This window comes from Cornus florida, unplaced genomic scaffold, assembly GCF_030987335.1.
Source record: "Cornus florida cultivar Cherokee Brave unplaced genomic scaffold, ASM3098733v1 CherokeeBrave_3.0.0_Hap2_Chr04, whole genome shotgun sequence".
NCBI classification, from domain to species: Eukaryota; Viridiplantae; Streptophyta; class Magnoliopsida; order Cornales; family Cornaceae; genus Cornus; species Cornus florida.
In genome coordinates this window covers 55,953,342-56,088,263 of record NW_026775574.1, presented here as the reverse complement: position 1 = coordinate 56,088,263, position 134,922 = coordinate 55,953,342, and the positions used below count along the sequence as shown (strand labels likewise).

General features: G+C 34.8%; 3 protein-coding genes and 2 pseudogenes across 4 annotated transcripts; 4 read left to right on the top strand and 1 right to left on the bottom strand.

Moving 5' to 3' along the window:
• The first annotated feature begins 32,999 nt into the window (after positions 1 to 32,999).
• LOC132304990 (uncharacterized) lies at positions 33,000 to 34,117 on the top strand. Its single transcript, XM_059802681.1, has 2 exons — positions 33,000 to 33,559; positions 33,685 to 34,117. Exons 1-2 carry the CDS (start codon positions 33,000 to 33,002, stop codon positions 34,115 to 34,117), a joined length of 993 nt encoding a protein of 330 aa, XP_059658664.1.
• Positions 34,118 to 34,171: 54 nt separating this feature from the next.
• On the top strand, positions 34,172 to 35,084 carry LOC132304989 (uncharacterized). The gene is made up of 2 exons (XM_059802680.1): positions 34,172 to 34,814; positions 34,900 to 35,084. Exons 1-2 carry the CDS (start codon positions 34,172 to 34,174, stop codon positions 35,082 to 35,084), a joined length of 828 nt encoding a protein of 275 aa, XP_059658663.1.
• Positions 35,085 to 51,625: 16,541 nt separating this feature from the next.
• On the top strand, positions 51,626 to 52,833 carry LOC132304988 (large ribosomal subunit protein eL42-like; annotated as a pseudogene).
• An 8,185-nt stretch (positions 52,834 to 61,018) lies between these two features.
• LOC132304987 (large ribosomal subunit protein eL42-like) lies at positions 61,019 to 63,834 on the top strand (annotated as a pseudogene).
• Positions 63,835 to 70,409: 6,575 nt separating this feature from the next.
• LOC132303278 (putative disease resistance protein At5g05400) lies at positions 70,410 to 114,569 on the bottom strand. Of its 2 annotated transcripts, none has more exons than XM_059800488.1 (9): positions 114,254 to 114,569; positions 113,952 to 114,154; positions 113,735 to 113,862; positions 83,107 to 85,790; positions 79,953 to 80,651; positions 73,435 to 73,920; positions 71,855 to 72,364; positions 71,622 to 71,723; positions 70,410 to 70,764 (listed from the first exon to the last, which is right to left on the bottom strand). In XM_059800488.1, exons 4-9 carry the CDS (start codon positions 85,771 to 85,773, stop codon positions 70,762 to 70,764), a joined length of 4,467 nt encoding a protein of 1,488 aa, XP_059656471.1. In that variant the 5' UTR covers positions 85,774 to 85,790; positions 113,735 to 113,862; positions 113,952 to 114,154; positions 114,254 to 114,569; the 3' UTR covers positions 70,410 to 70,761. The 2 variants fall into 2 exon arrangements, with proteins under 2 accessions (XP_059656471.1, XP_059656470.1); XM_059800487.1 differs by having other exon boundaries at positions 113,952 to 114,118; positions 114,254 to 114,566.
• Positions 114,570 to 134,922: the final 20,353 nt, after the last annotated feature.

Below are 134,922 nucleotides of genomic sequence, written 5' to 3'. Positions count from 1 at the left end.
GAAATCAAATAGTGGAAGACTTGGACATCACGCTCGGAATTCTACCGAGACCTCAACGGTTATTCCGGGCATTAACCCGTTGGGAAGATCACCCTAGTGCGCATTATCTCAATTGGGGAGAACTCATACCTCCCGCACTAGAGCCAAACTCTAACCATATCACTTGTAACCACAATGTCCAAAGACTCCAAAATAAATAAGTTAACAACTTATATATGTATAAAATAGTACACAAGACTACCTCCATGCACAAGTAGGTTGAAACCACACAATACATGCTCTAAATTCACAACTACTATAGGATGAAAATGTCGAATCTTCAGAGTGCGATTCGTTACGTGTTATAATAACATAATATGTCGAATCTTCAGTGTGTGATTCGTTACACGCTATAACAATATAATCCAATATTGAAAACATAAACTCATAAATCCATTACAAGTCAAAAATCATGCTTTAAACATATTATCAATGTCAACACATGATTAAATCATTAACGCAATAGAAACGAAAATTAATTACATAGCTTAATTAATTTCTCTAAGTTTCAAATCTCAATCAAATGACCCCTAATTAACACATGTTTGACTACATAACATGGTCATTGTATAAATCAATTCAAAAGCTTAATTAGGTCATTTGAATAATAAAATGGAATTTAAGCAAATCATGATAATTAAATCCCTAAATTCTAAAACAACATAAAATGATCCCAAATTAATATATACTAGTATACAAGTCCTAGTCATCTCAAATATCAAGTCAAAACTTAATTAGGCCAATGGAACCTTTAAAATAAATTTTAATTAATTATTTTAATTAAAATTTCTAGATTTTCATACTCATCCAAATATTCTCAAACTAAAGTATGTTAAAGAATATGCCGAGACTTAATTTAAAAGCATGTTACAAATTAATTTCATGCAAGGTACGTCCATGAGAATTAAACTTTCACAAATGATAATTATTAAATAAAAAATGCAATTCTGATTCAAATAATTTCAATTTAATATATGGTAACAAGCATATCAAAATATAATTTATCATCATGCCAAAATTCAATTCTAGGCTATATACATCCTTGTAGATTAAATCTTATACAAAGAAATAAATATTACTAATATTCTAGATTTGATACAAGGCATACATATAAGTTGTATAATCAATGAAAACACTTAATACAACACATACAAAATCCTAAAACATCCCCTACCTCCATTTGAGAAGAAATCTCAAATCCCCACCGAAATGAAATCGCTCCGAATCCGACGAAACTTCTAGGTTTTGTCGGGGACAACACGGTGACCAAGAATCCCAAGGAACCCTATCAAAATCACAACTTGACTTCAAACCCGAATTCAAAAAATGGCCAAAAATGAATTTTAATAAGGGGGAAAGGTAGAGCACGACATGGTGAACATAAAACGCTAAGGCACTACACCTTTTTACCAAAGGGAAGTGGCCAGAAAAAGGAGAGTAGGGCTACAGCCATGGATGGCCGGCCAAGGAGGGAGGAAGAAGAAGAGAAAATCTGATTTTTCTCCTAAGTCACCTTATTTATAGAAAAATCCTAAAAGTGCCTCGAACGGGCCCCACTAGGTCCGAAAAAGTGAAATTTGAGCAAACGCGCTCAAACTGCAAAACTCCTTGAATGAAAAAGATTCAAAATTAGAAAATATGAATAATGGAAGAAACGGCGTCAAAAATCGAATCCCGAGCAGAGAGATATGCCGCGCAAACCGGGGTCAAAAACCCTAAAACTGGAGAAAAACGACCAGAAGGAAATTCTAAGAGTATGCAACTCGACGAAAAGTGAAAATGAATCCTGTACGAGGATCCAGGCTCAAAACAAGACATTTTTCAATAACTTTCATTAATTGCACAATGGTCCCTCCAAAAAGTGAAAACTGCACTAATGGCCAGAATGAAAATATCTTCCAAAAATATTTTCTTAAAAACCCCTGAAATAAAATACCTTCAAAAGATATTTATGAAAAACACCCCAATAAAAGAAAAAGATTCTGAAAAACTATGCATCCATGCTCTATGGACACTAGGAGCAACCAGAGTACTTTACTGCAAAAGTAAAGATACGTATTTCGTGGAAACCACTGAGAATGAAGATATGTGAAGTCAGAAACCAACTCCGAACACAAGAAGTGAGGTTTTGCCAAAAAGTGACGAACGAGGAAAAGACAAAATAGGGAAAAGGACGAAAAGTGAATAGTATCGAAAAATGAAAAATGCGGAAATGACTCGGTCCTTAAAGGAAGTTGTCAATCCTAAGAAAAGAGTCTCAGAAACTATTTCCGAGCACTCGAGATGACACTAAGTGATGAGAAACTGAACTAAAAAAGGAAAAGATCAATGAAAAAAAAATATCCGTGAAAATTAGAGAAAAGGAAAGGAAGGAAAATGACTGGGTCATTAAAACCTACCCTCTTTAAAGGGATTTCATCCCTGAAATCCAGAACAGACAAAAGAACTGAACAAGATCGAAACAAGATCAAACCAAAGGACAACCGATAAGGTACGAAAAGACAACTTGAATGCCTGAAGGTCTTCTGAAGGAATGCGAAAACCAAAGACTGAGTGACACTCCCCAAACAAATCGGCATATCAACTCAAAGTCAATCACCGATAGGATCCCTAAGACAACGACAAGTTGAATCATGACAGATGGCTAAAAATGATATGGCAGTACGAATAATGACCAGATCCCGCCCACACTTACTTGTCAGTAAGGTAGCATAATGGTATAAGGCACCAGTTCATAACATACCATAGAAAAAAAACTTTTCGATACAAATGACATCAATGTCTGAAATGATCATTACCAAAAGCACTACGGAAACCAGGCATCTACGAGAATTGGGGTAGCTAATCCCAAAACTCTAACAACAATGTCACTGGTGCCGTTACGCTTAAGGCCTTAGATCCCTAATGCTGGAGTACTAACGACCCCCACATCTGAAAGCACTACAACAATAATAACACCAGTCCTGAATCCACAGCCTGACAAGTCTGTGCCCTCAAGCCAATGGATCGGACCCACGAAACTGAAAACCTAAGCACAGATCTGTAGTAGACCTACCGTAAGGCTACATACAGAAGACAAAACGCTGGGTCAAAATCCCTATAGTGGACAACTAAAACTTCAAAACATAAGTCTATTACGTAGCTCACTCATGACAATCCTGACAACCAAGGTCACAAAACCCCAACATAAGTGCAGGAAAGATGAAATAGTAAAAACCAAATACTCATATAGTATATGTTCGCAAAATTTAAATGATATAAATCAAACAATATCATGGTACTAAGCACAATACACATAAGGTAAACCAAATAAACCACCTATCACATAGAGGTTAAACAAATAGCAACGCGCCATACACCACTAACAACACAAACATGGTAAGCAAATACTGTTTAAGCAAACGTATCATATACATCCTCATACAACTACCACATAGTCACATATCCTAAACATGTTTCTAAGGCATGCCCAAAAACAATGGGGTTCATAAATATGTAAAAGTGATCATACAAAGAGATTTTCACAAAATAAGAAGAATTGAATGGAATGCCTCTCAAAGGACAACCTCTCAAAAAACGTAACACAAAACCTGGATGAGTCTAATCTCTCACTACGAGGAAATGAATCATTCCCCAAACGACCATTAAGGTCTCCTAAACATAGAGTCAACAAGTCTTTCCCAAGACCAGCTCATACCCCGATGGAATCCTAACACCACACGAAATAAGACAACAACGAAATGGATAACTCCAATGCTAACCGTCACGAGACATCAACAAGAAAACCTCCAATCCAAGATGCCAACGAGTTCGATAGGAACTCTACAGGATTTTACCAAAACCTTAAACGAGGGAGGATAATTAATTACACCAGTGCAATTAATTACACGAAACTGTTTACATCCCAACTGTAGCTCGTAAGAGCTGTCTGAGGCAACACAAGAAGAATACTAGGTGAACACACCCATCCAAATCCCAAAACCATCATCCTAAGAAACAAGACACAAGAACCTCGCCCTGAGGCTCAAAAAGTAACTTCCTAACTCCCAAAGGAAGGACTTGAGTCAGCCCTGACTCATCGTCCCGTGACGCTAGAAACAAAGATCTCAATGACATCAATGATGCGAAGACCACCAGGAAGTCCTAAGAGATGACATCAGTGCCTCTAACACTACCATGACTACATCAGGAAAAGACAAAAGAGAATGAGATGAACGGTGCCTCCGTGGCCCACGTCTCATCTCGCCAGACGGAGACTACAACCCCTATATTCACCTAAGTCTCAACAAGAAAACCCTCCATGAATCAAGATTGTGACGCTATATGCGTGAAAAGGAACGAGATCAATAATAACACAAGTTATTATGATCGAATGCAACTCGTTCAGTGAATGCATCAAATAAGTAGCACATCGATGTATGCAACATACGGTCTTGCTAAAGCAAATAAGCATATACAACATGCTAAACAGATAACGAAAGCTTTTAGGTACTTAAACACATAAGCACGTATCAATCCAAGATGCTTTTAAACACTTAAGCATATAATTGCATAAAACATGTCATCACACCGAGCATGTTATAAAAAAGCACGTAAATATGTTATCAAAAATCATGTGAACATATCCAAGAAAATCAACAAAAGCATGATATGCACCCAAAATCCGTCGTCCAAGGTATTCAAACCTAAGAGCTCTGATACCACTTGTGACGACCTAAGTTTTTTAACCCAGTGCGTCAGTGATGAACTGAAAGTTGATCCGATAATGGATCTGAAATGCGGAAGCAAAAGATAAACTAAAGTATTTAGAGATATAAACCATCTCTAAGACACCAATGTAACCTTCCATGAAGTCACGGAACTCAAAGAAAACGAAAGCGGAAACAAGGGTCAAAACGGGCAAATCCGTGAACCAAGGGGTAATATGGTCAATTCACAATTAAAATGAGGAACTTGACTCTAAACAAGTCAAAATAGGTGAATAAAACCTAATTTAATCATTTCACCACATTCCAAGAGGTTCTAAGAACATTGGATAAGAATCCCACAAAAATGCCCCTTCCTTGTTTAAGCAAAAACTGACACCCTCTCACTAAAACATGAATAACTCTCACTGTGATTTGAATCTGAGAATGGCATTAATACCATTGGAAATCTGACTCAAAATTCATGAATTTAGGCTCAAGAATCACCCCATTTGGGTTAGAAATGAAGAAGTTATGGCCGTTTGAAGTCGAAACAATAGTGCTGAAACTAAACTGAAGAGTTGCGCAAATGAGGGCTATTTCGGTTGACCGAAATAGAGTTTCAGTCGACCGAAACTCATAGAATACTTTCTGAAAATATGGTTTTAAGGCTTGGTTGGTTCGATAGACCAAAATGAGGCATCGGTCGACCGAACTGGAGTTTCGGTTAACCGAAACTCCTTGAAAAGCTGCTAGATGACCTGCTAAGCACATGGTTTGTTGAGACTTCACCCAAGCCTCAAACCCCAACATGAATATGGTCCAAAAACAAGGTTTAAAAGCTATAAAAGCATGCTCACAAGTGTACTTTATAAAAAGAAACATGTTACAATGGCCTATGGCCTCATTATACAACATTTACAAAATTTGACATGCCAAACCTCTAAAGTTGATAAAAATACATCTTCAAAAAGAATGTGGTACCAAATGAATACAAGTACTAAATTTAAACATGCATGGCCCTTGGCTTCTTGTCATACATATCAAATACATTGCAAAGAGCGTACTTATGTACACTTTACATGTTTAGAATCAAATATACACATTTTGACATATAAGGCCATGGGTGGCATTTCAAGCCAACCTTCACAAGAATGGAAACCTTCAAGTCCACAAACTATCAAAGCTTAATGAGAGTCTCAACTTTAATTCCTGTACTTGAAAAATGTCCCCACTATGTGGGTGAGTAACATAAAGCTACTCGTAAGAAATGAGCATGCATCGACCTAGCATTTTACAATTTTATCACCTTAAGGTGAAACATGTTAAAGGGGCTCATCCCACCTAACGTCTATACCAAGATGAGACTCAGGGAGCATCATAAGCTACCCTAGATCATTGCTAGCATAAATCACATCACTCATGCAATTTCAATAACATAAGAACATGTTATACAAGGCATCAAGATATAGATTCTCAAAGTTATGAACTTAAAATCTAAAATGCGAAAACAACCAAAGTGGGCCATGCCACCTAACGTCTATGTTCCAAATGAATCTATAGGATCATTCCTCAGCTACATTTGAACAACAAAACGCGAATCACAAAATCTATGCAATTTAACTAACATAGAAGCATGATATACCAAGCAACAAGATATAGATTCTCAAAGTTATCAACTTGAAATCTAAATGTACGAAATCAACTAAATATAGCAATTTAGTATAATTAGAATATCTAATACCACACATCAAGACATAGATTCTCTAGATTATTAACTAGAAATCTAAAAGTGCAAAATCAAATAGTGGAAGACTTGGACATCACGCTCAAAATTCTGCCGTGACCTCAACGGTTATTCCGGGCATTAACCCGCTAGGAAGACCACCTTAGTGCCCACTATCTCAATTGGGGAGAACTCATACCTCCCGCACTAGAGCCAAACTCTAGCCATATCACTTGGAACCACAATGTCCTAAGATTCCAAAATAAATAGTTTAACAACTTATATATGTATAAAATGGTACACAAGACTACCTCTAGGCACAAGTAGGTTGAAACCACACAATACATGCTCTAAATCCACAATTACTGTAGGATAGCAATGTCGAATCTTCAGAGCGCGATTTGTTACGCGCTATAATAATATCATATGTCGAATCTTCAGTGTGCGATTCGTTACATGCTATAATAATATAATCCAATATTGAAAATATAAACTCATAAATCCATTACAAATCAAAAATCATGCTTTAAACATACTATCAATGTCAACACATGATTAAATCATTAACGCAATAGAAACGAAAATTAATTACATAGCTTAATTAATTTATCTAGATTTCAAATCTCAATCAAATGACCCCTGATTAATACATGTTAGACAATATAGCATGGTCATTGTATAAATCAATTCAAAAGCTTAATTAGGCCATTTGAACAATAAAATGGAATTTAATCAAATCATGATAATCAAATCCCTAAATTCTAAAACAATATAAAATGGTCCCAAATTAATTTATACTAGTATACAAGTCCTAGTCATCTCAAATATCAAGTCAAAACTTAATTAGGCCAATGGAACCTTTAAAATAGATTCTAATTAATCATTTTAATTAAAATCTCTAAATTTTCATACTCATCCAAATGCTCTTAAATTAAAGTATGTTAAAGAACATGCCGAGACTTAATTTAAAAGCATGTTACAAATTAATTTCATGCAAGGTACGTCCATGAGAATTAAACTTTCACAAAAGATAATTATTAAATAAAAAGTGCAATTCTTATTCAAATAATTTTAATTTAATATATGTTAACAAGCATATCAAAACATAATTTATCATCATGCCAAAATTCAATTCTAGGCTATATACATCCTTGTAGATTAAATCTTATACAAAGAAATAAATATTACTAATATTCTAGATTTGATACAAGGCATACATATAAGTTGTATAATCATGGAAAACACTTAATACAACCCATACAAAATCCTATAACATCCCCTACCTCCATTTGAGATGAAATCTCAAATCCCCACCGAAATGAAATCGCTCCGAATCCGACGAAACTTCTAGGTTTTGTCGGGGACAACACGGTGAACAAGAATTCCAAGGAAGCCCCATCAAAATCACAACTTGACTTCAAACCTGAACTCAAGAAATGGCGAAAAACGAATTATAATAAGGGGGAAAGGTAGAGCACGACAAGGTGAACATAAAACGCTAAGGCACTACACTTTTTTACCAAAGGGAAGTGGCCGAAAAAAAAGAGAGAAGGGCTGCAGCCATGGCTGCCATGGATGGCCAGCCAAGGAGGGAGGAAGAAGAAGAGAAAATCTGATTTTTCTCCTAAGTCACCCTATTTATAGAAAAACCCTAAAAGTGCCTGAACGGGCCCCGCCGGGTCCGAAAAAGTGGAATTTGAGCAAACGCGCTCAAACGGCAAAATTTCGTGAACGAAAAAGATTCAAAATGATAAAATATGAATAACAGAAGAAACAATGTCAGAAACTGAGTCCCGAGCAGAGAGATATGCCCCACACAAATTTGGTGCAAACCGGGGTCGAAAACCCTGAAACTGGAGAAAAACGACCAGAAGGAAATTCTAAGAGTATGTGACTCGACGAAAAGTGAAAATGAATCCTGTACGAGAATCTAGGCTCAAAATAAGACATTTTGCAATAACTTACATTAATTGCACAACGGCCCCTTCAAAAAGTGAAAACTGCACTAATGACCCAGAATGAAAAGATCTTCCAAAAATATTTTCTTAAAAACCCTTTAAATAAAATATCTTCAAAAGATATTTATGAAAAACACCCCAAGAAAAGAAAAAGATTTTGAAAAACTATGCATCCATACCTCTATGGACATCAGGAGCAACTATAGTACTTTACTGCAAAAGTAAAGATACGCATTTCGTGGAAACCACTGAGAATGAAGATATGTGAAGTCAGAAACCAACTCCGAACACAAGAAGTGAGGTTTTGCCAAAAAGTAATGAACGGGGAAAATACGAAATAGGGAAAAGGACGAAAAGTGAATAGTGTCGAAAAACGAAAAGTGCAGAAATGACTCGGTCCTTAAAGGAAGTTGTCAATCCTAAGAAAAGAGTCTCAGAAACTATTTTCGAGCACTCGAGATGACACTAAGTGATGAGAAACTGAACTCAAAAAGGAAAAGATCAACGGAAAAAAAATACCCGTGAAAATCAGAGAAAAGGAAAGGAAGGAAAATGGCCGGCCATCAATCCACCAAGTATTTGGTGAAACAATGGCTAAATTAGATTCTGAACACACTAGACAATGGGTGCTACCTTTCTTTGCTAACCAATTTTTGTAACTAAAGCATTCCTTTTTGACATGGCCTCACTTGTGACACCAAAAGTATTGAACTTTCTTTTTCCCTACTTTATGTACCTCACTAGGTCTAACATCATTAACCTTTATACCCCTTTTTCCAGTTTTCTTATAATTTTTCTTGACTATTTTCTGATCCACAATGTGTGCCATATCGGGCTTATTATGTCAGGTCCGCTCTTCCTCTTGTGCACACATACTAATTAATTATGTTAATTTCCACTTATCTTTCTACGCATTAGAAGTAGTTTTAAAAATATCGAATTGCGCAGGAAAAGAAGTCATAATAAAGTGGATTAGAAAAGAGTCACTAACTTCCATATCCAGATTTTTCAATTGACATGCAATATCAGTCATTCTCATGATATGCTTACGCACACCATTAAGACCATTATATTTTGCGGTTACTAATTGGGTCATAAGAGTGCTAGCTAGTGACTTAGTCGAAATAGTGAAACGTTCTTCTAGAGCCTTAAGGTAATCCTTAGCCAATGGTTTATCAGGAATGGCACCTCTAATATATTTATGAATATTATTCTTAATATACATTAGACTAAGTCTATTAGACTAGTGTCTGTAGGCTTAGGTAGTTCATCTGACCTAATAGCTAAGTCTAAATCCCTAAGTCCCAAATTAAAAATTATTTCATCTTTCTAGTCCGAGAAATTAGACCCAGTCAAGGCCTTTACACATGGTAATGAACCAACTCCCATAACATAAAATCAAAATAATTAAGGCTATAATTAAATAGTTTAATTGATGGGAAAATAATCAAACTTTTCAGAATCAATAAGTAATACCTCAAAATAATTGACTCTGAATGGGATCAACATCACATTCAACAATATTTCCTTTGGGCCAATATTGTTAAATGTTAGTCTCCCACTAGTGAAACAATTTTCACCTTTGAGACTAATTAATCATAGATAATACAATATCAAAAACTAAATTCCTTTGGGAATAGTATATTATCTATTATATATTCTACATTAATTATCTCAATCCGTTTAATTGGACAAATCTCAATAATCGACCTTTGGGTTAGATTATTTTTCGTCTCAACTAAACGCAATTTCAATCATTTAACTTTAGCAAAAACATAATTTTACCACTAGTATACTATTGAAATTGTCATGAGTGTGTCACTTTGGTGACTAAACACCCAATCTAATTTCATTAACATTTGTGCTTAGGATTTTCAAAATGATTCAATTTCCCCAAATGAATCTGCCTAACATACAAATATGCATCAATATTAAACATGAGGTAATATGCATAATTATCTTTATTATGCCAATTTCAATACATTTACATAATAATGATACCATTTAGTGTGGCATACATAGGAATTTCCCAGATCAAATATTTCCATATTGAAAGATCTATTTGGTCAGTTCCTTTGGTACATTATTTTTACTATACGGGTCATTATTATACTTGTTTAAATCAATTGTTGAAAACAATATACACCTTCATAGAAAATATGTACGGCCCTTAACAATACTTATCTATATAGAAGATAACCAAGTCATGATGCATGCCATAGTGGTTACTATAAAATAATCGCTTATGGATCTAGTCAGTAAGCAATCAATTCTATGATTGGAAAATCAAAATAGCTAACATCCATGCCAAACGGGGCACCATATTTCACCAAATCCAGATTATAAAAGAAATCGTTATTAGGAAATGTCAAAATAAAATATAATAACCCAAATGGAAAGGATCAAATTCATTAATAATCTTTATGACCTCCATTTCTTTGTTAGTATTTTCCTATATTATACAATATGTAGGTCTTAGCTGTATTTTCCTATATAGTAAATATATATTTTATATACTATATTTAATTATATTTTTAAAAGTGATAGAAACAATATATATATGTACGGCATTATATATAGAATTTCTATCTTGTATATGTATCCCATTTTCAAGTGTGTAATTTGAAAGTAAGTGTGCTAAAATATCACTGCTACTATCATATTTGAAGTTCATTTTTTTTTTTTTTGAACATTTTGTACTGGAACAGGCAATAAATGAATAAATAAAAAATTAACTTCAAATATGATAGTAGCAGTGATATTTTAGTACACTTACTTTCAAATTACACACTTGAAAACGGGATACATATACAAGACATAATTTCTATATATAATGCCGTACATATATATATTGTTTCTATCATTTTTATAGATGCATAGATATATACACACACACAAGAGACAGAGTACTGTATAATTAAATATAGTATATAAAATATATATTTACAGTACTGAAGAAAATAAAATACTTAAATATATTTATACAGAGTCCATGTCTAGCTCTGGTACCACATTTAAGCAAATCAACGGTATTTAAAATACATGGTTCTAATACATAAATATTGTTTAGAAACATACCTGTCATCTTTAGCAGTTTGAATTTGAGATAAAGTGTATGAGAAACACTCTTCAACCCTCTATTTCTTTTCTTATGAAACTGACATGGATACAGACTTTCTTTCACGTATTATATATATATAGAGGGCTGGTACCGTTTCTTAAAAGTTACCAAAAAGAGATATGTTGGTTCCATCAACTAACACACCCCACTGTAAATAAACTGTAGTTGTATGATAACAGTCACATCTCTTAAATATGAATATTATAAAATCATTTAAATAAAAGTTAAGATTAATAATAATAGGATCATTTTTCTTACAGTTCCTTAATTCAGCAAGAGACAATTTGGTGTCCGTATGGGCAAAAAATGTGCATTTGTGGGTGTGGGTGTGAATATATTTCTTGTCAAGGTAAAATAAAAAAATGAAAATAAAAATCAGCAAGGGACAATTTGGTTGACATTATATAGATTGGCTAAAAAATTGAGCGGAGGATTTTTTTTTGTATTAATGTAATATTTATTTTTTGTGTAAAATAGGTACTTAAGACTTCATATAGGTAGTTTTGCCTAAGATAAAATGTTAAAACTATAAACAACCTTTAGTAAATGCCATTAGTTCAATTTAATTGCTAAACATTCAAGATTAAAAGAATCTCTCATGACAAGAGTTATGAATGTTCTTTGTGATCACTAGACTAATATAATTTTTGATATTTGTGACAACTCAATTAATTTTTATAATAAATATCTCAATTCAAATGTCAACAAGCAGAGCTCATGATAATTTTTATTTTTTTATAAAAAAGAAAAAAAAAATAGAATACGAAAAATTATGTAATAAAGTAAAATTATAGTAATATCTCTAATTAGATTAAGCTCTCTTGTGGAAGAGTAAAGTGAAAATCACTGATGCTTTAATTGTAATGAGTTTTCTTGTCTCTCTCTGTCTCTCTCTTTTTCTTTTTCTTCTTCTTTTTTTTTTTTTTTTTTTTTTTTTTTTTTTTTTTTTTTGTGAAAATTAAGAAGTTGCATGACAATTAATAACTTACATTCACTTTTGCTTTCCAACGTGGGACACTTTAGGTGGTGAAATCTGATAGCTTTTGCTTTTTGAATTTTGACCAATTGATTTTATTGAACCCGATGGCAGGTTTTTTTTTTTTTTTTTTTTAACTAAGCGGAGTTGTGTTATAAATGGAAGAATTAGTTACAGGTGCAGAATGGACTAAAGATGAGAACAGAACAATGGACTAAAGATGAGAACAAGATACATGAATAAACTCACTTCCAAAACAAATTGAAGACCCAACCCAACTTTTTAAGATGAAAAAAGTCACAAAACTGCCGCCAACAAACTCCAAAGGATATGTGAACCATGGTACTTCTGTCTGAACCAATGAAACAAGTCACAAAATTGCAAAACACCAACAAACAGAACCATATCCCACCCAAGAACCTCACTAAACCACATCCAAACTGCTTGAGATCGAAAACTGACACGTGACATAAATATGATCTCTGGAGTCAATTTGAACATCTAGATGCAAGATTAATCCTCCTTTTCTACAAATTAACCACTGAAGGTAATCTGTCATGGAACACAAACATAGCATTACTAGACCATCTTGGTCTAGCTTTACCTAACACAAATCATGCCTTTCAACTTCCTCAAAAGATGCCCTGCAACACTGCCATGCCTTTTTAATAAAGAACTTGCCAGTTTTTCAAAGAATTCTGTCATTACAAGGTTGAATGGCATTGAAAAGGAAAGATTCGATAATAATACTACCAAATATTATTAGCTATAAATATAATATTTGAAAGATATTTACTGTAAATATAATATTGGTCAAATGCTGTAAATTAGGAAATTGTTAATTAGGACAGCTAGTTATTGTAATTAGTTTTCTGACTTTGTGCGTGTATTCTCTCCAATAAAGAGAACCCGTGTAAACTTGTGAAGTGTGTGCTAATACAGAGAAAATGTTTATTCCATATTTCTTTTATTTCAAGTTTATATGGTATCGGAGCCACCCTAAGAAATTTTTTTTTTTTCTTTTCTGCACAATTTCTTCGCTAATTAGCCATGTCTGACGTTTCCTCCATGTCAACCTCACCTGTCACAATCGAGCCAACCAATCTTGCAAACCAAGCCCCCAATACCGATTCTCATTCAGTTCAGATCACCAATATTCACCTTAATGGTGATAATTATTTATGGTGGTCCTAATCCGTTTGGATGTACATCAGAGGATGGGGAAAGATCTGGTACCTAACGGGAGACAAGAAGGCACCAGCAACGGAGGACCCAACATACGTGACCTGGGATGCAGAAAATTCAATGGTGATGACTTGGCTTGTGAACTGTAATACCCCGTAATTTTAAAGAATGTATTTAAATTAATTTTGTGTTAGGTTAATTAATTTTATTTATTTGTGCATACTACATTATTATATTAAGTTCATTTAATTGTGCATGTAAATTAATTGTGTATGTTAAAATAAGTAAATTTGTTCATGTAATTATGCATGTATTCTTATTAATAATTTTATTTGTTGGTTATGCTTATATTAATCATTATTAGTTAAGTAAAGTATTATATTTGTGTTATATAGTATTACGATGATATAATGTAGTATTTTGTAATAATAATAATTATATTAGTTTAATAATAATAATAATAATAAATAATAATATAAATAATTAATAATATAAATAATAATAATTATAAAAGTTTTATTAATAATAATATTAGTAATAATAATATTAGTATTAAATCAAGGTAATGATGAAAAATTAAATACTAGGATAGAATTTCATTTACTATGGTAGAATGGTGGATCAAATATCTTGATTAAAGATAGCATTGTCTTAAAGCCATATAGGTAGGAGTATGAGAAATGGGTGAGAAGTTATTATAAATTAGATATTTGTATTATATATATTATATAAGTTTGTATATATATATTAGTAGCCAACTTACTCTAAAGGCAACTTACTTAAGTTAGAAAGCTTAAACATTCTAGTGAGCTATTTTATAAGAGTGAAAGGAAAAGAGAAAGAGAAAGAAGCTTGGACCGGTGTAGGCGATTTTACCCGACTACGCGCAGACCGGCGGATTTATTTTAAATCCAAAAAGGCAAGTTATTATCTACTTTTCCCCTTTGAATTAATAAATTAATTGTTTAGCTTATTTTTATGCATAGAGCCAAGGTTTGGAGGTTAATAAATTATTTATTTTATTTTATTAAATTAATGGAATTTTAATTATATAGGATGGTATATATTTATTTAATGTCCTATGAAATTAATAATGGCTAAAAATAATTAAATAAGACTTTAGGGATTTTTCTAGAATTTTCTAGATTTTTCCGGGCATTTTCTGCAATTTCCGGCGACCTTCCGGCGAGTTTTCCGGTCGCCGGCGATGGGGGAGACGACCGGAGTGATCCGGTGTGATGCGGCGCACCATAGGAGGGTATGCGCGCGCATCTGGACCATTAAATAGCAGCGATTGATCCGGTGCACCGCGGTCCATGTTACCGCGGTACACCCGGATCCGTGAACGTTGGATGGAGGAGATGTAGATGGATTGATCCGGTGTGGCGCGCATGTAGGAAAGCTGATGCAGCCAACCAACCGGAGGACGCCACGTCAGCAGGAAGCCATCAACGCGCGCGTGGGAGTGCGTGCGCGCGCGTGGGACTCTCCAGACGCGCGTGGGAGCGCGTGTGCGCGCGTGGCTGACGCCAGACGCGTGTGGAGGCGCGTGGGAGAGTGGGAAAGCTTGGCGGCGTGTGTGGGGAGCTCTGGGAGGCGCGTGGGGGCGCGTGAAGGGCCTCTGCGGCTGCTGGAAAAGTCCAGAATACCCCTAGGGACTGTTTTGTCATTACCTGGACCTTCACTATACATTTTGGGGCCTCGGGTTGGCATTTTTGGAATTAACGGGACATTATATTATTATTTTATTTCTCGTTAATTATTATAATTGTCCGATTAATATTTCTAAATATTAATTGTATCAGTTAAAGTGCGAATCGCTAGTAAACATATGTAATTGATTTAACGACTATTAATGGTATTATTTTATTAAACTGTAATAACCATTAATGTTAAATTAATTAGTGCTTGGTTTTCTTCATATAAATAACCCATTATATATTATGGAATATTTATACTGTTAATCGTATATAAACCATGATTATTATGCTGTGTGCATTTCAGGGAATAAATGGACTGTTTATTATGTCGCATTTATATTATATGGATGTGTTGCCATATAGAACCATGTGAGCTGACTAATAAGTTTAGACTCATTTATACCTTATGCATTCGTTGCGATAGACAGATGTGTGGCTGTCGGGGTATGTGGTTTAATATTATTGGCATGTGTTGCCTAATTGACATACTCGGTATATTTATTAATAGTATTGGCATGTGTTGCCTAATTGACATACTCGGTATATTTCTTAATATTGTTGGCATGTGTTGCCTAATTTATATGCTCAGTATATTCATCAGTACTTTGCGAGGTGTTATCACTGTGTAGTTCGTTATAGTCTGTGTTGTCAGTACCGTGCACCATGTATAATAGCTGATTTCCCGGGTAGGGAAAGGCGACACTTAACCACCTAGTGTGAGTCTAAGTGATCACCGTCTATTCTGGTTGAGGTCATGTTATACATTGGATAGTTCCCGTAGGATGTATACAGATATAGTACTCATCCGATTCATAATGATTAATTTATTTGATTCTCTGATTTGGGTCATAGTAGAGAGGACTTGCTCGTGGGGTTGACCCACCATTGTTGTTATTTCAGGATACGGTCAGTATCCGTTTCAAGGCTGAGGTTAGCAGTGTGGGACCATCATCCGAACTCATCTACTCTTACGATCCAGTGCAGGGTAGAAGTTTTATGTAATACTTCAGTTTCAGTTTTTAATTACTTTTGACGTTGAACTCTCAGGGTTATATTTAGGGATCCCTGACGTAAGATTTCCAAGTTGTAATGAAGTACTGTATGAAATAAAGGATGGATGGATGTTGTATTATTTAATGTTCCTTTCCTGTCTAAATTCTTTTATTTCCATCATTTTGTATTCCATGCTTGTATATTGCCAATTGTTTTTGATATCCCTTGTTTTTCGTGTATAAGCCTGATCAACTTATGCGTGGAAAATGTGGGGGTGTTACATGAACTCCATGGAAGAGGATATTAGCTCCAACTATAAGTGCTATTCCACGGCCAAGGAGCTCTGGGACAATGTGAATCAGATATACTCTAATTTGGGAAATTAGTCTCAGATCTACGAATTGACTCTAAAACTTGGTGAGATTCGGCAGGGAGAAAACTCTGTCACCAAGTATTTCAATTCATTGATTATGAATTGAAATCCACTGAAGATGCCAATCACTACAAACGGACCGTAAAGGCTCATCGCATTTACAAATTCCTTGCTGGGCTCAACGTGGAATTTGATGAAGTACAGGGACGGATCATTGGCAAGACTCCACTTCCTCCAATTGGTGAGGTGTTTGCTGAGGTTTCTAAGAGAAGAGAGCCGCAGACATGTAATGTTGGGGAAGAAGACTACCAGCAAACCTATTGAGAGTTTTGCCCTTATTGTTGCTGAGACTGCTGCTAATAAGCAGTTAAGTTTTAGCGAAAACCTGAAGAGAAGCCACGGGTTTGGTGCGACTTCTATAACAAACAGTGCCATTCTCGGGAGAACAGATAGAAAATCCACAAAAAACCAGCGCATTGGAAGAGTAGCAGGCCTGGTGACAGAAATAGGCGTGCGGTTCCTACTGCCAATGAAGCTGAGGCAAGTCCCTTAAGCTAGGAGCAGATGGATCACCTTCTGAAGCTACTAAAATTTAATTCCTCATCTGGTATTCTTAGTGTTTCTCTTACACAAACAGGTAGTGCACTTAATGCCCTTTCTTGTTGTTTAAATTGTACTCCATGGATCATCGATTCTAGAGCCTCTGATCGTATGACCAGCCTTTCCAATCTTTTTAACACTTACTCACCATGTTATGGCCTTGAAAAAATTAGAATTGCAGATGGTAGTTTCTCACCTATTGCAGGAGAAGGTTTGATAAAATTATCCGAGAATATAGATCTTAAATCAATTCTCCATGTCCCTAAACTAGCCTGTAACCTTTTGTTTGTGAGTAACTAACCAAAGAATTTAATTGTCGTGTAATTTTCTGTGATTCTTACTGTGTTGTGAATTTTAGGACCAGAGCTCGAGGAAGAAGATTGACCGTGCTAAGATAATAGATGGACTTTGCTACTTTGATGGGGACTTCTCCAGTAATAAAAAGGCTCAAGGCCTTAGTAGTGTTAGTTCTAACTCTGTTTATGAACAAGTAATGTTTTGGCATTTAAGACTAGGACATCTTAACTTTCCATATCTTAAACATTTGTTTCCTACTTTATTTAAAGGTTTGGATTGTTCATCGTTCTATTGTGAAAATTATTGTTTATCCAAGAGTCACACTCCCTGCAACAATTTGAACATCTGGATGCAAGATTAATAAAAAGAAATCTGTCATGGAACGCAAACATAGCATTACTAGACCATCTTGGTCTAGCTTTACCCTAACACAAATCATGCCATTCAACTTCCTCAAAAGATGCCCTGCAACAGTACTACCATGCCTTTTTAATAAAGAACTTGCCAGTTTTTCAAAGAATTCTATCATTACAAGGGTTGAATGGTAATAGTAGCAACAAACACTCTCAATTGGTTGAAGATGTCCTCTTATAACAGCATCCAATTCCATTGGCCATTAGACATGAGAGTGTGGATTGTAGAGTTTTAATATGAAGTGCTACAAAAATTTCTTTTGAATTGATGTGCTAACACTTGTTGGGATCCTTGGGGATGAGGTTATTAATTAAAAAATAAAAACCAAAGGAAAAGAAATTGATCTTAGCATCCTTTATTTATTTATTTTTTAGGTAAACTTAGCATCCTTTATTGTTATGCGCTCAACTACACTTTAATTTTTGAATAGTGATTTATGGATTGAAATAGGCAGTTACCCATGCTAAAAACATAAAAGCAAACAACACAAATCAAGCATCTAAACAAATCTTCACAACGCAAATTACTTAGACAACAAAATTAAAACTCACCAATTCAATACAACCACTAAAAATCCACAATATGTACGTAATTATAATACAATCATAGTATAGCAGATAATATAGTAAACCTAAATAAACAATTATAAATAGTATATAAAACTTAAATGTACAATTATATCATGTATTAAAATCATTTCATGTATTAATCTTAAGATTTGTGTTGTTATTAATTATGCAATTAAAATTATATAAGATAATATTACTTTTAAGTGTAATACTGAATCTCATTTATGTGAGTGGGTTGGTGTTGTCATATAATGGGAACCACCACCATTTACATAATTGAGATTCGTTCTGATTTAGTTCCCAAATCATTATTCTTAACCAAGGGCGGATTTAGAAATTGTTAATGGGGTGGGCTAATATTAGTAATATATTTTTTTTGATGGGTTAATACTAGTAATAATAAAAAAAATTTGGGCTGACTGAAATTTACTATAATAAAAAATTCTTTTTTTTTTTGGGGTGTTGGGGGGGGGGGGGGGGGGAGGGTGCTTGAGTCCAGTGTCCTTAACATTTTAAAGAAAAACACTAATCACGAAGGCTCTTTCATAGTTATTTTATGGCCTCATGCTGAATTCATTAAATGATGACGTGGAATGACTGCACTCTCATAATAGATTGTGAAATATATATTTTGGAGAGAGTATAAAAAAAAATATATATATTGTTAATTGGCTAATTTCGTTGTTAAAACAAGCCTGATCGAGTTGTAAAATATCAGTTCAAAATTTCAGGATGATGATCAGATGCGGATTTAAAGAAATTCAAGTGTTCAAGGTTACTACACTCCGGGATGATGCGAACAATGCTTTAGAAAGGTATATGAGTGAGTGAGAACACTTTAGGGAATTTAGAAGGTTGAAGGAAACATAAATTTCACTTCTGTCCATTAGGAACCAATACGAGAATCCTTGAACTAGTAGCCAAACCATGGTTCATAGTACAATTCCTTATTGCCAAGCTTGAACCGGTACCACAGTTGGGAACCGGTACCAAAAGTGCGTCAAAAAGGATTCTGACCTTCTTGAACCGGTACCACATTTGGGAACTGGTACCAGGAGTCCTGACAGCATCAGAATTTCAATTTCCTTATCCGTTTTGATTCCTTTTTGGACCAAACTTCCTTCTAAGTCCTATGCATGAAATTTTCAATATTTTCAGAGGGAATAGGACATTCTAAACTTGATATAAACCTTGATAGTCATCTAGGTTTATTCACGGCTTTTGCATATAAAATTCATATTCAATTGAGAGCCATCTTTGAGAGATAGTTTTTATTCATTCAGAAAATCAATCTGATTTTTCTTATTTTATTTTTGAGAGCACACACATAAACACAAGAGTGATTTAGGAGTTTTGTTCTCTATCTCATCAGAATTGGAGCATAATTGAAGATTCAGAAATTCTGAAAAGCATAATTCATTCGTTCTTCGTCAAATTCAGATTTAGTAGAAAAGGGGTGAAATGATCACACTTTGAAGGGGTTAAAACATTCGTGGAGTATTTTCTAATCTACCTGCAACTCTTTACAGAGATCGGGAGTAAGCCTGAGGTCGAGAGCTATTGGACGGGAGAGTCGCAAAGCCAGGGATTGTCAGCAATTGGTTTTTGGTTGAATGATAGGTTGTGAGATTGAGTCAAAGTTCGGTATACTTTGCTTCAAACATAGTGGATCATTTATCTCAGGACGGTACAGTCCAATGAGATTTTTCCTGTTACAATTGGCATATTCTACCAATTGGGGTTTCCTCGATAAAATCCTGGTGTCATCTCTCAAACTCTATTTACTTTACTTGCATTTTATTTTTACTTTGTGGTTTGATTTTAGTTTTATTTCGGTAAAATTAAAATAAGTAAAAATTAGATAAAAGAGCAAGTTAAATATATTAACCATCCTTTAGGTTATCTATCCATATTATATTCCACAACCATTCCGATGCACACAAACTCTCAATAAAGGAGGCCTTCTTAAGGTAGCACTTCTTAGACCAGGTAACCCACAATTTATCCTTGGATAGAATAAAGTCCCAGGCCAACAAGCATTTCAATGTTGTATCCATGTTAGAAATTCTCCTAATTCCAAAACCACCTTATGTTTTGGGAGCTGTTATCTTCTTCCAGTTTAAACCATAAAGTTTATAATTGTTTTCATCATGCCCCTATATGAAGTTCCTCTTTCTCTTTTCAAGGGCGTTAACCACCGATGCAAGAAGTGTATAAACTAAAGTCCAGTAGTGGACAAGAGGGATAACCACAGCCCTTATAAGTTCTATCCTACCAGCCATAGAAATATGAAGCCCTTGAAATATTCTATCTAGTTGTAGAAGCTGTAACTTTATCAATCAAGTTCAAACAGTCAGTTCTTTTCAACTTTTTATCTGAGATAGGTAGCCCCAAGTAAGTAAAGGGGAGCTGACCCAACTTGTGATACCCCTCGATTCTAGAGTCACGGGTAATCAAGTTCGAGCACAGATCCGAGGGATACCAAACAATTAAGTATATAAATAAGTATTTGATTACAAAAGAAATAACTAAGAATAAATAAATAGCAGAAAAGAAACTAAATAATAAATCATTAACTTAATAAATAATTAATCCTCCAAAAGAATTATCCAAAACCTTAAATTATCATTACAACTCAGGATTCCATCTAGTGGACCCCTAATGATATTCCAACTGAAACAATTAAAAATAAACATAATTCGAAAGTAAAACATAAAGAGAGTCTTACGTAGAATCGGAAGAATAATGTGGATTGTCTCTGCTCAGCACGAATAACCTCTATGTCTGGACTGGCGAACACCTGAAAAATAATAGTGGGTCAGGCCCACGAATAAGTTCTTTCTACGACAACCCAAACAGAGACCGGAGAAACTATATATCTATAGCTAACTCATGCAATAACTATATAGTCCATACATACGTATACACACTAAAGGAACCTCACTAGACTATAGGGTTGCCTCAACCTGAATAGTAGGTAACATGCAAAAACGCACATATCACACAACCACACTATATCTAGCTACACATCCGTGGCAATATACGCACCATATCCACTGATCATGAGACTCAAGCTCATATTATGGCAAATGTCTATATATATATTCAATCTAAAGTAATCCACTATATATATCATCCAACTTGTTCAGTTGACCTGACACGAATATAAGTAGGACTTAAAATTTTAGTTAATCCATTCCCTTATAAAATAGGTAGGACTTAACTGATAAGTTAATCCATCCCTAGAGTGCTACCATCCCATACTGGTGCACTACATCCACACAATCCAACAGTTGAGGTACCAATTAAAGGAGTACATCAAATAATCCAGAATAAACATAATAATATGATACCATATTATCGCAAAATAGGAATGACTTATAAAATTATTTAAACTTCATATATCACATATCCTACACATATTAAATCTTAAACAGACTGATATTTTATTATACAATCACGTAAGCATTCTCCATATACTATTCATGCTATACATTTAATCTTAATTGTTAGAACAAACTAAAGACTAAATCCATTCATTCCTCAAAGAATTAAATAGCATGCATTGATATATTTAAATTTGTTTAAGATTTATTTAAACTCATTCATAGCCCTTATTTGATGTTTAGGACTCCTCAAATTCAATAAAAAGTAAAACAATGCTGTTTCCGAAACTTCTCTAGGCAAGGCTCGAGTTTTTGTCCTACTTGCTCGAGTATTCTGTTTCAGGCTCGAGCATCTTGCTTCAGGCTCGAGCTTTTCACCAAATTGCTCGAGCTTTTCCTTTTAGGGTCAAGCTTTCCTTTTCAGGCTCGAGCTTTTCACCTAATGGTTTGAGTTTTGCCCCCAAGGCTCGAGCACTGTATCAACAAATCAAGCACTGTTTACGCGATTTAACCCATAATTCTTCTGTGAACCCAAATATTTATTGTTTTGAGGATTCTAAGGCATGTTTCTAGGTTCCATCAATAAACAGATATGAAAATACATCATGCAAAACATGTAACAATTCATAAAATAATCAAATCAAATCTCTGAATTTATTTATTCACACAGTAAGAACAACCATGAAAATATAATTTATACAACCTATGTTCTAAATCAATTAAATTATAAATTCCAATTTTAATGTTTCTTTACATAACCCTAAGATTATACTAGAGATATATATTTCATAGATCAAAGGAGAAGTGTAGAACAAGAACTTGCCTTTAGGGATTTGATAAAAATCCTAACCTCCTTCTTCTTCCTCCTCCTTTTTCTTCTTCTTCTTCTTCCTCCTCTTTCTTCTTCATCCTTCTTTCTCTCTCTCTCTCTCTAAAATATAATACGTGATATATTTTCTAGTCCTCTTTTCAACAGTATAGCTATATATTTATAGGCTGAATACTAACCCTATTCCTTTTTCCTAATCCACATCAAATTAATAAAGAAAATAATAATATAAAAATACTAAAAAAGTAACTAAAAATATATGTTACATATAATCTATGTATATTATTTTTATCTAAATAAAATAAATACATTAGATTATCTCCAAAGGACTTTCCCTATATATATATATATATATATGCATATACACTATCAATGGGTAATTATTCGTACCCATTAAACTCCTTATCCAAGTAATCCATAGAACCCAATTAGTTAGCCCATGACTGCTGTCCATAACCATTTGAATAAAATAAAATAAAATACAATTAAATAAAAGCAAATAAAACAACCATTTAAAACATTTAATTCATAACTATTAATTACAAGAAAACACTTAACATTTAAGTACACAAATACACATAATTCAACTAAACAAGTATTTCAAATAAATACATAATCAATTAATTTATACAATCAATTAAACAAAAAGCCAAGAAATCAAATAAAGAATTAAAAACATAATTAAAACAATTAATAAAATACCGAGACTATCTTTTTAAAATTAGAGATATTACACAACTCGCAACTCAAAATTCTTAGAATTGACGCTTTCCTCTTCACAGACCTGGTTAAGAAGATTTCTGATTTATCTTTACTCACAAAAAGTCCAAAAACTGCTTCAAAGTGATTCATTATCTTTCTGAGAGTGAAAGCAGTTCCCAAATACACCACCACTAAGAGCTTATCAGCAAAAAATTGGTGGGTTAGGGGGATGCTAGCTTTGGCAGCGGCTGTAGACACTACCAATTTCCCTTGCTTTACCTCAGCTTCAAAAATACCTGAAAGGTACTCAGTCACCAGAGTGTATAAGGAAATGGATTAACTATAATGTTAAGTACTACTTATATTTGTGTCAGGTCAACTGAACAAGTTGGATGACACATCGTGGTTTACTTTATATTGGATAGGATGGATGTTATATATGTATAGATATGTACCATGATATGAGTTTGAGTCTCAGGATCATGATTAGGGTACGTATATTGCCTAGGATGGATAACTGGATATAGTAGATATCTGTGTGCCCTAGTGGGTCTAGGTACTCATGCTCACTTTATGTGCGATTTGCATATTGCCTTCTATTCAGGTTAAGGCAGACCTATAGTCCAGTTAGCGTCCTATTGTGTGTATATAGATATATTTATGGACTATGTAGTTATTGAATGGGTTAACTATAAATGTGTAGTTTCTTTGGTCTCTGTTTGGGTTGTCATAGAAAAAACTTGTTCGTGGGCCTGACCCACTATTAATGTTTAGATGTTCGTCAGTTTCTGACATAGAGGTTGTTCATGCTGAGCAGAGACAGTCCACATCATTCTTTCAATTGTACGTAGGATTTTTCTTCATGTTTTAGTTTTGGATTATATTTTATTTCAATTATTTCAGTTGGGATATTATTAAGGGTCCACTAGATGGATTTCCAAGTTATAATGATATCGGAGGTTTTGGATATTATATATTTGGAGGATTATTTATTTATTAATTAAAGAATTTATTATTTAGTTTCTTTACACTTATTTATTTATTCTGTTGTTAATTAAATACTTTAATTGTTTGATATCCCTCGGATTTGTGCTCGAACTTGATCAGCCGTGGCTCTAGAATCGAGGGGTATCTATAACGATCCACTCCACCACATGGTATGATATTATTCGTTTTGGGCCTGAGCTCACACGGTTTTGCTCTTGGGTTTTATCCCAAAAGGCCTCGTACTAATTGGAGTGACACACCTACATATAAGCACTTCACTTTTTCCTTACCTAGGCGATGTGGGATTGTGCACCCACAGCTCGCCAGTGTGGTAGCCTACCAGTGTCTCGCACCCGCTCACAGGGTTATCACAATCCATCCCCCTTATAGGCCCGATGTCCCTATCGGCACACTTTTGGCTGGGTCAGGCTTTGATTCCATTTGTAATGACCCATTCCACCACATGGTATGATATTGTCCGTTTTGGGCCTGAGCCTGCACGGTTTTGCTATTGGGTTTTATCACAAAAGGCCTCATACCAATTGGAGTGACACACCTACATATAAGCACTTCACATTTCCCTTACCCAGGCGATGTGGGATTGTGCACCCGCAACTCGCCAGTGTGTTAGCTTGCCAGTGTCTCGCACCCGCCCACTGGGTCATCACAGTATCACAGTAAAGTTTCAACTTCTACACTTGATACACACACACACACACACACACACACACACACATTCATATACTTGTTTAGAATATAATTTTCTTATATTTTATTTTGGAAAGATGAATACACTGGTTTATAGAGGGTGCCACTATATAAACATATAGATTATTTGTGAGTAGCGTGATGCGGAAACTATTAGTTTATTAAGTTGTGAATTATTACTCTAATAACCTAGAGGGGGTGAATAGGTCAACTTGCCCAATTTTGTGATTGATTAATTTACCCACAATAATGATCAATTAAATATATACAATCACAAAAATATAAATAGTAAAGTAGAGTTTGAGAGATGACACCGGGTTTTTAGCAAAGAAACTCCGATTGGTGGAAATCAATTGAAAAACCTTGAGGACTTTCGCAGCCTTGAGCGAAATGGTCCATTATTGTTGAAGTAAAGTACAATGGGCTATGCCTCAAGCTCACACCCACTTCACTCTACTAAGAACCAATTGTTGAACATCTTCGACTTTGCGACTTCTTCGTCCAAACACTCTTTGACTTTAGGCTTACTCCTTGATCCCTGTAAAAGATTAATGGTAGATCATGAACACTCCGCAAATACTCTGACCCTTTTAAAGTGTGATCAAAACTATAATGTTACCAAAATTTTTCTATTTTCTGGAATTTATTTGATTTTTTTGAATTATTTTAATCCTTGCCTCATTTTGCGTGTCATGTGGGCCCTAGGGTCATTTTGGTCATTTTCTTGAGCTGAGAATTTTAAAAATGTAATTTTTAATTATTTTAAGTCATTTGGAGGTGACGGGACTATTTTTAGAATTTTCGAAAGTAAAGACAATTTTTGGGTTCGGGAACTTCTCATGGCTTTCTCGTTTTAAGTGAGGGGGCATTGTAGTCATTTCACATGCATATACATATAAGTGTATCTTTACATTAGAGGAGATATTTTAGGGACCTTGTTGGTATTGTAATGGATGTTGATAGGCAAAAGAGTAACTAACCAAAAAGTGACAACCACACACATTTTGACAAGTGGCATGCTATTGACCACATGGTCAATTGTTGACCAACCCAATTTTCTTTCCTTCTTCCTTCATTTTCGGCAGAATGCTCCCACTCTCTAACCTTTCACTTTCTCATTTTATATCTATCTATATACACTTAATGTCTTCCACACTTCAAGCTTGATTTTGGAGAGATTAAGGTGAGATTTTCATGAAGCCATAGGTGAAGAAGTGAGGAGCTTGAGGAGAACTTTCATTTGAGACCAATATTGCAAGGGGTTAGGGATTTTGAAAATTTGGAGGCGTTAGGGCTTGTTTGGCTTGGCCTTCTTTTAAGTAGGAGTTTCTAAACCGCAAGTCTTTGGATTTTTTGTGAATTAATCTCTTAATTGTGATTTAACATGCTTATGTTATAATTGCTAAGTATGATCTCTACGTATTATGTAGTGAAATGTGTTGAATGTTATGATTATATATGTGTATTGTTGTGAAGGTTGATGTTCAATGTGTGTTGTACCATAACCTTCTTGAGTAAAATGTTATGTTTATTAAGTGACAATATTTCCTTCTCTTGAAATGTTGAGTTCTTTTCTAAGCTTGTTATGTTATTAAGGTTCAAAAGCATGGAATTTCATGACATCAAATTGTATATATATATTCATACATAGCATGGGGTGAGAAAAGGAAAGAAAGTTGTTTTTGAAAAGAAAGGAAGGTGTTTTGGAAAGGAAGGGAATCTATTTTAGGAAAAGGTTTGGGAATGGGGAGTGACATTTCATCTCTTAGATTTGCATAGAATTACACTCATTGTGTACGAATTGTAGGTAAAGATGTGTGATGGTATATTTATTTTTCCTAAAATGAGTATGATCCTTTTTGTATGTGCCGTTCTTTGTTTGGATTCACGGGATCGTTAAGGAGTGCGTTTTAGGCACTTCGTACTGAGCTTTATGTTCACCCCATTATTCTAATACTTTTCAAGTTCGGGAAAAGAAGTGGCGGACGACAATCCACCGCAATTTTAGAAAAGATTAGAACTCTCATTTTGCTGTCTTTTGTATAGAAATATGAATCATATTCTTTTGTATAGACTAAGTGTAATTTATGTAATGTTGGAAGGGTAGATGTTGTAAAAAAAAAACAATTAAATCCCTTAGGTTGAAAATTTTATAATTTTTTTGTTCTTTTGTAATAGGCTATGAGGAATCATGCATGATCATGTTGTTAACGGACTTAAATAGGCATTTTTTCCCTAAATGAAGGATTTTATAAATATAAACAATATAGTACATGGAGATAGAGTGAAAGCATACCCTCACTGTACAAAAAATTCCCTAACAAGGGAAAAAAGAAGACAATGCTAAGGAAAGTAAAAAATTACAAGATATCTTGAAGGCATAACCCCATGACATCAAGAACCTCCCAAATAATGCACTTAGCAATTTCCATTGCATCTCTACATTTATCATTGTGCATTCTCTCATTTCTTTCTCTCCAAATAAAGTAGAACACAACAGTAAACAAAATTCAAGCTACTTTGTTCCTCTTCCCTTGAAATCTTTGATTAAACACTATCTCCATATCTTAAACTTCATGCATCTTTTGTAAATTCCATCCCATAATCCCAGAAATATTATTCCATATATTCCAAGTAAAATCACAGCTGCAAAACAAATGATCCATAGTTTCCAAACTTCTAAGGCACAGATAACATCTAGAGACAATAGAAACACCTTTCTTATGCAAAAAAGAATGAGTCACAATAGCATCCTGCAAAACCAAAACTGAGTGTGTAGACCACCTCGGCCTCCCCCCACTCCAACATAAATCATACCAACAAACTTCAGGTCTAGAACTTCTATATACCTCCCAAGCTGCTTTAAAACAAAAATTGGACTGCCATGTAAGTTGATCTTCTCCTCCGAAAATCCTTTGATTGTGAAATACTTGTCTCAGTTTTTGTGAGGTGTTACTCAACTGCTCTTCATCCCATTGTCCATCAATAATATAATCACTCAATGTACTCTGTTTATTCCTGCTGAGTTCTTGTGACTTCAATGGGTATTGTAAATCCGTATTTCTATGATTTCTTATGCGTTTGGACATGATTCATTCTATATAAGGTTCATGGTAGCCCTTTTGTTCACTTCACATTCATAGCAGTTCATTTCAATTTTCACAGCTTGTAGGACCATTTCGGTCGACTGAAATTGATTTTTCCTATGGCCTCACCAAAAATTTTGCTCACAACTGGCCGACCGGTTTAGGAGTCATTTCGGTCGACTGAAGCTCCATTTCGGTCGACCGGTTTGCTACTAACTTGTGCATCTTGTTCCCTCTTTTGGTATAAATAATCCTGAGTATTGGGAGGTTGCTTAGAGTCTTCATGGAACATGATTAAGATGTAATAATGATGAGTAACACTAGGCTTGACGGTATTGACTTAGGTAACTTCAGGTTCGGATAAGGACCCGGTTAGCGGTTTACACCTACGGGTCTGGGTAGTTACAAAAACTGTTTTTTCCTTCAAATTCTAAATTATACAAAGCCAAATAAAATCATGATGGTATAATTATAGAACTCTGTATACTTTTATATTTTGGAATTCAATCAATTATCTGAACTTTAGATATAATTTATGTACGTGTATGTATTTTTATGGGAATATATATATATATATATATATATATATATTATTTATTCTTTGAAACTGGAATATGTGAATTATATATATATATATATATATATATATATATATATATATATATATATGACGATTGTATTAGAAGTGCATATATATGTTATGCGGTAGATATTATGTGTATATCTTTTTACTACCAAGGAAATATTCACAGTAAAGCTTTTAAGTGTATGTAGTTAGATATTTGTTTTTAGTCTGGAGTTGTAACGTGGGATTGATGGTCTTTGGCTTTGGATCAATTGAGATAGATAGTTAGGTGTTTGGTATAATTTTGGATTTCCATGGTTGAGTGTTGTATTTTCTCATGATTAAGTATGGGACCAAGGCTAAGGCTAAGGAGTTGTAGTTTGGATGAATTTTAATTCTTAGATCAACGAGATCAGTGTTACTTACTCGAGTGCTTACACGTACTGTAGTAATTAGGCCAAGAATTAATCCTACTTGATTAATCCTTTTAGGTATATTTTTTTTACAATTATATGTTATTATATAGATATCAGAGTTTAGATTTTGTCATGGACTAGTTGTGGACTTAGAGAGTAAAAAAGAAGTTACATATTACCGTACTCTCGTTAATAGGGATGAGTGGTCTTGATTAATACTATTAAATGTTAAAGTCATTTAATAAAGAGTATTTAATGATTGATTAATACATATTACAGTTAGGCATGGTTAGGGACCAGCCTTATCCGAGTGCACTACTTTGTGTTATGGCCATGGGTCTAATGAGCCCTTATTGTGTGGACGTGATCAGGAATCATCTGGGGAGTAGACGTACAATCCAGCCACACGTGTATTTTCGGTAGTCAGGGACTATGTGGTTCACACCACTTATTGGAGAGGAGCCAGGGGCTCATGTGAGATGATGACAATAAAACAGCCAACTAGTTGAGGGGAGCGGGGCTCATGTGAGGTAGGTTAAATTTAGTAAATTAAATATTGAGATGATTAATAGATTTATAGTGTGAATTCGAGATTCTGATTATCTTGTGACACAGTGGTATTGAGATATAATATTTATGAGGAAATAATTATTGGATGGGAATGAAATTATAGTAATATAGTTGTACCAAATGTGATAGTAGTTATAGTGACTATTAGATATTAATATTTATGTACTTCGGCAATATTAGTACCTAGTAGGTGATTTGGTGAACGTGATTAATGTATATTTTATGGGTTGCATTTAAGTATGGGAATACAAGGTATGGGTTAACTTGCTGAACGATGATAGTGTTTAGCAATTTCTTACTGAGCTTGTGAGCTCACCCCTTTATTACTTTCAGGTGCACATGGATTTATCTTGCAAAGGAGGCTCAAAGGGAGATGGAGATTTTTCGGATTTCCACTTATTGATTTTATTATTGTTTCTTAGCAAACACTTTGTAATAAGTTTCACTTAGTTGGTGGAATTTTAATTAGTTGGAGATGTAATAGATTTCCTTTAGATTGATGGCTTTTTAAATAAAATGTTTTCTTATTGATTTAATCATGAATTTTGATGTATGTATGATGTGAGTCACGTACAAGATTTTAATATAAGACAAGGGCTTTTGTGTTAGAATTTTTGGAGCGTGACAATTATTATTATTATTGTTATTATTATTTATAAAAAGTAGTAGTTGAAAAAGAATCCGCGTTTATAGGCATGTCTGGTTCTTGGTAATTTCAGGCCACTATTCCATGTATGTATATGTGCGTGTATAGGTCTTTCATGAAGATTTAAGACGTGTCAAACATTATGCAAGTTACATTAATGATTAAACTGCTAAAAGTGTTTATAATTTTTTTATAACCAGAAAGCTAACTGCTAGGTTTTGAAGGAACTAATTAAGGGTCTTTTTGCATTTACATCTTAAAACCCTAGGCCGGCTGAGTGTCCACAAAGGCCTAATGGCTTGGAACTGCGCCAAGCCCAAACTGGCACATGAATTGGCACCAATTCTTCAAACTTTATAATTGATCAAAAAATTAATGGTCCGTGTGATCTAAAACAAATTAATAATTTAATTTTTTTGATAATTAAAAGCAAGTTAAGTAACTCAATCATGGTACAAGGCACTATTGTCTCCAAGGACATCTCAGTGTTAGTAGAGATTTAGGAAGTAAGTTTTTGAAGTTTGATTTTCAAATTTTAGTAAGTAAGTTCTTGAAATCTGATTTTCGAGATTTAGCTGTAGCATGTGATTGCACTAAGGAGAGGAAGGAGGAAAGCTTACCCCCTCTTGTGTTATCTTGAGCCCATCCCCTTGCTCAGCACTTCAGCAGACGGGAAAGGGTAATAAAAACGTGTTGTTCGAATAGAGTCGCTTTATCCATTTCTTTCTGTTGTCTTGGTGGAACCTACCTGCAAGAAAAAGAATCTATTGAGTACCCAACCACCTGATCAGTCGATCCGGAAATGAACTACATTTTTTTAATTTCTAGTAGTAAGATTGTGGAAGACCAAATCTACTAAATTATATATATATATATTTTTAATCCTCACACTTAATTAAATCGCAGTATAATTTATCCAACTTTCCTCAATATAAATCTATCCGCCCATTAAGAGCTTGCAGTGAAAACCTTGGACAGGGTAAACTCATAAAGTGTTCCAGAAAAACATTTCACAATATCTAGTATTATTTTTTTATTTCTTAAAATTATTTACTGTATTTAAAAAACACTTGGTTATCAAACTGTTGACTTTGCAATACCCATTCCTTACAAAAATATTATTGGTTATCCATGCGACCACAATGTGACTACAACAATTGCTTCTATTAAATGTAATCCTAAATTATTTAATTAATTAACACAGCTATCATTGCTGTAGGTTACTATTACGTAATAGTTGTTTTAATAGTTAGCTTGACACTTGCAAGAATAATGATGATTGATGATACGGACTCTACAATTTAACACGGACTCTAATAGACACAAGAGTCAGGGAGTTGGATAAGCTACAATTAATAAAGTGATATGGATAAAGAGTAATTCTCTAATCCGTATTGAACAAGAAAGGAGAAATTAATTCCCTTGTTGAATATTACAACCTACCCTATAAAAAAGGGTAATCAGCCAATTCAAAAGGTACGCCAAAGATTCCTAACAAAGTCCATTCATTTTTCTGGTCCGGTACTAACTTGACCATCGGAGATTCTTAGGCCGGTACTGCACCAGTGCCTTTCCGATAACTTTTTCTCTTCTCCGCAGGTTACGACGTCGTTCTGGGTCGTGACAGAATCTTACATCATCAGTTGGCGCTGCCTGTGGGAATGCGAATATTAGTTTCTTGAAAAACAATGGTTCAGTTGCAATCCGGAGTTTAACTCGGAGAAGGAAGCCAGCGCCCCTCGCGCCTTAACGGTGGAAGCCATCATCAACAACATGACGGCAGAAGTCGATCACAGCGTGGTGATAGCAGCTACCATCAACAGCGTCAAGGCGCCAATCAATCATAGCATGGTGATAGCAGCCACCATCCCCATCAACAGCGTCAAGGCGCAAATCCATCACAACATGGTGATGACGGTAGTCGTCAACCACATGACGATGAGAGCCAGTCGCGTTACAACGATGGTCATCAATCACATTATGATGACAATCAACCTCATCACAGGAATGACAGACCTCACGCTAGTCAGTCTCGCGCCAGTGAAGATCAGTTCGAGCATGTATCCCGTCAAGGGATTGCCTCCAGGCGTGTTCTAAGCATTGGGAAGATTATCGCGTTGGAACAATAAGTTCAGAACCTTACTCAAGGTATGAATCAATTGGTCCAGCAAAACACGGCAATCATGCAACACTTAGCCATCCCTGCAGTACCCTCTGAAGGTAACGATGACAACGATGGAGTAGACTATAGTTAAGCGGGATGTCGACAGAGAGACCTGCGCACTTCCACGCCTCGTTCCAGAGATATGTCTGATGCTGGAGAACGCACTGAAGCAATTTACGTCGATCAGCAGATGCAGGATCTTAAATTGAAAGTGGAAGGAATGGCCCAAGCCCTAAAATGAAAGGGTTCCGCCACAGTTGATGACCTTATTCAAAAGACGAATTTACCTTTTAATCCTCATATCATGGCTCTCCCATTGCCAACAAAATTCAAGATGCCTCAACTTGATAGTTTTGATGGAACGCGTGACCCCCTCGACCACTTAGAAACTTTCAAGTCCTTCATGAACTTGCAGGCTATTATGGATGAGATCATGTGCAGGGCTTTCCCCACAACACTCAAAGGGTCAGCCTGGGTTTGGTTTAATAAATTGAAGCCAGGATCTATCAACGACTTTGATGAACTCATTAAGCAGTTCATAAGGCATTTTATTACAGGGATGAGACATCGAAATCCAGCTACTTATCTGTTGAATGTTAAGCAAGACAAAGGGGAGTCATTACATGATTATATTGGGCGTTTTAATACGGAGATGTTGCAGGTTGACGATGTGGATGATAAGGTTACCCTTACAGCCTTTATGGGAGGGTTACAATCCTCCAAGTTCTTATTTTCCTTGTCAAAAGACCCACCAAACAGCATGGTAGAGTTATTAATAAAGGCCCAGAAATATATGAATACTGAAGATGCCATGAATTCAAGAAAAGGCAAAAGAGTCCACGATAAGAAAGGAGATAAGAAAAGGTCAGCCGCTAGCTCCAAAGACGAGAGAGACACCAAGTTTAAAAAGCCTACCAATGATAGGCCCCCTAGAGTACCCAGGGGCAAGAAAGCTACACTAACTTCACTCCCTTGAACACCCCGATCAGCCAAATCCTCCTGCAGATCCAAGATGACCACTCCTTAAAATGGCCCCTAAAGTTGAAGTTAGATCCAACGAGAAGATCTAGGGATAAGTATTGCCGGTTCTATAGAGACCATGGGCATAATACCGATGATTGCTTCGACTTGAAGAACAAGATAGAAAGCCTAATTCGACGGGGGCAGTTGCATAGATATGTTACAGAACGTGAAAAAGGTGCAACTCAACCTACCCGTGAGAATAGAAAGAACAACCCTCCTGGCCGCCCGTTGGGAGAAATAAAGGTGATTATGGGAGGATTTGCTTGTGGGGGAGAATTAAGCTTGGCACGAAAAGCCCATATCAGAAGAGTCCGGAGCTCGGCAAGAGTGAATGAAGTTAAAATTCATGAACCCCCGCCGAAGTCTCCTAGAGTGGAGGGCCAGGACATTACCTTTTAAGAAGAAGATGCTAAGGGAATCCAGCAGCCACATGACGATCCTTTGGTAGTGACAATGGTCATGGCCAATTACGCAATCCATCGTGTGCTAATCGACAATGGTAGTTTTGCCGACTTGTTATTTATTGATGCATTTGACAAGATGTGTATTGGCAAGGAAAGGTTAAGGCCAACGAAGTCCCCCCTTGTTGGTTTTTCTGGAGAAAATGTTTTCCCTTTAGGTGTAGTCACACTTTCGTTGACAGCTGGGACTAGTCCGAAACAAATAACCGTGATGGTAGATTTTCTGGTAGTAGACTGTCCATCTACGTATAATATAATCCTAGGGAGAATAACTTTGAATGTAATGAGAGCCGTCACTTCAACATACCACCTATTGATACGGTTTTCTATAAAGCAAGGCATTGGTGAGTTAAGAGGTGACCAAGCCACAGCAAGGGAGTGTCATGCCGCTGCTTTAAGAACAAAAAAGTTGCAGGAAGCATTGGCCATTGAGAAACCAGAAGGGTTAACTGAGAAGGAACTCAATCAAAGGGCGGAACCAGTGGAGGACCTCGTAGAGATCGACTTGGATAAAGAAAAAGCTGGAAGAAAGATGTGTTTGCATAGGCACATGACAACATGCCTAGCATCGACCCCTCCATTGTGCAGCATCGGCTCAATGTGGATCCATCTTTCAAACCGGTCAGACAAAAAAGGCGAGTGTTTGCTCCAGAGAGGAACCTTGCTATATTAGAGGAGGTTGAGATACTCCTGAAGGCTGACTTTATCCGGGAGGTACAGTACCCCCATTGGCTGTCAATGTGGTCCTGGTCGAAAAGGTAAATGGCAAGTGGAGGCTTTGTGTTGATTTTACAGATCTAACTAAGGCTTACCCAAAGGATAGTTTTCCTTTACCAAGGATCGATATGTTGGTTGAAGGAATAGCAGGACATGAGTTACTTAGCTTTATGGATGCTTACTCCTAATACAACTAGATCCTAATATATGTATGCTCCTGATAATGAAAAAACTTCTTTTATTACTGACAGAGGTCTATATTGCTATAAGGTAATGCCATTCGGGTTGAAGAATACGGGTGCCACCTATCAGAGACTAGTCAACACAATGTTCAAGCAACAAATATGGAGAAACATGGAAGTGTATGTGGATGACATATTGGTAAAAAGACTAAAGGCCGAAGACCACTTAGCTAATTTACAGGAGTCTTTTGATGTGCTTAGGGCCCATAATATGCGATTGAATCCAAGCAAGTGCGCCTTTGGAGTATTCTCGGGAAAATTTCTGGGGTATATGGTAAGCCAAAGGGGAATCGAGGCAAACCCTGAAAAGATTTGGGCAATACTGGATTTGAGATCACCTAGATCAACTAAAGAAGTTCAGAGGCTAGCAGGAAAGGTCATAGCTTTGAACAGGTTAATTTCTCGAGCCATTGACAAATGCCTTCCTTTCTTTAAGATACTAAAGAAAGCCTTCGAGTGGACCCCGAAGTGCGAGCAAGCATTCATTGGGCTCAAAAACTATCTCAGCTTACCGCCATTATTGTCTCGAGCAATTTCTGGAGAAAGTTTGTACCTTTACCTAGCAGTTTCCCCCGTAGCGGTAAGCTCAGCATTGGTCAGGGAAGAGAACGGTATTCAAAAGCCGGTATATTATACTAGCCGAGTACTTTGGGCAGTAGAGGAAGGGTACCCGGCGACAGAGAAACTAGCGTTCGCACTAGTTGTGGCAGCAATGAAACTCAGACCATACTTCCAGGCATACACCATAATGGTGCTGACAGACCAACCACTAAGGCAGGTCCTCTACAAGCTAGAGACATCAGGACGCTTCACGAAGTGGTCAATAGAACTTGGTGAGTTCGACATCCAATACAAGTCGAGGGTAGCAATAAAAGGCCAAACACTAGCTGATTTTGTGGTTAAGTTTTCTTCCTCTCTAAAAGAGGATGGGGTCATAGCCCCAGCTAAAACTAAAAATCAGATGCACTCAGACGATACTTGGTCACTTTATGTTGGCGGGTCATCCAACACCCGAGCTTGTGGGGCAGGATTAGTGATTATATCACCAGAGGGAGAGAATCTGAAATATGCACTCCGATTTGGTTTCAGAGCTACCAATAATGAGGCAGAGTACGAGGCTTTGATAGCAGGATTAAAGTTAGTAGAAGCTCTCAGAATGCAACAATTGAAGGTGTTTACTGATTATCAGTTGATTGCAGGGCAAGTTTGTGAAGAGTATGAAGCCAAAGATGACAAGATGAAATTGTACTTGCAAAAGGTAAGGGGCCAAATTAGTCATTTCAAAAAGTTTACAATCAAACACATACCTAGAATTGAGAACGAGAATGCAGATGCTAGCTACAACGGTAGAGCTTGAGAGTACTAAGGCCATACCACTTGAGTACTTAGAAGAACCTAGTATATTTAAAAAGCACAAAGAAGTCAACCAGTTGGCACTAGGGTTAGAGTGGGCAGACTCAATAATTAAGTACCTCAAGGATGGGGAGCTGCCACAAAACCCGATGGAAGCTCGGAAGGTAAGGATCCGAGCGCCCAGATATACGCTTGTTAATGGAGTTCTCTATAAGAGGGGTTTTTCTTTGCCTTTTCTACATTGTGTCTCAGCGGAGGAAGCTCGTTATATCATGAAAGAGATACACGAGGGCATTTGCGAAAATCATGCAGGGGGCAGATCTTTAGCTTACAAAGCAGTTCGTTAAGGCTATTATTGGCCCACCATGTAGATGTAGAGAGATGCACTGGAATTTGTAAAGAAATGTGATAAATGTCAACGATTTGCCAATGTCCCTAGACAACCGCTAGAGGAGTTAGTGCCGATGTTAAGTCCATAGCCCTTTGTTCAATGGGGAATAGACCTGATTGGTCAACTGACTACAGGGAAAGGGCAAACCAAGTATGCTGTTGTGGCAATCGACTATTTCACCAAGTGGGTAGAAGCTCAACCCTTGGTTACCATCATGGCAAATAACATCAAAGACTTTACTTGGAAGTCTATAGTATGCAAGTTTGGAGTTCCCCATGTCATTGTGTGAGACAACAGGAAGCAGTTCGACTGTGCTATCTTCAAAAATTTTTATTCCCAGTTAGGAATAAAAAATCATTACTTATCACCAGGGCATCCGCAAGCGAATGGGCAAGCGGAAGTGGCCAATAAAACAATACTCAGTTTAATTAAAAAACGACTTAAGAAGGCAAAATGGGGGTGGCCGGAGGAGCTTCCCGGGGTGTTGTGGGCTTATAGAACTGCAACAAAAACCACAACAGGTGAAACTCCATTTCTCCAAGCCTTTGGGAGCGAAGCTGTAATTCTAGTGGAAACTGGTGTAACAAGTTTCAGAACCAAACACTATGACCCACTCCAGAATGAAAGAGAACTGGCTGTCAGCTTAGACTTAATTGAAGCGAAAAGGGAACAAGCCCAAATCAAAGTTGCAGCCTATCAACAAGTGATGTCTCGATATTATAACTCCCGTGTAAAAGAAAGAAGGTTCCAACCCGGAGACCTTGTCCTACGTAAGGTAACTCAGGCAACTAAGGAACCTAACGAAGGTAAACTTGCCCCTAATTGGGAAGGCCCTTATAGGGTTGTTCGTACAAGAAGACAAGCACTTATTGGCTAGAGACATTGGGAGGAAGGCAACTTGACCACCCTTGGAATGCAGAGCATCTGAGGAAGTACCATCAGTAAAGATATGATTCAATATTAATGTCAGTTTTTAATTCTAGTGATGTTTATTGTTAGTTTCGTATCGATATTCTCGACTTAAGACTTTTATTTTCAATAAGCCGTAAGGCAGATGATAGTTTTTAATAAAATTCATTTTAGTTACATCAAAGATCTTCATTTTTATTTTTAACGTCCCCATATTACAAGGGATGATAAAAAGTCCCTGTATTACAAGGGATAATAAAAAGTGTCATGTATCACAAGGACCCGAGCTGAATGAATCCCGTAATCAACGTCCCTGTATTACAAGGGATGATAAAAAGTTTCCTGTATTACAAGGATCCGGGCTAAATGAATCCCGTAATCAACGTCCCCGTATTATAAGGGATGATAAAAAGTGTCCTGTATTATAAGGACCCGGACTAAATGAATCCTATAGTCAACGTCCCGTATTATAAGGAACGATACAATTGTCTTGTATTATAAGGACTCGTGAATGAATCCCGTACTCAACATTCCCGTAGGGATATTGATAAGTGCTCTGCACTATAAAGGCCAGCTTAAATAAAACCTAAAGCCAATATCACATATGATATGGAATCTTAATAAAGTGTTCTACATTACAACGTACAAAATAGGTTTTAAAATAGGATAAAAGCTTAAACCCCGTGTAATGGGAATTTGATATAATGTTTGAAACGACAGTATTCGACAATACAGCAACAAAACCATTGGTCCTATATAAAGGGTGGAGCCTAAAACATAAAGCTACTCTTCGTCCTCATCCTCCTCATCTGCACCTATGGTGTCCTATGGGGAAGTAGCCGGGAAAGCCTTAAAGATATCGAAATTCTTGTCTAGATATTCTTCACGAGCAAGGGATTGGAAATGCTTAAAGCCGCTGTTGAAGTTATTCCATAGAGTCTTTGAACCTTGCAACAGCACGTCCTCCCCTAACTGTAAGTTTGGTGGACATTTCGGTGTTAAGTTCTACCACACGCAAGTCAAGACTTGTCTGTGCTTCTTTCAATTTTTGAGTTAGGTTTTTCTCGGTATCTTCTACTCGAGCTCGGAGCCCTCTCTCTCTTAATGTTTCAGCTAAGCTTTGTGCATTTGCTGAATTAAACGAATGAATCTCAGAGGTGTGGTGAGCTTTTGCTCTTTCCAGTATCGCTTCAGCGGTAATAGCTCGGTGCGCAACATTCATAAACTTGGAAGCGCACTATAATAGTATGCAAGAGAGAGTGAGATTGTAATATGAAAGATAAAGTTATATAAGACATATATAAAGTACTCACTCAACCCAATTCATCCATTCCATGTTGCAAGACAATTGGAATTTAGAAAACATCTAGAGTATGCAGGTCTTCAGGCAACACAAACTGGTTCATCCTATCTGCAGCGAAACCAGGATCTCTAAGGATGGACATTGGGGCCGTAGGGCAAGATTGTGATGCTACCGGATTAAATTATACCATTGGAAAGGTCGGTTATGCATCTACAAAAGTTGTTTGGCACCCAGACGGTTGTGCATCTACAAAAGTCTTTTGGCTCCCTAACGGTTGTTCATTTGCAAAATTTATCTGGCTTCTGGATAGACCTCCTTGGGCAAGAAGAGACTGAAAGGGGTTGCAAAAAGGATTTCCCCCTGTCATCATTTGAAACAGTGTTTGCGTAGGAACCCCAGAAGGAAAGGCAGGAATAGTCGGTTCAGGTTCCATCTGCAATGAAGAAGCTTCAACGATGACCCTTTGTCCCGTGTTATTTCCTCCTGCTACTAGGTGATGACAAAGGGCTAACACCCTGGCTAAGTGACGCTGGCATGCCTACAAGATGAAGGAGTGTTGAGAGAATAAGTTATGTAAAACATATATGCCAATCGTGGAAAAAATTACCTCAACATGGTGGTGGAATGCTATGATTTATGGATGCGAGAAGCGCAAGGGTCTCAGAATTAACCACTTAGCTCCAACTTCTGCTATAGTGGTTGAGGACCTTATTCACACAGGCATTCTCAACATCGTTAAGGGTGTCCTTATCTTTCAACACTGCCAATGAAATATAAACAAGCCAATAACGGGCTAATAAGAATAAGGAGTTGTTATAAAAGCAAACAGAGTTAGCTTACTAGTGAAGTCAATTTTGCCCCATTTGCGCTGCATCCTCAACTGTTTTCCTTCTTCACTGGCGTCTAGGTAAAATTCCCGCCCGTTGCCTGACATAAAGAAAAATCTCAACTGCCAGTCTCTTTCATACTGCGGAAAATCAAGGAGCAGAGCCCCTTTCTTTTCATCATGTGTAAAATTAATCCAGTCTTCACACCGTTGTGTCCTAGGGCGATAACAAGATAAAAAATCTTTCAGTGTCAAAGGTGGATTCCCACACAAGTACCTGAGAATTGTGCACCTAGTAACTGTCCTCCAGGCATTGGGGGTAAGTTGGCAAGGAGCGATGGAGAAAAATTGGAGTATTTCTTTGACAAATTTGAATAAGGGGAAGTGCAAGCCACATTCAAATGCAGTCTCGAAAAAACAAGTCTCCATGCCTTGAGGGACATCGCAAGACTTCTCGTGAGACTCTGCATTGTGGAGGATAATATTTTCCGAAAAAAGAGTGTCTGGGTTTTAAGCGGGCAATGCTTTCACTAGTTATGGTAGAAATTGCCATCTCTGGTCTAACCGAAAGAGCTTTGCCATTGCTATCATGCTCAATAACATTTTGTTGAACAGAGGGTTGCCAACCATCATGTTCAACAGAGGGTTGCGCACCATCTTGTTGAACAAGGGTGTCCATATTACCAAAAGACCAACAAATGGAAAGAGAAGAAAGGAAAGGTCAGAGCAATATAGGGTGACTTATTGATTCTTTGAAGATAATCAACTGCCTTATTTATAGAGACATTCGAATGTTACAACGGATGGAAATGTGAACGTTAGAAATATGATCGTTAAAAAAGAATATTCTCGTCTCTGGCTTACTTTGTATTGTGCCATCAGACTGACAAAACAAGAAGACACAATAACTCTTGTTTTACAAGGCGTGGGGTAATGCGCAAGGTTGTGGCTGTCATAACTAGCAGTGCAATTATCTACAAACAAGGAGTAATAAAATTCAAATGGCTATTTATTCTTAGTGCAAGCCAACGACAGGCTTGTTCCTGCAAGTTACAAGGAGGGGTTACAGGCTTACAATCTGCAAGCTATCCACAAGTACCTACACTTTGCGAAAGCTAAATTTTACAAGCTTGAAAAAGAAAAAAAAAAAAAGAAAAGGTTTGTTACAAGAGACAAGTAATTACAGGCACAGTAACCAACTACACATGCGCTTGCACAAAGCACTTATTCCAACTACTATAGGTGCGTTAAGCTATGCGATTGTTTTAACAAGGGATAACTTTGAACTCTAAATGGGTCTTTGTTTGGTTACGGCCGGGACAAGGACGCTGATCCACGTAGTTGTTTGTATACTCCAACAAAAAACAATGAGATGCAAGAAAGAGAAAAAACAACTGCCTGCTTTATATTTAGATTTTTGGTCATCTACAAAGCATTATAACACACGAGCTTGTTTGCTTGTTTATTGGGTATATTGTCTTATTCAAAACAGGAGACTACAAAGCGCGTAGCTTCTACATGCTTGTTATTCTAGCATGTTGCACCAAGTACTTGTTCAGTACTTCACTACACCGTCACTTGATTTTAGTAAAGAATAAAAAGGAGCCACGTGTGCTCCTGTGTAGTCAATATATATACATTGTTACTAACAGGTCTTATATTAGACAAAAACAATAAAATATAAATGTGTACATTAACACTATAACATATTAGTTAGATATGTAGTCAATATATATATATATATATATATATTATATATTTATACTAACTGTTCTTATATAAGACAAAAATAATAAAATATAAATGTGTACATTAATACTGTAACATATTAGTTAGATATAGTTTATATATATATATATATTTTATTATTTTTCTAGTGACTTTTCATGTACTGAACAACTTACATTCTCTTAGTTTGAAATCCAAATATGAGAATAGGGGGCAACTGATGATACGGATTCTACAATTTAACACGGACTCTAATAAACATAAGAGTCAAGGAGTTGGATAAGCTACAATCAATAAAGTGATATGGATAAAGAGTAATTCTCTAATCTGTATTGAACAAGAAAAGGAGAAATTAATTCTCTTGTTGAATACTACAACCTACCCTATAAAAAAGGTAGTCAGCCAATTCAAAAGGTACGCCAAAGATTCCTAACAGAGTCCATTCATTTTCCTGGTCCGGTACTAACTTGACCGTTAGAGATTCTTAGGGTGGTATTGCACCGGTGCCTTTCTGATAGCTTTTTCCCTTCTCTGCAGGTTACGACGTCGTTCTGGGTCATGACAGAATCTTACATCATCAATCATAATTAAATTTAAGAGAAAATTTAAATACGGAGTATAAATACATTTACTTTCAATGTGAATAACAAAATCCTATATATATATATATATATATAAATTCTCACGTATTATATATAAGTTCCATTAATCTCACAATGAGTTTACTTTTATTCATTAATTTTGTAAAATGATTTTTTTTTTTTTTTTTCAAGGCAAGAAGTATTAGGAGTTAGATTACTAGATGTAGAGAGTCAAAATCTGGCACTCCAAAGTCCACCGAAGGCACTAACCACTGGGCTATCAAGGCATCTGCTTGCAAAATGAATTAGATAACAACTTAAAATTCAAAAATAAATAATTAAATATATTATATGTTTTTAAAAATTCAATAAAAATACTAAAATGCAATAATAATACTCGGTCGTGAATCGTGGTTTAATAAAATAAAATAAAATTCAAATTTTTAATTATATTATAAAATTCAAATTTTTGTTGAATTGTGTTCATTGCATGCTATGTTTATTTTTTTGTACATTTGATTAAAAATATATATATTTTCTTTTCTCACATGTTATATATGGTATGAATGTTCATTTATTAATGCTTAAATTTATTATTGTTCATTAATTTACTAAAAATATAACTAAGATTGCAACTTAAAGTAATAAATAAATTATTACTTGTGTTAAACGGTCTTAAAAATTTAATAAAACTACTAATATTCACTAAAAATTTATGTTCATCAGATTATGTTGTAAAATATGCGTATGTAACGACCCTAAACTGATGCCAATTTAAAAAAAATTCGGCATGACCTCTACTAAAAAGGGTTCTACGTCAACCTGCTTAAATGCATAAAAAAAATGTAATGGCCTCTCTTGGATCTTCAAAATTTATCTAATATGTACCAGTACACAATGCAAATAATATAAAACATTCCCAAAACAATAATATCAACAACCTCTTCAAAATAACCCATCACCATCAACCCATTCATCCATAATGAAGAAGTACTTGTCTTATACATAGTTCCATGCTCACATACTAGAAATTTACTCCAATTACATCTACTTATAGTTCATGAATATAATTACAATAACAAGAGTTCATAAGTTTCCGTACAAAATACAATATACTAAGTTTTACAAAAATAGTGAGACTTGGATACAAAAATAGTAAAATGATCTTCTAATCTAAATTAGGCATATGGTGGAACGTCATCCGCCACTTCTTTCCCATATCCTGAAAAATGTTAAAATAATAGGGTGAGCATAAAGCTCAGTAGGTGGTGCCTAAGACACACCTCTTGTGATCACGTGAATCCAAACAATGAATAGAAATAGGAAGCGAGGTCATACTATGCCGGGAAGGAATACAACATTAATTCCAATTCCAAAATAACAATGTCGTGCCATGATATGTGATGCCATGAATGTCGCTCCCCATTTTCAAAATCTAAATCCATCACTTTTGAAGCTATTAATATAACCCGTCTGTTGGTGACTTCGCGACGACACGAGAGAAGGATTGGTTACTGTCCCTAACCGTTGGTACCTCCGCGGCGTCATTTGGGGCCCAGATAACTCAACCACGCTAAAACGATCTCCCTAATTCCCTCTAGGTTATATTAACACCACGGCCCTTTGGTAGCTCCGCGACGACTGGGTTTTCATAAAAATCACTTGAATCAAAACTTTGTCCCAAAAACCCTTTTTCCTTTCAAAACAATTTTCCCTTTTTCATGCCCAATGCTATGCATGAATGTCTCATATATCTTAATGTTGTACAAATAAAAAAATTCATGCTCATCAAGTTATTATTCAATAATATACATGCTTTACAACATAAAAATTTCTAAAATTATATTACATGTTTTCTAATCACCAAATTAGCACTAAAGACACAAAGGACTTAAATTAATCAATAATTAACATGCTTCGTAAGAAATTTATTTATTTATTTTATAATTCATGTTTTATCATCACATAAACAAAACAATTTAATACTAAGGGCATGAAAATTCATCAATTAAGCATGCTTTCATTATCATATATCACATAAAACATAGCCACACCTTTTCACATAGCAAGTAAATAAATTTACATGAAATTTCACAATTTAAGCATGCTAAAACACAATTTTTTTTGAAATTAACTCACAAAAGCCCAAGAATATATGGATTAGAGACCCCTACCTCTTAATTGAAGCAAAGCCCCAAAATTCCCAAATTAATGTCCTAGATCTCAAAATTCCCAAGTACACCAAACTAGGAATTGCTCCAATCAACTTGTAGATTTCGCCATGAGCTTCAATTTACCACAAACGACACTTAAAAATACCAAGGATTGAAGGAGAAATCAAGATTCAAAGTTTTGGAGTAAAAAAAAAAAAAAAAAAAAAAATGAGAGGAAGAGAGAGATACCAGCGGGAGAAGAGAGAATTGTGAGACCAAACATGGTCTCTTTGGCCTTAATTCCATTAATGGTGGGTCCCACTCCTTTTAATTTTATTTTTCTTTATCCTTTTGTTTTCATTTTACACCACATATACATATACACACATTTAATAATTTTTATCACCTTATATAACACATTAAATAAAATAAATATAATGCAAATGAACAAAATTTCCGTGCACGACAATTCCAGTAATGGGTCCCACACGGGACCGTCCGGCCAGAAAAAAAGAAAAATACGAAAATGACCACCCTTACATTTCAAAAAGTCCTGGACTCAATGAAATGTCCTAAACAACTCTTAGACACAACCGGTACACTCCACAGTGTCCGGTACGAAAAACGACAAAAGACGAAAATGCCCTTGCTGCGACAAAATTTCAGAAAAAATAAAAAATGGCGAAAATTTGGAAACATCAGAGCATATTAGTGCATTTTTTTTTTATTATCCCGCAGTGTCTGGGATGGTATGAACCTTTAGGGCCCCTCAACAACCCAACTAATCCCCGAGGATCCGAAAGGGCGCCTCTCCACCTGGGGCGGGTAAGTCACTGCAGAGGGAGTGGAGGCTAATCACAAACAACACTCAGCAGGACTCGAACACTAGATCTTGGGTTTGCTAAACTCTAAAGTCCAGCGAGTAAACCATGGGGCTATATCCGAAGTGGATGTGTTAGTGCATTTTTTACCCTTTGTGCGAGATCAAAAAAAAAAAAAACCACGACTACCAATAACCGATTATGTTACGTAATGCCAATATAGGTCTGATTCCGTTATACCGCGACAACGACTGATACCATGACTGCGAACCTTATATCCCACTAAAGTTGTTATATATATGTGTATATAATTTATAAAATATTACATAGTGCCCCCTAATATATATGTATATATAATTTATTAAATACTCTTTCTTTCTTTTCCTTCTTACTCTTCTTCTTCCTTTTCAATTTTTTTTTTCATTGGCTAAAAACTCACATAACCATTTGTTCTTACGGGAACTTGAATCCTAACCATCCCCTTTTGGGAGGTAGATGATATATCGCTAGGCTACACAACCTTTGGTTTCTTTTTTATTTTATTTTTCTCCTCAAATAAATTTGCATCTCCTTTATTCAATTAAATCCTAATTTTTTTGAACATATTATTTTGACCATATATGCTTCAATATAGTCTTTTTAAAATTAATTCTATATATATAATATTCCAACAAATTCCATTTTCAGGCTAGTAGGAGTAGCTTTTGCAAATTTACCGTAATTTTCAAAAAGAAACAAAATGTATAGCACTGGCTGGATTGATTTATGTGGCCATAATCAAACGTGCCCATTAATTATTGAGTCAATATTGTATATTAAAAAATTAACATGCTATATTTAACCAACACAACCGGTCCATTTAGTTAAATTTGTTTTTTCAAGTATACTTTACCGTTAAAATGAAATCCACTCTCCCTCTGCTTTTGTTGATTTGTAGAGAGTAGTTTCTTCAAATCTTCGACGAATACTCAGTGGCTTTCTCACTGCCACTAATTAGCTTTCTCACCTACTCATGAGAGGCTTTGTAGTAAATTAATTATGTTGGTTGTTGATTGAGATTGTTTAAAATGGTGACACTAATCGCTATTATTGTTTGAACTAATAACACTAAAATCTTATGATTATACTCAGCGGTGTAAAATTTTATGATTGCAACAACTAATAGTTTAATCATTATTTGTTTCATTTGAGCAAGAAATTAGCAAGTGGGGCAATATGTGGACGTGTTTTTGCTTTACATTCAACAAAATAAAAAGAATAATATTTATTATAATTATTATATTCATTGGAAATTTACAATTCATTTATGGCTAGTTTGGTAAAGTTGTAGTTTTTATTTTTTACCTTACTTTCATTTATGTGAAAATGGCAGGTCTTGAAAAATTGTATCTGTGTATTTTTTAAAAGAGAAACGAGAAAAGAGAGAAGAAAAAATATGTTTGATTTGGGTTGAGGTTTGCTTGCTTTGCTTTGGTTGGATGGATTTGGTTGTCATTAAGAGTTCTTATGGATTTGGTTGGGCTTGATTTACTTTTGTCATACTCCGGATTAGGGTTTTCCTTGATTGCTTTGATTTTGTACATCTAACTACGCTCTCAACCAGATTAAAGTTTTCCTTGATTGCTTTGATTTTGTTATACTCCAAATTGTGGAAGCTATCCTTTATTAGGGGCTATGCAAATGTTCAAATATAATTTTCTTAATTTTCTGTATATAATGAATCAATTTTGCTGGTAATCTAAAAATATGTGAGTGATGGTCCAGTCCTAAATTTTTTTTTTTTTTTTTTTTTTTTTGCTCATTTCATCCAGAAGTGTGAGGAAACATCCATGACGGTTAGTACATATTATTTCAGATTTGTATATGACCAAAAATTCAATTGTAGTTATTATATCCGAAGTCACTAATAGTACATGTGCAGGAATTTATCCTCTTACTTACCTTCCGAAAAAATAATAATAATAATAATTATTATTATCTTCTTCCTTCTTGTTCAGGGGAGGGACGCCTCTTTCCTTGAAGCCTATTCCTCAGTTTAATATTTGAATTTTAGAATCTTAATGCTCTTTTTTCTTCCTTTACTCATTTTGAACAACCCTTAAAATTGGGAAAGCCTGATATATGACAAGTTTGATGATTTTTTCCAGTAAATAATAGACAAGCATTATCATGGAGGAGTTATCCTAGTTAAAACCCATGTAAATTCAAATCAATCATGATTTTGAAGTTTGTTGTTTGTATAGATTATGGTAAGATCTGTAAATCAAACATGATATCTACCTATTGCATTTGTGTGTCTATAGTACAATTTGAAAAGAGCACTGTTTTGATCATAAAATCATTGGAACCTTTAATTACACAACAAAATATGAGTTGAAAAAGATGTGAAAAATATGCTCTAATGTTAAAATTTATAGGTTTGGATCTCTCTCCTCAGTGAATGGAGGTAAATAACAAGTTTTGCAAATCCAAAATTTTTAAACAGTTTTAAGTTTAGCATATGATGTTCTCTGTTTCTTATAATCATGCCAAATAATTTTATTTTTATTTATTTTTTAATTCTGAAAACTATTTTGTAGTTTTTCCAACCAAGCAAATTTTCACACTAAAAAAACATAAAATAAAACTCTGAATACTAAATTTAATGAAAATTGTTCTCGAAAATTAAAAAAAGAAAAGTGATCCAAGAAGGCCCTTACTTTTTCAAATGGTTGTAATAACTGTTTCCAATACAATTTTGATAAATGGCAGCTCTAAATCTCTTTCTACCAACCTCAACCGGTATACCTGGTTCAAGGCTTTTTCCTTTTTATTAATTTTTTTTTCCTGAATAAAAAAATAATTTCCTAAATATATATATATATATTTTTCCCTTTCAACGCTCTCAACTAGAAAACACAGGTTATGTATGCCGGAACCTTTGGGGTCATTTGTTTAAAAATGATCTATGTGCAACTGTATTTCGTCAATGCACAAAATTATGATGAGCCACCATGGATAGTGATATCTTTCGTGCTGAGCTTTTAAGTAAAAATGAACAAATGCTTATAAACTTAATCATCATGTTACTGGCATAAAATAATAAAAATACACGTGTCCATCATATTATGCTAATATCTTTATTTTCTCCAACTCTCAAATGGGATGCACTACAAGTCCTAAAGCGAAACAGTTAAACGAAGCTTCCCGACATTAACTATATTAATATAAAATTGTTTATGTTTTTAATTTAAGATATAGTGATTTAATTGTACATGCAATTGATGGATAAGAGAGTCAATAAATTACAAAGTTTAAAAGAAATATAATGTTAGAACAAATATTGCTTTACAACAGAATTTAAAAATTAGAGGAAGCCCAAATGTTTGAAAATGTTGAGAGAAAAATAAAGTAATGAAAAGATAAAACTTTTGAGTTAAAAGAAATAGGTGAGAAATTATATTTGTTGGTAATTAATATAATAAATAAAACATAAGTAATACACTAAAAGAATAAATATATAAAAAATATAATAAAATCACATGCACCGGGCCTTAGGCAATTGCCTCCATGTAAATTATTATGTTTTGCAAGCTTTTGAATATAACCTTTAACTTGCATACTAGTAAAAACTTAAGGTGTGATAAACTTCTCATTTGCTTAACCAAATTATATTAGAACGACATATTCTTTTCTTATGAATTCAACGTTAACTTTACCATTCGAAAAAAAAAAAACACAAAAAAAATCAACATTATCTTGCATACTAGTTTAAATGATTAAGGTGTGATAAACTTTTCATTTGCTCAGCCAAATCACATGAGAATGACACATTCTTTTTTTATGAATGTCTCATTTATATATATATATATTAATATATATCTTTTTTTTTTTTTTTTACATTGACAATAAAAACACACCCAGATACACTTTTTACCCTTGCCGGACTCAAATCATTTCATTCCTCTTTGAAAATGGAGAAGTTATATCATTGGATTAGTTAGATTTTTGTTAAATATTAATATATTTAATAAGGGTATAATGCTGAAATTAATATAACACATATCATTTTTTTTCCCCACAAGCAACAACAAAGTGTGTCACTTGATGAAACTAATATAATGCATATAATTTTTTTTTTCCCTCACAAGCATTATAATTTCATTCCACTCAATCAAAATGAAAATAATTGGTATCGCTTCCCTTGAGTTCTTTTGTCCAATATTTCATCGTTTGTATAAAAATAAGTCATTGATAATAGATAGAGAAAATTAAAAGAAAAAGGTTAGTTTGGTTTGTCACTCAGAAAAGAATTGTCAAAAACTTGAAAAGTAAAAAATTCATTAAAAAAAATTTAAATGCCTAAATTATGAAAATAGTTTTTCTTTTAATTAAGTTTTCTTTTATTTTATTTTTTATCAAAAATTGTCAATTAAACAAATTTTTGTACAAATATTTTTTAAAATTTTTAATTTTCAGTAAACAAAGTTGTTCTCATAAAAGTGAACAAGATAATCATGATTTGAAAGCTGTATAAAGTGTAAAAAAGTAATTGATGCCACTATTTTTCTAAAACATAATAAATAATGAAAACTATTCATTTATTTGAAGTAGTTTTTCTTTCATTCCTCTTTGACAAGAAAATGAAAAGAAAAAAGACAAATAAAATTTTTTTTTAAAAAAAAAAAAAAAAAAAACACTTTGAACACTGACACCCCAAAAAAACGCCAACCCTAAAATTTATATTTCCGTAACTGAAAAAGTACGGGGAGCATTCAGAAAGCCCCAACGGCCGTCGTCTCTCTCTAGCTAGCATCAAGTCATCAACAATGGTAAAAACCTCTTTCTCTCGATTAATCTTCACGCTTCTCTGGTACTAATGTTTGGAAGTTGAAAAAGTACGGGGAGCATTCAGAAAGCCCCAACGGCCGTCGTCTTTCTCTAGCTAGCATAAAGTCATCAACAATGGTAAAAACCTCTCTCTCTCTCTCGATTAATCTTCATGCTTCCCTGGTATTAATGTTTGGAAGTTGAAGAGGAAATGAAAAGAAAATTTTGCTCTCGTTTAATTATTTGATCTAATAACTTGGCCATAAACCCTTTCGTGAACCGAAATTCAAAGCTATTGTACCTTAATTGAGAAAATAAATCATTCATGCCATATTTACACCCACACACACACAAGTTTAGATTTTTTGGTATTAATGATGAATCCTTCTTAGCATACCTTATTACCACAATACGAGTTTGCTATATGCCCAAAATTGATTGCTTTTAGACGTTGTACACTTTTGAAGCCCTTCTTGGATATTTTTCCATTAGTATGCTAGTGCTAATTATATTCTAGAGTCCATGTCATTTTGAATATATTCTGTTCTTAATAGTAGTGACTAGGATAAGCATAACAGTGATTGATATGTGCATGAGTGTTGAACTGTTGGTATTGGGAAATTGGATGACTGATAATATTTTCTCCTTTTATTTGACTAAACTAATTGATCACCCTGAATTTCTTTGTTCATATAATTTGCATTAGCATGGATTGAACTTATTGAATTGAATCAGTTTTATTGCCTTTTCCTTTTTGAATGTGACTGTTGTTTGATGCTTTGGACCAATTAGCCAAAGTTGCGTTGTTTGTTAGCCTCTTAGAAAGTAATAATACTTGAAGTTGGAGGTGTATACATTGAGCTTATATTAGGAATTGGGTGTGATGTACAACTCGTGGTTGGGCCCTGATGCCCCGCATATTTGTTTTCCTAGCTGACATGAACTGATCTATGTTGCTGATTCTTGCAAATATCTGCAATTGGACACATCGAGTGCCGTCTAGAAATCATGGCTGGACCTGATATGTTCAGTGTGCAGGGAATCGTTAATAATTCGCAAATATTGTAGATTTTTGATGAGCTTGTAACGTGCTTTTTCATTGTTGACCTCATTTTGCAATTTGGTGTGCCTCTAGATCATCTCTTGTTAATTATTAATTGAAGTAGAGGCATTATCCTTTCAGTAGTGTGTCTTTTCCAGCCATTGGTTTCTATATGGTTTTGGATTTACTCTTTCTTATACGGGTAATTGTTTTTCAAAATTTTAATTTCTACTTCTTTTGGATAGGTAGGGTTTGTGTCCAATATTAGAAGTGCTGGATTGATATAGATTGGAAATCAGTTGTACAGAATGCTATCATATTTGAAAAGATATGGAAGCTAGAATTTGTGGCACTTTAACATTATTCTCCACTGACTACTTATTGAATTTCTTAGGCATCTCTCTACAATCAGCTTTTACAGCTGACATCAGGGATTTATATTTGATAGTGGAGGTGTATAGAGTTATGTGTATCATCATATTAGCACATGTCTTCCAGACCGTCATTGGGCTTTCCTTTATTATACAGCCCTGTATACTAGATTTTCTCAATAAGGCACTAGTCATTACATATGGAGCAAACAGCTGCTTATGATGTAGCTTCCATATCTTTCATTTTGCACCAGAAACTATTCTAGGAGAACTTTGAAACAGTTCCGTTCAGATATTGATTGCTCTTGGTTTGACATGGTTTACTCATTGCTGGTTCCAGAAGAGTGGAAGAGTTACCCTCTCCATTAGCTAAACCATTTCTTACCCTACCTTTGGACTTGTATATTCTATGTACACGATCAACTGAGGGCTCCTTGACATATGTTGTAACGTCTGCAATAAGCATGCTCCGTGAGCTAACTTGTGTGTTTCATGGAATTCTTATGAATTATGAGTGTGTTATGACTTTTTTTATTGGTTCCCATTGTTTTTTCCAAGTTCTTAGTTAACTATGAGGTGTCTATAATATTGAAACTTCTAGGTGAGATCCCTATCATTTTCATATCCTAGTTTTTAGATGCAAAAGCAGCAAAACTTAATTTCAAGTAAAAGCAAGAGTGAAAATGCTCTTTTACCAGATTGCACATTGTTAGCATTCATTTTTCCTATTTCCATTTTGATGTAATAGGATCTGTATCTTGCAGGTGAACATTCCAAAGTCAAAGAAGACATATTGCAAGTCTAAGGAATGCCGGAAGCATACCTTGCATAAGGTTACGCAGTACAAGAAGGGAAAGGATAGTTTGGCTGTGCAGGGCAAGCGCCGGTAGGATCGGAAACAGTCAGGTTATGGTGGACAAACCAAACCTGTTTTCCACAAGAAGGTAAAACCTATTTCTATTATGTCCCTTTTCTTTACAGGGTATGTATCTTATTTGAAATGACCCTCATCCATGTTTTAACTAACCTATGCACTTCTTTCTTGATGAAGGTCCTATCTTATAAATTTAACCTTTGTATGGTTGGTAGACTGAGGGCAAAAAATTACAACATTGCTTTCTCTGTGTAGGCAAAAACTACAAGAAGATTATGCTGAGGCTGCAATGCCAGGGGTGCAAGCATGTATCATAGCACCCAATCAAGGTTAGCTTCTCAACTTCTATTTGCTCTTCCGTTTTTGATTCCGTAAGTGTTGGTTTCTTGTTCTTTATGGACATGTGATTGTTGCCCTTTTATTACAGAGGTGCAAGCATTTTGAGATTGGTGGAGATAAGAAGGGGAAGGGGACATCTCTTCTCTAAGTGGCAGTCTTGTTGCTGTGCTATGTTTCTTGACCTAAGGTTTAACTTTTAATTTGAATGCTTCTCATTTGCTTAACCAAATTACATTAGAACGAAATATTCTTTTCTTATGAATTCAACGTTAACTTTACCATTCAAAAAAAAAAACAAAAAAAATCAACATTAGCTTGCATACTAGTTTAAATAATTAAGGTGTGATAAACTTTTCATTTGCTCAGCCAAATCACATGAGAACGACACATTCTTTTTTTCATGAATGTCTCATATATATATATATATATATATATATATATATATATATATTAATAAATATCTTCTTCTTTTTTTTTTTAATACATTGACAAGAAAAACACACCCAGGTACACTTTTTACCCTTGCCGGACTCAAATCATTTCATTCCTCTTTGAAAATGGAGAAGTTATATCATTGGATTAGTTAGATTTTTGTTGAATATTAATATATTTAATAAGGGTATTGAAGATGCAGGAAATTCCTCCTCTCTTTCTCTCTCTAGAACTCTTGCATTTCAACCCCAAAAATATCTCTCCCCCACTCTATTCACTACTTCTCCTATTTATAGATATTTACAAATGTCGATGGACTGCTGGATCTAGGCCTGTTCCTCTATGAGTTCTGGTCATCTTTGATGGGCTAATTCGCGTTCGGCCCATATGGCAGTGTCTTTCTATGAGCCTGACCCATCTGCATGGACCAGATGTCGCGTTTGCAAGTCATATCCGGCCCATGCCACTTCGGGCCTCCTCAACTGCCCCCATAATTACCCCTTGTTTAATAAGGGGGTAATTATTGAAGGCTTCTCATCATGGCGTTGACGGCTCGAGAAACCCACATGGGGGAACGGACGGTCAGATCCAGAATCAATGTTCCGAGGCTCGATGAATTTCTCGCCTTCCTGACGCTTCGGCCCTTGGGTCCCCCTCGCCTTTATAAGGCTCTAGAATACCATTTCATGCCTTTTTACCGTCTCCATCATCAGTCAAATCTCTCGTTCATCCTTTTAGAACAGTGCTAAACTTCTTCCGGTGAAATCCTTCAAGAGTCATTCTTCCAGCGGTCTTGCAGTGCTCTTTGTTGCTTTCTACCTCAGAGGTTAGTTTTGTTCCTTTTTACTTTCGGCAGGCTTCTTTTTACCCTTTTAGATCCTTCAAACACTTCCACCATGGTTGTAGATCTAGATGTTCTTCGTATGAGACTTAGACTTCCTGACAACATTCAAGTTAGGGTTTGCCCTAAGGATGTTAATATTATGACCGGTGCCGACCTCCTTCCCGGCGAAGTTTTATTTTCAAACCTTCAACTGAATGTCGTTAGGTTCCCTCTGCACCCCTTCTTTAATTATGTCTTCAATAGACTGGGGATATCCCCCCTGCAGGTAAACCCCAATTTCTTTAGAATCATATCCGTTATGCTACTGTTGATTCGTGACAGAAGTCTGGACCTTGACCTCATAGATCTTCTTCTGTGTTATAAGGTCAGTAAGATCCGAACTAACGAGCCCTTCTACCACCTTTACCCGATCGACAAGATGTCCATATGTACGGACACAATCAAATCTGAAAAGGGTTAGAGGGATAACATCGTGGGCATTAGTGGGGCCTAGTCTTCGCGGGCTGCAGAGGATTACCCAATCCCGAGCGCCTTTGGCGTCTGTTCTGTTTCCTCATATAAGAAATTCAAATCTCATAAAAACGATTGTCCCTGCGAAACATGTGTTCCTCGCTTTTGTACTTTCTTATGTCGCTCCTTAGGCATACCTTGTGATGACTTGAGCTACAGTGTTTGCAGGGATAGGAGTAATTACTTGAAGAAATACGTTTTGAACGATATTCCTTCTTACTCAGACCTCCTCACTTCAGACAACCTTCTAGCGCTCTCATCCCTCGGCTATACCATGAGCAGGCTTCAGATTCCATCCTTTGGGAGGAAGAAAAATACTCCCCCAGCCACTTCTGCTGCTGGGGCAACCTCCTCTCCTGCATCAGCCTCTTCCTCAGCCACCATCTCTGACACCATCCCGAGCACGGTGGCTATTGATTCTGTTGTCAGCACCCCTGCTACCAACCCGAGCGCGTCTCCACAAATCACTACTGCCCCTGCTGCCGCTGGGGGCGCTTGGGACAAAGAACGAGGCAAAAGGCCTCATCCTGACGGTGGGGTCGACCCTGAGGAGGAACCTCTTATAAGAAGGACCCGGGTCTCTGGGCCGGGTGCTCTCTTGCATCGCCCAGTCAGAGCTCCTGCCCCCTCCGGGCCTGTTGCAGCTGATGCCTCTGCTTCTGCTTCAGCCTCCCCTTCTCTTCCCACTTTATCACTATGGGCTCCTCGGTACACCCGAACGGATGGGACGTTCGTGAAACCGAACGAGACCATGCTAAAGGATGGCCAGACCGCCATGGCGTATTATAGGAGCATGTGGACTCCGAAAGACCTTGAGGCGGCGAAAGGTCTATCCCAGAAGGATGTGTTCAGCCGCTTTCCCCAATCTGCCATGGAGGTGACTTTTATTTTCCAACTCATGAATCCTCTCATATTATTTGGTCTTGCCTTTGTCCGACCAGACTATCGGTTTAACCATTATTAATGTATATCTATGCAGACTTTGTTCGGAATGATGGCTATGCAGAAGCAGGTGGAAATAGGGAACGCCATGGCTCGTAAGTTCTCTGATAGCCTGGAGGTGGCCAATAAGGAGAACGACCTTCTCGCCAGCAAGAATACCGAGGTATTGGCTCGGCTTGAAAAAACTGAATAAGAAAGAGATGTCTTGAAGAAGGAAAATGACTCTCTTCAGGATGAGAAGGATGCCCTCCAGCTTGAGAAGAGTGTCTGGCAGACTGAACGTGATTCAATCAGAGACGAAAAGGCAGAGCTCCAGCGCCTTCTGGCTGATGAACAGTCTGCTCGGATGGCTTTTGAGAAGAGAGCTCTGGATGAGCGTACTGCTCTGATTGATACCATCAGCAGAGTGAACGGTGGGATGCTGGCTCTTCATGCTCGGTTCTCAAGAGTCGGAGCTCTTAGATATGCTCAGGGATTCTGAGAAGGTTTCTCCGACCGAGTTCTGGCTGAGGGACAGACCAGCTCAACTCCAGATGAGGTCGATAAGGATTTAGGGATTGATCCTCTGGGGGTCTATGTTGACCCAGAACCCACCGAAGCGGAGCATATATTTGATGAATGTCAGGATATTGCTTCTTCTAGGATCACTACAGCTCCTCCTACCGTTCAGCCTCTAACCACTCCTCATTCGTCAACTGTGGTCTCTCCCATAGTCACTGCTGACGTTGGCCCCCAAGAGAATGACTCTGTTATTCATCTTGATTCCCCACCTCGTGAGGGTGAGATGGCTGACGGGACCGAGGAGGCGGATCGGCACAACCAGGAGGCTGTCGGTACTGGGGCAGCTAGCTAGGACTCCCCCAGACTCTTCGATTCCATACTTTTTTGTAACAATGTGACTTGAATACTTCATTTTTTGTAACTCCAATGCTTATCATGAATGAGATGACAGAACTTTTTTTTCTCTTTTTCCTTTGTGTTACGCTCTGTTCAAACCCATTTTCAATATACATATACCTTTTCTCCCTTTTTTTTTTATATTAACTTTGTCGTGTGCGTGTTTATGGCAAGTGCCTGGCGTTCGGCTTATGGTGCCAGCTACCACTTATCTTGCTTAAGTGCCTGACGCTCGGCTAGAATGCCACTTGCCACTTGGCTTTTCATTTTTTTTAGCAAGTGCCTGGCGTTCGGCTTATGGTGCCAGTTGCCACTTATCTTGCTTAAGTGCCTGGCGCTCGGCTAGAATGCCACTTGCCACTTGGCTTTTCATTTTTTTAGCAAGTGTCTGGCGTTCGGCTTATGGTGCCAGTTGCCACTTATCTTGCTTAAGTGCCTAGCGCTCGGCTAGAATGCCACTTGCCACTTGGCTTTTCATTTTTTTTAGCAAGTGCCTAGCGTTCGGCTTATGGTGCTAGTTTCCACTTATCTTGCTTAAGTGCTTGGCGCTTGGCTAGAATGCCACTTGCCACTTGGCTTTTCATTTTTTTTTTAGCAAGTGCCTGGCGTTCGGCTTATGGTGCCAGCTGCCACTTATCTTGCTTAAGTGCCTGGCGCTCGGCTAGAATGCCACTTGCCACTTGGCTTTTCATTTTTTTTAGCAAGTGCTTGGCGTTCGGCTTATGGTGCCACCTGCCACTTATCTTGCTTAAGTGCCTGGCGCTCGGCTAGAATGCCACTTGCCACTTGGCTTTTCATTTTTTTTAGCAAGTGCCTGGCGTTCGGCTTATGGTGCCAGTTGCCACTTATCTTGCTTAAGTGCCTGGCGCTCGGCTAGAATGCCACTTGGCACTTGGCTTTTCATTTTTTTTTTTAGCAAGTGCCTGGCGTTCGGCTTATGGTGCCAGCTGCCACTTATCTTGCTTAAGTGCCTGGCGCTCGGCTAGAATGCCACTTGCCACTTGGCTTTTCATTCTTTTTTTTTTTTTAAAAAAAAACCCATTGAAGAAGAAAGTTATTTTTATAAATTTCAGGAATTTGCACATTCATACGTACTTGATTGACAACAAACAACACCCAATAAAGCCGAAACTTAGCTTTTATTGGTAGTACCTCTTCAGAGACGTGGCATTCCAGGGCTTGCTGACCAACCTTCCCGCCATGGTCTCTAACGTATACGCTCCCTTGCCTATGACTTCTGCAATTCTGTATGGGCCTTCCCAGGGTGGCATCATTTTTTTGACTATCCCCACCTTTCTTTTCAGAACCAGATCGCCAGGGGCAAAATCTCTGTGTTTCACTCTTTTGTTGTGACTATTCGCCAATACTTGCTGGTATGATGCTAACCTTATTGCTGCAACGTCCCTCCTTTCGTCTATCATATCGAGGTTCAATCTTAACATTCTGTCGTTCTGATCTCGACTCCATGCTAAGCTTCTGATAGTTGGGACCAGGTGCTCAACCGGTATAACCGCCTCGGTACCATATGCCATTGCAAACGGGCTCTCCCCAGTCGGCCGCCTTGGGGTGGTCCTATAAGCCCATAGGACGTTCGGGAGCTCATCCAACCACTTCCCTTTATGGTCCTCCAGCTTCTTCTTAATGCAGGCAAAAATTGTTCTGTTTGTAATTTCTGCTTGTCCATTGGCCTGAGGATGACTTACTGCAGCCAACTTCTGATTAATTCCATACTCCTCCAGCAGCTCTCTTACTTGCTTGCTGTCGAGGTTCGTGCCATTATCCATGACTATTGACCTTGGAACGCCGAAACGGCAGATAATATTGCTCCAAATAAATCGTCTCACATGAGTCTGAGTCACGCTTGGATATGGTTCTGCTTCCACCCACTTAGTGAAGTAATCCGTGGCCAGTAACACATACTTGTTCTGAGCTCTTGCCGTTGGCAGAGGACCGACCACATCCATCCCCCATTGCGCGAAAGGCCATAGCGAGGCCATTACGTGCAATTCCTCAGGTGGTTGGTGAATCAATGGTCCATATCGTTGGCATTTATCGCACCTTCGAGAGAACTCCTCCGCATTTCTTGACATGTTCGGCCAGAAATACCCTTGTGTCTTTGCTTTATGCGCTAACGATCTTCCCCCAGAATGATTGCCACATACGCCTTCATGAATAGCTCGCAATACCTGCTGCGACTCTGCGGGGGTGACACACTTCAAGTATGGGCCAGAGTAGGACCTTCTATACAGCTGGTTATGCACGATGGCGTATTTTGCAGCATTCTTTTTGATTTTCCTAGCTTCATCCCTTTGCATAGGCAAAACGCCATCTCGAATATAAGTGATGATGGGGTCAATCCAACTCGGTTCATACGGTATGACATTGACTTGCCAAGGGTCAGAGTCCAAAGGTTCTTCGAAAATAGATGGCTGGGTCAATATTCCTATTGGAATCACTCTCGCCAATGCTTCACCAGAACTCGAAGCACTACATGCTAACCGGTCCGCATCTGCGTTCTGGAGCAAATCTTCGTTGCTTCTGTTTTACTGGTTTGAAATTGGGATTGACATTCAAGGAATGACAGGATACGGAGGGATTAATTCCAGGCATGTCTAGGTGACTCCATGCAAATACATCGGCATTGCGAGACAAGAAGTCAACTAGCTCTTGCTGCTCTTCCCTGGTCAGTCTTATTCCTACTCTGGTAGTTCGCTCTGGCCTGGACTGATCGATCTGCACATCCAGAAGGCGCTCTTCGGTCAAGTCGACTGACTCCCCCACCCTGTTCTGCTTGGGCGGAGGTTCCTGTAATTGCTATCTGGGGCTTGCCGATCGGACGGGCGCCTTCCCTTTCCCAGCATACTTTAGTGTGACGGAATAACACTCTTTGGCTGCAACCTGATCCCCACGAATGTCTATCACCTTCTTTCCATCGGGTCCGAGGCACCTCATGACCTGATGCAAAGTTGAGGGTACACCTTGGACTCTGTGAATCCATCCTCTTCCCATCAGGAGATTGTACGAGGGGTGAATCTCTACAACCATAAAAGTTTCCATAAGAGCTCATTCTGCAGCTTGAACTTCTACTTCCACCATTTCGACGGGCTCCACCCTCTTGCCATCGAATCCTAACAGGGGATTTCCAGTGGGCTTGAGCCTCTCTGGTTTAATCTCGAGCCGATCAAATGTGTCCCTCGGCATGACATTCGCACTGCTCCCGGGATCGATCAGAACTCTGCGCACCAGGCAGTCCGCCACTGTCAAACTGACTACCAACGGGTCTTCATGGGGGATTTGAACACGCTGCAGGTCTGTCCTGTCGAACTTTATCTGTATCGATGTGATCTGCTGGTGTAGAGTATTCACACTACTGACCCTTTTCTTCATCTGCGCCTGCCGTAGGCGCGCTCGGAGTAGCTCATCTGAATCTTCGCTGGACTCAGGTCGACCGTGGATAGCATTGATTATACGAACTGGTTGTGAACTGTGGGAGCTTTGTTTATGACTCCTTTTTACTTGTTCCATCGGTCGATTCTGCTCTGTCGCCGAGCCTTGAACATAACTCGCGAACTCCCCTCTAGCTATCAACATCTCCACTTGCCTTCTCAAATTCCTGCATTCATTAGCCTGATGACCGAAATCGGAATGGAAAGCACAATGTTTAGTCTGATCCCTCTGTTCGAGGGGTTGCCTAATTGGCAGTGGTGGATGAAACTTATCTTTGTTCTCTTAATATAGCCTCGCCAAAGTGACCTTCAGCGGAGTGATCAGCTCTTCCTCCCTAGACCTCTTTTCTGCCTTCCAGGAGGTCTGACGCTGCGGCTGAGCCTGCTTCTGCCTGATCTTTGCCTTGGACTTTTCCTCGGTCGACACGAGCGACGCTGTCCGAGCATTGGCTGCCTCCTCTTCTTCTAGGCGCATAAAGCCGTCGGCTCTTTCATTGAGTTCATCCATAGTCGTCGGCGTATTCACTACCAGACTGGTATGAAATTAATATAACACATACCATTTTTTTTCCCCATAAGCAACAACAAAGTGTGTCACTTGATGAAACTAATATAATGCATATAATTTTTTTTTTTCCCTCACAAGCATGATAATTTCATTCCACTCAATCAAAATGAAAATAATTGGTATCGCTTCCCTTAAGTTCTTTTGTCCAATATTTCATCGTTTGTATAAAAATAAGTCATTAATAATAGATAGAGAAAATTAAAAGAAAAAGGTTAGTTTGGTTTGTCACTCAGAAAAGAATTGTCAAAAACTTGAAAAGTAAAAAATTCATTAAAAAAAATTTAAATGCCTAAGTTATGAAAATAGGTTTTCTTTTATTTTATTTTTTTATCAAAAATTGTCAATTAAACAAATTTTTGTACAAATATTTTTTAAAATTTTTAATTTTCAGTAGACAAAGTTGTTCTCATAAAAGTGAACAAGATAATCATGATTTGAAAGCTGTATAAAGTGTAAAAAAGTAATTGATGCCACTATTTTTCTAAAACATAATAAATAATGAAAACTATTCATTTATTTGAAGTAGTTTTTCTTTCATTCCTCTTTGACAAGAAAATGAAAAGAAAAAAGACAAATAAAATTTTTTTTTTTAAAAAAAAAAAAAAAAACACTTTGAACACTAACACCCCCAAAAAAACGCCAACCCTAAAATTTATATTTCCGTAACTGAAAAAGTACGGGGAGCATTCAGAAAGCCCCAACGGCCGTCGTCTCTCTCTAGCTAGCATCAAGTCATCAACAATGGTAAAAACCTTTCTCTCGATTAATCTTCACGCTTCTCTGGTACTAATGTTTGGAAGTTGAAAAAGTACGGGGAGCATTCAGAAAGCCCCAACGGCCGTCGTCTCTCTCTAGCTAGCATCAAGTCATCAACAATGGTAAAAACCTCTCTCTCTCTCGATTAATCTTCATGCTTCTCTGGTACTAATGTTTGGAAGTTGAAGAGGAAATGAAAAGAAAATTTTGCTCTCATATAATTATTTTGATCTAATAACTTGGCCATAAACCCTTTTGTGAACCGAAATTCAAAGCTGTAGTACCTTAATTGAGAAAATAAATCATTCATGCCATATTTACACCCACGCACACACACATTTTGATGTATTGAGTATAGATTTTTTTGGTATTAATGGATGAATCCTTCTTAGCATACCTTATTACCACAATACGAGTTTGCTATATGCCCAAAATCGATTGCTTTTAGACGTTATACACTTTTGAAGCCCTTCTTGGATATTTTTCCATTAGTATGCTAGTGCTAATTATATTCTATAGTCCATGTCATTTTGAACATATTCTGTTCTTAATAGTAGTGACTAGGATAAGCATAACAGTGATTGATATGTGCATGAGTGTTGAACTGTTGGTATTAGGAAATTGGATGACTGATAATATTTTCTCCTTCTATTTGACTAAACTGATTGATCACCCTGAATTTCTTTGTTCATATAATTTGCATTAGCATGGATTGAACTTATTGAATTGAATCAGTTCTATTGCCATTTCCTTTTTGAATGTGACTGTTGTTTGATGCTTTGGACCAATTAGCCAAAGTTGCGTTGTTTGTTAGCCTCTTAGAAAGTAATAATACTTGAAGTTGGAGGTGTATGCATTGAGCTTATATTAGGAATTGGGTGTGATGTACAACTCGTGGTTGGACCCTGATGCCCCGCATATTTGTTTTCCTAGCTGACATGAACTGATCTATGTTGCTGATTCTTGCAACTATCTGCAATTGGACACATCGAGTGCCTTCTAGAAATCATGGCTGGACCTGATATGTTCAGTGTGCAGGGAATCGTTAATAATTTGCAAATATTGTAGATTTTTTATGAACTTGGAACGTGCTTTTTCATTGTTGACCTCAATTTGCAATTTGGTGTGCCTCTAGATCATCTCTTGTTAACTATTAATAGAAGTAGAGGCATTATCCTTTCAGTAGTGTGCCTTTTCCAGCCATTGGTTTCTATATGGTTTTGGATTTACTCTTTCTTATACGGGTAATTGTTTTTCAAAATTTTAATTTCTACTTCTTTTGGATAGGCAGGGTTTGTGTCCAATATTAGAAGTGCTGGATTGATATAGATTGGAAATCAGTTGTACAGAATGCTATCATATTTGAAAAGATATGGAAGCTAGAATTTGTGGCACTTCAACATTATTCTCCTTTGACTACTTATTGAATTTCTTAGGCATCTCTCTACAATCAGCTTTTACAGCTGACATCAGGGATTTATATTTAATAGTGGAAGTGTATAGAGTTGTGTGTATCATCATATTAGCACATGTCTTCCAGACCGTCATTGGGCTTTCCTTTATTATACAGCCCTGTATACTAGATTTTCTCAATAAGGCACTAGTCATTACATATGGAGCAAACAGCTGCTTATGATGTAGCTTCCATATCTTTCATTTTGCACCAAAAACTATTCTAGGAGAACTTTGAATCAGTTCTGTTCAGATATTGATTGCTCTTGGTTTGACATGGTTTACTCATTGCTGGTTCCAGAAGAGTGGAAGAGTTACTCTCTCCATTAGCTAAACCATTTCTTACCCTACCTTTGGACTTGTATATTCTATGTACACGATCAACTGAGGGCTCCTTGACATATGTTGCAACGTCTGCAATAAGCATGCTTCGTGAGCTAACTTGTGTGTTTCATGGAATTCTTATGAATTATGAGTGTGTTATGATTTTTTTTATTGGTTCCCATTGTTTTTTCCAAGTTCTTAGTTAACTATGGGGCGTCTATAATATTGAAACTTCTAGGTGAGATCCCTATCATTTTCATATCCTAAGATGCAAAAGCAGCAAAACTTAATTTCAAGTAAAAGCAAGAATGAAAATGCTCTTTTACCAGATTGCACATTGTTAGCATTCATTTTTCCTATTTCCATTTAGATGTAATAGGATCTGTATCTTGCAGGTGAACGTTCCAAAGACAAAGAAGACATGTTGCAAGTCTAAGGAATGCCGGAAGCATACCTTGCATAAGGTTATGCAGTACAAGAAGGGAAAGGATAGTTTGGCGGTGCAGGGCAAGCGCCGGTAGGATCGGAAACAGTCAGGTTATGGTGGACAAACCAAACCTGTTTTCCACAAGAAGGTAAAACCTATTTCTATTATGTCCCTTTTCTTTACAGGGTATGTATCTTATTTGAAATGACCCTCATCCATGTTTTAACTAACCTATGCACTTCTTTCCCGATGAAGGTCCTATCTTATAAATTTAACCTTTGTATGGTTGGTAGACTGAGGGAAAAAAATTACAACATTGCTTTCTCTGTGTAGGCAAAAACTACAAGAAGATTGTGCTGAGGCTGCAATGCCAGGGGTGCAAGCATGTATCACAGCACCCAATCAAGGTTAGCTTCTCAACTTCTATTTGCTCTTCCGTTTTTGATTCCGTAAGTGTTGGTTTCTTGTTTTTTATGGACATGTGATTGTTGCCTTTCTTGTTTTTTATGGACATGTGATTGTTGCCCTTTTATTGCATAGGTGCAAGCATTTTGAGATTGGTGGAGATAAGAAGGGGAGGGGGACATCTCTTTTCTAAGTGGCAGTCTTGTTGCTGTGCTATGTTTCTTGACCTAAGGTTTAACTTTCAATTTGAATGCTTCTGTTTTTATGCTGGTCACCATGTCAATTGAAGTTTTTACTTTTAAAAATGGATGGATATACCTTGCATACTTGATGGGAAATGTAGCTTGGATTAAGCTATCGAGATTATGAATATAAAAATGGATTTTAAAAATCAATAATAATTAGCAGGCAGGTTGTATAAAAATCCCGATAAATCCAATTGGTTTGTGTTGCATTGTCTATTTGGCTTTCTTAATTTGTTGTTATAGGATTTTGTGTACTGAACCTTGTTACGTATCAGTGCTATGGTAATACATTCATTTGTACACATGTTTATATTGATTACTGTAGTATGTGTTTTTGTTTTTATTTATTTTTTTGGGTAAATTATTTTTAATTTAAGAGAACTACTCTTATAATTTGAGTAATAGGGAACATGAGTAATTGATGATGAAGTTTTACGTAATTATGGGTGGTACCCTCTATGCACAAATGCATTGATAAGAGGGCAGGAGTTTCCTTCACCAAGATGCTGCTTAACATGTGAATTTGATCTTTGGTGTGAAAGAATTTATGAAGAGCGATGTGAGTTATTTTTCATGAAAAAAAAAGGCATTTTTTTCTTTGAACAATATAATTTTTATTATGCACACACACACACACACACACACACACACACACACACACGTACGGAAATTATCTCTTGCTCAACGGTGAGCAAGAAATTCATCCACATATATGGATATGTTTTGCAACGATATGAGTGCTTCCTTCTAGGAAGGTTTCTCTCTCCGTCCCTACTCATTAAAATACTATCTATGCATGTTTTCTAATACTTAAAGTTGTACATTTAAAATTATATGGGATGAATTATCCTGACCTCCTCATGTTTCCACCCTTGGACAATTTCTTTTGAGAAAATGTGGTCAACCCTTCCTATGGTTTTGGAAAAACCAATCTCACCGGTTAAAATTACAGAAATAACCGTGCAATGTTTATAATGACTTGTAATCCCATCGCTAAAGTGAGTTGCTGATAGTTAGAAATTCTTTAAAGTCCTTACACATCCTTAGGTGAGCTAACACATCAAAATTGATACTCCAAAACAAATTAATTGGCCTCTTTCCATAATTGTTGGTTGCATTTTTTCTCTTGTTGAAAAATCCTAATGCGACAGATAATGGGGAGGAACTCGCATTGGGGCTTAGAAATTTAACATCATTAGCTTTCTTTTTTGTTGAGCGATGGGGAGAAACTATAAATCGATAGAGGAGTTAGTAGAATTTCTGGGTTCCTTAGGTCCATAGGACTCCTTTTTTGCTTCGTGTTTTTTTTTTTTCTTTTCCCAGAAAAGTGAAGCAAATCTATTGATATGTAAAAGAAATATATACATATATAGAAAGAAAAAAAGAGTACAAGTATGGGCCTTTGCCATCTCCTCTTGGACACTTTCTAATACATTTGTACTTTCAAAAATAAAAATAAAAAATAAAAAATCATGCATAAACCTGGTTGCACTCCTTTGGGCCTTTGTATAGGCAGGAGCTTGAAGCTTGTTTGAGATCATAATGGATCTTTTAATCTTAAATACTTGATTTTCTTCTCCTTTAGAAATGAATCCTTCAAGTTTTTCATTTTAATATCTTCATACTATTTAGGAACGCAGCTTTTACATCCATATAATATAATCTCATATTCATAGTATGCAATAATAAGAGCGAAAAGTATTTTCATAGTTAAAACTTTCATTAATATTCATGTTCTGTTTCTTCTCTTCATGTATGGTCTAAAATCAAATCTACGGTGACAATGTTCAATACCGGACATAGTGATTGTTCAATACTGTACTTAGTGATTTATATAGATTCTATACACACCGGAAATGTATGGAGTTTGTAATGTGAAATGTTTATTGGGTCATTCCAATGGTTAAAAACCACCTTTAAACTAATGTTGCATCAATGTGTTGTACGTTAGTCTTTAAGTGAAGTATCCATCTAACATAATAAAGTTATAGAATAACTGGGAAATCACAACTAAATATTACAACTTAACCTTATGACATAGGAGTAATATTTTTTGAATAACCTTATGGTATAATTAAAAAAAACACCTATATAATTTACTTGTGTGTAAGCAACATAGTAATAAAATTCATAATAATAATACATAATAAAAAAACTAATTGAATAAATAATTATTGAGTTTTAAAATCGAGCAGGTATGTATAACAAAACATCTAACACTTAAAGATACTTCAATCATAACTCCATACCGAAAACAAGAAAGAAAGAAAAATACACTTTAACATAGCTAAACAATCTTCAGCAAAACATACCAACGGTTCATTCACACCCAAGTAGAAAAAGAATATGGAAGAAAATAAAGTCCAACACATTGTAGCATAAATAATAAGTCATATATGAAACTTTCTTGGCATTAGCAAGAGAGAACCCAGAGGATTGGATTTGGCACCTTTTCACTTCAGTCAAATGAGTTGTGAGCTTACTTCGACTTCCAAATTGAGTACTACCAGCCTGTCCCAAAACTGAACACTAAAAAAAAATTAAAAAATTAATCAGATTCACCAAATAAGTATATTACATAACTGCAAAGCATACTATTGATGGAGCAAATCATGAGACTTGAGTTGTGAGAAGTATAGGTCTTGATAGCTACCAAGTCACTGATTCACCAAATAAGTATATTACTAACAGTCAAATATGCAATATAAAACAGAAAAACACAATAGATAGTGAGATTTTTAGGTGAAAATTTCAAGGGAAAAAATCACGGACAAAGTTCAGACCGATCAAATCTATTATATGAGAAAAAGGTTGCAACTTGTCAACAGTTTCGAAACCCTAGAACCCCTAGTTACCTCCGGACAAAGACTGTAGCCAAACTCTCCACTAGAATCTCTAGGCCCTCAGTCCGCTCCATAAACATATATCTACTTCTCTAGATCCTTGGTCCCAAACACTTTGATCTCTAGTCAGTTGAATCCCTGTGTTGAACTTGCACACTAGTTAATCTAACACATAGATGTTTACTCACCAATATATCTTTATATGTGTAAAAATATATTAACTAGTTAATATAACACTAGTTAATGATGAATGCATCTGATGCACAAATTCCCTGTATATATATATCTATATATATATATATATATATATATATATATATATCTTTATATGTGTCTAAAATTATATTAACTTTTTAATTTCAAACTAAAAATATATTACAAACTCAAAATTTAGACACGAAATTTGCCAACCTAAATTCTACTGTCCTGATAAGGTAGAAAATCATTTGGTAGAAGCTAGAAAAAATGTGGTTATCCATGTGCTCATTTTTTTTCCATAATATATAAAGTTTGACACAAAGAAATGGTCGAAACATGATTCTGGTAGTAAAAATCACATTTTGGGAACTTAACATCAAGGCTAGCATTTACGATGCAATTTAAAATGAAAATTTTATGTGAATCCGTCTCTCTCCCTCTGTGTGTGTGAGAGAGAGAGAGAAGGCACCCACCTCTTTCTATTTAGGAAAAGCAAAGTTTAATCACATGAGAGTCCCCCATCCCAATCCACACACAACCTGTGAGACGCAAAAAGATAAAAATTAAAAGATACAATTACCTTAATTTATTCATTTAGCAAAATATCTTGGGTCCTTTCTTGCTGTAGTTCATGACAAAACTTCATAATATTTATAAAAAAAAAATTAGTTTATCACTACTATGTAGGAAAAAGAATATATATATAATCTCTTATCAAAGTTTCATGTCATTCCATATTTACCCTTCCTTTCTTGAACACGCTGCTGCACATAATTATTGAAGTCACTTACTTCTTTATCTTCATAGTTATCATCATCAAATTTTATCACCGATGTGTTTATATGTCCAGATGTGAATGTCTGCATTTCGATTAGTCTTTTAAGCCTAACATTCCATAGGGATGGCAATTTAAAAGCATATTTTGCCCGACTAAAACTTTTGAGATTTGGTAGGTCGTAAAGCTCCATAAACTGTAACTTGGGAAACACAATTCATCCTCTTCACCATCCTCTTCACCTTGATCTTCATTTTTAATTATTTCTTCAATCGCATCACACCTAGCAACCCTGGTTGTTCAATTTTTTTGAGATTGTGTTTTTTTTTTTTTTTTTGGTTGTAATAAACAAATGAAAAGTATTATTAAAAATAAAAAATAAAACCTCTTATCTCCCTCAGTGCATTGTTTAATGAGGTAATCAATTGCTCTCTCTCTCTATCTATTTTCTACCTTAACAATGCACTTTTGTTTTTTCACTTGTAAGCAAATGTCATTCAAATCCAAATCTGATTGGGAGATGGCTTATAATTTAATATCAAATTTTATGGGTTTTTTTTATTTTTTATTTTATATATATATATATGTATCTCATTCAACTACAAGTAACATTAGCAATTTACATAAATTTTTAAGTATTCTATTAAGTATTTTTCACTCATCTTCTCCGCAGGAAGGAGTAGAAGGAACCAACTATAATGCATATGAGCTTTCTGACTCCATTAATCATTCTTCATCACATCTGCAAGACACCGAGTGGCTTTCTGACTCCATTAATCATTCTTCATCACATTTGCAAGACATTGAGCTCTCTGTCCCACGCTAAATACTTAATGTTCTTATAAAACTTAATAAAGGTTGGATTCCATTATTTAATATATATATAGTATATACATATATTGTAACAATGCAATACTATTTATTGTTCTTTTTTTCCTTCCTTGATAATCAAATCACAATATGCTCAAGTTGATATATGGCTCTCTCTATGAGTAACTTCAACAAAAATCTTTTTTCTTATCTTTTTAAGGAGTTCAATTTCCTATCTCTAATCTTTTTGTCAATATTTTTCTGTTGAAAATTTGGAGATTCTATTGATTGATTATTTGATTTGATTTGTTGGGATAATTAAATTTTTAGGAATATTAATTCTATTGATTGATTATTTGATTTGATTTGATTTGTTGGGATAATCTAAGTGATCAAATTTCTCTCTTACTATTTGTAAAGCTTTGTTTCCAGGGGTATGCTCCTTGTAGCTTTGTACATGCTTTCTTTAGTTTGAAATTTACGAATCAATATTAAAAATTTATCATTTATTGTTTTGGCTTAAAAACTTATTATCTTATTATTATTCACCACCGTCATTTCCACTAAAATAAATTTAATTCTGACTCGGATCACATGAGATTTCACCTGTGAGATTCAAAAAGAGAAAAAAAATAAAAGAAAGAAAAAAAAGAGGGAAAATGGAAAAGACGTTGTTACCCTACATTACTCCTGGAGCATAATATCATCTTCATCATGTTCAATTTTTTTCCCCAAGACTTGTTAGACTTGTTCCTTCATCATCATCATCATTATACATGGTACTCCCTGAAATAAACACAAATAGACGGGTCAAATAGAGCATTAATTGAGTATTTTATTGTAGTAATTGAGTACAAAAGTTCATAAATATAAAAAACATAGTGGACCACAACTGCGTAAGAAAAAGAATGAATGTATATATAATCTTTTATTAAAATTGTGACATCTCATAGTTACCTTTTCCTTTTCCTTTTTTGAAGAAGTTGTTGTACATAGTTATTGAGGCCACTAACTTTTTGTTTGCGCCCCCACTCAAGTCCACATAATTCTATTACATTTGTGCTTCTCCGTCCAGATATAAATGTCCGCATTTTGGGACATTCTCGTGGCACAACAAGTTGTAGGGTATAAATATCTTCAAACATGCTGAATTTAATACTCAGCTGCAGCTTTCTAACTTTGCTAAATGAGGCTGCTGGGACATGGCCATACCAAATATCTTCAAAGATGACGCTTCCATCCGAGAGTACCAAATCCTCCAAGACAGGAAAAGCAACCTACACAGATTATATAGTAGTGTTTGAAGCATGTAAAATTTGATGAAATAAAAGCAACACACAAAGCATGTAAAATTTGAGACAATGGCAAGGTAAGGTAATTTTGGATCAAAAGTTTAATACAATTGGATAGCAGATCGACTAAAATTCTTTAAAGTCCTTGCACATCCTTAGGTGACCTAACACATTAAAACTCAATGTTAGATGGATATTCCAAAACAAATTAATTGACCTCTTTCCATAGTCGTCGGTTGCATTTCTCTCCGGTTGAAAAATCTGAGGGCGACAGATAACATACATATACATCCATCATTTTCAGTGAGTGGAGTCTTATTTTTGACTTGTTTGGTGTCTTCGAATTGACGCTTGGAGAGGGTGTTTCGTGTGATCCCACGCACTTGATTTTTGGAGGGTGGCACCCTTCTGTGTTTGTTGTGCGTTTGGCAAAAGCGAAAAAAAAGATCCTTTGATGGGGGAAGCGGAACAGATTTTGTTGGACACTTTCTAATATATTTTTACATAAAAAAAAAAAAAAAAAAAAAAAAAAAAAAAAAAGAAGAAGAAGAAGAAGAAGAAGCATGCATCCACACAAAACACTAGAAATGGTTCAGCTGATCATGTAACACAAACATATTTCAACCATAACTCCATACCAAAATAAATAAATAAAATACACTTCAACCATAGCTAAACAATCTTCAGCAAAACACACCAACGGTATTCACACTCGAGCAGAAAAAGAATATGGGAGAAAACAAACAATAAATCATATATGAAACTTCCAATTTTGGTGTCCCCAAATAAATTGCATATCAGCATTTGGTGCCCTCGAATTGAAGGCCATTATGTTTTCTTGGCAGTAGCAAGAGAGAACCCAAAGGATTGGATCCGCCACCTTTTTACTTCAGTCACTTGGATGGTGACTGTAGTAAAATTACTTCCACTTCCAAATACTAGCCTGTCCAAAAATGATCACTGAAAAAAAAAAAAAATCAATCAGATTCACCAACTATGTTAATCTAACACATATATGTTTACTCACCAATCTAGTGTGGATGTGAATACGTATGATGCATGCATTCCCTGTATGTTATTTTTTTTAAATAGTAGTTGATCAATCCAGCAACTAATTAGACACTGACTTTTTAAATTCAAACTAAAAATATATTACAAACTCAAAATTTAGACACCAAATTTGCCAACCTAAATCCTACTGTCCTAATAAGGTGGTAAATAATATAGTAAAAACTAGAAAAAATGTGGTTATCCATGTGGTCATTTTTTTTCATAATATATGAAGTTTTTTTTATTTTTTTATTTTTTTTTATTTTTTTTTCATAACATATAAAGTTTGACACAAAGAAATGGTCAAAACGTGATTCAGGTAGTAAAAATGACGTTGAAGGAATCCACCTCTTTCTGTTCGTTTAATTCAGAATTTTAAACCTCAGTTCCATCCACAACCATGTGAAAAACACTAGGGGAAAAAAACAAGAAAAAAAGGAAACCTCTTAAAATGTAGTTAAATCTAAGTGACCAAATGTCGTCTTCTTCTTATTATTATTTTTTTTCGTTAAATAAGTGATCAAATTTCTAGCACAATCTAAGGATTTTTTTATTTTCCCCTTCTTTGGTAAAGATTTGACAGCAAACATTATCTTGTACTCATTTGGCAAACATTACTTTGATTCATATTCGAAAAGGTTAAAAAAGTTTAGTTGAATGAAAATTTGACAGCACACATTATCAATTTGAAATTTAAAAAATAGCAGATTCCCCACCTTCCCAAACCTGTGAGATGCAGAAAAATAAAAATTAAAAGATAGAATTACCTTAATTTTACTCATTTGCCAAAATATCTTCTTCATCATGGTTTCCAGACTCTTTTTCTTTGCCAATACTTGTTTCTTCATCATCCTTATACATCGCAATCCCTGAATTAAACACAAGTGGATAAAACTTCATAATATTTATAATAAAAAAAATAGTTTGTCACTACTATGTAGGAAAAAGAATATATATATATAATCTCTTATCAAAGTTTCATGTCATTTCCATATTTTACCCTTCCTTTCTTGAGCACGCTGCTGCACATAGACTGTAACTTGGGAAACACAATTTCATACATGGCACCATCCTCTTCACCTTGATCTTCATTTTTAATTATTTCTTCAATCGCATCACAGCTACGAACACTCAGTTGTTCAATATTTGTGAGATTTCTTGCGATTGAGAGTGAGAATAAACATTTCAGGCTGTTGCAACATCCAACTGTTAAAGATGTTAGGTTGTGGTAGGGGTCCAACTTTGTTATTTGAGGGGCTTCTCTTTTGATGTCTTCAAGTCCTTCAAGGCTGAAGAGAACTTGTAATGAATCACAACCCCACACACTGAGTTTTTCAACAGCTTCAAACCTCTGTAGCAGCAGGGTAGGAATGTCTTTAAGCACGCTGCAGTTATTCAGCTCCAGCTCTCTTACTTTGCTAAATGAGGCTGCTGGGACACGGCCATACCTAATATCTTCAAAGATGCTCCCATCCGAGAGCTGCAAATCCTCCAAGACAGGAAAAGCAACCTACACAGATTATATAGTAGTGTTTGAAGCAGGTAAAATTTGATGAAAAAAAAGCAACGTACAGACAAATCAATTAAAGAAAACTTATTTTGTTATTAAATTTTCAGTTAAAAGGAGTTTCAAGTGTGATGGATGGGTTGCTGGACATGCATCCCACATGAAGCTGCTATTTGAGACAATAATGGCAAGGTAAGGTAATTTTGGATCAAAAGTTTAATACCATTGGATATATCGCAGATCACTATAATTCTTCTTAAACTATAATATTAGAAATGGTCAAATTTCAAAAGTAGTAGTATGTTAGGGGTGCATAAAATTTAATTTATTCTTAACCTTTTCGAATATAAATCATATAATATCATAATATGATATTATATTTTAAAATCATATAATATCATAATATATATTACTTAACAATTTATTTTTTTTTCTTCTCAATATTGGACTTTCTTATTAAAATAAAATTCAGGTGAATTTAACAAAAAAAAAACACTCAATAATATTCAAAGGATAAATATTGTCACACCTGCACTTAACATTCTCCTTTTAAAAATTTTCTTTTAATTTTTTAAATCGTGGGTTCATTCATAAATTTTTTAAATCGTGGGTTCATTCAAAAACTATGCGTCAATGCAGATATGCAATGACTTCTTTCTAATACGTAAGGCCTATTTATATATATAATACTAGTAATGGTCAAATTTCAAAAGTAGTATGTTAGGGGTGCATAAAATTTAATTTATTCTTAACCTTTTTGAATATGAATCATATCATATCATAATATATAGTAATATCATAATATTATATATATATATATATATATATATATATAATTCTTTTTCCTTTATGGAAAGATTTGACCAAAAAAAAGTGCTTTGCTTTGCCAACTTCTGAAGCTAGGAATAACAAACTAATGTTGCATTGTATTCTTCATTCAACTTGACTTTTTTAACTATAAAAAAAAGTTTATTTTTTTTTATTTTTTTTTTATTTTGTCAATTTATAAATTTTAACTATTAAATAATTGGCATTTCTAAAACAAAACATGTTCAATTTAGGATATGGCGTACCTTTTCCTTAGAGAATGATTGTAAGGGGGCAGTGACTCGGCAAGGAAACATTTCCAATTTGAGACACTTAAATATTCCCATATGTTTTAAGGATGGCAATTCATAAATGCGACTCCTCCGGTAAAAAATCCTCAGCTGTGGCAAAAACATGAACCTTATAGATTTCAATTGAGGGAACACAAGATTGTCCTCCGAGTCTTTTTCTATATCTGTATCTCTTGCAACCATTCCTTCCTTGGCATTTGACCCTCCTTCAACCTTAAATACCTCTTCCAAGGAGTAACACCATAATATGCTAAGTTCTTCTAGGTTGTGGAAACTTCCAAGCAATTTTGATGGAGCAACACTTAACAGTTCATTACAATCACGCACTTCCAACACTCTTAGTTTACAAACAGCATCTGTTGGAACCGTGCCGTCCCATATCTCCTTCACATTGTTTTTACATCCTTTATACTCGAAGCTCTCCAAACAAGGGAACTTGACCTGCAAAACATCAATCTTCTAACCTTATTAATAAAAGAATAAAGAAAAAAGGGAAAGCAAGAGAAAACTCTCTATTAACATTCAAGTCTTCATTTCTCTATGACCACTTCATCTATACGAATATAGTATTACCATTTCATGCAAATACAAGCATGTTTGTATTTAAATGGGTCTCACATACCACATACCAATATTTAATTAGTTGGTAAATAGTTTATTCAATTTTGTAGATTACTTAATGTTGTCTCCATATATAAAATTGTTTGAATCTCTCCAGGGAAAAAATAATAAATAAATAAAATAAAATAAAATAAGAAAGAATCAAATTTACCATTATGAAGTCATTCATTAATCAAAATAATTGTTGTTTAACAAATAATCTTTAATTAGAATCTCACTTGTGAATCTGTGATGAATCCTATCAAGAATAAACAAATCCAATGGAAAGATTTGTACCTCCAAAAAACGCATCAAATAGTCAACTTGGGCCGGAGGAGAGATCCAACGAGACCCGAAGAATGGATTTGGGTCCACACTAGCAACTGGGCTAGAAAAAGCACTACACCCCCACTGTCAGTCATCTAAGGAGACTGTGTTTTTGGAAAAGTCAAGAAGTTGATGTGTTGTGCAATTTGGTCTCTTTGGGGTTGCGGTTGAAATGTAAAGCGCACTTTTATCAATAGCAGCTACTTTTCATAATTAAATTAGTTTTAATTTATTTTGTAACAATTGTTTTTTTAAATATTTTTATTGCTAATTTTACAATAATAATTTTTAATAATAGAATATTACCATACTTGATAATAGTAACTTAATTAAAGAATAGTATAATTAAAGAATAGTAACTTAATTAAAGAATGAGTGTAATTATCTTTACCCAGTCTATGTGCGCTCATTTGAAGAAATCCTAGTAATAACCAAAAGCAAGAAAACAATTAATATATGAAGAGCTATACTTAAACACCATGAATCTAGCAAAATGAACAAAAGAACCAAAGCCCAAGAGGCAAAATGAAACCCAGCGGAAAGATGTAAATGCAAAGACAAGAAGTGCTGTGGGCTTCGTTATTGGGCTGCTGTTACAAAGAAGACCTTTAAATTCTTTAATTTAATAATTAATTAATGCGTTTAATTTTTCATTCAAGTTTTCAATTCTAAGTTGAATTTGTATGCAACAAAGATCAATATTAAATGATTTAATTTAAAATAGTCCAGCAAGTAAGTGAAAAGAATAGACACGGAGAAAATTTAATTCACATTGCCACTTTTGTCATTTGCCCTTTTTCTACTACCGGATAAATAAGTGAGTAAAATTTAATTTAAAATTAATATTCAACGAAGTAAGTAAATAATTATTTTTATTAATAATCAACTAATATAGTAGAAACTAGGAAATTTAGCAATATAGTGGGCCGATTTAATTTTTGGATAGTATTATTCTCTTTTTATTTTGAAGGGAAAAAAATCATATAACACTTATCTACTATCATTTTCGTTCAAACTCTCCACTAAAGAAATGGTATCAAATTATTACATACATGTGATGGATGATTTAATATTAAATTAAAACTTATATTTATTATTATGAAATTACAAAAATATCTCCACCCACCTTGCATCTTGTTCCATCAGCTATATATATATTATATATATATAAATCGTCAAATTAGAGATTATTCACCAAAGTCTTCTAACCTAAGTTGGTATCGTGTTGGAGCATATGAGTTTGAGTCTACACATCAACTAACTCCTGCCATTTACCCTTAGAAAAAAAAAAAAAAAAAATTAGAGATTTTCCGGCGACTTGGCCAGGTCCCAACTTCTCCTTGGAAACCATGATTCGATTAATGTTCTTCTTCTCCGGCGACATCTCCGGCCAAATTCCGGCTGCCGCAGAAGGGGTCGGTTTTGAAGCAATTGACGGGGCAGGAGGATGGGGGCGCCCGCAGCATCGCAAAACCCAAAATTGATTCCCCAATCAACTAGGGCTAAACACAAAACCCAAAATTGATTCCCCAATCAACTACCTCCATCTCCGTCACCGACTACGTCGCCATGGACAACGACCTCCACTAGGACAGGACGCCGTGGGTCTGCGATGTTGGATTTTGGGTTTGTTCTGCCATGGCCAGAACCTATGGGAAAGGCGGGTGGACGTTGACGGTAATGATAATGTTAATTACCGCCTGCATATTTTGTCAAATTCTCTTCGTTACCGATGGACAACTAAGCCTATCTTGAAGCACTGTAACACCAGCACTAGGTGACTAGCATGGACGAATAAAACTGATCGTCTTCTTTTTAATTTTTGTTTTGTTCCACCATAATTGTGTGGTTGAATTTTTCCTAAACAAGTTGAATGCTTTATTAACCTAAGTGAATGGATTTGATTCTAATTGTATGGGTGAATTTTTCGACCTCACCATCGCGGTTATGTTATTGGGCTTCTGTTACAGAAGACTAAGAAGCCATTCGAAATCTTTAATTTAATAATTGCTTGAATTTCCCCATTTTTTCCTTTCTTTTCTTTAGAATTAAAGCTTTACGGGCTGAATGGCTTGAATTCCTTGTTCCTAGCATGAATTCTTAATATTAAGAAATGAAGTTATGCATACTGCATATTTGCTAATTTGGAGTTAATATATATATATATATATATATATAGATCACTATATAAAAAGTGCGTACGTGTAATTGAAGAGTGCTTGGGGAATAATGTCATTATGGACTGTTGCTTTTTTAGACTCATAGAAACTTTTGAGTTTTGACAACCCTCCAAGTTGCATAATCTTTAAGTGAGGGAACACAATAATCTCAGTCTCTCCTCCTCCTCCTCCTCCTTTTTGACCTGCAATTATCACATTTACTAGTTTCTCACATTTAAGTATCTTTATGTTCCTTAGCTGGTGGAAGGATGATTCTTCTTCTGCTTTCGAATCTAGGAATAATAGGTTGTTCCATATTGCTGTAATGTTTTTCAATCCTCTTACCTCCAGTATTTCCAAAGCAGGGAATGAAACCTGCAAAATTCATTATTTCAAAGCATTATTACTAAATTTTGCAAACAAGCTTCTTTAATTCCCCTTCACTATTTTTGACTACAATCACTTGGTGAGCATCAAACAACTCTAATTTATCTTATTCTTCCATCATATGTGAGTTTTAATAATATCATTATTGTACTTGATACGGGTTAAGTTTAGGTCAAGTTTAGAAAAAATTTGGACTCGTCAATTTATAAACCACAAAAGGCTCGCTTATACTTGCTCTATTTTGGAAACTTTTCTATGTACTCTTGATGGACCAACACCTAACACACAGTCTGCTCTTGATTTAAAGGTTAAAAACCAAAATTTTTGGAGCCATATAAAAAATTATACATGTAGGAGTAATATTTGCCAAAATGATAATATTGGTCCTTCTTATTAAAAAAGTTGCACATATAATAATAATAATAATAATAATAATGGAACATGTTGAATTATCCATTCATTTAAAATTAGCATATAATTAAATAGTTAAAAAATTACAAAAAAAATAAATTAAGATTTCTTCAAAGCTAAATATAATGGGTAAAACAAATTGAGAAAATATTACCATCTAAAAGGAGCCGCATGCAAAAATAGCTAATTTTACTGAGTGGACATAAGCCTGATAATAGTGTGCTTCATGATCTAAGAGGAGCTTCATGCAAATAGTTAATATTATCAGCCTTAAGACCAAGTACTTGGGATCAAATTTTATTTATTTATTACTCCATATTTCATTTAGCATTAATTGCAAAACAGTTCTTGACGAATTTATATACGCGTATGTATATTCTTCTACAATATAAAAGTGTGGTCTACATTTTTGTAAGTTATTGAGACAATGTCTCTTGAACCAATTATAATTGTTGCTCTAGGAGGACTTATTAATCCAATGCTTCCTAACTATCAAAATATATATATATATATATATAGATGAAAATTATGTCTATAACTTGACTTAATCACATGGTTTTCTTCCTTCAAAATGGAGCAACTGAAATCTCATAAACTCTTTACGTAGTGTATGTGCGCATATTTGAAGGAATCCTAGTGATAACCAAAAGCAAGAAAACAAAATATAAAGACCTATATTTAAACACAGTGAATCTAGCAAAATGAACAACCTGGGCATGAAGGCAGCAAATCAAAACGAACAAAAAAAACCAAAGCCCAAGAGGCAAAATGAAACCCTGCAGAAAGATGTAAATGCAAAGGCAAGAAGTGCGGGCTGAACAATTAAGAATGAGAGGTTGTAGCAAGAATCTGAGAGTTCCCAGATTTTGGTTGTGGACCCAGCTGTTGGAAAATGGGTCTATGCGGAAGCTTTTAAAAATCGTTTATGGTCCTATATTCGGCTATTAAAAATTTTATTCATTTCTATAAATGGTTTAGGGTTATGGGCTTTCTTGGGCTTCTGTTACTAAGAAGACCTTTAAATTCTTTAATTTAACAATTAATTAATACGTTTAATTTTTCATTCAAGTTTTCAATTCCAAGTTGAATTTGTATGCAAGAAAGATTAATATTAAATGATTTAATTCAAAATAGTCCTGTAAGTAAGTGAAAAGAATAGACACGGAGAAAATTTAATTCACATTGCCACTTTTGTCATTTGTCTACTAGTAAAACGATACATGCTTTTAGGTGAGTAAAATTTAATTTAAAAATTAATATTCAACGAAGTAAGAAAATAATTATTTTTTGAAATAGTAATTAAAATTTAATTCTTTAAATTAATCACACTGATATATTTATTAATAATCAATGAATATAAATTGTCACAATATATTTTCAAACTCCTAAAATAATATCAAAATCAAGACTATTTTTTATTTCAATTCACTAATTTTTATTTTTGTAATGAATAATATTCAACAAATAAATGAAACTCTTTTTAAAAAATAAAATAATAAGAGGTTATTTGAGTTTTATAGAAACTCTTCTAAGAAAATATAAAACTCATAATAAACAGGTAATTTGAGTCTTTTGTTTAAGATTTATTGAAAAATTTATTTTGTGATTGACCAACTTATATATTTGTCATATATATGTGTATATGTATATCTACCATAAATGTGGCCTAAATTTTTATAAATACTTCTTCTTCTTTTTTCTTAGATTAAAAAAAAAAAAAAAAATACTCACAAAGAAATCATGTTTTGATGGTTTTAGTTCATTAAAAGAATTCTCCAAGCAACATAACTTCACTAAACATAAAAATAGAAAGTTCAAACATCAAAATGATATAAGCCTGATAATTAAGGAGGCATTCTATATTTGTGTTTAATTGACATTCAAAATAAGAATAATTTTTTAATTATGTACTTGATTAAAAATATCAGGGCAAATTAAGTTTTTAAAAATAAATGTATCTAGACCATAAAATTTCTTATTAAAAAAAACAATACTTTGATCCTCATGGGGCTTATACCATCTCAGCACATAGGTAATAAAGTCTTGTTATGACACAACTTATTTGACTGTTAATAAAAAATAAAAATAAAAATAATGGAAGTCATGTGGGTCCATTTAATTTTTGGATAACATTATTTTATTTTATTTTTTATTAATCATGATGTGTCATAACAACCACATATGTGATAGTGAAGGTGTAGGCCTTCACCGATTGAGTATTACCATGTAAGAGGAGCCGCATGCAAAAAGGGCTAATACTTAAAGCCCATGCACTTCAAGTCAAAATAAATTCAAGGATATGGATTTCGATAAATTGTTTTGGTTTACGGGTTTTGTGATTGGGCTTGCCCATTAGAGCCCAACTGCAAATATTATTCCACAGTCTCCAAGAAAAAAACAAAACGCTTGTTTTTATCTCAATAAACTTGCATGGTACATGGAAACTGAAAATGATAATAAAACAATAACATAAATTCTATGTATTAAGAAATAAATTTATGCACAAAAGAACTGACTGAGCTAAAAAGAAGAAAAAATGAAAAATGTGAATGATGCATATTTGTTAAATTGGAGTTAGGAAATACGTACCTTGTAATTGAAGAGGGATTGTAGTTGGGAAATTTTGTCATCCTCCACTGCTTCTTTCTTGGGTCCACAGAAACTTTTGAGATTTGGTAACTTTATAAGATCCATTTTCTTTAATTGAGGGAAAACAATGATCTCCTCATCCACTACCTCATCTTTCCCTTCTCCTGTTTCAATTGCAATTATCTCTTCTATATCCTCACAGTCCATTACTATCAAATCTTGTAGCTGCCCAAGATCTCTTGCCATAGATGATGAGAATACATTTCTCAAACTATGACAGTCTATAATGTTAAGAGATGTTAGGTTTGAATAGGCACCAATGTTAGGTGTGTGATCAGAATGCTCCTTTCTGTTCAAACCCAGGGGCATCAGCTTAGGTAGTGACCTAAGAATCATTGATTTTAACTGAGGTAGTTCCATTGATGTTGCAGACCCATTTTCAATAGTAAGCACTTCGACTGCTGACACCACCGACTCACACCCTTTAATTTCGACCGTTTCCAAATTCTGTAACCTTGGAATCAAATTGGAGGGTATCACATTCACCAGTTTCTGACATCTTTCTATCTCTATCTCCCTCAGCTGCTGGAAGGATGATTCTTCTTTTACTTCCGAAGCTAGGAATAATTGGTTATCCCATATCCATGTAATGCTTTCCAATTCGCTTATCTTTAGTTCCTCCAATGCAGGGAATGAAACCTACAAAATTCATCAATCATCATATTATGATCAAAAGATTTGCATCATATCAATAAACCTCAGCTCTTTACTTAACTAGTGCTGCTCGTAAATTTTACAAACAAGCTTCCTTCGCCTTCACTATTACAAGTGTTATATGGCAGATGTATATATATATATATATATATATATATATATATATATATATTACATTTTGAGTGTGGGAAAAGTAAATGTATATCTATCATAATTGTGCTCTAGATTTTTATAAATACTTTTTTGTTTTTTTTTTCTTCGATAGAAAAAAAGTACTCAAGAAAAGAATTATGTTGTGATACTTTTTTCCGTTAAAAGAATACTTCAACTAACATAACTTCGTCCAAGCATATAAAGAGAAAGTTAAAAAATAAGAAAGACATATACCTCATAATCAAGTTTTCTTTGTGTGATCAAATATCAGCTTTAAAGCCCAATCACAAAGTAGATTTTTATAAATTGTTTAGGCTTCTTTATTGGGCTTCTATTACATAATATTGGGACTGCCTATTTGGCAGGTTACTTAATGTTTTGGGCCAAGCGCCTCCGTTAGGCTGGGTTTTGACCCATTACAACCCAACTGCAAATATTAGTCCATATATAAAATTGCTTGAATCTCCCTAGAAAAAAGAAAATTATGTCTATAACTTGACTTAATCACATGGTTTTCTTCCTTCAAAATGGAGCAACTGAAATTTCATAAACTCTTTACGTAGTGTATGTGCGCACATTTGAAGGAATCCTAGTGATAACCAAAAGCAAGAAAACAAAATATAAAGAGCTATATTTAAACACCGTGAATCTAGCAAAATGAACAACCTGGGCATGAAGGCAGCAAATCAAAACGAACAAAAAAAACCAAAGCCCAAGAGGCAAAATGAAACCCTGCAGAAAGATGTAAATGCAAAGGCAAGAAGTGCAGGCTGAACAATTAAGAATGAGAGGTTGTAGCAAGAATCTGAGAGTTCCCAGATTTTGGTTGTGGACCCAGCTGTGGGAAAATGGGTCTATGCGGAAGCTTTTAAAAATCGTTTATGGTCCTATATTCGGCTATTAAAAATTTTATTCATTTCTATAAATGGTTTAGGGTTATGGGCTTTCTTGGGCTTCTGTTACTAAGAAGACCTTTAAATTCTTTAATTTAACAATTAATTAATACGTTTAATTTTTCATTCAAGTTTTCAATTCCAAGTTGAATTTGTATGCAATAAAGATTAATATTAAATGATTTAATTCAAAATAGTCCTGTAAGTAAGTGAAAAGAATAGACACGGAGAAAATTTAATTCACATTGCCACTTTTGTCATTTGTCTACTAGTAAAACGATACATGCTTTTAGATGAGTAAAATTTAATTTAAAAATTAATATTCAACGAAGTAAGAAAATAATTATTTTTTGAAATAGTAATTAAAATTTAATTCTTTAAATTAATCACACTGATATATTTATTAATAATCAATGAATATAAATTGTCACAATATATTTTCAAACTCCTAAAATAATATCAAAATCAAGACTATTTTTTATTTCAATTCACTAATTTTTATTTTTGTAATGAATAATATTCAACAAATAAATGAAACTGTTTTTAAAAAATAAAATAATAAAGAGGTTATTTGAGTTTTATAGAAACTCTTCTAAGAAAATATAAAACTCATAATAAACAGGTAATTTGAGTTTTATAGAAATTGTTCTAAACAACTTATAATATAAGTTGTATAGAAATATCTGTTAGATTTCTATAGAAATCCTTTAAAAATCTTTTTTATATTAATTAATAAATTTTTTTATGTTAATTAATAAATATTTTTTATATAAATAAATAAATACTGAAATAGTGAAACTGTACTTTTAATATTAGTATGATAATTTGTGTTAGAGTTTTATATAAACTCTTTTATATTAATTAATAAATATGTAATTTGAGTTTTTTATTTTTTATTTTACATTAATTAAAAATAATTAAAAAACTCATAATAAATAGAGAATTTATGTTAGAGTTCTATAGAAATTCTTTTAAAACTTTTTTTATATTAATTAATTAATTAATATTTTTTATATTAATAAATGAAATTCTGAAATACTAAAACTCTTTTTACTTCGAATAATAAAATAGTATAGATATAGATATAGATATAGATATAAATATAAATATAGATATTGATATTGATATTGACATTGATATAGATATATATATATATATATAGATTGTTGACATTCACATGGTATTGTATTATATAAGCAATGATAGTGATTCCAAACACACCAATGGTGCCCCAAGGCCCAAACTTTTGATGCTGGTGGGTGAAAAATTCAGAGAATGAGAAGTGAGACTCCAAAGGCATATACCAGTTTTTGAAATAGGCTAATTAATTATGTACAACAAGTATACTTCCAAGTGGTATATGAATAAAATATGTTTTGAGCAATAGAGCATACCTTTTCATTAAAGAAAGCTTGTGCAAGGTCGGAAGTATTGCAATCCGTGCTTGACGTTTTCTTCCTATTGGTGCAGCATATGCTTACGAGGTTTGGTAGTCCGTACAACTCCATTTTCTTTAATTGATGAAAAGTAACATTATTCATTACTTCCTCATCATCATCTAGAATTATTTCTTCCATGATTTCGCATTCCTGTATTTGTAATTCTTGGAGTTGTAGAAGAGCTCTTGCCGTGGATACGTGGAAGAGAAATTTCATTCTACAACGTCTAATATCTAACACACTTAATTTGTTGAAAGCACCGTGACTTTGAAAATTCCATTTTGGACTGCCAAGTAGATGTTCCATGTCACTAGAGTCCTCGATTCTAAGATATTTCAAATCCAGAAACCCTTTTCCATCTCCACATTGAAGCACATTCTTTAAACCTTCCACATTCTGTAAAAAAAGTGCTTCCGCATTCTCAATCAAAATATTGAACTCCTTCCTCATACTAATATCATCAAGTTTCAACACTCGTGCTCCTAATTCTTCTTCATAAAACCGAAAACCCTGAGTCCTCCCAACTGATATTTTGAATCTGTTTAAGGAATTAAAGCAGTGCTCATTGGGCAGTAGCATGCCATCTCCTATGTGAATTTGTAAAGTGGTTAAGCATGTCAATGAATTAAGCTCATCAAGACTTGCATACCCTTCACCCTTCCATTCCCCAAAATCATATGGAATGTACAGTTCCTCAATTTTGGATAGACTTTCTATGACACCTGATGGAATGATCTTGATGTTTTCACAACGGCTCAAATCCAACCACCGCAAGTTAGTCAACTGCCCTACTTCCACAGCCACCTCTTTCAGATCAGAATCAACAATGCTTAGTATCAAAAGATTTCTTAGTTCCTTGAGAAAATCTAGGTTCTGCAGTTCACAGTTATAGAGTCGCAACATCCGAAGGTTGATCAGATTTAAAGGTGATGATGACAGCCGCACGGAACACAAATCTAAAACTTCTAGCTTTTTCATCCCTTTAAAAAAATTATCTGGAACTTGAGGTTTACGATAGGTGTTGCATTCCAATACCAAGGTGCGTAATTCTGCACATTGTAATTCACAGTGAAGCTTACAAATTTGTTTGGACCTCAATGAAATTACCCTGCAGGATTCATATTCATTTTTCTCTGGCCACTCTCGGACATCTGTTTTTGCCAGAAATCCTTTTTCTTTTGATGCAATTGAGATGGCAACATCTCGAATGATGTCGTGCATTTTAACAAAGTCGTTGCTTTTACCTTCTAATAGCAAATGAGATTTCTTCAGGTTATCAACCAACACACTTGTTCTATCTCTTGCTGTTTTCATTGGATGTGAGCTGTCTAAAAGAAACCTCGTTCCCACTCCATATATCACCAAGTCATCAATTGGAATCTCAGCATCCTCTGGAAACAAAGAACAGTGCAGAAAGCATGACCTAGCATCTGTGTGCTCTAGAAACTCGTAGCTCCACTTTATGCGTGAATACAACTCCTTGGTCACTCCCTTGATGTTTTCTCCCCTGCAATTTCTCAATTGTACACGTGCATCATCCCATGTATGCTTTTGTTTCTGTTCCCTTAGTGCTGCTCCAACTACAAGTATTGCCAATGGTAAACAACCACATTCTCTACACACTTCTTCCGCAACAGAATAAACTTCAGGAGAAGTTTCAATAAAATCTCCAACTGTTTTCCTAAACAGGTACCATGCTTCACGTTCCTGTAGAAGCCCAATTGGGATGTTTTCTTGAACCCCCATCCGACTGAACACATCTTCTTCCCTAGAGGTTAGCAAAACTTTGATATGATTATCGCTAGATGGGATTCCTATTTCCTCCAGGTTAATTTTGTCATTCCAAATGTCATCAATTATTACAAGAATTTTTTTCCCATTTTTCAGTCTGTTGCACAGCTCCCCCTTTCTCCCAACTTCAGTATTTTTTTTGAATGAAAGTTCTAAACAGTCTGCAAGCTCTTCTTGAATTCTTTTCAAATCTGGATTTTGGGAGAAGACTGCCTTGGCGACCTCATCAAAAAGCTTCTCTGTTTTAGCATGTTTGGCAATTTCTTCTGCCATTCTCGTCTTGCCACTACCTCCCATGCCATGTATTCCGATTTTGTAAATCTTATCATTTTTCAACGCATGTATGATCTGTTTACGAACACATTCTCTGGATTCAAACTGCTCAAATTTCGTGGTAGCTGTGTACCAAATATCACCCGAAGGAGCATGGCGTCCAACAGTATCAAACTTGTTGGCTTGCTCTATAAGCCCCAAAACATCAGACAACTTCTTTTTACCTTCCTTACCAAGCCGATACCTTGAACCAACATCAAAACATGACTTGATGTTTCCATTGTTTGCCAATAATCTGTTCAGGTCTTCCTCCTTTTTATTCACATCCGTTAGCCAATTCAAAACGTCTTTCTCAATGACTTCTCCATTGTTTTCGGCTGTTTCAACTTTTCCTTGGATCCTCTCCTTCACGCCTCCAAGATTCTTGACTTGAGCATCGAGATCCTCGATATTTTTCTTGTAGTGAACCACATAACCAATTTGGCGGCCCATGAATGCCAAAAAGCGGCCTGTAAGTACCTCTACCACCTTTCCCACCGCAGCAGCAATGACTTCCATTTTCAACTCTTTTTTCCCTAAATATAAAGCAAATGACAGAAAATTAAATACGTACAGAGATCAACAACTGTTAATATTGAAGAAAAACTAAAAGACATATATAGTTGGGGACGTGGCTCTAACAAGATTAACGGTTGGGTCAGACAGTGGCATATACAACTTATCTACTGCTGTTGAAGCTGAAAGGACGACAACAAGGGCATTGTCATATACAACTTATCTATGTGGGTGAAAGTTGAAAGCCCGAGAAGGAGGGAGAAAAGAAGCACTTGTAAACATGAAATTGAAAGTTATGAAGTTCAACATGAGCGGGTTTATGAACTGGAAGGGTTATTCTATCCCCCTGCTTTAGTACTGGTTCATGGTTTTGGAGCAAACAGGTCTACATCCTTAATATATTGCTTCTCGTCAACTAATTGTTAGAAGTAGATAATATTGGAAGGCAAAATATTTTCTGTTGACTTGAACTATTTTCTCCTTTGGTCAGTTGTACAAACAGAACTATTGTAATTTACACCATCATCAATTACCTTTCTTTAATTTCAATACATAATCAATAATCTTGTTAGAGCCACGTCCAACAATACACCATCTGACTTTGAACTTCTTTGACCAGATTTTGTTACTGGTTATATATTTTTTTTAGTTTATTATTATTAATTTTTTTTTACTCAAGTCTTAAAGTTTTGTAAGTGTTTTGACATCGGTCTATTAGAAATTAATTAGGGATCAGCCTCTAGGAGTGAGTTAACTGATGATTTCATTAAAAAAAGTCCAATCTAATTTTGTTTTTTCCATGAATGAGTCCTATCTAATTTTGTTTTGTGTTTTTTTTTTTTTTTTTTTTTTTTTTTTTTTTTTTTTTTAAGACGTCAATTTTTTTTATGCTTCCAATTTTAATTTTATTTTTATTAATGCAACCAAAATGAAATGTATCTTATTTTGTTTTAGATATAAAAATAAAAATAAAAAATTATTTTTATTTGTTATTAAATAAACTTTAATTTTAAAACTTTTCTAAAAAAATCATAAAACAAACATATACATATACAAGCAGTCCGAGATCAAACTAAAAAGATTTTGAACAAAAGGTAAGAAAGATCAAAAGTCTTCTTTCTTGGAACATGAAAGATTGAAATTATTTAGGATTGCAATCAATCATGTATGTATAGACATACATGATTTAGGATTGCAATCAATGATGTATTTATAGGAAACATGAAAACATATATAGACATATATATATATATATATATATATATATATATATAAGAACAAATCTGTTTATTTAAGATTTCAATCAATCATGTATTTATAATTTTATGATAATAACAACCATGGAGCTTAGGGTTTTTAGAAAATGATTCACGCTACCAACAACTGTTTGATAAGATCATTCAACGACTAAGATTTGGAAGGTGCAATATATATATATTGCACCTTTGAGAATTTAAAAGCCCAAGCCCCAAAAGATTTGGAAGGTGTAATTTAGAAAATTGACCCAATTTGAGAATTTAAAAGCCCAAGCCCCAAAAGTTTTGGGCTGGTTTGGGTTGGGCCGGTTGGCCCGCCCAAGTTACACCCCTACCCAAAAACAATAATGATATAAATCTAATAAAATAATAAGATATAATAAACTTACCCAATTGCTTGAACTCTCTCCACGTACACGAACTTAATAAAACTAGTAAAACACCAAAATAAAAGATACGTAAACTAAAAAGTTTACAGGAAACAAAATAACTTTTTTTTATATATAAATAATTAGTAATTTGTTTCGAGTAATTAAAATTTTTAATATTTATATAAGTCAATTGTATTATCTTTTTACACGAGTATTTAGAATCCAGTCAGAAAGATTAATAAAATTTACTCTTTTTATCCTACTTTTTTTAATAATAATAACTCCAAATTATATAAGGCAACTCTTTTAAAAAAATAATAAAACTCTTCATAGAAATAATAATAATAATAATAATAATAATAATAAACTCCAAATTACATAAGGCAACTATTTTAAAAGTATAATTAAAACTATTTTGTAAAATATAAATATCTAACTAAAGACTCTTATTTTTTAATAATAACAATACTAACTCCAAATTACATAAGGCAACTCTTTTATAAAAATAATAAAAACACTTTATTGAAATAAATAATAATACTAAAAAACTTCTTAAAAAATAAATAAATAGAGGATAAAAACTCAAAATTGCATAGAAATTCAAAATTGGATACAAATTCTAGTACTTTTAATAATAATATAGATATAAATATAGATAATATTATATATCTTCCAATCACAAAACAAATGTAATATAAATAATATTATAATTATTCCAGCACTTAAAAAAAGGTAGTAAAATAATGATACAAATATTGTGCTAACCAACGAAGTAACAGTGTTGATCAGTCCAATCAATAAAAATTTAATTATTTTCTTCAATTTTATGTTATCATTTATGTTTCATAAATCTAATAAAAATAGTAAAGGTAGTTTTTAAAAATCATATTCCTATAAAGTCAACATTTGAATTTAATCGGTAAGTTAAAAAATGTTCATAAAACAGCATAGTATAAATTACTACATTCAATGCCTAAACAATAATCTAAATAAAAATAATTTTTATATTAATTTAAAATAAATCAATATTTCTCTTTAAAATTTTCAATCCTAATGGTATGCTTGTACAAAAACATAATAGATAATTTTAATTTTTTTCGAATTGAAAGACATTATAAATTCTTACTCAAATTTTTACAAAAAAAAGAAATATTGGCAATGATTGTACAACAATATTACGCTGATGAATGAAGCAATGTTTTTGATAAGTCCAATTAATCAAATTTTGATTATTTTTTAAATTTTACTTCATGATACTATATTACTAACATCATAGTATGTGTGTGTGTGTGTGTATATATATATATATATATATATATATTTTCCCGGGCAATAACAAGCCAAATGACACTTACATAGAGAAGCATCACAAACAACCAACGAAGACACAGCATATCTACAAACATAGACAAGACAAAAACTAGTAACCCCCTAATCGAAACCAACCCCAAAAGCTCAAGGCAACAGCTTTGACAGCAACCCAATGCTTCGACTGGTTTCGGATATTACTATACTCAACTGATACATAATAACCTAAATATAAAGGATTTATTATTATTATTATTAATTGAAAGTAAACTTTGAGATCATTATTTCTTTTTAAAGTTTTCAATCCTAATAGTACGCTTGTAAAAACAGAAAAAATAGACGGTTAGTAAATTTTTTAAAATTAAAAGAAATTATAAATCCTTACAAAAAAATTCTAAAAAAAATTAAATATTGAGAATGGCAAATAAGATAATATGCTACTAATGAATGAAGTAATGGTGTTGACCGGTTCAATTAATAAAATTTTGATTATTTATATTAGTTTTACATCATCATTTATGTTTCATAAATCTAATAAAAAATAGTAAAAGTGATTTTGAAAGAGGGGAAAGTACAAAAAACCCTTTTTATTTGTAATCTTTTCCAGTAAATTCCTCTTGTCTATTTTTTTTTATCAAAGAATCCCCTCGACTTGTATCATTTTTTCTAATAAACCCCCCTTATCTAATTTTTTACCAAATAACCGCCCTCAACTATCTGAAGGAGTAAAAGTAGAGGTGCACACGATTCGGTTTAAACCGGTTTAAGAGTTTTATAGAACCAAACCAATTCTAACAGATTCATAAAACTTGAAACCGAACTGAACCATTTGACCAAAAGAACCAAACCAAACCAAATCATGAAAAATCAATTTAGTTCGGTTCGGTTCCATGATTTTTTTTTTTATTTTTTTATTTTTAACACAAGTATTCATATTTCAAAATCCACATGCACAACTATAAACCAAGTTACCAACACATTCAAAACTATTAATATATTCAGACTTTTAATTCATTCTTCCCTAACACTTCTCGAACTGAAGTGAACAAATTCAAAATTCCTAATGACCTAATACATTTAGAATTATTAATTCAACAACAAACAATCAACTACAATTCAAAATTCAGTCACTGTACAAAAAAATAATAATAATAAAATAAATAAATAAATAATCGTCATCTAATAAATTGATAAGAGATAAAATTAAAAGTGGACCATAAGATTGATAGTTGCTACAAACTTCTAGGTAATTTGAATTGTAGAAATATATTATATTATATATGTCGTATAATTTAACATATATATATAACATAAGGGTTAAGTTCGGTTCGGTCTAGTACGGTCCTAAAAGACCTCAAACCGTGACTGAACCGTATCTTTACAGTTTTACAAATTTAGAATCGTGACCAAACCAAACCTTTAGTAAACCAAACCAAACTGTCTGGTCTGGTTTGGTCCGGTTTGGATTTTCAGTTTGATCAGATTTTTGTACACCCCTAGGTAAAAAGAGTTAATATTTGGACCAAAATGTCCTTTTATTTAAATCTTAATTCTCTCGAACTTTAAAAATTCATATATCACAAACCGTACATTTAAAAATTGTAAATGATATATGCATAGAAAGCTTATAAAATAAGGATTCTATAAATATTTATACAATAAACCTCCATAACCAGAGAGAAATAGGCAATCTAAAAATTTACTCCAAGAATCTTATTTTATTTTTAAAATACTCGAGATATTTGAAAGAAAATTTTCAGAATTATTCATTTATATATGGAACCGAATATAGAAAAAAAATATAGTTCCAATAGAGATCAATTTCATGAGATATCATATTTTGCGTCAAAGTATTTTCATTTTTTTATACACTTACCATTTTAAAAAATATAAAAATAAATATTCGGTCTCTATTGGGGTTAATTTTTTTATATGTTATGCTCCCTATGAAAATTAATAATTCTGAAAATTTTCTTGTAAATAAACTGAGTATTTTACAAAAAATAAAATAAAATATGATTGTTGTAGTGATGTTTAGATTGTCTATTTTTCTTTTATTGTGAAGTTTTGTCAAACAAATCTTATATTTCTAAAATCTTTGTTTTATAAGCTTTTTGTGCATATATTATTTACAATATTTAGATGAATGGTTCGTGAGATATGGAATTTTGAAGTTCAACAAAATTAAGATTTAAATAAAAATGCATTTTGGTCCAAATATAAACTTTTTAACCTCGTTAGATAGTTGAGGGGGTTCTTTGGTAAAAAATTAGATAAAGGGATTTATTGGAAAAAGGTCTACAAGTCGAAGGGGGTTCTTTGGTAAAAAAAATTAGACAAAGGAATTTATTAAAAAGGGTTACAAGTCGAAAGGGATTCTTTGGTAAAAATTAGACGGTGAAATTTACTGAAAAAGATTACAAGTGGATGAGGGTTCCTGCACTTTGTCCTTTGAAAAATCATATCCCTATAAACTGAACATTGAATTTCATCCCTAAGTTACATTTATGTTCATAAAATACCATATTATAAATTAGTACACGCAATACATATGTAATAACATAAATAAAAATGAGTGACTTCTTTATTATTATTAATTGAAAATAAAACTTTGAGATCATTATTTCTCTTTAAAATTTTCGAGCGTAATGGTTATCTTTGCACCAAAAAAAAAAAAAACACAATCAGTAAAATTTTCTCAATTAAAACATATTATAAATCCTTACTCAAATTTTCTGAAAAATGAAATATTGGCGATGAATGAAAGATAATATTGTGCTTAGGAATGAAGAGATTGTGTTTAGGAATGAAGAGATTGTGTTAATAGGTTCAATTAATAAAATTTTGATTTTTTTTTTTTAAAATTTTACAACACCATTTATTTTTCATAAATCTAATAAAAAATAGAAAACATGATTTTTAAAAATATCTTATCTATCTAAACTGAAATTTTAATTCAATCACTATATTAGAAAATGTTTATAAAATACCATAGTATAAACTACTACACTCAACAAATACATAACAACATAAGCAAAAATATTTTTTTATTGTTATTTGAAACTAAAATTTGAGATCATTAATTCTCTTTAAAATTCTAAATCCTAATAGTATGCTATTACAAGAAGAACATAGATAATTATTAAAACTTTCTGAATTAAAAGACAATACAAATCCTTATTCAAATTTTCTGAAAAATAAAATATTGGCGATGACTGTAAGACAATATTGTCTTGGGGGAATGAAGTAATTGTGCTTATCAGTAAAATTATGAAATTTTGATTATTTTTTCAATTTTATGTCATCATTCATATTTCATAAATCTAATAAAAGCTAATAATGATCATTTAAAAAAAATAATATCCCTATAAACTAATTATTCAATTTCAACCCTAAGTTAGAAAATTTTCATAAAACACCATAGCGTATTATTATACTCAACGCCTCAAAAAAAAAAAAAAAAAAAAAAAAAAAAAACTATTATTAATTAAAAGTAAACATTGAAATCATTGTTTTTTTTTAAAAAAACATTCAATCCTAAAAGTACACTGCACAAAAATAAAATTAACAATTAATATTTTTTTCTTAACTAAAAGACATTATAAATCGTTACTCAAAATATATATATTTTTTTTGAAAAATGACATATTGGCAGTGAATAAAATATAATATACTGCTGATGAATGAAGTAGTGGTGTTGATCGGTCAAATTAAATAAAATTTTGATTATTTTTTTCAATTTTATGTCATCATTTATGTTTCAAAAATCTAATAAAATATGGTAAAGATATTTTTTTTAAAATCTTTTCCTTATAACCTGAGCATTTAGTTTCATCACTGAGTTAAAAAAAAGAAAAAAAGAAAAAGAAAAAGAAAAAGAACCAATATCATAAAACAGCATGGTATAGTACTATACTCAACGTATATTTTCATGATTCTTTTTTCTTTATTTTATTTTATTTTCCAAAAATTTCAAATTATTTATTAAAAAAATGATTTTCCCACTAAAAAAATTGATTTCCTAGCTAAAACTATAAAAAAAATTAAAAAAATGAATACTCGGTGTTAATCAATCCAATTAATCAGTCTATGATTTTTTTTTTTTTCTTTTTCATTTGACTTGAATTGAATTTTTTAACACAAAAGTTATAAAATGTGAATAAAATAAAAATACCCTAGTATAAGTACTTACGTTGAACAAATACATACACTACTCCTTAAATATGATTTGTTCTTTTATTACTATTTATCGAAACTAAAGTGAAAAATCATATTTTGGTTCTTAAATAAGTGTTCAAATTGAATTATTTTAAATTAGTAAAATACATAATTTATAATTCCTTGTAAGATTAAAAATAATAATAATTTTTATAAATAAGATTCCTGAAAAATGAACAATATGCTATGAATGTCGGTGCCAAGGAATCAATGGTGCTGATGTGTCCAAATAATCAATTTATTATTCTTTTTTCTTTATTCTATTTTTATTTTTCCAAAAATTTCAAATTTTTGATTAAAAAATTAATTTTCCCACTAAAAAAATTGATTCGCTAAAACTATAATTTTTTTTAAAAAAAAAAAAAAAAATGAATACTCGGTGATAAATTTTGTACATAAAATTGTTGGCTAAAGAACCAATGGTTTTAATCAATTTATGATTATTATTTTTTTTCTTCATATTCTGTCATGATTAATGTTTCATAAATATAATAAAAAAATAGTGATGGTGGTATTTATAATTATATCACTATAAATTGGACCTTGAATTTGATCCCTAATTATAAAATGTTCATAAAATAAAAAAAAACATAGTATAAAACGGCTCTTCTTCATGTTGAACTATGGAATGTATGACAAAGTCACAAAACTGCATGTCCACTTTATAAAAGGATTAAATAAATATGATGCTATCATTATAACCCTAATAAATGATACAACTACCATAATAAGGGGCGAAGCCATGATTTGAAAATAAAAGGGTTTAAGAAAAAATTCAAATAGAGAATTTATTGGGGAAAAAAAAAATTGAAGCAGAGAAGATAAAAACACCAAAAACAATACCACATCATGCTAAACAATCCCTTAATCTTCTTCATTCCTCTAATTCTAATTTATATGTAGCTTGTTTTCTGGGCTAGACCATTTATCATTTATGTTTTTTTATGGATTGGGCAGCTGGGGCTGGGCTATAACTAATAAAAAACAATAATACTAATTTTTTTTTTATTTTTGGGCCTAGATATAGCCCAGGTTAGCCCATGGGGAGCTCCGCCCCTGACCATCTTGTTTGGGTTTTCATTTGTTTAATTGGAGAGTGGGAAAATAAATAACACATGAAAGAGGGAAATATAATTAAACAAAATATTAAAATAGTCTATTTTCTTTTTCTACAAACATTCGATCAAAACTGATATATAATTAAAGAGAAATAGTGATTTTCAAAGTTTAGTTTCAATTAAAAATAATAAATATCAAATACATATTTATTTAGGGTATTTTGGATGCGTTGAATATTGAAGTTATAAGTATTAGTGTATTTTCATTTTATGCACGTTTTCAAATTCAACATCCAATTTTTAGAGATATGGTTTTAAAAAATACCTTGTTTATGTATAATTACAATTATGAAACGTAATTCATGACTTAAAATGATAAATTGATTAACTGATCAGCTGTTATATATATATAATTATGTGGGGTCCACAATGGATTATGTCTTCCATGAGGACACCTTTTGCGTGTGGAATAAGGCCACCCTTGTGGCTTACATGAGAAACCTCATTGTTAGCCTATAAAAAGGCCATGTATGTATCTACTGCTGTGTGTGAAAAATAAAATATCAACTTTCTCTCTGTCTCTCTCCCTCACGTCTTTGAAAGTTTTCTTCCTTTTATAATTTCTCTCACTTAATATTATTTTTTCTATATATATATATATATATATATATACATATATTCATTACACGTTATCAGCACAAGTTTAATCCACCTGAGATTTGAAGAAGAAGCTTTCTCTCCCTCTTTTTATCTCAACTATACATCTATTCTGTGATATTAGTTTTGATAGATTGTTGGGTCGGTTCTACTACCTTTATTATTTAATGATCTACTACTTATAATCAGTTTTACCACCTTTATTATTTAATAATTTATAACCAATTTTTACCACATTTATTGTTTAATAATTTATTCACTAGGGCTGGTTTTACCACCTTTGCTATTTAAATAATTCATATTATGTTTTTGTTTCACTTAATGTCATTTTATTCATTTATATACTATGTTAAATTATATTTTAACTTGTTGTCACATCTAGTTATTCTGAAAATGTCAAATTTGACAAAGCTGGAATTCGTGACCTTGAACATATCTGGTAAAAATTATTTATCTTGGATTCTGGATGCTGAGATCCATTTAGATGCCATGGGCCTTGGGAATACAATTAAAGAAGACAATGATGCATCATTACAAGATAAAACAAAGGCCATGATTTTCCTGTGGCGCCATATTAGTGAGGAGCTAAAAACTGAATACCTCACTAAAAGAGACTGAATACATCACTGAAAGAGATCCACTTTGTTTGTGGAACAATTTGAAAGAAAGATATGATCATCAAAAAACAGTTATCCTCCTAAAGGCCAGGGCTGATTGGCAGTAACTGAGATTGCAAGATTTTAAAACTATGGCTGAGTATAACTCTGCCCTATTCAAAATCAGCTCTACATTGAAATTATGTGATGATACTATTACTGATGAACTTTTGCTGGAAAAAACATTCACCAGAGCTAATATCGAATGTGCACATGCTAAAAAACATTCACCAGAACTTTTGATGAACTTTTTCACGCTTTGAATGTGCTCTTACAACAACAATATCGAGAGCGTAGATTTTAAAAATATTCAGAGCTAATATCATGTTTACTGGTGGCAGAGCAAAATAACGAGCTTCCGTTAAGAAACCACCAGCCCCGTCCAACTGGATCGACACCGATCCCTGAAACATATGTTGCCTCATCCCGTGGTCATGGACGCGGACGTGGACGTAGTCGTGGTGGTAGAAATAAATATGGTAGTGGTAAAAATAACTACCACAATAATGAATATGGTCGTGGTAGAAATCATTCTTATTACCGTGAAAGATATCAATCCTCACATTTTCGCAATCAGAGATCCACACTATATCCCCAAAGGAGAGATCATAATGAAATGAAACAGGTAAAAGGGAAGGATGTGGCTCAACCTTCCAAGGCACATGCTAATACTTGTTACTGATGTGGAATGACGGGGCATTGGCAAAGCATTTATCGTACACCTAAGCATCTGGCTGAACTTTACCAAGACTCAATGAAAGAAAAGAAGATACAAAAGGAAATGAATTTCCTTGATCATGATGAACCAGTTGACATCACAAATCTGGAAATGAATTTCATTGATCATAATGAGCCAGTTAACATCACAAATATGGATGTGTAAGATTTTTTTGAGGACCGTGATGGATAGATAGACTTCCTGATTGGTGAAGGAAATGTCCACACCAATTAATCCTATTTTCTTTTTATGTTCTGTCTACCATGTTTCTGTTTTCCTTGTATTAAAGTTTTTATCTTTTAGTTTGTATTAAAGTTTCTTTTGTTATAAATGTTTCTTTTCTGATAAAGAAATTTGCATGAATAGGAATGGATCTGACTAATTCCAAAATAAATTGTGAAGATATATGTCTTACAAATAGTGGAACAACACATACAATCCTTCGAGATCAAAAATATTTTTCCCACTTAACTCTGACAGACGCCAGTGTCAGTACAATACCAAGTCCCACCGACTTGATTGAAGGCTCCGGACGAGCCAATATCATTTTACTACATGGAACAAGATTACAAATCAATGATGCCTTATATTCTACAAGATCTCGGAGAAATCTATTGAATTTTAAAGACTTGCGTCGTAATGGGTATCATATTGTGTAATACCCCTAATTTTAAAAGGATAGTCTCGGCATTTTTAATATTTATTGTAGTGCATTTTCATTTATTTTATTGTTTTTATCGCATTTTGATTTATTTTATTGTTTTTCATTTGTTTAATTGGTTATTTGAAATTTGAATTAAATTAGTTTTATGTGCATTATTTGGTTTATTTAAATTCTTAATTGTTGTATCTATTTTCGTGAATTATTAATTGTATTATTTGTAACTCACTGTTTTAAACTTAGGTATTAACTTACTATAATTGTTAAAGTTAAGTTACGTGGTTTTTTTTTAAATACATTAATTGGCTCACAGTTTCTTTTGGGCATCAACATAGAATTTAATCATAGGTTTTGTTTATGGGCCGACTAGGATTAAGATTAGGGCTCTGCCTCTAAAATAAAATTACAAGGATTAGGGTTTTAGAGCTAAACCTATAAATACAACCATTATGCTTTAGCCTAGGGTTTACAACCATAAATCAGATTACTTAAACGTGAAGTAAGTTTCTTAGCACAGAGGGTTGTGAACGGAGGCACTGTAAGAATTATCAAGGAGAAGAACAGTGAGTACCAAGGGAGGATTTTGGTGGATTAGACCAGAACCAGAGAAGGCTAGAAGGTAGTCTGTGGTTGCCGGAAGTTAGGACGACGGCGACAAGTTTTGAGTCTAAAACTACAGGCAATTTCTTCTCTTTCTCCTTCCCTTTGACTTGTGTTCTGTGCACCTAGACAGTCTCTAGGAGATTAATTGGCCTTAAACTGAACCATGCATGTTTTATATATGTTTTACTTGGTCGTTTTATCTGTGAGAATTATAGCATGTATGTTTTCCTTGTCTCTGTTTTGGCATGAAACGTTCCACCGTTTTACTTTTGGTTTTGAACCTTACTGCGATGAACCAAAATCTGAATGGATATTAGATGTAATTTAAGTCCTTTAAAGTCAGATTTAGAGGAAGAACAAATGGGTTGGAAGGGAACTGTTGTGGTAAATCTGTTTCAGTTTGGTTTTAAAGTATATGCAGTTCAGTAGCCATTTTAATTCAAATGTAGTCCTGGTAATTGATTCTAGTTACTATAATTAAATTAATAGGAAGCTACTGGGTGTTAATTAAACTTCTAAAATTAGTTTTAGAGACAAATAGTGGGTTAGGACTGGATCGGAGATGGAGAAGAAGAGCTGAAACAGAGCAGAGACTGAACGGGAGGCTCTCAAGAGGGAGAGAGCCGGCTCTGGAAAGCAAAAGCCGGCTCCAAGGGAATGTGGAGCCGGCTCTAAGTGAGAAAGAGCCTGCTCTTTCATTTTAGAGCAGGCTCCAACCTTTTGTAAGTTCTGGAATTTGTTTTCACGGCACTGCTTGATACTTTTGACACTATTTGAGTATTTGGATGGTTCTGATGAATTGTAGGGACTTCACAGAGCGCTTAAAGGGTTAGTTTTAAATAATATTAAACCTCTTGTTGTATAGTTTAAGTCTCTGTATTAAAGGAGGAAGCAATGTAAAAATACACAACCGTGCATGCTATTAACAAAAGAAAGGAACTGAATGGCTTGATTAAATTTTAGAAGTTTAACGGAACTTCACAGAGGGATTTAATAATTAATTTAGGGTGTAATTAAAATCTTGAATTGATTTAATTTGATTTATGGTAAAAACAGTATAATATTGATAAATTTTCTACGCTGTTAACGGATGGAGGAAGGATTAGTTGCTTGATTAAATTTTATCAATTTAAGGAGATCCAGTATCCTAATAAAACTTATTTTTATTAGGGTCATTGTTTTATTAAATTTGAACTATGCATGTGTTGGATATTAATTGTTAGAATAGTTAATTCTTCGATGCAATTACATGGATTACTACTGGGTTTTAATTGCTAGATTGTTAAGATTCCTTTTGTAATTATTTGGATGGTAGTTTTTGGTCTATAAATTATTGAACTGTTATATATGTTGTAATTTACATGGATATAGAGGATTTTATGTACCAGTATGGGACGGTGACATACTAGGGACGGTTTAGCTCAAAACGCATAAACCTAACCTAATGGATTAATGGAATGGATTGAAAGATATCGAATCCTAATTGTGGCTAAGTCAGATCAGCTGTAACCAAGTTGGATGACTTCCTGGATTAACGGATGGGAGTTAAGTCATACCAACTGAATAAGTTGAGTGACTAACTAGTTGGTTTATTGTATGTCAGTTTAATAAATAGCTAAATTACATACTCTGGATTTGGATGGACTTTATATATATGTTTATGGTACCACGAGTTGAGCTTGAGTCTCAGACTCGTTGGTTAGGGTGCGTATATGCAGTGGATGCGTAGCTGGTTATAATAGGTTGAGGTATACCCTGTTAGGTCTAGGCATTCATGTCCACCTTTGGGTGCGTATTCGCATGTTGCCTTCTATTCAGGTTGAGACCCCTATTATAGACTAGTGAATGTCCCTTAGTGTGGATATATTTATATGTATAGACTAGATAGATATTGTGAGGTGTCTACGGTGTATCTGCGTATCGGGTCACTGTATGGATTGCAGTTAGATTAGAACTTGCTCGTGGGTCTGACCCACTCCTTTATTATTCTTTTCAGGTACAGGACGGTTCCAGCCTTAGAGCTTAATCGTGCTTGTCGAGAACAGTCTCACTTTCATCGGATTACGTAGGACTTCCCTCGATGCTTCTAGTACTATCTATTTTCAGTTTTTAGTTTCAGTTGAATTTTTGATTAGGGGTCCATCAGTGGATTCCCAAGTTATAACCTTGAAGTTTTGGAGGATTGGAGTTTCAATTTTCAATTACTCATGGAGGATTTTATTATTATTATTTCTTCCAGTTTTTTCTATCTTTATTATTTTTTTTGTCATCTGTGTTCGTTTTAAAATACTTAATTGTTTGATATTCCCTTGGGTTTGGGCCTGGGCCTGATCAACCCGTGTTTCGGATCCGAGGGGTATCACAGTTGGTTTCAGTGCACTCCGGGTTCAAGTGTCTCTAGGACGTTTCGTATTAAGACTTCCGCGTAGCGTTTTTTTTTATATAGAGCTCATGTTTAGGATTCGTTGAATTCTTTTACGGTTCGTTTAAACTCGTACTGATGTCTGTCTTTCTATGTTAACAGCATGGTTAACACTGGAAGAGGACAGAACATCAACAGTCGACAGAGGAGAGCGGCACGTAGACAGCAGGTACGTCTACAACGTCGACAAATGGAAGAAGAGCAGCAAATACCAGGGTTTCAGGAGGAGCAGGAGGAAGTGCAACAGACTCAGGGTCGGGTCAGAGATCCAGAGATTCCTCCACACCTCAATGACCTTGTTGCTCGGGCTATAGAGGCTGGGGTAACAGCTGCACTCCGGCACCAACCACAGGTTTAGCAGGCACTTGTACCAACACCAGTGGTTTAGACGGATTCTTGGGGAAAGGCTAGGAGCTCTTTCACAAAGGGGAGTCCACCTGTGTTCGCAGGCTCAACCGATGTGAGAGCAGCTCACCAGTGGAAACAGGACATTGAGCGTCATCTTCATTTGGTTCAGTGCACGGAGGTTCAGAAGCAGATGCTTGCTACTTTCAAGCTAGTTGGGGATGCACTACAGTGGTGTGAGTCAATTACCACCCCAGAGGAGAGGATGACATTGACTAATGATGAGTTCAGTGTTCGCTTTGACGAGAAATATTTTCCCTATGTAGTCAGGGCAGCTATGAAGACCGAGTTTCTAAATCTGCAGCAGGGAAACATGACAGTGGCGGAGTATGAGCAGCAGTTCACACGCTTGTCTCTCTTTGCACCGGAGGAGGTGGATACAGAGGAGAATAAGCGCAACAGTTTCGTCAAGGGACTGATGTGGTCTATCAAGAGAGCTATTACAGGTAGTCCAGCCTATACTACCTATGCTCAGGTGGTAGACGCCGCTCTACAACAGTATCAGTTGACTGTGGACATCAGACAGACTCGTGGTGAGAAGCGGGGTGATAAAGACTCTACTAATCAGTCAGCTGAAAAGGGGAATGGCAATGGTCACCGGCAGAATGACAAAGGCAAGTTCCAGGGACAACAGCCTTGGAAGAAGCACAAGGGTGGTTCAGATGCTCACCGGAATGGGGCACCTATTCAGAGACAACAGAATGGGGGACCACAGGTAGGACAGGGTCAGCCACAGGCTAACCGACAAAGGAGGCCATTTGGTACTTTCCAGGGTAGTTGTTACACTTGTGGAGAGTATGGTCATACCACCAGGCAGTGCCCTAAAGCAGGACAGGGACAGGGACAGTATGTGCAGTAGGGACAGAGGGCGCCAGTGTCTCTACCAGCTCCACAGGTTCCACGGATTCAGGGACAGACATATTTGGCTTTACCGGCACCGCCGCAGACTCAGGGACAGGCACCACAGTAGTTGCATTATGGCAAGGTGTATAACCCCATGCCACAGGATGTTCAGGCACCTCAGACTATTGAGGGTAAGTTTCCTATTCATGGTTTGCATGGACGTGTTTTATTTGATACGGGTGTTACACACTCATTTGTAACTAGGACTTTTGTTGCTTTATCTGGGATGAGGACGAGGGTATGCACTAGACCTCAGGGTATTTCTACACCATTGGGTGATACAGCTATTATACATGAGAGTGATGGGCCTATGACACTAGTATTGGCAGACTCAGATTTCTAGCCAATCTATTGGTCTTGGACATGCACACTTATGATGTGATACTTGGGATGGATTGGTTGTCTCACTACCATGCCCAAGTTTATTGTTTTGATAGATCTATTATTTTTACCATACCTGGTCAGGATATGTATGTAGTAGCTATGCCACGTTCTAAAGGGGGCGGTAGCACTTATTTGTTCCATGTGGGGAGGAAAATGAGGAGAGGATTACTGTGCCATTGGATAACATACCGATTGTACAGGATTTCCCGGATGTATTTCAGGAGATTCCAGGGTTACCACCTAGTCGAGAGATTGATTTTGTGATAGACTTAGCTCCAGACACTGCGCCTATTGCTAGGGCACCCTATAGGATGGCACCGGTGGAGATGAGAGAGCTGAGGGATCAGATTCAGCAGTTACTCAGCCAGGGTTTTATTCGTAGGAGTACATCACCTTGGGGAGCACTGGTTCTGTTTGTGAAGAAGAAGGATGGTTCGCTTCGTCTGTGTATAGATTACAGGGAGTTGAACAAGGTTACGATTCGTAACAAGTATCCTTTGCCCAGGATTGATGACTTGTTTGATCAGTTAAGGGGAGCCACATACTTCTCCAAGATTGATCTGCGTTCTGGGTATCATCAGCTAAGGGTTAGGGAGCAGGATGTTCCTAAGACAGCATTTCTCACGAGATATGGTTCTTATGAGTTTCATGTTATGCCGTTTGGGACGACTAATGCACCTGCAGTATTCATGGACTTAATGAATAGAGTCTTCCGAGCTTATTTGGATCAATTTGTTATTGTCTTTATTGATGACATCTTGATCTATTCTCGGTCGGAGGACGATCATGCTAGACATCTTCGAATAGTCTTGCAGACGCTTCGTGAGCACCAGTTATACGCCAAGTTCGAGAAGTGTGAATTTTGGCAGCGGGAGGTGAAGTTTCTGGGTCACGTGGTGTCAGAAAAGGGGATAGCAGTTGATCCGGCCAAGGTTTCAGCGGTGGTTGAGTGGGGACAGCCTACATCACCTACTGAGATTCGGAGTTTTCTTGGTCTGGCAGGATATTACAGGAGATTCATCCAAGGGTTCTCCAAGATAGCAGGACCACTCACTCATCTGACCAAGAAGGGTGTACAGTTCGTGTGGGATGAACACTGTCAGCGAGCTTTTGATGAGCTGAAAAGGAAGCTAACTTCTGCACCGGTTCTGGCTACTCCGCAGAGCGGGATAGAGTATCTTGTTTACACGGATGCTTCGTTGCAGGGTCTTGGATGTGTATTGATGTAGGAGGAGCGATCGATTTCTTATAGATCTTGGAAACTTAAGCCTCATGAGCTTAATTATCCAACACATGATTTGGAGTTAGCAGCAGTGGTTTTTGCCTTGCGTATTTGAAGGCATTATCTATTGGGTGAGTCCTTCAGATTATTCAGTGATCACAAGAGTCTGCAGTACTTGTTCACTCAGCGGGAGCTGAATATGAGACAGCGTAGATGGTTTGAGTTTGTAAAAGACTATCATTTTTCTATACAGTACCACCCAGGGAAAGCGAATATAGTGGCGGATGCACTCAGTCGCCGACCTGTTGGTAGTCTTTCTGCTCTATTCACTACTGAGTGGAATGCTTTGAAGAATGTAGATGAGTTGTCAAACGCTTTTATGGCTTGCATGGTGGTTACACCTTCCATCATTCGCAAGGTTTTACAAGCACAACTCACGGATCAGCAGTGTGTCGACAAGGTCGCAGAAATAGCTTCCGGAGAGGTTCCATTCTACTATGTTGGGGTTGATAGAGGTTTAAGGTACAAGGGACGGTTAGTGGTACCTTCTACTGATAATTTGAGGAAGGATGTGATGACTGAGACTCACCACTCTGAGTTCTCTGTTCATCCAGGAGGCGATAAGATGTATCAAGATATGAAGCGGCAGTTTTGGTGGGCAGGTATGAAGAGGAACATTGCTCTTTTTTTTTCTCAGTGTAGTACTTGTCAGATGGTTAAGATTGATCATCAGAGGCCACCAGGAGCTCTACAGTCACTACCAATTCCGGAGTGAAAATGGGAAAGCATATCTATGGATTTTGTGGAAGGTGCCAAATTCTTTCAAGGGGCATAATTCCATATGGGTCATTGTGGATAGGTTGACCAAGTCAGCTCATTTCTTGCCTATTTGCACTGACTACACTTCGGAGCAGTTGGCGAGGCTTTACATTTCAGAGATTGTGAAGCTACATGGCATTCCATTGTCTATTATATCGGACAGGGATTCGAGCTTTGTATCTGGATTTTGGAAGAGTTTTCAGCAGGCTTTAGGTACGGAGTTACACCTTAGTACTGCTTATCATCCTCAGACTAACGGACAGACTGAGAGGGTGAATCAGATTATGGAAGATATGCTTCGGTCGTGTGTTCTGGATTTCAAGGGCCACTGGGAGGAATATTTGCCACTTGTGGAGTTTGCTTATAAAAATAGTTTCCAGAAGACTATTGGGATGGCACCTTTTGAGGCGTTATACGGTCGACCGTGTCGATCACCTGTTTGTTGGATGGAGGTTGGAGAGAATCGATTCTTAGGTCCTGAGTTCATCAAGGATACCTCTGAAAAGATTGCTCTTATTCGAGATCGCATGCGTACTGCTCAAAGTAGGCAGAAGAGCTATGTTGATCGTCGCACTCGTGCTTTGGAGTTTCGGGTTGGGGATCAGGTTCTTCTCAAAGTATCTCCTATGAAGGGTGTTATGCGCTTTGGGAAGAAAGGGAAGTTGTCTCCGCGGTTTGTCAGTCCATTCATGATTACGGATCGAGTGGGAGCTGTGGCTTATCGGTTGGCACTTCCGGATAACTTGGATCGCATTCACAACGTGTTTCATGTGTCCATGTTGCGGAAATTTATGCGCGGTAAGGATTGGTATCAGCATATCGATGTTGGGGAGATTGAGTTGCAGCCGGATGCGACTTATTTGGAGCCACCATGTCGTATTGTTGACCGTCGGGATCAAATCCTTCGCAATAAGGTTATCCCTTTGGTTCGTGTGCAGTGGAGTCATCACAATGAGGCTGAGTCCACTTGAGAACGGGAGGATGTCATTCGCTCGCAGTTTTCTGAAATATTGGAAGAAGGTAAGAGCGAATTCCGAGGACGGAATTCCTTTTGTTAGGGGGGGAGAATGTAATACCCCTAATTTTAAAATGATAGTCTCGGCATTTTTAATATTTATTGTAGTGCATTTTCATTTATTTTATTGTCTTTATTGCATTTTGATTTATTTTATTGTTTTTCATTTGTTTAATTGGTTATTTGAAATTTGAATTAAATTAGTTTTATGTGTATTATTTGGTTTATTTAAATTCTTAATTGTTGTGTCTATTTTCGTGAATTATTAATTGTATTATTTGTAACTCATTGTTTTAAACTTAAGTAATTAACTTACTATAATTGTTAAAGTTAAGTTACGTGGTTTTTTTTTTTAAATACATTAATTAGCTCACAGTTTCTTTTGGGCATCAACATAGAATTTAATCATAGGTTTTGTTTATGGGCCGACTAGGATTAAGATTAGGGCTCTGCCTCTAAAATAAAATTACAAGGATTAGGGTTTTAAAGCTAAACCTATAAATACAACCATTATGCTTTAGCCTAGGGTTTACAACCATAAATCAGATTACATAAACGTGAAGTAAGTTTCTTAGCACAGAGGGTTGTGAACGGAGGCACTATAAGAATTGTCAAGGAGAAGAACAATGAATACCAAGGGAGGATTTTGGTGGATTAGACCAGAACTAGAGAAGGCTAGAAGGTAGTCTGTGGTTGCCGGAAGTTAGGACGACGGCGACAAGTTTTGAGTCTAAAACTACAGGCAAGTTCTTCTCTTTCTCCTTCCCTTTGGCTTGTGTTCTGTGCACCTAGACAGTCTCTAGGAGATTAATTGGCCTTAAACTGAACCATGCATGTTTTATATATGTTTTACTTGGTCGTTTTATCTGTGAGATTTTGTTTACAAAACAATTATAGCATGTATGTTTTCCTTGTCTCTGTTTTGGCATGAAACGTTCCACCGTTTTACTTTTGGTTTTAAACCTTACTGCGATGAACCAAAATCTGAATGGATATTAGATGTAATTTAAGTCCTTTAAATTCAGATTTAGAGGAAGAACAAATGGGTTGGAAGGGAACTGTTGTGGTAAATCCGTTTCAGTTTGGTTTTAAAGTATATGCAGTTCAGTAGCCATTTTAATTCAAATGTAGTCCTGGTAATTGATTCTAGTTACTGTAATTAAATTAATAGGAAGCTACTGGGTGTTAATTAAACTTCTAAAATTAGTTTTATAGACCAATAGTGGGTTAGGACTGGATCGGAGATGGAGAAGAAGAGCTGAAACAGAGCAGAAACTGAACGGGGGGCTCTCAAGAGGGAGAGAACCGGCTCTGGAAAGCAAGAGCCGGCTCTCCTTCGACAAGAGCCGGCTCCAAGGGAATGTGGAGCCGGCTCTAAATGAGAAAGAGCCTGCTCTTTCATTTTAGAGCAGGCTCCAACCTTTTGTAAGTTTTGAAATTTGTTTTCACGGCACTGTTTGATACTTTTGACACTATTTGAGTATTTGGATGGTTCTGATGAATTGTAGGGACTTCACAGAGGGCTTAAAGGGTTAGTTTCAAATAATATTAAACCTCTTGTTGTATAGTTTAAGTCTCTGTATTAAAGGAAGAAGCAGTGTAAAAATACACAACCGTGCATGCTATCAACAAAAGAAAGAAACTGAATGGCTTGATTAAATGTCAGAAGTTTAACGGAACTTCACAGAGGGATTTAATAATTAATTTAGGGTGTAATTAAAACCTTGAATTGATTTAATTTGATTTATGGGAAAAACAATATAATATTGATAAATTTTCTACGCTGTTAACGGATGGAGGAAGGATTAGTTGCTTGATTAAATTTTATCAATTTAAGGAGATCCAGTATCCTAATAAAACTTATTTTTATTAGGGTTATTGTTTTATTAAATTTGAACTATGCATGTGTTAGATGTTAATTGTTAGAATAGTTAATTCTTCGATGCAATTACATGGATTACTACTGGGTTTTAATTGCTAAATTGTTAAGATTCCTTCTGCAATTATTTGGATGGTGGTTTTTGGTCTGTAAATTATTGAACTGTTATATATGTTGTAATTTACATGGATATGGAGGATTGTATGTACCGGTATGGGACGGTGACATACTAGGGACGGTTTAGCTCAAAACGCATAAACCTAACCTAATGGATTAATGGAATGGATTGAAAGATATCGAATCCTAATTGTGGCTAAGTCAGATCAACTGTAACCAAGTTGGATGACTTCCTGGATTAACGGATGGGAGTTAAGTCATACCAACTGAATAAGTTGAGTGACTAACTAGTTGGTTTATTGTATGTCAGTTTAATAAATAGCTGAATTACATACCCTGGATTTGGACGGACTTTATATATATGTTTATGGTACCACGAGTTGAGCTTGAGTCTCAAACTCGTTGATTAGGGTGCGTATATGCAGTGGATGCGTAGCTGGTTATAATAGGTTTAGGTGTACCCTGTTAGGTCTAGGCATTCATGCCCACCTTTGGGTGCGTATTCGCATGTTGCCTTCTATTCAGGTTGAGACCCCTATTATAGACTAGTGAATGTCCCTTAGTGTGGATATATTTATACGTATGGACTAGATAGATATTGTGAGGTGTCTACGGTGTATCTGCGTATCGGGTCACTGTATGGATTGCAGTTAGATTAGAACTTGCTCGTAGGTCTGACCCACTCCTTTATTATTCTTTTCAGGTACAGGACAGTTCCAGCCTTAGAGCTTGATCGTGCTTGTCGAGGACAGTCTCACTTTCATCGGATTACGTAGGACTTCCCTCGATGCTTCTAGTACTATCTATTTTCAGTTTTCAGTTTCAGTTGAACTTTTGGTTAGGGGTCCATCAGTGGATTCCCAAGTTGTAACCTTAAAGTTTTGGAGGATTAGAGTTTCAATTTTCAGTTACTCATGGAGGATTTTATTATTATTATTTCTTCCAGTTTTTTCTATCTTTATTATTTTTTTTTGTCATCTGTGTTCGTTTTAAAGTACTTAATTGTTTGATATTCCCTCGGGTTTGGGCCTGGGCCTGTGATCGGTTGATCAACTATACATCAACCTTCGCAATAGCACGAATCATTGTAAAATAGGGCTATTGGTCGGGTAAGTCGAACCACAGGGACTACGCTAGTCTAATACAACCTAAATGTCTAGAATCATTCTTAGAATGATGAAGGGTGTATAGAGGTTTTGTTGGATGTCACTTAAGCTAGGAAATTAAAAGTGCATAAAACAATAAATTGCAAGAATTCAAGGAAGTGAAGTACAAGTAAAGAAGGCTAGGGAAATGAATCCACCTCCATCCCTATACACATGCTAGGTTAAGATTAATTTAAGGGGAAAACAACATATATGATAGTCATGATACATAACAATACTAGGTTGCTATAATATCCTTAAGAAGTTCATTTAATTAGAAAGGCAAGAATAAACCATCAAAGGTTCACATGATCAACTACCTAAACTAAAATGTAGCTTAGAACATGCTTATAAGCCAAGGATTATCAAGCCCTAATTTAAATGGTGAATGCACATAAAGCTAAGAATCAAGTATAGCCCATCAAAGGGAAACCCTAAGCCATGAACTATCTAGGTTCTCCAACTCCATGCCATTAAAACCATTCCATGATCTAACTTCCATTGTCACCATGGAAGTGCAAGCAATATGATTAAGAAAAGCAACCATCCAAGACAAGATGAATAACTCACAATAATCATTTAAAACATTCAACATTCATTACAACAAAAATGAGGCTCTTGACCATGGAAAGACTATCAAAAATACATTGTAATCCCCAAAAATAAACTATACTAACACATGCTTACAAGGGAGGGGTTTCATCACCTCCCTAGATGAGGTTTAGTTACCCATTGGTGAGCTAGAAGAAGGAAGAAGCATCATCCTCATCTCCATTTTCGAGCTCCTACTGTAGCACTCAAGAACACCCTTCTCCTTGCTCTCTTCTCTCTCCTTTCTCTTGCTCAAGATAAAGCTTAATGATATATGTGGCCTTTGGGTAGCCTTTTATGCTCCAACAATACCCTCTCTCCTCCAAGGAACACCTCCAACCACTTCATAAAGAAGGAAGATGGCATTGAGGAAACCAATGTGCAAGTGGGCTGAAATGAGCCATTTCCGAAGGGCATTCTGCCTGATTTTCGAGCACACGCTTGGTGACTTCGAGCACTCTAACTTAGTGCAATGTGCAACATGCTCCTCTTGCTCAATGCTGACCTATTTTGGGAAAACTGCTATAACTTTGTACCCCGAACTCCGAATGATGATCTGTTTGAAGCTTTGGAGAGCTGATTCAGTGCTTTAAAAACTTCATGTTTTGATGAAGACCCAATTCTCAAGTCTGGTTGGTCGAAAATGGGGAGAAAGGCAGTACATCAGTGCTGCTAGGCAGTTCTGCGCACCTCTGTTGTGAAGATCATAACTCTCTGCTCCGAACTCAGAATGATGAGCCACTTGAAGATTTGGAAAGCTGATTCAGAGCTCTAAATCTTGCATGTTATGAGGGAAGTCCAGTTCTCGAGTTTGGAAGGTCAAAATGGCAAGCAAAGTCCAGGCTCTACTGCTGCCAGAATTCAGCATTGGCACCCTTTTGTTGCTCAAGACTCCACAAGGCCTTATTCTTGTTCCATTTTGGCCAATGAACCTGAAAATGCATAAAAACATAGAATTGGAGTTGATCTACATAAAATAATTAATAACTGGACTTTGTTAATGTAATTTAGGGCGCTTGAATATACATTATTCGGCGCTTATCAGCCTGATCAACCCGTGTTTCGGATCGGAGGGGTATCACATATTGAGACTACAAATGAAAGAAATGTAGAATATCTCTACATTACTTCCATTACCTCAGGCAAGAAGCCAATATTAAAAAAACTGTTTTCTCTTCTAGGTTATACTATACAACAATTAGAACAATTGAGTCAAATGTTGTGACATAAAAAATCCTGTGACCCAAAACTTTTTATGCTTTGGTATGATTGACGTGGTCACCCGGGAAGTACAATGATGTGTCGAATTATTGAAAATTCACATAGACACCCACTAAAAGATCAAAAGCTCATCTTACCAAATAATCATCTATGCACCGCCTGCTCACAAGGTAAGTTGATTATCAGACCATCCCCTTCAAAAGTCATTGTTGAGTCTCCCCTATTTTTGCAACGAATTCACGGGGATATATGTGGGCCAATTCATCCACCTTGTGGACCATTTCGCTATTTTATGGTCTTAATTGATGTCTCAACATGATGGTCACATGTTTGTTTACTTTCTATTCGTAATGTTGCATTTGCTAGACTTTTTGCTCAAATCAACAAATTACGAGCATACTTTCCTGATTACCCAATTAAGACAATCCGTCTTGATAATGCCGCTGAATTTTCTTTTCAAGCTTTTGATAATTTTTGCATGTCAATTGGAATTAATGTTGAACATCTCGTTGCACACACTCATATTCAAAATGGTATGGCTGAATCTTTTATTAAAAGATTTCAGTTAATTGGTCGTCCTTTGCTTATGCTAACAAAATTACATGTTTCTGCCTGGGGTCATGCCATATTACATGCTGCATCATTAGTTTATATACGACCAATTGCTTATCATAAGTACTCACCATTGCAACTTGTTTTTGGTTAACAACCAAATATATCTCACATACGAGTTTTTGGTTATGCTGTATATGTGCCAATTGCACCACCCCAACGCACTAAAATGGGTCTTCAATGTAGATTTGGAATTTATATTGGTTTTGATTCTCCATCTATTATTAGATATCTTGAACCCCTGACAGGTGATGTCTTTAAAGCACGATTTGCTGACTGTTATTTTGATGAGACTGTTTTCCCGCCATTAGGGGGAGAAAAGGCACAGCAGCAACGTGATATTACTTGGAATGCCCTGAAATTGTCTCATTTTGATTTTCGCACAAATCAATGTGAACGAGAAGTTCAGAGGATCATTCACTTGCAAAATTTTGCAAATCAACTACATGATGCATTTACTGATACAAAGAAAGTAACAAAATCACATATACCAGCTGCAAATATTCCAGCATGAATTGTTGTCCCTGAGGGACCTTCTGTTAGTAATGCTGGAAATACATTTAAAACACGCCTGAAGCGTGGTAGATCAGTCGGTGCAAAAGTTACTACTCCTCGTAAGAGGAAATCACAAAAAAAAAACTGGCACTCCTGAAGAGGCCATAAAAGGAGCAACAAATATTATTGATCAATCCGAGATAATAGCCTTTAATAAGGCAGAGGCTCTTGATGAGTCTCAAGTACCTAAAAATGATGAAATAATAAATATTGATGAGGCAAAGGCAACAGATGATGATGTGGCCCTTGATGAGGCACATGCCCTCTTGATGAGACAAATGTACCTGAAAATGATGAGATCTCACTAAATTATGAAATGAGATGGAATAGAATTGAAATTGTTGTCGACAACATATTCTCATATGTCGTTGCTCTTGATATTGATAATGAGGATCCGAAACCTTAAAACGTCGAAGAATGTCGACGAAGAAATGATTGGCCAAAATGGAAAAAAGCGATACAAGTTGAGCTAAATTCATTAGCTAAACGTGAAGTATTTGGACTAGTAGTTCAAATACTTGAGGGTGTTAATCTTGTTGGGTACAAATGGGTGTTTGTACGAAAGCGTAATGAGAAAAATGAAATTGTGAGATATAAAGTCCGACTGGTAGCTCAAGGTTTCTCACAGAGACCTAGTATTGATTATGAGGAAGCATACTCCCCTGTGATAGATGCATCCACATTTAGATTCATAATACATTTGGCAGTCACAGAAAGATTGCATATGCATCTAATGGACGTGGTTACAGCATATTTATATGGATCACTAGATAGTGCTATTTATATGAAAATCCCAAAAAGATTTAAAATGCCTGAAACCAAACCACGTAATATGTACTTGATTAAATTATAGCGATCCTTATATGGATTGAAGCAATCTGAACGAATGTGGTACAATCGCCTTAGCGATTACTTACTCAAAGAAGGGTATGTAAACAATCATATATGTCTATGCATTTTTATTAACAAATCAGAATTTGGTTTTTTGTTATTGTTGTAGTATATGTTGATGATCTAAATCTTGTGAGAACATTGTACGAGATCGAAAAGACGGCAACTTATTTAAAGAAAGAATTCGAAATGAAAGATCTCAGAAAGACAAAATTCTGCCTTAGGCTGCAGATTGAACATTTTTCGAGCGGTATTCTCATCCATCAATCAATATATACCGAAAAGATTCTGAAACGCTTTCATATGGATAAAGCCTATCCCATGAGCTCTCTAATGGTTGTTCGATCACTTGACATCAAGAAAATTCTTTTTGTCCTCAAGAGGATAATAAAGAACTCTTTGGTCCTAAAGTGTCCTATCTTAGTGCGATTGGTGCTCTTTTATATCTTGCAAATTGCACAAGACCTGACATAATTTTTCCAGTCAAATTATTAGCAAGATATAGTTCTGCACCAACCCGCAGACATTGGAATGGAATCAAGCACATATTGCGATATGTTTGTGGCACAACTGATATGAGATTGTTTTATTCAAAAGTATCAAGTTCTCAATTAGTTGGATATGCAGATGCCGGCGATCTCTCTGACCCACATAAAGCTTATTCACAAACAGGATATGTGTTTACCTGTGGCGGCACTGCTATATCATGGCGATCTATGAAACAGACAATGATTGCAACTTCTTCAAATCATTCTGAGATACTCGCAATTCATGAGGCAACCAGGGAATGCATTTGGTTGAGATCAATGATCCAACATATTCAAACAAAATGTGGTCTCTCATCAATAAAAGATAGCCCAAAAGTATTATATGAAGATAATGCAGCATGCATTGCACAGATGAAAGAAGGGTATATTAAAAGTGACAGGACCAAGCACATTTCACCAAAATTCTTTGATGCACATGAACTCCAGAAAAGGGGTAATATTAATATTCAGAAGATACGTTCATGTGAAAATCTAGCAGATCTATTCACTAAAACGCTTCCAACTACAATATTCAAGAAGCTGGTGCACAACATTGGAATGCGTCAACTAAAGGATCTTCAGGGTTGATCTAATGAGGGGGAGCAATTGATCGAAATGGTATTGACATACTGTACTCTTTTTCCTTTGTTCAAGTTTTGTCCCACTGTGTTTTCTGGCAAGGTTTTAATGAGACAGTTTTAATCTATGTAATGCCATTTTTAGATACACAAGAATACTGTACTTTTTTTCCTTTGCTAGGATTTTGTCCCACTGGGTTTCCTTAGTAAGGTTTTAACGAGACATATTCTTAGTGTAATATTGTGAACCCCAAAAGGGAGTGTTATCTATATATATATATATTTGTATAGAGTCCACAATGGATTATGTCATCCATAACGACACCTTTTGCGTGTAGAATAAGGCCACCCTTGTGGCTTACATGAGAAGTCTCATTGTTAGCCTATAAAAAGGCCATGTATGTATCTACTGCTGTGTGAAAAATAAAATATCAACTCTCTCTGTCTCTCTCCCCCTCTCTTCTTTGAAAGTTTTCTTCCTTTTATAATTTCTCACTTAATATTACTGTTTCTATATATATACATATACATATATTCATTACATCAGCATCAAAATTTCATTTATCAACACTTCCAATTCTGACATTCATCACTAGGTATTCATTTTTCAGAATCAGTTATGCATTTCTAATATCTTGTAAATATCAAAACATAAAATAAAGTGTCTATATTCGTTTTTTATATAACCAATCAATTAGTACTAATGTACTTTATCATTCTTCATAGTCCATTATTAAAAACTTATCAAATACTGCGTCGTTTGTTACTTTTTTGTTACCACAGAAACACCCCCCGTCTGATACTGCACCCTCGGGGAGGATGTTGTTTTTGATACTGCTATGGAATGTATTTGGTCTCGACTTTTTGATCCAAATGAAATTCATCCTTTCTTGCTTTAATTTGATATATATATATATATACAAACACACACACACACACACACACACACACACACACGAAGGATTTGATTGACAATCATTTGTGTTTTATGTTTATATTTTTCTCCAAAATAAGATTGCGACTGGATCAAACTCCTCCCGTTATCTTTGAGAAAGAAGTTCCAATCAATATTATAAAAGAAATAGCATCAACAGAAGTAGAGATAAAAGCTATATACAACTAATAGTAGTAATTAGTAAGAAACTAAAAGGGAAGGATAGTTAGTGACGTACCTCTAAGAAGCGAAGCTTATAAATTTGTAGAAACAGAGATACAACCAAGTCTGGTTTTAAACACACAACGTAGCAGATGAAGATGGAATATGGTATGGAAAATGATTATGAAATCAGGCTGTGCTTGTCTATTATAAAACAAATACCAGAAGTACAGATCAAAGCTATATACAACTAATAGTAGTGAAAAAACTAAAAGGTATAGTTAGTGGCGTACCTCTAAGAAGAGAAGCTTATAAATTTGTAGAAACAGAGATGCATGCAACCGGAGATGGATCACAAACACACACAAAACTCAACGCAGCAGATCGAATATGAAATCTAGCTACTACTGTGTCCCAATTACACCACAAAACTCAACGCAGCAGATGAAGATCGAATATGCTATGGAAAATGAAGATGAAATCAGGCTGTGCTTGTCTATTATAAAACAAATAGCATAAGTACAAATAAAAGCTATACACAACTAATAGTAGTAATTAAGAAACTAAACGGGAAGGATAGTTATAAGTGACGTACCTCTAAGAAGCGAAGCTTATAAATTTGTAGAAACAGAGATGCAACCAAGTCTGGTTTTAAACCGGAGATGAATCACAAACACACAGAAAACTCAACGCAGCAGATGAATATCGAATATGCTGTGAAGGAAGATTGCATCTAGGGACTACTTTTTTTAAAGTGCTTTCTATCATTAATTGCCCCTCTCCTTTCTCTCTCTCTTTTTAACTTTTTCTAAAGTGCTTTCAATTATTGGCCTCTCTCTCTCCTTTATCTCTTTCAATTAAAACTTTCAATTTGTCACTGTACTGGATGACAATCATGCCACCCACCAAAGACGAGCAATAGTGTCGTCTTTCAATTTTTTCCAGTAGTTCCCAATCCACGCTCCGTGCACGTTCACACCATCCGGTCTTGAGTGGATTTAAATTATACACCGTGAGCACGTTTGAGTTTTTTTACTTTGGTCACTTTTGAAATTTAGCGCCTGTTAACCACATCCTTTATCTTTAATTAAAATTTTAAAAATAACGAAGTTACCATTTTTCTTATATTCAAAAACTTGAATAATTTTATATTTTAACATTTCATGACAAAAATACTATGAAATGCTACTAAAATGCAAAGTATTAATTTTCAGAAAAGATTTTTATTTTTTAGGTAATATATATATATATATATATTATTTATTTGGTAAAGGTCTAGGTTGAAGTTGAGGTCGAATTGATACATAAATTATTTTTGTTAAATTTTAATATATATTTTTTTATAAATATTTTATAACAATTAAATTTTAAAAAATAAAAATATATTTTTTAAAAAATATTTTATGACAATCAAATTTTAAAAAATAAAAATATATTTCAACCTTTTCTGACTCAAACTTTCATGCCCCCACCAATAGCACGCACGTTTATGATAATTTGTTGGAAATCAAGCAGTTTATGATATAGTAAGCAGTTTATGAAATAAATTAAGTTAGAAAATAAGTCTTCTATCACCTGTAGAGGACTTAGCTATATTCCCACCAATGAAAATTTGGGTATAATATATATCTAAAGATAAAAATATGGTAAAAAATAACTCTATCACCTCACTTGCAGAGAGTCGAGCAATTAATATCCTCCTCCACCAATGAACACTCAGCCAAAATAATTGCTCATGTACTATGAGTTCACATGGTGACCTGTGAATTTTTTGGGCTTACTGGCCATTAATCACATTGGATATGGACATATTAGCAAAATCATACATATATATATATATATATGATTGGGACCTCAGTCACATGTGGCTGGACTTGGATTGATTTATTATATGTTTTCAAAAATGCAGAAAACCATTTTTTTTTTTTTTTTTTTTTTTTTTTTTTTTTTTGACAAGAAAACGTTCCCCCACCCCACCCCCTCCCCCCAGGGGGATACATAAGACAAGAAAATGTTTGAAAGTAGTGTAGTTTGTATTGTCCGAGATATATATATATATATATATATATATATATATATGTGAAATAATGCAAGTTCAATATTGTCCAATATCAAGGTGGTGATATTGTTATTTCAGGTGGTCATAGTATCCCTGCTCTAGCGGTGATTCAAAGTTGGATGTGTTGAGAAACGTGCAAGTTTTAAAAACTTTTCGAGGGATTTTGATTTATAGATCTTGATTTATCACATACAGACAAATTTTACGCAAAAAATAAAAATATGATATATCATTCGATTAACAGATTGAATACTTATATCAAATGTCTGAGTAAACCTTTAAAACTTTCCTTTAAAGTGAATGTTCTCACTTATTGTAGATCCTTTAGCAAGATGCCTTCTTCTTGGATCTCTATCTTCTTGGTAATTGTTTTGCCTTTAGGAATCACTCATAAGCTTTCATGAATGACCTTGGAAAACGAGGCTTGTGGGAGCCTCCATTAGATGAGAACATAAACCCTAATTTTCTAGAGAGAGAAAATAAATTCCTTTTTCCTTCTCATTAAAAATCACCCTCTAAAATATACATAGACCATGTATATTTATAGGCAATATAAAAATAAAGAAAAGGAAACAACAAATCATTCTCCATCTCTAATTCATATGTCTCAAATCTAATATGATTCCAATATCAAGTTGGGCTATGAGTGAGAATCCATTGGGCCTATTATTTTATTGGCTACAATGAATTAATAATTGGCTCGGTCCATGGACCCAATTTAATTAATTCATAAATTAATTTCTACTCCACTAAAAGAAATTAATTGAACTCCAATTAAATAATAAATAACCTCTAAGTCAATATTGCACTTTGACCCCTCTATGCATAATTAGTTATCGGATAAATAAAGCCATTAATCCGACTACTTAATTAATATATCTATTTTGGTACCTCTGATTATTTCTGGCTCGATCACAATAAAACATTTGTTTGACAAAAATAATAATTTAAATAAATAAATATATAATAAATCATTTTGTCTAAAAACACACGAAGGCCTTCGAATTTACTTTGTGATCAACCATAATCAATACAAAATAAATACAAGTAGCAATGATGCAAATATTAAAAATATAACCCTCTAACTATTAATTACATAACTACCCAAAGTGTCGGTCTAAGGATCCCGAAGAATCCGCCGAACAAATCAAAGTAATTATTAATTAATAAAAGAGTCTATACTTTTCTCATGCTTAAGAGTCAAATGCCATGACGGTGATAGGGAGTAATTGTATACGACGGCTCTCGCAATATATCTCAACCTAACGCGAATCCAGTTCAAGTCTTAATTAATTATGAGTCCACCCATAATTACCGACTATGAACAATTTATAATTACTATTTATATATCATGCATTGATTGCCATCACATACATATATATAAATATTTCTTGTAATTACATGGACACTATCAATTTCATAGTGAATCGAAACATAATATATTGAATTCACCAATTATATAAATCATAAATATTTTAGATATGTCAGGAACATATGTCACTATAATCCAGATAGGAATTTGCTATGCCAGGACATATAAATCCCAACAGGATGTTGGCATTCACAAAACAAAAATAAAAATAAAAAAGTCATATTACACATAAAAAATAAATAATTAATATTCAACAGACTACACTAGCATGCAGTTGCAAAAATGAAGTAGAAGGATAGCAGAGATCTGTCCATGAGCTGTCAGGCAATAATCATTGCAAACATTGTTTTATTGGGATGGCTATGCCGTCCCATTAGAAAATATATTATACCAATTCTGTTCTTATTTGTGATGAGTTCGGAGGTGAACCAGATTATGCCCCTTTTATCATGTAGTGAAATATATATATATATATATATATATATATATAGCTTAATGTGCTCAAATTGAAATGATAAATATTGAAATGATAAATAGCATGGCCAACAAAATAGTGAATATTAATATATTAACTGACACTTCAAAGTAACAAGGACCCAACTTAGTAATAGTTCTTTAATTATGTTGTTATGAGTCAATTATTGGGGTTTAATTGAATGATTTTTGAGTTGAGACTCAACACGCTGAAATGTATCTATAATCAACTTTAATTTATATTTAAATTTGAGAAAAACACATCAAAAATTAAGTTAAGTTGGAATTGGATTAAGTTGAACATTAGACATGAGTATTTTATCACTTATAGTGATTAACAAACCGAATAATTTTTAATTCATTATTTATACTAAATACAAAGTAAGCGAAGAATCTCACTTTCTTATTTATTGTATAAATGATCAATTAAAAACAGTAGGTCTAGCAATTTACTGTAAGTAATCAATGGAAGAATCATTTTCTTCTAAAAAAAAAAAATGTCTATTAGAATGACTAAACTGTTGAAACTTGTATACCATAATAAATAAATCTACTTATATAGATTTGCAACTAATTTCTTTTTAGGATTAAAATAATAAAACTCTCATTGTATAATCTCAACACAATCAAATAACTTTCAACACTAACAAAAGTGATATTGTGAAATGACAAAATTAAATTTACTATTTAATATTAAATTAAATAACTAATTATTATTACTCATAATGATCCGCTCCTATTGCTATGTATATTTTGGATGGTACTAGTTTTATACTGCAGCATTTGTTCCTATTGCCATGCTTTATTCAGCCAAATAAAATAAATAAATATTGTTGATCAAAGATTTGTGTATGAATTTTTGTTCTTCAAAAATAAAATAATTCACCTACACCCTCTGTCTTGCCTTTTACACTGTGTCTTGTCTTAGACTCGAACCCCTGATGCAAAAGATTTCATTGAACCAAAATGATATCCACTCGTATTCTATGTATATAAACATAAAAATAAGGGAGAAAATAAGATATCACTCTCAAGCTAGTTGCAGAATAAATGCCGGGGGATCCATTGTCATGTGGGTTAGAATTGGATTTTTTTAAGAATGCTTCGTTCATTTATTCTTCTCTTCCTTTTGATCCAATTTTTTTCTTGGTACTGAACAAAGCATAAAAGGGTAAAAATTAAAGGTACAAGTAATTTGTCACATTAATCTACCATTGATCCTTGTCTTTTAGCATGATTGTTCAAATTAAAATTATCTATCATACACAAAAATCACCTTTACTCTTAAACTAAATTAATATCTCTTCGTTTCTTGATCATATGAATTATTGAGAAATCAAGGTGGTGTATGGAGATTCCTTGTATCAAAAGTTGTTCATTAAAAATCCCTTTAAGAAAGCGAGTTTGATGAAAAGAATTCAAAATAAGTAAATTGTTTGGTGAAGAATTTTATTACAGTAATTTGAGAATTTTTAATTTTTAATTTACAATTTTATCCGGCACTTAATAAGAAGGGGTCAATCAAAGTCGTGTTTTTTTGTTTTTTGTGAAGACATTCTGACTTGTGCAATGGAATATATTGTGAAAAATTTAAGTTTTTATCTAGAGAGGATTTAATTAAGTGTATCTCTATCTAATTAATTCTACTAAAATTACAGATTAATTAAAAAATCACATGCAAAATAAAAGCAAGTAAAGTTTCGAGTGACAGCGGATTTTAGCGAAAAAACCAATTGGAAAACGTCGAGATTTTGTACACTATCCAAAATGTAAAAAATCTATTATGTATGAAGCAAAGGACATTGAACTTTAACTTAGACTCAAAATCTTTCGCTCTATCAAGACTTAATCTGCTGATTGTCTATGACTTTGTAACTTTCCGTTCAACAGTTCTTGACTTCAGACTTATTCCTCGAAACCTATAGAATGATCGCTGGTAATTTAACAACACTCCACAAATGCCTTGACCCTTCAAATGTGATATGAAAATTCTTCCTACTTGAATCTGAATTTGATGTGAAAGAAATAGATCTATTTTCTCTGATCGTTGCAATATTCAATAAACTTGAATACGAACAAGATTTGAACAATACCCTAAGTAGCACGTATGCTCTTAAAAATCTTTCAAAAAGACTTTTAATAGAAAAAAAAAAAAAAAAATTTAATGCAAAAAATCACAATAACCTAGAAGAAAATATGCTATTGGAAAATGATGATGAAATTACACTCTGCTTCTCTATTATTGCCCGTCCTTTTATCACTTTCAACTTTTCTGACAAACTTTCATGCCCCCACCAAAGACTACCAATAGTGTCTCCTTTCTAGTGGTTCCCAACGCACGCACGTTTATGATATAGTAATTTGTTGGAAATCAAGCAGTTTATGATATTGTAATTTGTTGGAAATCTATATGAAATAAAGTAAGTTAGAAAATAACTCTTCTATCACCTACAGTGATGTAACCAGAAATTTTTTTAAGGGATGCATTGTTGAAGAATAAAAACATTTAATCATTAATATGGTTGGTGGTAGAGACTGAAAAAGAGATAATTATTTTTTAAATTTAAAAAAATTAGTAGGGTATTTTTATCAATAGAAATGAGGTATTTTTAAAATTTTTACAAATTGAGAGAGAATATTTTCAAAATTTTAACAAAAAAATAGAAGCAATAATGCAAATAGAAAAAAATTACCATGAAAATCGAATATGCTATGAAGATCGAATATGCTGTGGAAAATCATGAAATCTAGCTGTGACGGAAGATTGCATCTGTCATTAATTGTCATCTTCTTCCTCTCTCTTTCAACTTTTTCTAAAGTGCTTTCTATCATCGCCCCTCTCACCTTTTATCTCTTTTAACTTTTCTAACTAAAACTTCCATTTTGTCAATCATGCCACCCACCAAACACTACCAATAGTGTCCTCTTTCAACTTTTTTTAAAGTGCTTTCTATCATTGCCCTTCTCATCTTTAGGGATACACAAAAGAAACGGAACCATAAGACTAGAATCGGAACAGTGAGAATCTTACAATTTTTACAGTTCTGATTCCGGTTCTGAATTTAGGAACCTTGGATTACGATTTCGGTTCCAAATTTAAAAACCGTAGATATACGGTTCCGGTTTTAGCCCGTCGAAACTGGTAAGAACCGGTTCCTATTCTGAATTTAGGAACCGTGGATATACGATTTCGATTCCAACATGTGGGAATCGGTAAGAATCGAAACCGTATATGTATATATATATATATATATGTATGCTATATATATAATTTATGCTAAACAAGAAGTAAAGATGAAGTGATAAACTCGGCTGGGTTGAGTCGCTGGACTTTAGACACGTGAAAAAAAATCTATTATTTTTAATTTTTTTACCCTAAATCTCACTCTCTCAGTCCTCGCCTCCTCTCAAAAATCTATCATCTTAACAGACGAAGTGACGACTGACGAGCCCTAAGCTAACCCTTGCCTCCTCAAGTCTGATCGCTCATTGCCCTCGCCTAAGTCGCCTCCTCTCATCTCCTCAGTCCTAGCGCCCTCGCCTCCTTTTTCTAACTTTTTCTGAAGTGCTGTCTATTATTGCCTCTCTCCTTTATCTCTTTCAACTTTTCTGACTAAACCTTTCATTTTGTCCCTCCACTGGATGACAATCATGCCACCCACAAAAGACTAGCAATAGTGTCGTCTTTCAACTTTTTCTAGTAGTTTCCAATCCACGCTCCGTCCACTTTCACACCATCCGCCCTTGAGTGGATTTAAACTACGCGTCTCACTTTTATTATTTTAATCTCTTTTGAAATTTAGTGTCGGTGTCTAATCACATTCTTTATTATTAATTAAAATTCAAAAATAACTAAATTATCATTTTTCTTATATTAAAAAACTCAAATAACTTTATAGTTTGACACTTCATGACAAAAATACTATAAAATGTCACTAAATTGCAAAGTATCAATTTTTAGAAAATATTTTTGTTATTCAGGTAAAATATATTTTTTATTTTTATTTTTTTGTTATTTAGCAAAGTTTTAGGTTGAAGTTGGAGTCGAATCTATCTGACCGAAAATTGATGCATAAATTATTTTTGTTAAATTTTAATATATATATTTTTTATAAATATTTTATGACAATCAAATTTTAAAAAAATATTTTACAAATGGAACCTTAATAACTTGACGAAGGATTTACGTTCTTTTTCATGGAACTCGAACACTTAAGCCGGAGAAATGATAGCTTTCATCTCATCTTGATGGTTGAAAATTTTAATTTGCTTTTGTAATTGAGACGCTAATGTTCTGAAACCAACAAATATATGAAAAACTGATAACTTTCATGTCATCGTGAAATTTATAATTTCATCTTGACAATTGGAACACTGATGTACATGCTAGTGAAATTTCTAGGAAAGTGATAAAAATTTGATCAACACCTATTTTGTATTGGCGTGCCATTTGGAATCCTAGCTTTAATTTGAGATTATAAATAAAAGGAAACAATTTTATTTTAGTGAAATTTCTAGGGGTCTAATTATAACTTTAAAAAAAAATAAAAAATTGTCCACCTTTTTTTAAGTTATATTTTTGTCATTTTGAGCATTTCTTTTTTAAATAACTAAATTGTCCAAAATGGACATTTCTCTACTACCTCCTCTTCTTAAACGTTAAATCCTAGCACAATGTACATTTTTATGACCTCATAATCTTCTCACGGTATACCAATAAAGAACTTATTTTCAAATATTTTAGTTATTATATATTAAAAATTAGTTTTTTTGAAAATTATTAAAAAATTAGTTTCAAAATACTTTATACCGTATTTTTATATTTTGAGTCAAAGTTAATATTAAATTACATCTACATAAAACTAAACGTTTTTATTACAGAAAACTGATTGTATCTACTATTTATTTATTTTATTTTATTTTTTTGTGGAGTTTTAAAGTGACTTCTATTAACATGGAAATTTTAACTTTTTTAAAGGAATTTAAAGAGTGTAAAAAAAAAGAGAGATAATTTTATAAACTAATAATTTTAGGAAGGATATTATATATATAAAAAATTCATATATATGCGAAAAAAAAAAAAAAAAAAACCATATTTATTATAGTGGGTTTTCTCTGGTAAACAACAATTACTAGCCTAGGGCCAAGTGTCCCCGGGCAACTGCAAAAGGGTTTTAAGTGGAATATAGCACTGGTCTAAGGATCTGGACCATACTAAAACAAAACTGAAACTACTTCTGTTAGAATCTAGAAACTAGCAATGAACAATATATATATAAATAAATAAATAATTGTCCAATTTTGCTTTTGCTTTTTCTTTTTTCTTTTTCTAGTTATATTTTTTTTCTGTTTTGCGCTGTTTGTAAAATAACTAAATTATCCAAAATTAACATTTCTCTACTACCGGTCAAAGAAGGGGGACCTCTTTTGCTCTTAACAATCAAATTCTCACTAAAGACATTGATATTCTCACCATAATCAATAGAGAACTTAGTAGTCTATCCTCACAATATTTTTTCTGTTTGTGCAAAAAGCCGGTGCACATTTTGCATTGATTAGTGCAGTGAATTTTAATGTTTGGTGGAATTGAATCGGGAATATAAAAGTAAAGTAAATATAAGACACACTCAAATATAATTAATTTTTATATCTAATTAAATTTGAACTATAATAATTAAACTTTTTGAAATCTCGTTTGATGTTTTTTTTAGTTTCTTTGTCTTGTGGTGAATTTAGTCTTATTTCTTAGAGAAACATAGAGACATTTCCACATAATTATGTGAGTTCAAAGCCTAATCATCGAAACATGGTGGGCATGGATCATTAAGTTGCCAACCTGAAGCAATTAATAGATATGTACCAATATCGTTTAGTGGCAATCTTTTCTAATTAAATTACCACTTAAAAACAAGATTATGATAAAGTCATTTTATTAAAGTGATTGACGTCGCTTGTTATTTCAAATTTGAATTCGGCTATAAAATAATTAGTGGAATCTGAAGTATGAAGTTTAAAAACCAAAAAATAAACTAGAATCCATTGTACTATTTATCAGAAAAAATGAACCATTGTTCTCCTTGAGATACCATATAATCTCCTTGATTTTTCATTTTAAGTTTACAATGTTGGGATGCCACTTTCTCACTGCTCTACGCTTTGCGTAATATAATTTATGCTTGTGTTTGTTTGTGTGCTTTCTAAAACAGTTAAAAATTAAGTAAATATTGAACACAAACCCCTATAAATTTAGGCTCCGTTTGTTTCGACCTAAAATATTTTCGAAAAAAATATTTTCTTTTTTCAGGTAAAATATTTTATTTTTCGGTGTTTAACAAAGGTTTAGGTCGAGGTTGAAGTCGAATTCATCAGGTGGAACGTATAAAATAGCTTTTTGAAAATTAATGAATAAGTTATTTTTGTTAGGTTTTAAGCTTTTTTTCTCCGTAAATATTTTTTGACAACCAAACACCAAAATATATATATATTTTTCAAAAAATATTTTAAACGGAGCCTAATTAAAATCTAATTAAGACCATCTTCTACAAATTACATACTCTAACTTCGTATCAGAGTAGTTTGCTCTAGATATTGGACAACAACTACTCTAGATATTGCACAAAATCTTCTTAAATTTATCTTCTCTAAGTTATCCTAAATTAAATTCTCTACAAATTGACACGTGACATTTAAAATTTATCTCCTACAAGCCAAGCTTTGCTGCCCCTACTCCCAACAAGTTGCTGGTCGGGATCGTGTAACTATCACTCAATAAGTATGTTAAACCACGTCACCTAATTTAAAGAAAGTTAAAAAATTGCACCGTTTTGAGATAAGAAAAATTTATCAAAGTTTAAAAACTAGACTATTTTGAAATAAGACGTTAACATCGTTCTCTCTCCTCATCTTTTCGGGAAAAGGATCGCTCCTTCTCTCTCCTCTTACTCCTTTCCACGATTAGGGTATATTTAAAAATGAATGTTCTTTCCTACCATTTTTGGCGCCTAGAAACTCTGGTTCATTCTCTTTTTCTGAAATCTAAATTGCAAAATTCTTATCTTTTCTAAAATTTAAACTGCAAAATCCATTACACTTTCCCACCATTTTTGGCGCGCCTAAAAGCTCTGGTTCACTCTCTTTTTCTGAAATCTAAATTGCAAAATTTCTCTCTTTTTTAAAATTATTTTTTAAAAAAAGAAAAAAAAACAAAAATTGATTGAGTGGTGTGTGTTGTCAACATCTCTAAATTACTTACCCCCAAAAAAATATTAAAATGAATAGAATGGAATAACTGGAAACCTTTTATTAGTTTTACGCAAAATTAAAAACTAAGTAACATTGTTCGTATTAATGTTAATTGAGGTGGGAAGATTCCTAAGGGTAATATTTTTTGAAAATTTTTGAAGTTCCCTTAGTTTCAAGTGTAACGACCCATTACACCATATGGTATGATATTTTCCGTTTTGGGCTTGAGCCCGCACGGTTTTGATCTTGGACTTTACCCCAAAAGGCTTCATACCAACTGAAGTGACACACCTACATAAAATCACTTCACCTTTCCCTTTCCCGGGCGATGTGGGATTATGCACCCGTAACTCACCAGTGTGGTAGCCTGTTAGTGTCTCGCACCCGCCCACAGGATCATCACAATCCACCCCCCTTGGAGGCCCAACGTTCCCGTCGGCACACTTCCGGCTAGGTTAAACTTTGATACCATTTATAACGACCCACTTTACCACATGGTATAATATTGTCCGCTTTTGACCTGAGCCCGCACGGTTTTACTCTTGAACTTTACCACAAAAGGCCTCAGACCAATTAGAGTGACACACCTACATATAAGCAATTCACCTTTCCCTTTCCCAGGTGATATGGGATTGTGCACTCGTAACTCGCGAGTGTGGTAGCCTATCAGTGATGACGAAATTTCTTTTATGGAGGGTAGAATATAATACCCTGTATATAAATAAATAAATAAATATATATATATATATATATATATATATATATATATATATATATATATATATATATTGACGCATATTGTTATATAGGAATTATTTTCTAAAAAAAAAATTAGATAGGTGATTGTATTTAAAAGGGGATAACAGAATTATCATTTAATTTATTTTGAAATTTAAAAGAGTTCTTAATGAACACAACCACTCGATATATACACGTATATATCTAGACTTAGTTGTATTTAGTTTTTTGGGAACTACGCTGCTCTTCTGAGAATTTTTACACTTTCATTGCTGGGAAGTGAAGAAAAGCTCAAGTTGTGATTGCAATTGAAGGCAAGTTAATTCTTGCTTTGATCTCGTGTATATAGTATAATCTGTTATGTCATCTAATATTAATTATAGGATTAATTGACTCGTATTAAGAATGTGATTATGTGTATTCGATCATGTGTAGTATTAAAACGCCGCGATCACTGACTTAATAGAAAATTGAGAAAGATATCAACGTAGAGTGCTTTCTTAGGATTAAAGGTGTTGTTCTACGCACATATGGAAATTACACCTGGATGGCACCTTTAATAATACATTTGGGCACATGGAAAAGATATATGAATGATTCTATATATAGGCTATTTTATTAATTCTTGTGATTAAATAACCTGCTAGGTATATTTGAAGGCACTAGATTTTGAATGATAATTGGTAGATTATAGAAGTAAGCATTTAATGAAGAATGCAAACCTTAGTTGAGTGAACTGTGGATTTTGACTTGGGTATGTGCATATAGGTTATGATAGAATTATTTAGTATATAATTATATAGGTGGTGTTATACATATCTATATTGTGGGGGCCACAACAATAGTTTAAGTCATCCATGATGACATCTTTGACATATGGAGGAAGATTGCATTATGTGGCTTGTTTGGGAAGCCTTATTTTGAGCCTATAGAAGGCCATATGTATCTATTACTTTGAACACACTGGGATGAAAAAGCTATTTTCATTTCTCTCTTTTCGTTCTCTCTCTCTAAAAGCTCTGTTCGTTTCTCTCATTCCATATTACTATATATATATATACATATAGTTATTATACGTTATCAGCATGAGCTCTATCCATCTCAGATTTGAAGGAGAAGCTCTGTGATTGTGATGTTTCCAATTTTTGACATTTTTTTTTTTTCAGAATTTTTGTCTTTGCAAGGGCATTTTCGTCATTTCACGTTTTGCGCACCGGACGCCGTGGGGTGTGCCAGGTGTGTCGGTGAGCTGTTGGGGCGTCTCATTGAGTTTGATACTCTTTGAAATGCAAAGTTGGTCATTTTGGCTTTTTTTTCCATTTTTCGGACTGGACGGTTCTGTGTGGGACCCGCTACCGGTATTGTTGCATACGGGGATTTTGGTTGGGTCCCTTTGCATTTTATGTATATTATTTTATGTGTTTTATGTGCAATATATATGGTGAGGCACATGCATGTAATTGTGTGGTGCAAATTAAGACAAAAGAAAAAGGAAAAGTCAAGATGGTGGTGGGACCCACCATTATCACACATAATGGGTTAGAGACCACATTTTGGTCTCATTTTTCTCATTTTCTCTCTCTCACTCCCATAACTCTCTCTCTCTCACCCTCTCAAAGTCTCTTTTTTCTTTTTCTATTTTCATTCAAACTTTGAATCAAGATTTCTCCTTCAATTTTTGGAGTTTTTGAAAGCCGTTTGTGGCAAATCAAAGTCCACGACGAGGCCTTCAAATCAAAGTCCACGACGAGGCCTTCAATTTCAGATTTGGTGCTCCATAGGGACTTCGAAATTCTTGACCCATTTCAAGGGTTTTGCTCATTTTAGAGGTAGGGGTTCTTAATTAATGTTTTTCTTGCTCCTTGGTGAATTATATCTCATAAAGTGTTGCAAGCATGTTTAATTTGAATGTTAATTATCTTAAAGATCTTCTAAATGTTGTTTAGAAAATGCATGATTATGTATATGGGTTGCTTGGTGTGAAAAACATGCTTAAATGTTGTTTTGTTATGTGTATTAAATGACCTATGTGAAGAACATGCTGAACTGTTGAGTTTTAAATGTTTATTATACTAGATCTTTGTTGTATAAAAACATGTTATGACCTCCTTGATGATCCTTGCGAATTATGCCTTGTTAATCAAAATTTGTACTAGTTGTGAGATAATAATTATATACATGGCAATGACGCATCTATGCATTGGCATTGGGCAAGAAATGGGAAGAATTGTTTTGAAATGAAAATGGGGAATTTTGGGAAAGTGTTTTGATGAACTAGTTTTATGAAAACTCGGTCGCCGTGGGGGTACCAAAGGGCGGGAGGGTTAATATAGCCTAGAGGAAATTAGGGAGATTGCCCTAGCATGGTTGAGCTAGCTGGGCCCAAAATGATGCCGCGGGGGTACCAAGGGTCAGGGACACTAGCTAATCCTTCTCTCGTGTCGTTGCGGGGTCACCAAAGGACGGGTTATATTAACTGTTTGAAAGTGATGGTTTTGAATGTTGAAAATGGAGAGTGACATTAACATGCATATCATTCCATTGCATTACAATGTTTATGTTGAGATTAGTGGTTGTGTTGTATTATCCTGACATGGTTGATCCCCATCCCCATTGCTCTATTCTTTGTATGGATTCATGGGGACATAAGAAGCGTGTTATAAGTGTCACCTGCTGAGCTTTTACTCACCCCACTATACTTAACATTTTTTTTAGGTCACGGCAAGGAATTGACAGATGATAATCCACCACAGACTTAAGAGAGCTTAAGATGTATTTGAGAGCATTTTGTAAAGCACATGAGAAGAAATGTATTAGGTTCATTTTGTATGTAAACGGGAATGTTACTGAAAGTTTGAACTCATTTTGATGTAAATTATTTATGATGTAAAGTCTGTGTTTTAAACTTATACAATTGATTTTAAATGATGTGTTAATTTGATTACGTGTTGGTTCTCTTGTCTATGATCATAAAATAAATCATGATAGATGATTTAACTTGAGTTCAAACCATTGCAAAGTCTCCATTTTAGTTCCCCTTTTATTTCCATAAGGCAGCAGGTCAATTTCAGCTTTAAGGCTCGAGAGAGCCATTTTGGTTGACCGAAATGGTGCATCGGTCGACCGAACCAAGTAGGTACTCTCAGGATCTCCTGTTTTGGTCGACCGAAATAAGGTTCGGTTGACTGAACCATTCACATGCTCTCAGGATCTCTTGCTTCGGTTGACCGAAGGGGGTTTTGGTCGACCGGTTTGGCCGGGTTTGCTTCGGCCGACCGAAGCTCCACTTCGGTCGACCGAAGTGATTATGTTTTGCCCTTCTCGTCAATGTATCCTTTTCTCGACCCTTGAGAATTTGTTTTGAACCTCGTGAAAGCCTAATGACGATCTTATAGGTGATGTTGTGACACTAGAAATGCCGAGTTTGACGTAGGTGATCTCGGGTTCAAGTAAGGACCCGGCTAATAGTTCGGACCTCCGGGTCCGGGTCGTTACAGTGATACCCCCGAATTTCTGGATGCAGGTTGACCAAGCCCACGCCCGAACACCTGAAGATATCAAAATAAATGGCAATAATCGAACACAGAATACAATTATGATAAATAGGAATAAATAAAGATTGCTGAATGAAAACTAAAACGAAATCCAATAATGAAAACCTCAGAATAAATTTTTATAAATAAGAAAATATTCTGATACATCCAATCCTCTATTACTAATACAACTCGGGAATCCATCAAGTAGACCCTATTTAAAACCCAACTGAAAATAAACTAAACCAAAAAGGAAATCCAAAACTACATATAAATAGCAGTCCTACGCAGTCGGAAGAATGAGTGACCGTCTTTGCTCAGCACGAACAAGCTTTAAAACTGAAACCGTCCGATACCTGAAAAATAATAGTGGGTCAGACCCATGAACAAGTTCTATTCTAACTACAATCCAAACAGAGACCCGATACGCAGATACATCCTAGATATCTCAACAATATCTATCTAGTCCATACATATATATATCCACACTAAAAGACTCTCGTTGGACTACAAAGGGAGTCTCAACCTGAATAGAAGGTAACATGCAAAAACGCACCCAAAGGTGGGCATGAGTACCTAGACCTAACAGGGTATACCTTAACCATCTTAACCAGCTATACATCCCATTACATATATGTGATACCCCCTAATTTTGGAACACGGGTTGATCAAGTCCACACACAAAACCAGGGGATATCAAAACAATTAAAGTATTTCAAACAAACACAGAGTACAAAAAGAATGTGATGACCCTGGTTTTTAGGTTAGTGTGTCGTGTGATGAACCGAAGATTGACCCGATAGCAGATCTAGATGCGGAAGCAAGAAACAAGTCAACGGTCTCCTAAGGCACAACACACATTTAAGACACTTTGATAACCTTCCATGAGGTCGTGAAACTCAATGAGAACTGACGCGGAAGCAAAAGATCGAAAAAATAATAATTAAGCCCTTAGGGGCAAAATAGTCATTTTACATGAAAATGACGTCCCTAGAATGTATATCATTCCCAAAACACATCCACAACCTCCCTTGAAGTCACGGAACTCAAAAGAAGGTAGCGGAAGCGAATTACAAGAAAACCGAACAAAAATAGCCCTAAGGGCAAAATGGTCATTTCTGAAAATATAAAATCGAGTGCTACCAAGCATACCACTGGGAATACAGCGAAAAATTGATCAAGTTAGACTCAAGAATCACTTGATTCGGAGTCCGGATAGAAGAGAAAAGTCAAAACAAAGTTTTGACGTCACCGCGGCCGTGAATACTAACCTGGGCAAAATGCTGAAATACGTGTGCCGTTTTGAGGCACTAAATGACATTTTCTAGAAAAAAAACCAAAGAAGAAACCCCCCTCAAAATAATTTTTCAAAGCTGACCATGTCAAAAGAAAGTGTTAATTTTGATGTCAAATCCACAAAATGCCCTTATAACAGACTTTTTCAAATAGTGCAGATGCGCACAGGAAAACAAATTTGACGCAGGGTTTTTGGATCCGAGATAACATTTTTTGGAAAAATGTTGTGAAGAAACCCCCCTTAAAATCATGTTTTCTATGTGACCATATCAAGATCGGAATTTATTTTTCAAAAAAAATTCCCAAAATGCCCCTAAATTAGTTTAGGCCAAGAGGGTTAAAACAAAAAGTTGTTACATGATTTTTTTTTTTTGAAATCAGCCAGAACAGAGAGTGAAAACGGGCTAGTAGATGAATTTTTTTGGAAAAACACAAAGAAGAAACCCCTTCCGAAATCAAATTTTCTACCCGAATACGTAAGAGAAAATGAAAAAAAACTCACTGTAAAATGCCCAAAGTCCAAAAGTTCGATCGATCCAACACCACCCTTTGATCGATCGAACATTTTTGTCCTTATTCAAATGATTGATCATATCCACAGCTGTACCACTCACTAACCACTTTTGTCCTTTTCCCAAAAATATCTCCCAAAATATCTCAGATTTGTCTTTTCCCAAAAAGCTCAAGCAGTTGGATCGATCCAGCCTAAGTTCGATAGATCTCAGCCAGTTCGATCGATCCAAGTCCAAGGTTCGATCGATCGAACTTCCTCCAGTGCGAAAAAGTTAAATTTCCATCTCATTGAAAGTTGTCATTTATCCAATCATTAGGGAATATTGTGTGCACGACCCCAGCTCATTTTGGGAGTCATTCTAACCTACCTATATAAGGATAAGGGTTGCTTTTTAAAAAGGAGGGATAGATAGCATAGATATAGAGGAGGCCAAGAGATAATTCTAGATAATTAAAAGAGGAGGAGAAGGCTAGAGACACCATTGGAGTTCTTCATCAACAAGGAGCAGATTTCAACCATGGAGTTAGCCCTTGAGGGTTGGAGCAACATCACCATGAGTGGCTAGACATCTTCTTGGGGCTAGAGTTAGCCCCAAGCATGCTTTCTATATCTTAATCTTGTGTATTATTGAGGGATTAGTGTTATAATTAATGTTTTGACATTTTGATATACATAGATCTTGATTGTTCAATGATTTATGGGGTTGAATGCTTTCAATTGATTATTTCATTCTATCCATATGTCTATGTATGCTAGAATAGATGTCCATGTGCTTGTCTCTAGATTTTGTGTTATTGATGCATGTCTATGTGTATTGATGCTATAGATTTAGAGATTGTCAAAACATAGTGCTTAAAGGAATGCTCTTGTGATTTTCTAGATGGTCCATGCTCATTTCTTGGTGGATTATGCCTCTCCTTTAGCTTAATTAGTTTAATTTCATGTCATTAACTTAATTGTAGTTTAGTGGTCGTATAGTTGTTAGATGGGAGGACAATCCATGCTTGTTATTTGATGTTCCATACTTTTGAATGCAAGTAGCATACGTCTCTAATTTTGTGTTGTGTATGGTTGTGAGCTTAATGAAAGGATAAATGACTTGCTAGATATGTTATGCTTTTCACATGCTACTTAGACAATATATACTTAATTCCTAGATATATTGTATTTTTCACATGTTGATTAGACAATGTATGCTTAATTGGTCACCCTTGCTAGTTGAATTGACCAAATACACACACATTAGTATTGTAACACACAATTTGCCCTCATTAGTCACATGCCAATGGTATAGAAATGCATTGCTTGGTGGCGATCTCTAAACCCCAAGATCTCTCTCTCTCTCTCTTACTTACTTTTTATTGCATTCAATTAGTTAGTTTAATTTACTCTCTAGTTTAATCAACCAACCATTTGTTTGATCACTCGACCTACTAACCCTAATAGCAATTCCACAACCAACTCTGACTCCAATCCCTTGGGACGATCCCTACTCACCTTAGCTATATTTATAGTGAAAGGTAGTAGTGGCTTCTATAAATGTAAAACTTGGCCCTCGCCTTAGTGCACACTTCTCCAAGCTTGTGGTGCGGCGACACACACCCAACAACCGGCACAGCCAGGCCAGGTCCCCGATAGACCTAACAGGAGATATTCACGCCTTCAGGTGGCGCATGAGTCAGTGTTTGACATTAAATTCTTCTCCCGGTATCTCCTGCCCAGCCAGCTTATGATAATCTTGACTGAATGGGCCTTTCAGCTATATTTGCCCCAGTCACTTATCCAGTTTTCCTGCGGCTTGTTCGGTTGTTCTACCAGAACCTCCGGCCGGCCCTGAGTAACCTGTCAGAGCTGCACACTACTATCGATGGCCACCCCATCCGGATCACAGTTGATACATTGGCCAGATCTTCTCGATGCCCGCATGTCTGCCCTCCAGATGTTCATTATCCTATCTTAGAGTGGAGGCCTTCTTACGCAGACATGGCTGTACCACTGACTGGCCACTATGTAGATGGCGAGACTTTCGCCACCCGAACTTATTTGCTCGATGACCTTTGGTTCTACGATTCGGTACTATTCCGAAACATATTTATGGCAGGCCATAAGATCCAGAGGCGTTCAGACTTCTTGACTGCCTTATATGCATTCTATACAGGCTAGTAGGTATCTATGTCAGTACTCTACTGGAGTGTCATGATGAGACTATATTCGACCTACATTAGCAAGGCCAAGCCCAGGTGAGCTACTTTTATCCCATTCGACCATTTTTTCACTCAAATCCTCCGAGATCAGCGCTATCCTATCCATCCGGATGAGCGTCCAGAGACAGGAGCTTGCCACTATGGCAAGAAGGATTGGAACAAGAGCTACAATGCTCTTATCAAGAGTTTAGTAAAGGACGTTGTTCTAGCAGCTGAGGAGCTTGAGGAGGAGGAGATGGCAGCAATAGCAGCAGTAGCCGAGCCAGAGCCAGCAGCGAATAACCCAGTAGTCGATCCGGCTACAGTATATATGGATATAGATTTATAGCGAGAGCCTCCAACAGAGGAGTTACAGCATCACTCTCCAGTTGGGTTGTCAGTTCATATCCAGGAGCAGACTCAAGATATACCACAGTTTCATGATCCAGTTATGCCTAAGGCTCCAACACAGACACCCAACTTTGGAGAGCGTATCCAGGCTTTGGAGGATGTTATAGTCTCCATTCGAGCAGACACTGTGACACCCCCAGATTTCCGGATGCGGGTTGGCCAGGCCCACGCCCGATTACCCGAGGATATCAAATCAATTAGCAGTTAAGGAACACAGAATACAATTAAGAAAACATGAATAAATAAATTACTGAAAAGAAACTAGAATGATAATCCGAAAACCTCAGAATAAAATTTTATTAATCAAGAATTATTCTGATACATCCAAATTCTCCATTTCTAATACAACTCGGGAATCCATCTAGTGGACCCCTAAAAATCCCAATTGAAATTTACATAGCTGGGAAGAAACTAAAGTCTAAAACATGAAACAAAGTCCTACAGCATCGGTGGAGTGAATGACTGTATCTGCTCAGCATGATCCAGCTCTAAGACTGGAACTAACGAACACCTGTAAAAATAAGAGTGGGTTAGGCCCACATGCAAATTCTTCTCTAACTGCGATCCAAATAGTGACCCGATACGCAGATACACCCTAGATATCTCAACAATATCTATATAATCCGTAATAGATAAATATATATCCACACTACAGGACTCTCACTAGACTATGCTGAGGGTCTCAACCTGAATAGAAGGCAACATGCAATACGCACCTGAGTGGGCATGACTACCTAAGCCTAACAGGGTATACCTCAACCAACATAGCTAGCTACGCATCCTACTGCATATACGCTCCCTAACCGTCGACTATGAGACTCAAGCTCATGTCATGATACCATAACAATATATATAAAATCCGTTCACATTCATCCATAAGAAATCCAGTAAGTCGTTCGGCGTATTCAACCGCACCGACTCATATATATAAGGAGGATTTTATTTAACAACCCGTACCCTTATTCCAAAATAGGTAGGACTGAGTATTTTGAATCAGTCTGTCCCCAGTATGCCACCGTCCCATACCGGTGCATATAATCCACAAAATCTATATAATTGATTGAACAGGTAAAACTATTCACCAATCAAAATCCATAAGGTAGGAATTAGCGTTTTGAGCTAAACCATACCTAATATGTCACCGTCCCATACCGGTGCATACAATCCTCCATATCCATGTAAATTACAACATATAAATAATAAGCAAGTAATTTACAATCCAAAACCAAATATCCAAATAATTGCAGAATAGTTTATATAATACTATAACAATTACAATTCAAAACCATAATCCAATTAATTATAGAATAATATATAAGATTCCACAATTAACATCCAAGCCATGTGAATTACAACATATAATTAACAGTTTAGCAATTTACAATCCAAAACCATCCCAAATAATTGTAGGAGACTATTTATAGTTCCAGCAATTTAAAATC

Bases quoted from the DNA above. Each gene is read 5' to 3' on its own strand.
- LOC132304990 (XM_059802681.1), top strand. From the start codon at position 33,000: ATGGCTCTCCCATTGCCAACAAAATTCAAGATGCCTCAACTTGATAGT. The intron at 33,560-33,684 runs GTCAGCCGCTAG...CACCCCGATCAG, and splicing joins AAGAAAGGAGATAAGAAAAG to CCAAATCCTCCTGCAGATCC.
- LOC132304989 (XM_059802680.1), top strand. From the start codon at position 34,172: ATGGTCATGGCCAATTACGCAATCCATCGTGTGCTAATCGACAATGGT. The intron at 34,815-34,899 runs GCGAGTGTTTGC...CGGGAGGTACAG, and splicing joins AAACCGGTCAGACAAAAAAG to TACCCCCATTGGCTGTCAAT.
- LOC132303278 (XM_059800488.1), bottom strand. From the start codon at position 85,773: ATGGAAGTCATTGCTGCTGCGGTGGGAAAGGTGGTAGAGGTACTTACA. The intron at 73,921-79,952 runs GTACGTATTTCC...GATGTTTTGCAG, and splicing joins AATCCCTCTTCAATTACAAG to GTCAAGTTCCCTTGTTTGGA. The intron at 71,724-71,854 runs GTAAAATATGGA...TGTTTAATTCAG, and splicing joins GCGTGCTCAAGAAAGGAAGG to GGATTGCGATGTATAAGGAT.